This window comes from Eriocheir sinensis, chromosome 26, assembly GCF_024679095.1.
Source record: "Eriocheir sinensis breed Jianghai 21 chromosome 26, ASM2467909v1, whole genome shotgun sequence".
Taxonomy (NCBI): Eukaryota; Metazoa; Arthropoda; class Malacostraca; order Decapoda; family Varunidae; genus Eriocheir; species Eriocheir sinensis.
This window is the reverse complement of record NC_066534.1, coordinates 3,737,147-3,881,325: the sequence shown is the minus strand read 5'-3', so window position 1 is coordinate 3,881,325 and position 144,179 is coordinate 3,737,147. Positions and strand designations below refer to the sequence as shown.

Sequence of the window (144,179 nt, the reverse complement as noted above, 5' to 3'; positions counted from 1 at the left end):
ACACTCACTATTTCTGCTTTTCCTTCTCCTTATACTAATGATTTTACTAATAACTCCTTCTTTGTCATTATCATCACTCCTCCACCACCTTTGCCCACTCTATCTTTCCTCCATACATTGTAGTTATTATCAAACACTATTTGGATGACTTCATTCAGTTTAGTTTCTGTTTGGCATACAATCATGGGCTCCTTCTCTTGTAGGTAGTCTTGTAATTCCAGCTTACTAGATATTATTCCGTCTACATTTGTATACATCACACTTAATCCCTTAATTGTATCGATCTTGTCTAACTTTCGCTCTCTTTCATCTTCTCCCTTATGTACCACTTTCTGACATTATCTCCCAGAACTCTCCAAAAAAATACCTTTTTCCTCTTCAGATCTTACATTATTCCTTTCTTTTGCCTCTGCTAGAAGTTCGTTCCTTTTCTTCTTTTCTTCTTCATTTTTATTTTTATTTATATATATTTCCTTACATTCTTCTACTTCTCTTAGTTTAGTTGTTCTGTATAGTATTTCCTCCGTTACTTTCTGTGACCTCAGTCTTAGCTTAACCGGCCTTGTTTTGCCCTCTATGTAAGGGCCCATCCAATGGATTTCTCCTACCTCATCCTCCAGGTCTTGAATTTCATCGTCATTTAAGTTTTTCAGTAGATCCTTCTCTGACTTCAGCTCTTCCTTCTCCCTTTTAGGTTTATAAGTAATGTTCTTCTCTTTCATTCCGAATATTATCACACTTTTTTGTTTATCTGCTACATCTCTTACTAAATCTTCATTCTTTTTAATGACCTTGACCATCTCTTTTTCTACATTTTCCTTTTACTCATTTAGTTGCTTCTCAATTACTTGCTTAAAGTCTATTTTAGCTTTTTCGTGCTCAACCTTCCAAGTCTACATTTCACCCAGCACTTCCTCCTTAACTCGCTTTTCCTCCTTATCCATTATCACTTTCAGGTCTTCATTTTCTTTTCGTGCTACTCTAAGTCCTTCCTGCACCATACTTTCGTATTTCGCTAGCTTCTCTTTCAACTCCTCAATTTCCTGAACCAGGTGTTTCTCTCTTTCTTCTAGATTCCTAACTCTAGATCAGTGATTCTCAAAGTGTGTGCCGCGGCACACTAGTGTGCCGCCATTATCTCCTTGGTGTGCCGCGTAAATTTAGGTGGGCTATTGATTTGTGTACATAATATAATGAAACTATTGTAAATTGTAATTTATATTTATCAAGGGTGACTACTCGTCACTTCTCAAGCCCCCCACGGCTCCTTCTAGAACATTCCGCATTGTTCCCCTTCCTCCTCCTCCCTTGGTGTCCGCCACCCTTCGTCCTCCTCACTCATCCCACTCAAGCTATTTAAGTTCTTTAGACAGGAGATGGACCACTTAGTGCATCACCCCGGCCCTGTATCACAACCTGGCTGGCGAACAGCTGATCCTGGAGGCGGGACTCGCCACCCAGCGGCCGACGTGTTGTCGCTTCCGTGTCTCAGCTCAGTGTTGGACCTGGAGTGTGTGTGTGTGTGTGTGTGTGTGTGTGTGTGTGTGTGTGTGAGAGAGAGAGAGAGAGAGAGAGAGAGAGAGAGAGAGATTTCAACATCACACACACACACACACACACACACACACACACACACACTCTCTCTCTCTCTCCTGGAAACTATTGAGACACTTGACAGTCAGCACCCCAAGGGGACCTGTGGAGAAGAGCGACGCTGCCATATCTTGTCTCCGTGAATGACAGCTCGAGTTTGGTGTTCTTGAGGCCAATGGCCGTGATAGTACCTCAAAACTGTCATTCCACAAGATCCACCTGAAGCCGAGCGGTTGCTCAGGTACTTTGACTGTTGTTAGGTTAGTGGCTCCTTATGACTGATGCAGCAGACAGTTGTCATGTCCAATGATGCCCTGATGCCTCTGAGAATGCCTCACATTCCACCTATGTTTGCCCTTCACCTATGGAATGTGTATGACGCCACCATGAACAACAATGCCCGTACCAACAACGTATGCGAAGGGTGGAATAATCCTGCACTCTGGTGACTGACGAATATTTTTTCTTTGATTACATGACTTTCTTTCCTAGCCAAAATTGTGACCTTTTTCCTGTGACTTTATTTGCAAGCCAAAATTTTGACATTTTTTCCGTGACTTTTTTTTCCCTGTGACTTTATTACCGGCCACCCTGCATTTCGCTGTGTTCTGGATGTTGTGGGTTTGAATCCACTACTACGAGCCAAGAATAGATGGCGCCACTATAAACACTTGCCTGCGCCATGACAGGCTTGGGCCAACCGCCAGGGGTCCTGATAACTCCTCGAACCACCTCCTTATCAATTTCTGCAACATTCGCGGTCTTGGTTCTAATTTCCATTCTGTGGAACACCATCTCTCCTCCTCTAAACCTCACCTTCTCTTCCTCACCGAAACACAGGTTTCTGAGGCTACTGACAGCAACCTCTACTCTGTTCCCTCCTACTATCTCTATCCTAAATTTCAATCCAAAGCTGGATGTTGCGCGTTGCGCCTACGTGCGCAACGACATCACTTGCTCTCGTGCCCACGACCTTGACTCTTCTGAATTTTCCACCATCTGGGTAAGACTTCATTGTCATTCTATTGCTAAATACATCTGTGCTGTTTATCTCTCACCTAACTCTACTAATTATGTAAAATTCTTTGACTATTCGAACTCTGAAGTGGAGCACATCTTGACTCACTCTCCCTTCGCTGAAATCTTCATCTTGGAAGATTTCAATGTTCACCACCAGCTTTGGCTTTCATCCTCTTTCACTGACCAGCCTGGTGAACAAGCCTACAACTTTGCTCTCCTCAATGATCTAGAGCAGTTGGTTCAGCACCCTACTCGTATTCCCGACCGTCTTGGAGACAGGCCCAACATTCTAGACCTCTTCCTTACCTCTAATCCTTCTGCTTACTCTGTCAAACTGTTCTCTCCGTTGGGCTCCTCCGATCACAACCTTATTTCTGTATCCTATCCTATCACTCCTGTACATCCTCTGGACCCACCGAAGAGGCGATGCTTCTGGCATTTTGCCTCAGCTCAGTGGGACGACCTGAGGATGTACTTTTAAGATTTCACGTGGAATGATTACTGCTTCCAGGAGAGAGGCCTCTCTGTGTGTGCCCAGCGCATCACAGAGGTGATTGTCTCTGGAATGGAGGCATACATTCCACTTTCTTTCTCTATTCCTCATGCTAAAAAGCCTTGGTTTAATCATGCTTGTTCTCGTGCTATTAAAGATAGAAAGGCAGCTCACAAAAGGTGCCAGAGCCTTCGCACTCCTTCTAACCATGAACTTTACATTTCAGCCCAGAATCGTGCCAAATCTATTCTCCGATTTACCAAAACCTCTTTCATCAATAAAAAATGTCAACACCTTGCTTCTTCTAATTCTTCCCGTGACTTCTGGCACCTAGCCAAAAATATCTCCACCAATTTCACTTCTTCCTCTTTCCCTCCTCTCCTTAACCCTGACGGGAATACTGCCGTTTCATCTGTCTCTAAGGCTGAACTCTTCACTCAAACTTTCTGTAAGAACTCCACCCTGGACGATTCTGGGCATATTCCTCCTACTCATCCCCCCTCTGACTCTTTCATGCCTGTTATTAAGATTCTTAAGAATGATGTTTTCTATGCCCTCTCTGGCCTAAACTCTCAGAAGGGTTATGGACCTGATGGAGTGCCTCCTATTGTCCTTAAAATCTGTGCTTCCGTGCTGACACCCTGCCTGGTCAAACTCTTTCGTCTCTGCCTATCAACATCTACCTTTCCTTCCTGCTGGAAGTATGCCTTTGTACAGCCTGTGCCTAAGAAGGGTGACCGTTCCAGTCCCTCAAACTACCACCCTATAGCTTTACTTTCCTGTCCATCTAAAGCTTTTGAATCAATCCTTAACAGGAAAATTCAAAAGCACCTTTCCACTTCTAACCTTCTATCTGATCGCCAGTATGGGTTCTGCAAGGGACGTTCTACTAGCGATCTTCTTGCTCTCTTAACTGACTCTTGGTCATCCTCTCTTAGCCGTTTCGGTGAAACTTTCTCAGTTGCGCTAGACATATCGAAAGCCTTCGATAGAGTCTGGCACAAGTCTTTGCTTTCTAAACTGCCCTCTTTTGGATTCTATCCCTCTCTCTGTTCCTTTATCTTCAGTTTTCTTTCCGGGCGTTCTATCTCTGTGGTGGTAGACGGTCACTGTTCTTCCCCTAAACCTATCAACAGTGGTGTTCCACAGGGCTCTGTCCTATCACCCACTCATACGCCGACGACTCCACTCTGCATTATTCAACTTCTTTCAAAAGAAGGTCATCCCAACAGGAAGTACACGACTCCAGACTGGAAGCTGCAGAACGCTTAACCTCAGACCTTGCTATCATTTCCGATTGGGGCAGAAGGAACCTTGTGTCCTTCAATGCCTCAAAAACTCAATTTCTCCACCTATCAACTCGACACAATCTTCCAAACACCTATCTCCTATTCTTCGACAACACTCAGCTGTCACCTTCTTCAACACTAAATATCCTCGGTCTATCCTTAACTCAAAATCTCAACTGGAAACTTCACATCTCCTCTCTCGCTAAATCAGCTTCCCCGAGGTTGGGCATTCTGTATCGTATCCACCAATTCTTCTCCCCCGCACAGCTGCTATCCATATACAGAGGCCTTGTCCACCCTCGTATGGAGTATGCATCTCACGAATGGGGGGGCTCCACTCACACAGCTCTTCTGGACAGAGTGGAATCTAAGGCTCTTCGTCTCATCAGCTCTCCTCCTCATACTGATAGTCTTCTACCTCTTAAATTCCGTCGGGATGTTGCCTCTCTTTCTATCTTCTATCGCTATTTTCATGCTGACTGCTCTTCTGAACTTGCTAACTGCATGCCTCTCCCCCTCCCGCGGCCCCGTTGCCCACGACTTTCTACTCATGCTCATCCCTATACTGTCCAAACCCCTTATGCAAGAGTTAACCAGCATCTTCACTCTTTCATCCCTCACGCTGGTAAACTCTGGAACAATCTTCCTTGATCTGTATTTCCTCCTGCCTACGACTTGAACTCTTTCAAGAGGAGGGTATCAGGACACCTCTCCTCCCGAAATTGACCTCTCTTTCGGCCACCTGTTTTGATTCTTTTAATAGGAGCAGCGAGTAGCGGGCTTTTTTTATTATTGCTTCCTTTTTTTGTGCCCTTGAGCTGTCTTTGTAAATAAAAAAAAAAAAAATAATAAAATAAAAAAAAAAAAAAAAAAAAAAGCCTTCTGGTGCTACAGGCCTTGATGGAGAAAAAAAAAATGATAATTTTATAGGAGTAAGTCTCAAAACAACGGCAAAACCGTTTATCCAGCACGAGTTTCCCCCAAAGTGCCAGATAAACGAGGTTCTACTGTATATGTGTATATACCATATTTTCCGCTATATAAGATGCACCTTTTTTTCCAAAAATAAGATTAAAAAAATCACCCTGCGTCTTATATGCCAATGGTTAGATTTTGGTAGGTCATGGGGTTATTGTTACTGGTATGAAACCAACACCTAAAACACCTCCATTTGACACAAGAGTTCCCAGATGTCCCCAGAATGAAATATACCATATTTTGCAGCGTGTAGCACATACTTTTTTCACTCAGAAAATGCCAAAAAAGTTACCCCAACGTGGTATACGCCTAAGGAACAAATTCTGATTGATTTAAATAATGAATGGTGTGATGCAACAGAAAAGTGTGAATAAGCAGAAGAGGAGGAGGAGGAAACATGCAACAATAAAACCATACAGGTCACAAGAAGAAGACACACCCACGTGGCGCGGCGTGAACACGAAACACAACACACAAGACACAACGCCGCCACGGCGCACCAGTCACCAATGTGCCAGGTGCCTTGGCAGTGATGGTTAAAGCGACTATTACTCGAGAAAAATTTTGGTGGAGCCGGGTGCTTCCTGACATGACTGTTCAGCGATCATGGGGCAGACTCGGGCTGATTAGTCTGGAGGTATTTCTGCTGTACAGCGGCCTGGTCAGCTGACGTTTTCTATGATACATGTTCGAAAGAACGGATATCCGTGGATGACTAAAGTATTTATTGTAAACGCATTTTTGTTTCTCATTGTAAAAAAAACTATATTACAACATAATATGATTGAAAGAAATTAATCAGCATCTATTTCTACTTGAAAGTAGGTATACGGTCCCTGAGTCAAGATAAAGACCAAGATTGCCCATCGAATGTAGCATTCCCGTGTGATTAGTTCCCTCAGTAGCTCAGCGAAAGTTACCGCCTGCACACTGGGCAGTGAGTGAATCTACCAAACAAACCTTTTGTTTACCATTTCAAAGTCACAGCTGCTCGGGGTAAGAGCAGTGTAACTCTGTAACCAACAGTGGAACACTTTGAACACAGAGAAGGGCACAAAGCAACACAGGGTTTCATAGTCATAATTATTGTAAATAAGGTGTCCAAATGTAATACTGCATACACATTAAGTTCAGGGAAAAAGTGGACCTTTTTATTTTTTTCTAAATATATCTTGCCAAATTATAGGTGCGTCTTATACGCCGAAGCGTCTTATATGGCAGGAAATACAGTATGTATGTGTGCCTTCTTAATATCCTGCGGTGAGGGCAGGGCTGCGTGGCAGGGCAGACAGCAGAGGTGGCTGCATCCTGTGGATTGTTAAGGTCCAACGACTATGTGTGTGTGTTGGCAGATTTTTTTTTTTTTTTTTTAAGATCCCCTCATAGTAACTCGGAAAATCTGATAATTCAGAGGGTCCGTGACCCCCTGCATTACAGATTAAAGGACTTTTACTGTAGTTTTTTGGAAGGCTGACATATCTGTAATTGTCTTAATGGGAGGCGACGCACAAAAAATGGCTGTTTTAGACTCAGACACCGAAATTTGGGTTTTAACCATTTTGTAACCCTTAAAATGTTCCCAGTTTTCTGTGAAAATGGCGTGTTGATATCTCAGTTCCTTCCATCTTTTAGTTGGCTTTGTTTATGTTCATTTAAAGAGCCCTGCCGAACGCCACGCCAAGTGTATTGCTGTTGCTCACGACTCTGAAGGATCTTGAAGCATTATTTTACGTTTTTTTATGTTCTGGTAGTATTTTATAATATGGACCACCATAAGTCAATATCAAGCAGCATCTGAGAGTGAAACGCTCGGTGTCTCCTCAGATGCTTTGAGAGGAGGGAGCGTTGACGCTTTGTTCAACTGCTGAACGCCTTTCTCTCTTGTTTTACTTTCCTCCTGTTCCTGAGAAATCATGGGTTAATTGAAGTTAGAGATGAGGCAGAGAGAAAGAATGAAGATGATAAACAAGAGTAAAAGGGAGAGTTAAGACAAAGAGACCCACCACACATGCACAATCATCGGATGCTGCTTCCTCATCACCCCCACAAGAACGGACCAGGTGCCAAATACGCCTGAATATTATATATAATAAACACTGGTTTGCCTTTGTTTGTTATTCTTACCCCAAAATGTGTAAAATTATGCTGCATTAAGCCTAAAAACATCACAATACACATTCTTCAACATAAAACTGCTCATTTAAAACTAACATTATTGATATTTTGAGTGCAATTTCTCTGTTGTTTTTAAAGTGACTCCAGATATAAAGGTATCACTGGAAAGAAGAAAGGGAAAACTTTTCATCGTGAGACATTTTTAAAAAGATAAAACCAGATTCCAGTAATTTTTTTCTAACAAAAAATGAAATAAAAAATTGTCACCAAACTTTCATATCTTATTTTTCATGTATGAACTGTGATAACTAAAATCTGCCATGACGAAAAGAAAGCTACATGTATCCGATGTCGCCAGACTTAATTTCAAAGCAGTCAGTTGAAAAATAGTTGAGATTTTATAAAGAATGTTGAAGTCATTTTTTGGCATTTTTGGCATATTATATTTTTTTCTCACTAAATACTGATTGTATCTCAATGAAACTTGGGGATCTTATACTTAAGGTACAAGAACATACACATACCCTAGTTCATGAGAATCTGAAAAGAATGAATGTCACCTTTTAAGTAATTTGCGGCACCGAGTTGAGAAATGAATTCAATCCCCGCCCGGTGCCACCAAGCTGGGATTTCTCAGCCGCCGCCGAGTGGCTTAAAACTACCCACATGCTGTCCAGAAGACCACCTATCAACCCGGACTCTAGATTCTAGGATTAAAGATGAGCTTCGGGAGGGCAGCATGAGCCAATGCAAGATGGCGCCACTATAAACACTCGCCCGCGCCAGAACGGGCTGGGCCGACCATCAAGCCCCATCGGGAAGTACCCTTGGGCCGACCATCAGGATCCACCGGGAAGAAGCCTACTGGTGCAATAGGCCACAACGTAAAAAAAAAAAAATAAATAAATAAATAAAAATAAAAACTCCCCTCGAAGAATATCAATTTCAAGGTTTGTTATTATATTTTCCTATTCTTTAAGTTCTATATCTTTAGTTTCCAATTATATCTAGTCAATGTACACAACTGAAAACAAATAAAGTACATATTTTCACATAAACCGAAATACCTATGATTCTAACTTTTACAACCTATCTTAATTGCTTTAAAGAAAATCAAACATCTTACCTTAACTAGAATATGTGCCTTTCCTTATGTGTATATATTGCAGTGTGCAATAGAATACATTGTGCACTGAGAATTAGTTGAATTCTCTTGATATTTTGGATCATTTTCATCGAGCTTTGACCCAACTACTAGATTCCGTAGGTTGCAGTAGTTAACTCCAAAGTCTATTACTGCATATGATGCAGTTGATTCACTGTATGCCTAGAGCAGAAAGGAAAAAAATGTTAGATAAGGTAGTGCTTCAGTAACTCAAAAAAATACTGTGTGCTGTGGTGAAGACACACTTTAAACCTGAGTCATCATAACATTCCAATGTCTGTCAGAAATTATCTAAAAACTCTTGAAACATAAAATGGCAGTCATATTCATTACAATTTGATGGGATTACTTAGAACACTTAAGAGTGCAAAGGTCAAAAGTATAATTTTAACAAAAAAGTAGGTGAACTTCATTTTACAATATTTCATTATATAAATTTCCTCAAATGATACTGAGACTTTAACATCCTCTTATACTATCTGTGAGCAAACTTTTCACTTATTCATTATTCAAACACAGTCATGCATACATCATGTATAAACTATGTATGAAATAGATATTCCTACATGTACATCATTCTTGAGTCTGAGAAGCATATAAATGTAGCCAAATGTGATTTTACATAGATTTACATAGAAATTCAGACCACACAGACCCCATGGTCCAGATCAGGTGATCTATCCTTAAACCTAAGTAATTCTACATTAATCAGATTAATCAGTTAATACAGTCAAACCTTACCATTTGTGCACATTTGGGCGATCTGAAGGTGCGCAAATGGCGAACTTAATAACCTATGGGGAAAAATACATATGGGCGGTCACGGCCCAAAACCCCCCTAACAGCAAGAAGGGAAAAAAATAAATAAATAAATAAAATAAATAAATAAAAAAAATAAAAAAATCTACAGGCAGGAAACATGTTGCGTCTTCCATTTAGCGTAACCCGTTTCTGGGTCGTGATCTATAGAGTCCCTTGATAGATAGTCCTGACAACCCAAGATTTGGACACCATTATTGGCCCTGTTTTTGCCGCACTTTTCAAACGCTAGCACACGCTCTCGCGGCGAAAGCAGGACCAATGGTGTCCAAATCTTAGGTTGTCGGGACTCTATCTATCACTTCCACCTTTTGTGCTATGGTCATCATCAGGTTCTTCCAGGCTTTAGGCTTCAATGACACTGGGTGCGGCATGATGGTGGTGCAAAGGTGAGGCAGAAAACATTGAATAACCGCAGTCACCATGAGACCAGCAGAGTCGATCGGGCAATGGCGGGAAATAACATGTTGTGTACGTTGGCAGTGTTCTTCACTGGCGGCAGAGGGCGCACGGGTGGTAGACAGCTGTAGCTCGCCAGTTGGTTTCAAGGTTTCGTCACCACCTTCACTTTTGTCACCACTACAACTATCACCACCACCTGCATCACCACCATCACCACCTGCATCACCACAACCACCTTAATCACCACCACTATCTTCATCATCACTACCACTATTATGACCCACACCATCACCTTCATCACCGCCACCACCACGTTAATCACCACCACCACCACCTTCACCACCAACACTTCTTTCATCACCTCCACAACCTTGATCACCACCACCATCACCTTCATTTCCACCACCACATTCATAACCCTAACCACGTTTATCACAGCCACCACCGTCATCTCCACTACCACCACCATTATCACCAACATCACCTTTGTCACCACCACCACCTTCATCACCACCACCACCTTCATCACCACCACCACCTTCATCACCACCATGGACATGTTTACCAATACAGTAATCCCTCGTCTATCGCAGGGGTTAGGTTCCAGAACCCCCCGCAATAATGGCTTAAAATCCATGAGTAGCGACTATATTTTTATTATATATATATATATATATATATATATATATATATATATATATATATATATATATATATATATATATATATATATACAGTCACCCCCCGCCGCTCATGGGTCTCACCCATCGCGGTTTCAGATTCATGGTCAACTAATTCAGACCCCCCGCTTATACGCTGCCCCAGTTTCAGGTGATACGCTGGATGCATTGACGCTAAATAGGAAGGCAGAGAGGAGCGGAGGCAGAGAGGAGGGGAAGGAGAGAGGAGGAGGAAGGCAGAGAGGAGGGAGGAGGGAGGCAGAGGAGGGGGAAGGAGAGAGGAGGAGGCGGGCAATGGACGCATATGTGTCACACTAGCACTTTTTCCGTCGATTAATGCCATTTCCGTCGATTTTTCATCGTTCATGAACTTATCGCATGAATTTGTCAGACGATCAGGATCGCTTCCGCCTGCAAATTTCCGCATTTGTTTACATTTCCAAGACCAAGACCGAGACTTTCCGTGGCTTCAACCTGTCTCAACGCCTCCGGCAGTGACAGCCTTCCTCATCCTGGTGTCACTTCTGGCAATGAGAGGTGTCACTAACTCCAGAAGTCTGTGGTACTGGCTCTTGTCCAACCTGATCCAATTCTTCAGAGTCTCATGATCCTCTAAACTCAGCTCTTTTAACAGCCTGTGGTACACACTTTCTCTTTCCAGACGAGCCAACCATGAGAGCATCCATGCACGCTTTTTGGCTTGTTTAGCTCTCTAAGTCTCACAATACACAGTATTAGGTTCAGAGCAGCGTATCTTTGCCGCAGCGTGGACTCCATGTTTGTTTACATTCCCATGGTCTGTGCCGACGGAAAGTTTCAGACGAAACACCGTTTGTGTGTGACAGGGCGCAGCCAAGATATCGACGATTTTCAGAAAAACGACGAAAAAAGTTGACGGAAAAAGTGCTAGTGTGACACCGCCTTTAGGTTGCTCCTGAGTGACGTCACGGTTAGACTGTGACGTCATGCTTTCCTATTGGCCAGCAGCTCACTCAGGGACGACTGCTATTGGTCGAGATTTTCTCATAGCAACATAATCCTAAAAAAAAATTCACGCCCGCCACACTGCAGTGTTGCCAGATTGGGCTACTTATCGCAAATTGGGCTACTTTTGGGAACGAAAAAACATGTTTTATATGACGTGTCAGAGGTGACTTCCCAAATGCATATTTTCCCATAGGGTTATAGTCCCGCTGTTTTCACTTGTCGCGCGCAAGTCCGGGAAACCATGAACGGATGAGGATGACTGTATATATATATATATATATATATATATATATATATATATATATATATATATATATATATATATATATATATATATATAAAGGCTTTATAAACCCTCCCCTTACTCATATAAACCTTTCCCACACTCTTATAAACACTCCCTATACAGGAGGTCCTCAGGTTACAACTGTCTCGACCTCTGACGTTTCGTCGTTACAACACGGTTCCAATAAATTATTCTATAATTCTTTGCTTCATAAATACGAACTTCATGCAGGAACTAGTTTGTTGAGCGGGGGAAGAATACTCAGAGAAAGGACTATATAAGCGTAGCTCACTTCCTTTATAACACAACTAGCTAAATACAGGGAAGGGGAAAGGGAGGAGGAGAGGGACAGAGTGAGAGATACAAAAATGCAGATAGAGGATGTAAGAAGGGAGAACAAAGAAAAGGAGTGGAGGAAACAGGGAGAGATAGAGAGGATGAAAACAAGAAATAAGAGAGGGGTGTGGGGAGGGAGGGGCAGTAGGGAGAATCAGGTCAGATCCTGAAAGAGTGTCAGGTCAGGGCTTTAGTCAGGACATGACCTGACTGACTTCTGCCCATCCCTCCCCACAGGCTTCTCCTTTCTTCTTCTTTTTTTTTTTTTTTTTTTTGTGTGTGTGTGTGTGTGTGTGTTCATATAATCTAATGGGGAAGGAGAAAGTGAGGAAGAGAGTGATAGAATGAGAGATATATTAAGGTTAAAGATAAGAGGGTGTGAGAATGGAGGAAACAAGGGAAATGAGTGGAGGAAATGGGCCGGGAAAAGAAGAAAGGGAGGGAGGGTCAGGTAAAGGCGAGGTAAAAGGGAAACAGAAAAGGTGTGAGTGGGAGGGAAAGAGATTAAAAGAGAAAAACTTGAAGGGAGGTGAAAGGAAAAGAAGAAAGAAATGAGAAGGAAGGAGAATAATACGGGGACGGAGAGGGAGAAGAAAGAAAGGAAGTGGGGGAGGAGAGAACCAGGGAAAAGACTAATGGCGCAATAGGCCACGACGGAAAAAAAAAAAAAAAAAAAAAAAGATGTGGGTGGGGCAAAATGGCAAGGGCCAGAACTAAATTGTATTTTCTCCATAGGTTTAGTTATTCCTATGACGAGGTTTCCTATGGTGCGGCCATTGCTCAGAACCAATTAACTGCACCATACGTGACTCGACTGTAGTTGTAAATTTTGCAGTTGGCAATACTACCTTGCCAGCACCCCATGAAGAGATCTCCACAGTTGCCTAAATATGGCTGACCGTCATGCAGTCACTGACGTAAGTGTTCACAGGCAACACCCCCTGAACATGCCTGTATGTTCACAGGAGAGGCATACATAACAGAATCCTATAGATCTGGGCCTCCTCTTTCCAATGGTGTTTTTGGTTTTTAGCTGTGATGAATAGTTTTTGAGATACAGAGGTTAAAAGAGACCCCCCTCCCCCCGTTCGGCTGCCATAGTGCGCCTGGGGGGGATAGTCGCCTCCCTCGCCACGCGCAATGGAAGGGTTAACCCTTTCACTGCTATGAGCGTCTCTGGACGCACAGCTGGTTCACTGCTATGTGCATCCAAGGACGATTTTCTGTTGAGGCAGGCCTGGATTTCCAGGTGCTAATCAGTCACCCTTGGGTCACCATGGTGCATGGTCACGCCCATTTGCACTCCCCAACCCTGCCTGAAAAAAAAAAAAAAAAAAAAAAAAGGGGGGGGGGGAATGAAAAATAGAAAAAAGAAAGAGAAAGACAGGAAGAGAGAAAGAAAGAAAGAGAAAGAAAGAGAAAGAGAAAACAAAACATAGAGGGAAACAAAGAAAAAACAAAAGATAGAAAGAAAAAGAAAAAACAAAGAAAGAAGTAAATAAAGAGAGAATGAAAGTGAAAGAAAAAAAAAGAATGAAAGAAAGAAAAAGAGAAAGAAAGAAAGAAAAAAAGGAAGAGAGAAAAAGAAAGAGAGAAAGAAAAAGAGAGCATGAAAGAAAAAGAAAGAAAGTTCCATCCATTTTCAGTTTAGCGATTGTTTCCCTATTCTTTAATTTGCCGTTCACATGTCTGTAAAATTATTTAGGTTGGTCTTTGCATTTGTCGATTATATCTTTTTCATATTTCCGTTTTTCTTCTCTTCTAATCTTTGTATATTCATTCCTTGCTTGTTTGAAATTGTTCCACGCGTTGATTCTTCTTCGTTTCCTCCATCCCTTCCAGGCTTCCTCCTTTCTCTTTCTCTAGCCGCCTCGTATTTTTTGTTAAACCACTCCTTTTTACCAACATCCTTTTTGGTTACCTTAGGGACATATCTATTCTCGGCTTCTTTGTACAGCTTTAAAAACTCCTCCCACTTGCCTTGTGTACTTTTGGCTTTGTACAGCCCACTCCAATTTGCATTCTCAAAAAAAGTTCTCATAATAACAAAGTCTGCCTAAGAGTAGTTACTTCTCCCTATTTTGTGATCCTCTTTTCGGTCAATCATTCTCTTTTCTTTTACTTCAAATTCAACAATCGCATGGTCACTCTTTGCTATTGGGCAATCTATTTTAATATTTTCTATTACTTCCGGTTCCTTGCTAAAAACCAGGTCTAATCTTGATGCCTCTCCTTCTTTCCTGAATCTAGTATGTTCCTTAATCCATTGCGTCAGCACATGTTCCATTGACTGTTGCAGGAGTCTTCCTCCCCACGACTCTTCTGTTCCCTGCGTCTGCCAATCCTCCCATTCTACCTCTTTGCAATCAAAATCCCCCATCAAAATTATTCTCTCACACTCTCTTAACATTCCATCCAGGCAACTCACTGTGTCTTGTATCATTTGTACATATTCTCGGGCCTTTCATGCACAGGTTCTTGGTGGCACATACCCTACTACATACTGCCTTCTTCTTCCTTCAGCACCCACAATTTTCACTTTCAGTACCTCTGCCAAGCCTTCACCCTCAATCACCTCCTCCACCTTAATGCCTTTCCTTACCATCAGCATCACACCTCCTCCCTGTTTTCTCTTTCTGTCTCTCCTCCATATATTGTAGGCACCTTCTCCAATCCCCACCACCTCAACTGGGTCACACAACTTGGTTTCCGTCAGCCCCGCAATATCAGGTTCTCTGTCTCTTAAATAGTCATTAAACTCTATCCACGATGACACTATTCCATTGATATTCGTATATGACACTTTCCATCCTTCCTCCTTTCCTGTTAGTTTTTTTATCTCCTTCCTCTTGTCACCATGAACCACTTCCTCACTTTCATATCCATTACTCTCCAAAAAAACTCCTTCTTCTCTTCTTCCGATCTCTTCTCATTTAAATCACAAACCTCACCTCTAAGTTCATTTAACTTGTCTCTCTCTTGTTCATTCAGATCTTTCCTCAGCCACATCATTTTGGTGTCTTCTTCTCCCGTTAGCTTCCATGCTCCTGCCAGGGCCTCTTCTGCTTCACTCTGTGCCTTGAATCGAATCCTAATTGGTCTATCTTTTTCTCCATTGTACTTTCCAATCCTATGACAGTCATCTATTTCTTTCACCAGGTCTCTTCCCTCTTCTTGTACCCTCTTCACGATCTTCCTCACTACATCTTTCAAGTTATTTTCCCTCACAGATTTGCTTGGGGTCCTCTCCTCCTTGACCCCGAACACAATGACACTCTTCTTTTTCTCCACCGTGCCTCTTACCAGTGCCTCATCTTCTTTGATTACCTTCAAGACCTTCTTAGCCATCCTCTCCTCCAACTGCTCCTCCACAATCTCCTTAAAGCTCTGTACATTCCCACTCTGTGCCATCTCTCCACCATTATCAACTTTGTTCCAAATTCTTAACTCTTTGCTCCACTTCCACTTTTTCATCCCTTCGCTTCTCCTCCCACTTATTCCGCTCCTTATTTATCCTTTCCACCGAATCCACGTTTTCCTTTATCCCCTCAGAGCATTTTATCAGCTGAATGTTGTGTTCCTTCACTTCTGCTTCTAAATCACTTATCCTTCTCTTGTCATCCTCTCTCTCCCTTCTCAACTCACCCAACATCTTCATCACCACTTCAAAATCACTCTCCAACCCTTTCACCCTTCTCTGCAATAATCTATTTTGCAACTCACTGTTTTCCTCAAATCCGGAGAAATCAGCCGCCAGTTCTTGTTTACGTGATGGCGGCGTAAACAAATCCATCTCAGGCTCGGTACGATTCTCAATGTTTATATTCCAGTATCCACTAATATATGTGTGTGTGTGTGTGTGTGTGTGTTTACCTAGTTGTATTTACCTAGATGTAATTTTACAGGGCCTGGGCTACGCCCGTGTGGTCCTGTCTCCATATCTGTACTTGTCCAGTTTTTCCTTAACATGTACAGTACCGGCCAATTTATATATTTTTGGCTCCCCCGGTACTGGCCTTTTTTTTTTTTTTTTTTTTTTTTTTTTGCCTTAAAAATGTTCCATGTGATGGTAAAAGTGGAGAATAAGAAAAAAACATATGTCATGGACCTATTTTTTGCAGAACTCCATGCAGTGTTACCATGGTGTGGCTGGAAACGGCCCCTGTGATGATTTATGGAGGATTTGAGAAGTGATAGTTGCACACAGGTGTAGATTACTCCAGAGAGCACCATTTCATGGGGTATAAGTGTGGGATTTTCAGAAATTTAGCCCACTCGTACACATATAATACCTTACACATATGGCATTTTCTACAATCAAAAACTTCCAGAGTCTGAGAGTGCTCCCACATCTTCTTCAGATGAGGAAACCTCAAACTCACTGTCTATCACCATAGCCGTGGCTGTGGCTAGGAATGGGCCGCCGTGACATTGTTTACACTTGGTCTTGATCTTGATGTCACAGGTGGCTTGGGATTCCTCCCCAGCTTGGGTAGTGGTGCCCACAAACGCACTCCTGCAGTGTTGCCATTGTCTGCACCATTAAATAATTACTGCCTCGGGAGTGTACTAAACGCTAACAATATTATCATGTTTACGTATAAATGCTTATAAATCGCATTTTTCAACTTGAAATATAACTTTGCGAGTAGAGGAAGCCCATTTCTTTATAAAATGATGAGATGTACACCCTGTGAGAGGTATATGATAAGTGTGGGCGGTATGGCAACACCGACGCCCGGCCAGGGGATTGCCAGACCTCCCTCCTCCTTCATCTTCCTACCTCCTCATCCATTCATCCATCCATCTCTGGATTTGTTCCTCTGTGGAGGGACCATGGACCTTTGTCGGGTGACAGCTACCCCATGAGTTGGGCTGCAGATATGGCAAGACAGTCTTAATTTTCCCTATTCCTTCCTTCCGTCCTTCGTTCCTGTCTGCCTCGATATCTGTCCCATATTTCTCTTTGCTTTCTTCCTGCCTCAATCTCCTCCGTATCTTCTTTTTCTTCTTCTTAAGTATGTTCGTAGGTAACAAGACATCGAACGGCAAAGTTACCTTGATGTAAATGTGCAGCAAACAACAAAATAATTGAATACGTAGATTACAATTTAGTACAATTTGCCTTAAAAGGAAAAAAAATGGGAAAAGAGAATGGGTTTGTTGAACCAACAGCTGGAGGGGGCTCCCTAGGATTGGCTGACGGTTCTGTAAACGTGCTTGCGATTCGCTGCAAGGCCAATGACGTCATCAGCCAATCAGCGGCCTCATTGACTTAGCGCACCTCTAACTACCATCTAAGGTTTGCTTTGTGAATCTGACACTAACGTCGGTCACTAAATCAATAGTGCGTAGTTATGTTAGTTCGTAGTTAGTGAGTATGTTTGTGAATTCCAGCCCTGGTCATCTTACTCTCTTCCATTCTTTCCATGTGGCCAAACTACTTTAAAATCTGTCACTTCACTTCTTCCACCACTCCATACTTCTTCCCTTCACCCATGTGACACATTCCAAAACGCTCATCATCCATTTTACTCACACCACATGCACTCCTCAAATAACTCATTTCCACTGCCTGCACTCTAGACCTCTGACTTTCATTCAAGGCCCATGTTTTGCTTGCATATGAGAGGGTTGGTACTATTACTGTATTTCTCAAATCCCTCTTTACCTCCATGCTCACACTTCTGCCATTCATGATATGTCTCAAAGACCCTACCACCTTTCTTCCTTGTAATGCCCTTTCTCTTGTCATAACTGATCCAAGGTACTTAAACTCAATAGCCTCCTCCATTTCTTCACCATTCAAAATTGTTTTGCATTCTTTTTCACATTCAATTCCCATTCTATATGGGCATAGAAACTCCACAACCTAACTTCTACTTGCTCACAAACCATCATTTTACTTTTATTGACTTTCAGCTTTCTCCTTTTACATACACTATCAAAAACACTGCCATTCTATACGTGTCTCCAAATATCCAATTTACATGACTCTCTGGCTCTTCATTATCTTGCATTATCACTCCCAGATCTCTCTCTTCCTGAACTTTTAGCCCTCTCACGCACCATAAGTTTCAATAAGTATTCTTTTCTGCACTCATTTCAAACATTGGATCTCTCGCCGGTTGAGGCATTTTTTTAGCGCGCCGAAAATTTTTGTTTCTCAGCTACTTTCTTCCCCCAAACCTGCATTTATCATTATACATAATACAGGTAACTCTCAATTTATGCGAGTATTGTGTCCTTGAAGAGGTCACGTAAATCAAAAACAATGTAAATCAGACAAGAGGTAGGTTTCTCTTGAAAAATAAATATTCACTTCATTTAGTGGAGAGAGAGAGAGAGAGAGAGAGAGAGAGAGAGAGAGAGAGAGAGAGAGAGAGAGAGAGAGAGAGAGAGAGAGAGAGAGAGAGAGAGAGAGAGAGAGAGAGAATATCCATATCACTGAGATATCCACTCAGTCACTCAGTCTCAGCCTCACTCGTGTGAGGATGAAATGAGGGACACCATGAGCGACTGGCTAGTATTGGTACCGGTACCGAGCAGTCTGGTACCGGTACCATACCGTATAGCTGGTACCGTTACTGGTGCCGGTACCTGCCCACCCCTATTGTTGAGTAGCACGGCAGCCTGGGTACTGTATTGTTGTTCAAGTGGCGTGCGGGAAGAACTGAGCTCAGCAGTGTGGCCGCGGCGCCGTGTGAGTCCAGTTGTGTGAGACATATGGTGGCCACTCCATAACATATCGCGTATAAGTGGAAAAAATGTGTAAATTAAACATTTATTTGGATTTTGGACCCCGCGTTATTTTAAAAACGCGTATACCAAACTCGCGTAAATCGAGAGTTACCTGTATATCAATGGCTTCCTTATTTGTTGTATTTTTTCATGAGTCAATAAAGAAATAATAATAGTATTCCATAGGACCGTTTATGGACGTGGAATAAAGTGGGCATAAACAATTTTCCTACTTAGGTCATGTTCCCACCTCCATAACTAAAAACTTTGTGGGTCAACTTTTCAAGGTACAGTACCCTCTCAAGTTTCGCGCTTGCTTCATTCCGAAAGTATAGTGCTAAACTCGAGGATCGCGAAACTCGAGATATTGAAAGCTATGAAAAAGCACTTATTGGTTCTGACACGTGGAAAAAAATTACTTTTTTTCGACTCTACTCCCTTGTTATCACAATTTTTTCGACTTTCCTCCCTTGTTATCTCAAAATACATACCTTGTTAATAGGCAGCAAATGGGAAGTGAGAACAGGTCGTTTTGAAGTTGCAGTTGAAGGCGGCTGCCTTACAATTGGCTGGCAGTTCTGAAAACACATTTGTGATCCACGTGGTATCGTCTGCTAAAGTAAGGGCGGTCACTCGCGGTCACCCGTGGTACAGTTGGACAAACCTATAGCTTCTGGTAGTTTTCTGTGTGTTATGATATTATCTGCTAGCTTTTTCAGTTATAAATCATTAAATCACTAATATCATGATTGACTTTTCAATGCCTATTGAACGTAAACTGCCGCCGCAGCCACAAAATAGCTCACAGAGAGGTTCAACTCGCTTACTGTTTCCATATTTCCCTCAACGCTCACAAAGATCACAAGTGGACAAACTAGAACAAAACCAGGCAAATTAGTACTTTTAACCCCTTCGCGCCGGATGTTCAAAAAGCCCGCCTGGCTGATATACGGCGTGCTCTAAGGCCATCACAAGGAAACCTGAGCCGGCATGTATCTGCTTGTCGCCTCCGTATATTATGCTGCCAATTTTCAGTCACCACGTCACGGTCATGTCGAAAGGCAAGGAGTGGTGGTGTTGGTACCTTGGTGTCTGGGAGAGAGAGAGAGAGAGAGAGAGAGAGAGAGAGAGAGAGAGAGAGAGAGAGAGAGAGAGAGAGAGAGAGAGAGAGAGGTGGGCGAGAGGTGTTTGTGTCTGAGCCTCGGTGTCTGAGAGAGAGAGAGAGAGAGAGAGAGAGAGAGAGAGAGAGAGAGATGGGCGAGACGTGATGGTGTCGGCGCCTTGGTGTCTGAGAGAGAGAGAGAGAGAGAGAGAGAGAGAGAGAGAGAGAGAGAGAGAGAGAGAGAGAGACAGCCAAAGAGAGTTACTAATTTTAGACACAAAGGAAGAAGAAGGTGCATACTGTAGCTCATTTTTTGTGATTGGTGGGAACAAGGATGGTGGGAGGAGCAATAGGATTTCAAGGACAGCATACGGCGTCTTTACTTAGTAACCAACACAAAGTACGGGACAACTCAATAGAAGAAGAAACAGAATAGAAATATGACGCCTACGTAGGCGTCATCGTATATGCTACTGGGGCTTCATGACGCCTACGTAGGCATCATCGTATATGCTACTGGGGCTTCATGACGCCTACGTAGGCATCATCGTATATGCTACTGGGGCTTCATGACGCCTACGTAGGCATCATCGTATATGCTACTGGGGCTTCATGACGCCTACGTAGGCATCATCGTATATGCTACTGGGGCTTCATGACGCCTACGTAGGCATCATCGTATATGCTACTGGGGCTTCATGACGCCTACGTAGGCATCATCGTATATGCTACTGGGGCTTCATGACGCCTACGTAGGCATCATCGTATATGCTACTGGGGCTTCATGACGCCTACGTAGGCATCATCGTATATGCTACTGGGGCTTCATGACGCTTACGTAGGCATCATCGTATATGCTACTGGGGCTTCATGACGCTTACGTAGGCATCATCGTATATGCTACTGGGGCTTCATGACGCATACGTAGGCATCATCGTATATGCTACTGGGGCTTCATGACGCCTAAGTAGGCATCATCGTATATACTGGGCTTCATGACGCCACGTAGGCATCATCGTATATGCTACTGGGGCTTCATGACGCCTCACGTAGGCATCATCGTATATGCTACTGGGGCTTCATGACGCCTACGTAGGCATCATCGTATATGCTACTGGGGCTTCATGACGCCTACGTAGGCGTCATCGTATTGAAGGGGTTAATGCTGTGTATTCCCACAGCGCGCATGTGTGGTGGACAGCAGAATGACTAATTTCAGCAGGGAAATATTTCTCACAACACCGGCCAGTGTAGTGGACCCGACCGTCGCTGCCATGTGATGTGATGGTGTCAGAGGTATTGCCTTTACAACGGCACCAGTGTAGTGGACCTTATTCTTCTTTTGACCTGTAACGCTTTATATCGCTTCTTAGGTCCTCTTTCTCCACACTTTTATACTTCACAACATGCACTTAGTTACTTCGCAGTGCACACTTAAACACTTCACCCTGAACTTAGGTGTTTTTCTGTCCTTTTCTTTTCCTGATTTTGCTTTTCTGTGCCCTTTTGCCATTTTCCACTATTACATTTCACTGTCGCTGCCATGCATTACAGGTCAAAAGAAGAAGAAAAAGAAGAAGAGGAAAACAACACCGAGAGTTCTACAATTTTCATAGACTGGAGAAAAACTTTTTTGGACTGTGGTTCCACAGCACGGGGTGTTCTCTTATCTCGTTAATCAAGTAGTAAGCAAACCAGCTCTGCCAGTCCATTTTACGAGTCTATTGGTGGGCCATCTTCCACTGCTCCTCACTCCTCAGCCACTGCCGACATCTGGTTGTTTACATACAGCTGTGAGTTACCCACTTACCCACACTCGTCCCCACAACCGTTTTCCATTCATACAGACACCCAACAATTAACTCGCTCTCGGCTGGGCATACGGACAACCGTGGTTGCCCATAGCCCCAATGGTTGGACACCGTCTTTTAACCCTTTCGTTGCTAAACGCTTGCAGCGAGCACTAGCGCAACTTGCCGGTGGTGCTAAACTTTCGCTGCGAGCTCCAGTCACACTCAAATTTGCCGCATATGAGAGTGTTCCAACACTATTTCTAACACCACAGCATTGCCAATTCAGTGGGTTTTCCAGTAAATTTGGTGGAAAATCACATCAGCCTAGCGCGGAAAATCTACGGACGAGCAACTAGTGGATGTTCTTGTCCAATATAGCGGCATTTTTGCATAGCTTCACCTATCACATGACTGATATTTTGACCAAATAGTTGTAAATTTTGCAGTTGGCAACACTGCCCTTCCAGAACCCCGTCATCAAGAGATCTACTCAGTAGTTGCCTTACAGCTGACCGTCGCGCATGTATAAATGTACGTCTTCACAGGCAACACCCCCTGAACGTGCCTGTACATTCGCAGGAGACGATTACATTACCAAATCTTATAGATCTTGGCCTCTTTCCAATGGTGTTTTTGTTTTTTAGCTGTGATGAATAGTTTTTGAGATACAGAGGTTAAAAGAGCGAGCACTATCGTCACTTGCTGGTTGTGCTAAAAGCTCGCTGCGAGCGCCAGTTGCACTCACAGCAAAAAACGCCCCCTGAACGTGCCTGTACATTCGCAGGAGAGGCTTACACAACCGAATCTTATAGATCTTGGCTTCCTCTTTCCAATGGTATTTTTGTTTTGTAGCTGTGATGAATAGTTTTTGAGATACAGCGGTTAAAAGTGATCCCCTTCCCCCGCTGGGGTGCCTGAGCACACCTGGGGGGATAGTCTCGTTGTGAGCGCTTAGCAAGGAAAGGGTTAAGGCAGCAAGTATGACACCGACGGTAGGTAGACGTGACCCGTACATGTCAAAGCACCTCGAAAGTTGGGGCGGTAATGCGCGAAAGTCGGGATGGTAAGAATTTAGGACTAAGCGTTAAACTCGAGGATCGCAAAACTCGAGAGGTTACTGTAGATGTATTTATAATAGCAGAATTTTATCAGGATTTTTATGGTTCCTTCAAATCTCCAATCGGACAATTAGCACCATGAATAATTTGCGGAGAAGTAAAAATATTGAGTAGGGGAGGAGGGAGCGGGTCCAGTGGGGACGGAAGTACGACTCCTGTCCAGTCCTCCACGCTGTCCCATTCCACAAGGATTATATACTATAAGGATAGCTCACTAAGTTTTTGTTTTACCCACAATACACCGCGAATGACGTCACACATGTAAACAAATGGTGCTTGGCGGCAAACTGGTTCACTTCACTACGTTCTCACCATAGTGTGCTCAGTGAAAATGGTATTTGTGGTGCATATGGGTGTTACAGTGGCTCAATTGCGGAAAGTCGTCAAGGTGTTAAGTTCATTAGGTTTCCTAGAGACAAACACACCTTGAAGAAGTGGATTTTGGCCTGCAAACGAAAAGATAAAGTGAAGGTGAAGTCTGTGCGGGTGAGGTCCAAACATTTTTCAAAAAAGTGAAAACATTAAAGAAAAGCCAATAAAGCTCTATAGTGAAAGTTTGGTAAAAGTAAATTCATTTAGTTAAAAACTTGCGTAAATATTATACAATATATATGTATGTATAAGAAAAAAATACTTTCATTAGTTATCCCTGCAAATGAAGTTGTAGAAAACTAATGTTAATAAAAGTTAAGAAAATGTAAGTTTTACAGCCCGCTAGCGAAGCCCATACGTAAGTGAAGGTTAAGAAAGAAAGGAAGGAAATGGAAGATAGAGAAAAGGGAGAAGGAGTAAGGGAGGCGACTCACACGGGTAATAAATCTCTCCAAAGTGTTATGACCAGTCAGCAGGGCCTCCCGATAGGACAAGGAACGCCACAAGAAGTGCCCTGGTATGGTTGGGGTCATGATCTACATGACCTACAGCGGAGGCGCTACAGGGAGGATAGTCGAGGGGCAGATAGTTATGAAGGCAGGCGTCCTGGCTGGACGTGTGTGATGGTATCTCCGCCCTCCCTACAGTAACGTAAAGTGACGAGAAGCTTCAAACAGACCCTGAACGTGTGAGTAGGACGACAGTGTGTTCTCTCCATGCCAGATCCATAATGTATACACCTTAGTCCAGTAATTGCATGCCCATATATGATCAAGAATAGCGGAAACGGAAAGATACGTATTCTGATGTGTTCAACTTTGCTCGACAGGTTTGATCGAGAAAATATAGACTCGCATCATCACCAGGGGTCTCTTATTGCCCTTCTTACCGTCCTGTCTGTACTGGCGGTAAAATCAAACACGTTGCAGCACGCCATACGACGAGACGACGAGGCCAACGGCGGGCGGAGCCGTGGACGTGGACGGCGCTGGTCGAGGCGAGGACGAGCGGCCGAGGCTCTCAGCGGCTGCGGTGGCTTGACGTTGAGCGGCGAGACGGCGCGCCGCGAGGCAGCTTCGACGTTCGCGAGGACGACAAGACCATTGACGAAACTCTACGGGATCGGCACTTGCTGTTTTGACCAAGTTAGCTACTCACCCAAGGTATGACTGTTCTTTTGTGCCGTGTTATAACACAGTGACACGGAAGGCGTTGTTTGCCCTGGCGGCGCCTTTAGCAACGACATACTGACCTCAGCGCACTGTGAAACTGTGAAACGATACCGGCGGTGCACGTGAGAGTGCTTAGTGCATAATCGGTTATAGCATGTGTTGTATGTGAGGTTGTGGGGTTAGCTGACACGCAGGAAGTCGTGCCATGCTGCAGACTGTAGTGCTGGTCAGAGAAACTTATCAGAGTGAGGACTTTGAACTGTGAAACTGTGAAACAATACCAGCGGTGCACGGAGAGCGCCTAGTGTATAATCTGCCATAGCTTGTGTTGTAGGTGGGTTAGCTGACACGCAGGAAATCGTGCCAGACTGACGACTTTAGCGCTAGTCACGGGTAATACAGGTGACCGCCCGCCAAAGTGGTCATAACACATAGGACGAGAAACCCATAGGAATTGTGAAGGCCTTTTATGAAACAGAGGTTTATGGCTGGCGTTCGGGAATTTGGGTTGAATTTGGACATTGAACAGAGTGCACAGACGATACAAGGGAAGGAACGGAAAGGGCAAAGGGGCCCAGAGAAGCCTTCCTGAGATAGAAAGCCCAGAGAAAGGAGCAGGGTTGCGAGAGAGATACAAGGGAAGGAACAGAAAGGGAAAGGGCCCGGAGAAGCCTTCCCGGGGTCAGGAAGGCCCAGAAAGGTAAAATAGTAGCGCAACCGATAAACGGGAAGGTACAGAAAGGGCAACAGGGCCCGGAGAGACCTTTCCCGAGCCCGGAGAGCCCAGAAAATATTGTATAGAAAGGGCAAGAAAGGGCAACTGATACAGGGTACAGAAAGGGCAACAGAGCCCGGAGAAGACTTACCCGAGACGACAGAAAGAACCAAAGGACTGAAAGGGAGGTCACAGAAAGGGAAAGGAAAATGGAGAATCCCGAAGAAGACTCCCAGGAAACAATGCAGACACACGGAGAAGAACCCTCGAAGAGCTCGCCAGAGAAGGTAGAAACTAACAATGGTGATGGCGCCTTGGCTCTACAACTTCAAGAGCAGGTGCAGAGCGATGATGAAAGTGAGCTGGACAAATACGATGACGACTTTGATGAGTTGAACAACCAGACTGGAGGGAAGGAACTTCAATTTTCGAGGCTTTCTGAAGCTATCTGTGGTCTAGAGGAGCGCCAAGCTGCATCTCACGGAGCAGATCGAAAGGGGAATAGCACAAGCCATGCTCCAAGTGAAGACACAAGAAGGTTCCGAGAGAAGGGGACAACGAGGAGAGAGAGACATGGACATAACACAAGAGCGCCCCGTGGAGCCGCTGAACCAGGAGCGACAGCTTTGTGTCAAGGCATCGCATTCTGACGATGGTTCAACAGTAAGCACGAGTGACGCTCTCGAAAGGAATAAAGGTCAAGGACAAATCATAAGCCAGCCGGCCTCGGGCAGTAATTCCTCGCACACTCTGAGTGTCAGGAGTGTAAGGAAACAACAGCCTGATTCGGAAGAAAGATTCCCTTCAGCTACAGAGCCCAAGGAACCACTGTCGGCTGACGATTTCGCCAATAAGTGGGAGAAGGGCATGGAGCGAATCATTGCCACTATTGAGAGGCCCAAGCCGGCCATGCCCACGTTCTCGGGCGAGTCCAGGGAAGAATTCGCCCTATTCATGCGGCGTTTCACTGGTTACTTGAAGGCCACCCTGTTCGTCCAAAAGCGAAGTTAGAAATGCTCATAGCGGCATGCACAGGCGAAGAAATGAAGGACGCCTTGGTCATGTACACTCAATTAGATCCCGAGGAAGGCTATAAAGAGGCCATGGAAATGCTCCAGGAGAGATTAGGAAGCACGCAGGATCATATGGATGAAGCCATCCACGAGCTTCAGCACGGGCCACAGATACAAGACACCGATAAAAGGGGACTCGATCAGTTTATCAATAAATTGTGGAATACATTCATTGCCCTGCAACTGGCTGGCAGGCAGGCTGATCTGGACAACTTTGGTATCCTTTCGAACTTGGCGAATCGACTTACTGGTAAGCTACGGGAGCGTTATGAGGACCAATTACTCAAATATAAAACTAAAAGGGATTCGAGACCCGGAATCAAGTGGTTTCGTGGCCTATTGATGATATACAGTCGAAAACTGCAGCAGGTTTTCAGCAAGACACAGGAGATGGCGAGAAGAAAGGGACACAAAACGCTGACAATAAGGCCGAAGGCGGTGGCTAGGAAGTACCGCAGCGAAAGGCCGAGGAGGACAGCAAGGATGCCACGGTGAAAAGGAGGGCCATGGGCTTTGCATCAACAGCAGGATGGCCACCCGGGAGAAACCAAAATGACAAGTGGCAAAACCCAACTCCGTGTGTTCTCTGCAACAGGAACCATCCATTATTTGCATGCTGGGACTTTCGCTTTATGAGCGTGGCAGAGCGCTGGGAAGCACCGAAGAAAGCCCAAGCCTGTTATATTTGGTTGGGCCTTGGCCACACTGCCAGTGAATGTAAGGTGCCCAAGCAAGTATGTGGCCTACAAGGATGTACGCAGAAGCACTCAAGATGGTTGCATAGGCCGGAGAAGCGAAAGGATGGAGAACCCGAGAGGATTGTGACGTTATACACCCCGGAGGTAAAACACAAGGCAGGATATGCAAGACAAGAGGACGCATGACTGCCAGTGGACAAAATCGCCCTGCCCGTAGTGGAGGTGTTGGTAAAAGCGAAGAAGGATTCCACAGGGGGGCACCGCACAAGAGCACTCTTAGACTCCGGCAGTAACAGGTCATTTTGCACTGAACGTCTTCAGATGCTGGTGGGTGCAGAGGGCAGGCCGATTGACATAACACTGGATACTCTTTGCGGGGAGGAGAGTGGCCCTACTAAGGAGGTGGACCTTGAGGTCAAGGGTGTGGGAATGCGAAAATGGAGCCGTGCCCTGGCGTTACACAGGGTACTGGTAAGACCGGACTTCCCAACGGCCTTGAAGGATGCAGTGACCTCAAGGAAGGACATAGAGCCATGGGAACACTTGCAGAGGATAAAGCTACCTCCAGATACAGATACTGGAATTACTACTGAGCTCTTGATTGATTGGACAATCCTCAAGCACTGGAACCGCTAGAGGCTCGGAGAGGAAGTGATGGTGCTCCCTTTGCGGTTCGCACACAACTGGGCTGGACAGTGAATGGGCCTCTGGGATACCCACGCTTAAGCGCGACATCGGGATGCAATGTAGGCCTACGGGTACCGCAGAGGAGGGACAGCCCGTTGGAGGTGCAAGTGCGACGCTTCTGGGAGCTAGAGACAGAAACAGAAGGGACAAAGCACAATGAAGAGAAGGCTCTTTCAGTGGATGACAAAAGAGTATTAAAGTTATGGAGTTCTTCGATCAGGGTGGTTGACAGCCACTATCAACTGCCTATTCCATTCCGAAATGAACGACCCAAGTTCCCTGATAACCGGGTCATGGCAGAAGAACGATTGGCCCTACGGCGACGCCTTCTCAAGCAGCCGCACCTCCATGATAGATACAAGGCCGAGGTTCAGCAGCTACTTGATAAAGGTTACGCGGAGCTAGTTCCAGCAGGAGAAATTACCGTCAACCCGGATTACACCTGGTACTTGCCACACCACCCGGTGTTCAACCCCAACAAGCCAGAGAAGGTACGCATAGTCTTCGACTGTGCTGCAATATATGATTCCACATCCCTCAACAGCGAAGTACTGCAAGGCCCTGATTTAACCAACAAACTGCTCGGCATCTTACTTTCGACAAGGCCAAGTGGCAATAATGGCGGATATTGAGGCGATGTTCCACCAGATCAAGGTTACACCTCAACACCGGGACGCGTTGCGGTTTCTCTGGTGGACTGAAGGAGACTTATCTCGGAGGCCATGCGTATACAGGATGACAGTTCACCCTTTTGGTGGCGTGTGGAGCCCTTCATGCGCAGCTTACGCCTTGCAAAGAGCCTTGATGGATAAGCAGCGAGAATATCCGGAGGTACACAAGCATGCAAAGGAGAATTTCTATGTGGATGATCTGTTACTGTCTGTGAATACTGCCCACGAAGCTTCCACTCTGTCACGGCATCTGCGAGTGGTGCTCGCAGCGAAAGGATTCAGACTCACCAAATGGATGAGCAATGACAAGGAAGTGCTCGCCTCAATACCAGTACAAGAAAGGCATGCAGAAGTGAAGGAGATCGACTTCAGTCACAAGACACTGCCGACAGAGAGGGCCTTAGGAGTTCGATGGGACCTACAAGCTGACCAACTGGCTATTAGCGCCAACCCAGGAAGCAAACTCGCAACGAAGCGTGGGTTACTAAGCGTAGTCAGCTCGGTTTACGATCCGCTGGGAATTGTGAGCCCCTATACTATTCGAGCAAAGATGATATTCCAAGATGAGTGCAGAAGACAAAAGGATTGGGATGAGCCTCTGACAGAAGGGAATAGGAGAGAATGGGACCTATGGAAGAGCGGACTGAAGGAACTCGCTCATCTGAGCATTTCTCGCTGCTACACGCGAGATATGTCGGAAACCACAAATCCTGCACAGCTTCACCATTTTTGTGACGCGTCCCAGAAGGCATATGGAATCGTTTCCTATTTGCGATTTGCCGGCTCTAACGGTGTCCATTGTGCATTTGTGTGTGGCAAGGCTAAGCTAGCCCCTTTGAAGCAACAAACCATACCAAGGTTGGAGTTGTGTGCAGCAGTTCTGGCCGTTAAGATGGACCAGTACCTACAAAGGGAGCTTGATACACGGGTTCAGAAATCGATCTTTTGGACTGACAGCATGTTAGTGCTCCAGTACATAGCAAATACAGAGAGACGCTTTCGCACATTTGTGGCCAATAGGGTGTCAATCATCAGGAATACATCTGATCCGAGTCAATGGCAACATGTGCCGACGGCGCTGAACCCGGCTGATGATGCCACAAGAGGTCTGTCGGCATCAGAGATGACTCAACAGAGCAGATGGTTAACGGGGCCACCGTTTCTGTGGTTGGAAGAAAGCCAATGGCCTGACCGGCCTCTGTTACCTGCCGACCTGGTGTCTGACCCGGAAGTCATAAGCTGCTCAACTGCCACGGGCACTCACAGGTCGGACGTTCCAACAGAAGGTAAAGATCTGGGATTGTTGTGGACACACTATTCTTCTTGGTATCGCCTGCAAAAGGGCGTTGCATGGATTAAGAAGTTCATTGAATGGTTACAAAGAAAACCCTGCAACACGGTGCGCCCATTACACGAAAGAGCACGATATACACTCTAGAACCCTGGCTTGATAAAGAAGGCCTGCTGAGAGTAGGGGGCCGCCTATCCAGTGGTCACCTCAAGACTCAGGACGATCCCATCCTGTTACCTCGAGAGCATCCAGTGACGGAACTCATCATACTAGAGGTACATCAAACGGTGGCTGGCCATTCGGGACGGGAACACACCGTGGCATTAGTGCGGCAAAACTACTGGGTGCCACAGATCAGACGAAAGGTTGATACAATATTGCGGCGCTGCTTCGTGTGTCGACGGAACAACTGGAAGACCCCTCACCAGAGGCAAGCTCCCTTGCCAGAGGAGCGAGTAACACCAGGAGCGGCTCCATTCTCCTCCACGGGTGTAGACTGTTTTGGACCGTTCTTACTTAAACAAGGCCGAGGCCGCGCGCCATTGAAGCGCTGGGGATGTATCTTCACTTGTATGGCAACAAGGGCAGTTCACTTAGAAGTCTTGATGTCAATGGACGCAGATGCTTTCCTTAACGCCTTGACCAGGGACTCGGCGCGACGGGGAGTACCAACGCGTCTTCGATCTGACAATGGGACAAACATGACCGCCGCTGAAAGGGAACTTAGAGCCGTTGCACAGACTTGGAGTGAAGATGATCATGTGCGCGCCACACTCCTTACGAGGCATATTGAGTGGACCTTCCATCCCCCTCAGGCGTCTCATATGGGAGGAATATGGGAGCGGCAAATCAGAACTGTTCGTAAGGTCCTTCCTGCCATCGTGGGTTCGCAAGTCCTAGATGATGAACGACTCCATACCTTCTTCTGTGAAGCTGAGGCCGTGATCAACAGCCGCCCCCTCACACCAGCATCGGAGGATCCTTGTGATCTGGAAGCGCTGACCCCAAACCACATCCTGCGCGCTGGGACGCACTGCAGCCCACCGCTGGGAGGCGATCGACTGAAGAGCAGTTCCGCAAGAGGTGGAAACATGTACAGTACCTCGCGGATCAGTTTTGGAAGCGTTGGTTAAAGGAATACTTACCGCGCCTACGCCTGAGGTCGGGTCCTATTAAGGAGCGCAGGAACTTCAAGAGAGGGGACCTGGTCATTGTGGCCAGTGAAGGGGTCCCTCGAAATCAGTGGAAACTGGGCAGAATAGTGCACGTGAAGCCTGGGACTGACGGCATTGTTCGGCAGGTTAAAGTAAGAACAGCACGGAATGTGCTAGTGAGGCCAGTAACTAAACTCTGTTTCCTAGAAGGTCTGGATAGGAACTAGTTCTCTTGGTGTCTTCCGCTTGTGTTTTGTTCGTAGTTTCTAGGTTTTCTGTTCCGGCCCATGGTGCGAGCACACTGTCCTGTTACTGCACTTTACTGGCGCGCCTTTTTGTCTTTGCTGGTTTCTGATTTGGTTTGGTTGGGCGTGCCGCCCAAAGGGGAGTTTACAGCCCGCTAGCAAGCCCATACGTAAGTGAAGGTTAAGAAAGAAAGGAAGGAAATGGAAGATAGAGAAAAGGAGAAGGAGTAAGGGAGGCGACTCACACGGGTAATAAATCTCTCCGAAGTGTTATGACCAGTCAGCAGGGCCTCCCGATAGGACAAGGAATACAAGAAGTGCCCTGGTATGGTTGGGGTCATGATCTACATGACCTACAGCGGAGGCGCTACAGGGAGGATAGTCGAGGGGCAGATAGTTAAGGAACGGTGTCCTGGCTGGACGTGTGTGATGGTATCTCCGCCCTCCCTACAGTAACGTAAAGTGACGAGAAGCTTCAAACAGACCCTGAACGTGTGAGTAGGACGACAGTGTGTTCTCTCCATGCCAGATCCATAATGTATACACCTTAGTCCAGTAATTGCATGCCCATATATGATCAAGAATAGCGGAAACGGAAAGATACGTATTCTGATGTGTTCAACTTTGCTCGACAGGTTTGATCGAGAAAATATAGACTCGCATCATCACCAGGGGTCTCTTATTGCCCTTCTTACCGTCCTGTCTGTACTGGCGGTAAAAGTAAGCATTGATGGTAAACAGAGCAATATTTCTGCAGCTTGTTTACCATGTTTCTCACATTATTTATATTATTGTATACTATTAGCCAACACAACAGCTGCCTAATTAATTACATATCCTTAGCAATCAAAAAAGTGCAAAATCTGACCATAAATAAGAATAAATAAGGGTTTTCTAGTACATTTTATACCATGAGAGTAGAGTGAGAGTGAACCAGATGATATACTGCAGTCATGACGTCATTGATGACGTTTCAGTGAGCTATCCTTAAAGTATATAATCCTTGCCATTCTGTGCCTTCATTTCCTTCTGAATCTAAGTCTTTTTCGCTCTCATCACTTTCTCTCGCAAAGTGGGGAATGCTTTCTGTTCCACTCTCACCACTACTTTCACTGTCCGAGTACAAGAGTGGGTAATATCCCTCAGGTTTCAGGGGCCTCCGTGCCATTACGTACTGATGTCCTTATGTAATTCACAAAATATAATACGCTACTGCCTGTAAAGAGAGTAGAATACAAATTACACTCAATCAAATCACTGTATTGCACTATATAACACAATTATCACTGTTATGCTGTGGGCCGCATGGGCGCGTGGAAGCCCACAAAAAGTTGAAGGCCCACAGCAGCGAGACGTGCAGATTGACTGATGAGAGTGACCAGAAACTGTCTTTATTTTCTTAACCGCGCTCAAATCTGTGCACGCAGAGTGTTGCCAGTTAGTTCATTTCGGAGAGGGTGAGGAAACTTACCCTCAAACAAAAAATGACGCGATTGGAGTGAATATAACTATTTAAAAGTAACATTTTTGTTCAAATTGACGCCAATGGCGTCCCGGTGCACTTTGGCCCTAAATTTTTTTACACACCATTGGTGCACGAGAGGGTTAACATTTCTCCATCTCCCATTCCATTTTGGTCTCCCTTCACTTTTTCCCATTTCCAATACATGACATTTCTTCACATAAACTCCATCTCCCATTTCTTACTCCAATCCCAAATCTTATTTAGGTCCTTTTGCAGAATTTCAGTTTTTACTATTTCTAATGTGTCTCAGCAATTTCGCATCGTCTGTAAACAAGCTCATGTAACTATTTACTTTCTCCGGCATATCATTTATATACTTGGAAAAGTTTTGGTGCTAGTACCGATCCATTCCGATTTCATGTTCCTTACCACTGTTCTCATTTATCTTCCCTTTAAGTAACTTTCCATCCAGTTTTTCATTTTCCCTTTCAATCCTCCTCTATTTTCCAGCTTCCATAAGTCTTGTATGTGGAACTTTGTCGAAAGCCTTCTTCAAGTCCAAATACATGCAGTCTACCCATCCATCCCTCTCCTGTGTTATGTTCAAAGTATTCAGCCCAACCTCCCCATCAAATTTCATTTCAAGACTGGGCTTTGATGGCCTCAAAAGCCGCTGCACTCATATATGAAATTTTATTTCTTGGCAATTATCTTCCCAAAGACTAAGTGGGCAACCATACTTAGCTATTATATTACACTTATTAAAAAGTAAAATAATACCTTGACTAAGCAGGTTCCATCACTGGCATCAGTAAGAGTGAAGTTCAGCTTGTCCACATATGACATAACAGGCGTGGTGTGATTACCTTGAATAGTGTTTCCCTCCACGTACTGTAAATAAGAGTATGCTATAGTTGGCTTCCTTGGTCAATCAAAGATTATTCACAGGAAACTTAAAATGGACATTTTCTCAGGACATGCATATTAAGCCACTGAGGTAATATAAGAAAACTTGATACCTTATAATTACAATGCTGCTTTGCAGAACATTGATCACTGCTCCAAAGTTTCATTTGCTGGATAAGACGGTCCTTCACAATGTAGCATTCCTTGCCAAATATCCTAAAAAGGAGAACAAGAAAATAAAGAGTAATACAAGGAAAGTCCACTAAGGGTAGAAAACTGTCTATAATAATGTTTTCAGTGATCTTACTGCAATATTCTGTACTCACTCTAGCAATGGTTATGTAGTCTTCAAATTAACGTCAAAGGACAGTTAAGGGTATGTACTTTACAACGATACTTCATTCAGTCACATGAGGTAAGTAGAAGTGAAGATATAAAAGGTTGAAGTGAGGTATGTTTTTGCCTCAATATGCCCGCATGGGAGGACAGGCACGGCAAAACAAGCCCGCGCTTTAAGGGTTAACCATTCAGACAGGCAAATACGGAACAAATGGCGTTCCATATTTTAAGGAACGGGTGGCAAGTTTGCAACCCTAAGGCGTCATCTGGCGATACATGGCCTTCTTGAACGACCCCCCATTCTTGAGACTGTTTTTCACCTCCCTCCGTAATCTGCCAGAGCGCTCTACCTTGTTCATATGATTGGATGAAACAACACTATTTCTCACTTTGTCACTCATCAAGGACAACATGCGTTAATTCAGTCACAGTTACGGGATCTACAGTTCATTAGGAGTATTTCAGTAGCTACTTAGCGTCATTGCATGCGATGAAGTTTCTTAAAACGTCCTTTTTCTCTACAAAATATTGACAAATGCCATCATTTCAATTTCTTGTTTCTAACACTGACAATGATGTTTTCATACTGGAAAGTTCTTACTTATCATAGATTGATGCTTTGAAATGGTCTGTGGTGCAACAGTGACACAACAGTAACCTCATGAACTCTATGTCCACCCTCACCTGGCAGGGTTACCCATAGGAAGCTCATGAAATGGTCATCGCCATAAGCCTATGGAGGTGCGCCCAGTAAAACAGTGGCATACCCAGCCCTGCCGCGGCTTGCGCAGGACCCCTGCCTCTTGCCAAGAATTTGGGGGAATTCTTTAAAATCTGACACACCAGAACAAGAACTGAAAGAATTTTGCAAGACTTGGGGTTAATTCTTGCTCGGTCTAGGGTAATTCTTGACTGCCAGATGACAGCTCTAGTCTCAGTCCACGTTGTAAACTCATAGAAATAGCATCCGTGCACTTGTGTCATGTTTTCAGCACTACAGTGTGAGTTCTTTGTGCTTTAACAATGTCCCCCAGAAAGATGCTCAAAAGGGATGGTGCTGCAAAGAAGAAAACAGGAACGGTGGATACTATGCTCGCAACAGGAACGGGGGGCGAGCCTCGGCAGCTTGCATGCTCTCCTGGATGTGACTGACTCCTGTTCACCCTCCACTTTTGACGATACGTCGGGTTAGCTTCACGTTGGTGGTCGAATGTAGTTCCGGTGCCTCGAGAATAGGGAAACTGTGGCTGCTAAACCCCAGGGTGAAGCCAGTGAGTACCCGACAGTTGAGGGAAATTTAATGACTCTGTACTTGCAAGAAGTCTACGAAGATTACAGTACAGATTATAGTATGTACAGCTGATGAATACTTACGATATTTTATGCTGCTTTTTGCATGTATACATCATCCTTTCATTAGGAATAGCCAAGTTGTCCGCAGGTAGACTGTGAAAGTTTGGAACGGTGCTACGAAAATTCCTTAGAAGCCACTTTGTGCATTGCAGAGGGAAATCTCTGATTGTTTGAATCCTGGAGTAGTGAACCCCTGAATACAGGGGGACAGGTGCACACTCATCATGTAAAAAATCAACAAAATGCTTCTTTACATTGCCACACATCACTATTCAAAGATAATTAACTTATCCTTTAAATCATCATTAATCATCAGGAAGGAGGGAAACTTACTAATTTAAATGATAATAATCCCTAACAGTAAAGAAATAATAATAATCCCTAACAGTAAAGAATTTTTTTCAAAAGTGACAACATATAAACTATTTTTTTCTATTCAGTGTTTTACTTACTACATTTAAAAAAAAATTACATAACTCCTTGGAAACTGAATTTTAATATAAGAGTTTAGCATGCACATCTTGAATGGACCGGATTGTCCTCAAACTTACCAATCAACATGACAAGAAGCATGACTTGGGTAGGGGAAGAAGGCAGTGAAGAGCCCCATGCTGCCTGCTACAACAAGGAAGGTCACCACCAACAACACACAACACCACTTACAGCAACCTGGAAATTAAAATGATAAACACATTAAATAGATGAAATTAATGCAATATAAACAGATGAGTCCTATTAACACCTGAATTTAAATTTTCTCTTAACCCTTTTACGTTCCGATTGCTTTGGCCACCATCGGCTTCTGAGGCTTCAACATACCAGTGATGGCTTTGGTTGTCATCAGAAGTACTTAAAAAAAATATAAATATATCTTAAGGGTCACCAAGTGTTGGGTGACGGGTGATGGTAGAGAGCGATGATCATGGGGGACACTGCCCTGCTGTGGGTGGAGTTTAGCTGGCCATAGATTAGGTCTATCATTGTCTACCAGGCCTACTAGTGCCAAAAACTAGAGTTTATGTTCATTTTTCTGCAGTACTATTAGTTTAAATACAATATGTGATACACCATTAGAAAGGAAATGTAATCAGCAACATTAATAAGTATGATATTTACTTTACCTTGAACTGTTTTTTTAATAGGTTTTAAAAATAAAGTGTACAGTACCTTCTCGAGTTTCGCGCTCGCTTCGTTCCGAAGATAAACGCTATACTCAAGGTATTGAAAACACTGAAAAGCGCTTATTTGTTTCAACCCGTGGTTTTTTTTTTTTTTTTTTTTTTTTTTTTTTTTTTTTACATGTGGGCTATGGCACCAGTAAACTATCCATCTGGGCCTGATGGTTGGCCCTGGGCCCGTCATGGCGCAGGCAACTGTTTATAGTGGCCCCATTATAATTGGCTCATGCTGCTCCCCGGAGCTCACTTTTTTCCCTCCTTTACTCCCTTGTTATCTCAAAATACGTACCTATGAAAAAGGAAGAAAACAGGAAGAGAGAACAGGTTGTTTTAAAGCCACAGATGAAGCCTTATGATCGGCTGAGCTCTGAAAACACGCTTGTGATTCGTTGAGAGTCCGATGATGTCATCGCCGGTGCTCACCCAATCAGCGGCCTCACTGCCTTAAGGCAGTGTCACACTGGACATTTTTTTCTAACCATTGTGGCTACTGGCAACGCCCGTATGCCCATCTGGGAGCGAGTTGTCAGTTGTCCGTAAGCTGGTGTCACACTGGGCCTTTTTCTTCCCACCGCGTTGGCAGCAGCTTGGGCAACCGACAACTTTTCTGGGTGTGCGTCACACACATAAGGGGAAATTAGAAGGGTGTGTGGGGGGGAGGGGCAGAAGGGAGAGTCAGGTCATGACACCCACACACACACACACACAAACACACATAAAAAGGGAAATGAGAAGGGTGGGGGGAGGGAGGGGCAGAAGGGAGAGTCAGGTCATGTCTTGACCTGAGTCAGGTCATATCCTGACCAAAGCCCTGATTTGACTCTCCTTTCTGCCCCTCCCTTCCCACACCATTCTCATTCCCCTTCTGTGTGTGTATGTGTGTGTGTGTGTGTGTGTGTGTGTGTGTATTTACCCAGCTGTGACATACAGGAAAAGAGCTACGCTCGCGCTGTCCCGTCTCCATATCCGCTCTTATCCAACTTTTCCTTAAAATCATGAATGCTTCTTGCACAAACCACCTCCTCCCCCAGTCCATTTGTGTTGCCTTCAACTCCGTTTTTAATATTTTACTAGAAGTGTGCTTCTTAGTTGTTAGGGTGACGCAACACAAATGTTAAAATATGAGGTTTATTCACATTAGGTTGATATATAATGATAGCGAGCTTATTGAAATTAAGTAACAATATTATTTACAATTCATCACTGTTGGTAATGGTAGCGAGCACACTGATATTAATTAACAATACTATTGACAGCTCATTCTGTTGGTAATGGTAGCGAGCTTTTACCGAGTTACTCTACAATACTGATTTCAACTCATCATTCCAATCACCAGAAGGGCCCACCCAATCACAGTTAATTTCATAAAATATATGGAGATATAGAGTCCTGGCCATCGCTAACAAAACTACCCTAGTCAAGTTTCTATGGTGCAGAATTATACAATAAAATGTATCCCTTCAACCACCGATCGATATGTGTTCACAAAGATAATCATTGGGCAAGGTATTCGTGTGGGGTTAGGATACCAAGTGGGTGATCATAAGCCCACACAAAAGAAATGTTCACATACTCTATATAATGACACACAAGTGAGGTACCAGCTCAGTCAGTATGCTAAGGAACCTGTGGAAGTGAGGTCCAGATGGTGTGTTTGACAATTCACTCTTTAAGTAACATTAACATTGTATCATGATAGCACACTAACAAGCTTGGTCCCTAGGAGCTGGGTTAAACGTACCTGTGGGGGTGAGGTCCAGACGGTGTGTGAGGGAGACAACCTCACACAGTCAGCTTATCACCTTCCCTCCCACTGCCCGCGGCTAGCCAGAGGTTAGTGAACGCATTTATCGGTGGTTTAGTTAACATCCAATTGGCCTGTTCCGCCAGTTCAGCAAGAGTTTCAAAGCAACTGGTTCTCTCACTCAATACAGGTGAAAAATTCTGCTCGTCAATCCTCCATGAAAAAACTAACTAGTGATCATTTGGCCCTTTGGCCGAGGCGTAGTCACGCCACCAGCTCCACATCTGGTTCGTCTGTCTGTCTTGCGGTTCGTAACCACCTGATTCACAAGCAACACATCAGTTATTACAGGTTACCGATTTCTCAGTTTCTCCCACATTACACATTCCACAGCTTAATGCTTCTGTTTGGGAAGCTAAACTTTTTCACATCTCGCCTACACGTGGTCGCCCTCAACTTCTTTCCATGTCTTCTTGTTTCTCTCTCACTCCACACACACAGGTCCTCTCTGTCCAGATTCTCCACCCCACTCGCCACCCTGTACACCGCTTTCAAGTCTCCTCTCTCTCTTCTTCTCTCCAGGGTTGTGAGCCCCATGCTATTGAGTCTCTCCTCGTAAGTCCGATACCTAAGTTCCGGTACCATCTTAGTTGCCATGCTCTGTACTCTTTCCAGCTTTCTTATATTCTTCTTCTCGTGAGGAGACCAGACCACTGCTGCATACTCCAACCTTGGCCTTATCATTGTAACTATTATTTTCTTCATCATCTCCTCGTCAATATACACAAATGCCGTCCTTATGTTCCTCAGCAAATTCATAGTTTGTCCTGTTATCCTGTTGATCTGTTTGTCCGGTGACATGTTCTCTGAGATAGTCACTCCCAAATCTTTTTCTTTTATTCCTCTGCATATTATCTCACTTCCCATCTTATAATCAAATTCACATCTTCCACTCCTACCAAACTCTATTTTTTTACATTTCCCAAGGTTGAATTCCATTTGCCATGTACCACTCCATTCCCAGATTTTGTCCAGGTCCCTCTGCAATGCCTCACAGTCTTTCACATCATTGACTCATCTCAATAGCTTTGCATCATTTGCAAACAAACTCACATAGCTGGTCACTCCGTCCACCATATCATTTATATAAACAGCAAACGTGTGTGTGTGTGTGTGTGTGTTTGTAGAAACTGTCTTGACAGAAGTTTTTTTTGTGTGTGTGTGTACGAGTTGTCTCGATGACAGTGTGTGTGTGTGTGTGTGTGTGTGTGTGTGTGTATTTACCTAGTTGTATTTACCTAGTTGTGACATACGGGAAAAGAGCTACGCTCGCGATGTCCCGTATCCATATCCGCTCTTGTCCAACTTTTCTTTAAAATCATGAATGTTTCTTGCACAAACCACCTCCTCCTCCAGCCTATTCCATAGCTCAATGCTTCTGTTTGGGAAGCTAAACTTTTTCACATCTCGCCTACATGTGGTCGCCCTCAACTTCTCTCCATGTCCTCTCGTTTCTCTCTCGTTCCACACACACAGGTCCTCTCTGTCCAAATGCTCCACTCCACTCACCACCCTGTACACCGCTATCAGGTCTCCTCTTTCTCTTCTTCTCTCCAGGGTTGTGAGCCCCATGCTATTAAGTCCCTCCTCGTAAGTCTGATCTCTAAGTTCCGGTACCATCTTAGTTGCCACTCTCTGCACTCTTTCCAGCTTTCTTATTTTCTTCTTTTTGTGAGGAGACCAGACCCCTGATGCATACTCCAACCTTGGCCTTATCATCGTAACTACCATTTTCTTCATCATCTCCTCATCCAAATACACAAATGCCGTCCTTATGTTCTTCAGCAAATTCATAGTTTGTCCCATTATCCCGTTGATGTGTTTGTCCAGTGACATGTTCTCTGAGACAGTCACTCCCAAATCTTTTTCTTCCACTCCACTGCATATTATCTCACTTCCCATCTTATAATCATATTCACATCTTCCACTCCAACCAAACTCCATTTTTTTACATTTCTCAAGGTTGAACTCCATCTGCCATGTACCACTCCACTCCCATATTTTATTCAGGTCCCTCTGCAATGCCTCACAGTCCTTCACATCATTCACTCGTCTCAATAGCTGCGTGTGTATGTATGTGTGTGTGTGTGTGTGTTCTGTCTTCTTAGTCTCGACGGCAATGTGTGTGTGTGTGTGTGTGTGTGTCATTTTCATCAGCTAACTGCAACAATCATGGTATCTTACCTATGTAAATTAATAAATTAGTCGCAGTCATTGACGCAGTCTATATCATATGAGCGTTTCTTGTCAACAGCTGAGCAGCCTCGATCAGGTTGAGACTTGAGGGTGGAGATGCGTATGAGTGCTACAGGAATCAGACACGTTCAGTACAGGATGTTTCATGTCTCATTGGGTATGTTTTCTCCGACATGGTCTAGTAATTTATCTCAGTGATCTACATAATTATTTAATCAGGCGAAATACAAGAAAATATAACATTTTTACAAACAAAAAATTCAAAGTTAAATGAATATTCCCGCCATAATAACTTAACCCATAATGCTTGCCTGAAATGTCCGCCCTCAAGAGCTCCCACAAAAGGCGATTTCTTCCAAAAATTTATGGGAATTCCCAACGAAGCAGCAAAACTAGCCTAGGCGTCGCATACCACGGCAGTAATGGGCTGGGATCACCAAAGAGGCCACTCAAGAAAGCCTACAGGTGCTATAGGCAGCACCTAAATAATAAATAATAAAAAATAATAAAAAAGCTTCACAACTACACTACAGGATAAATGATTACGCAAAGGAGTCGGAGTTGGAGGTATTTTTACCGACTCTGACTCCGGCCAAAAGTAGCCGACTCCACTGACTTCACACCCCTGGTAACAGAGGCAGGAGAGTTTTTCGTATCTTTCGCGTTTGATTCCACGCCCGAGCGTCCACAGCCAGTGACCTCAACTCCTCATAAGCCTCTTCTTGCTCCCAAAAGAGCTCTCAGTGTGAGCGCAATGGGAGAGAGCTGAAACTGACTTTTCAAACTTCGAAAGTGGTGTTAGTGGTGAAGACAGTGACATCAACAGCATTCAACTCCAACCACTCGTCTTATCAGGAAGGCTGAGCCCTGTTAATGTGCAACATGGCTTTGGTGGCCATCCTGTAGATCAATCTCATTACGGTGATGGTGGAAGTGATACTCAGACTCCTGAAGATGCATCCCACCACCCTTCAGGGTTATCAAGTTAAGAACATGAGCGTAATGAAAGGGGCTTGTAACGGGGTCGAGTGCGTGGAGGGGGGCCGCTGCCAACCACAGCCTACACAGCGCTGCGAACACAGGCTTGCTCCAACCTAAAAGTTACTGGGCTCCATCACATCACAACAGAAACACCACATGATGTAGAGACTTCGGGTTTGAGGCAGACTGAAGAGGAAGGATGGATTAAGCGAATGCTCATAAATTTAACCTTCTCGCACACCAAAAGTTTCCAATAAGTTTCTGTTCCACTCATCATGCATTTCTCAGGCCCGACTGGCCTTTTTTTGCCGCTGCAATACTCTACATTCCCGGACGTATTTTACCCTCAGATATATCGTACCCCAATAAATTTGATATCAATGGCTTCATAAAGACTTGTACTAGAACATGTGCAAATAAAAATAGAGGAAAATATATATATAAACAATACAATTTTGTTTCAAGTCTCCGTATAGAGTATTGTAGACAATAAATCCTAAATACCAACTCTTGCCCACTCGCAAGCTCGAAATTTTGTAGGCCAACTTTTTAGCCGAATATATGTTTCGAAGCGGAATTTAGTGAGGATTCTTATGGTATCCTCAAAATCCTCATACGCCTCTTAGTTCCCGAGTTACACCGAGAAAACTGTATTTTTTTCCTCTCCTGTCCAAGTAGGCTAACAACTAAAAATCGCTCAAAGCTCCTCATCTACGCTCCTTAGAAAGGTTGCCATATGTTACCACTTATCCTAACAAATGACGCTCCCAAATTTGATGGACTTTCACTGAAAACTTAATTTTTAATAATTTTTTTTTAACTTTTATGACGCGTTTTGAGTCATCGTGCGCCAGGACCTTTTACCTTTTGATGACGCTAAACACGTCATCATGCGTGAGAGAGTTAAAGCTACTGGAAAGTGACCAATTTTCAGGAGAACATCAGAATAGTGCCGTATGGGGAAAACCGATTTCACGGTACATCCCCGCCCTAGGGGTTAACGGAAATTTCGGGAAATTCTAATCATCAGTCTTGTTGAACTGTATATATTTCTGAGCATTTTAACCCTTAGAGTACAGGTGGCAATATATTTCTCTGGATGCTGTGCACGGGGAAAATTTAGACATTTAAAAGAGGTGGAAATGGTGTCTTTCTTCTTTGCAATGATTGTATATTCATCTAGTATATATGGTGATGTAATAAAACTTCTCTCCTAATAATAATAAAAAAGTTATGACAGCCGAAAATATTGTGCATTTTCTCATGGCCGTGACGCGTAGCGTGGAAGCACCTCACTCGCTCTCACTCTTTTTCTCTCTCTCTCTCTCTCTCTCTCTCTCTCTCTCTCTCTCTCTCTCTCTCTCTCTCTCTGTACCTACTTGCCCCTCCCTCCTCTGTCAATGTCACTACCATAGCAGTCATCAGAGTCACTGTCACTTTGATTCGCCCGCGCTCTACTTCCGCCCGGAGCAGAGGAACTCCTTGACGCGTCACAAAACATGACAGATGTATTCCGAACAAAAGTGGAAAATGATCTTTGGCCTTCGGTAAGACGTGCGCTGAGATGAATGAGTGTGTACGGATGCTAGATGCTTCCACCATTCTTCTGAGTCAAGAACTTGTGGTACATTTGAAACAAAGGGAGCGTAGAGTGTGATGATTATATATATGATCCCCGTACGGGTGGGGCATGTGGTAGCGCACTTATATGTATACAATCCCCGTAATGTAAGGGTTAAGCACTGGACATTTTTTTCAAAATTGTTGTCTTAAAGTTAAAGGTGCACGGTATACGCCGGAGCACGTTATACGCCGCAAAATATGGTAATCAATTCTGAAAACTTGGCTGATCCAGGGGATTCGGAGGTTCATACACAAAACAATGAATGCTTCTGCAGGAACATTGAAACACCCTGGCATTCAAGGCACTTTCCTGTGGCAATACATTGGTCGATAGTTGTTTCTATGCAGTTGTGTGAGGCAGGGAGGTACATAACTTTCAACGGGAGGTGCCAAGGCTGTACCCACCACAGTCAAGAGAGAACCTTACAGCAGCAGAGTGGTGGAGCGGCTGTCCCATCCTTTAGTGACAAACCTATTTTCGGATGAAGATGGGTCTGAAGCCACCGGACCATACTGGCGTCATTAGTAATGTAAGTAAAGACTAATGTTGAGGAAAGGGAACCAGGCACCTCTTGCGAAGTTAAGGGGGCGACTCAGGGTATTTTTTTGATGAATATATTTAAAATCGGACAAATGTGTTTTTTTCGCTCAGCATGGCCGGGATAGCCAAAATTGCCATGTGGTGAGGTTTGTTTTCATAAAATTAAAGACCCTCACCCCTGGAAGCCATATTTAAATGGCCCGCGCTATTGCATCATAGCCTGACTCGCGCGCCAACACACGCTGTATCATTCAGTGCTTGTATGTACGTAAAATTTCCATTAGAATATTTTTTTCTTCGTAAATTTTGTCATCTGTCATTCCTCTCGTGCCGGATCGCAGGGAGGGTGTGAGTTGAGGAGAGGAGTGTGGCGGAGCCATGCAGTCCCTACCCAGACAACAACGGGGAAAGGCACGCAACCTGTTCGTTTGTACTCCAGCCAAATAATGGTCCTTAGAAATGACGTACAAATGCAAGTTGAGTAGCAAGAGAGCCATTAACATGAAGAAGGCTTATTGAACAAGATGTAGCATCCAAGACCAGGGAGGGAGCAGTTTAGGAGCTTATGAAGCGAGTCGTGATCCTGAAACGCTCACCCGCCACTCATCACCACCACCACCAGCTGATTCGCCACTCCCTACACCGAGTACCTCATCACACCCTTCTCCACCACCACCTGCTTCATCACCACCTATTCCACCACCACCACCTGCTTCATCACCACCTATTCCACCACCACCTACATCACCACCAGCTGCAGAATCATTGCCATATGAATCATCACTGCAGCTCCAACAACAAATTCTGCACAGAGGTGTTCCGCTGAACCCTCCTCCTCCTGATACAAGCAAAACTTTCATCACCGTGTCGCTTTCCCAGCTACAGACACTCATCGCGAGACAGAAGTGCCCAGTACGGTCGTGCAGGAATGCCTTGACCGTAACCTCTTCTACAATGAGGAAGGTGGTGCCTTCTGACACCCTCACCCACGAGTGAGTAATACTTTTTTTATAAAGGGGGACCAGATGCCATAGCATTCTCCAGTAAGTCAACAAGGTATACACAGTTATATGTGAAAATTTTATGCCAATCAGATAAATACAAATGGCAAGACATGGATAGAATGGAAAAATATCTTTAGGAGCCAATATCTCGGAAAGTAGTTTTTTACACTTCAAATAATTTCACAAAATCAGGAAAAAGTCTGTGAAACAAAAAAAAAAAAGAAAATTTCACTTTATTTGAGTCTCCCCTGTACTTCACCCAAATTTCTTGAAATTCACAGAATGTCATATATTTACAGAAACAAATAACATACTAAGATTTCAAAGCTATTGGACGTATCATATGGGCAGGAGGACCCCCCTTAGTCGCCCCCCTTAATACTTACATTATTGCTGGTTTCTTGGTCACTGAGTCCAGTGAGGTAAAAAAACAACTTCCATAAAATGGAAGGGAGGGTTGAGGGGTACATAGCCCCTCCCGTGAGAGGGGTTGAGAAGAACACAGTCCCCTCATCAGGAGGGATCGAGGGAGACGAAGCCCCCCCGTCAGGAGGGGGGTCAAGAGGGGCGAAGCCCCTCCCATTAAGTAGGTTACATAAGGGTAAGTTAGATTAGGTTAGTTTAAATATATTAGACATGTGGCGTGGGCCGGCGGAAATGCGCAGCGCGGGACGGGATGTGGCAGTGGCGGGGGTGGGTCCACTACGCTTCTCTCCCAAAGCAAGCTTGGGGATCTGGGAGATTATAAGCTTTCTGTATGAGGAACACTAAATTCACCACAAACATATATTTTATTGGTGGTGGTGGGTGAAAATCCCTAAATATAAATTTCCCTACATCTAGGGAATTTCCCTAACCCCCAACTCAAAAAATATGTGTTTGTGATGCATCTTGTATCCTCCACCCAAAACCCCACATTCCCACAGGTCCCCAAGCTTGTTTTGTGGGAGAAGGGGAGTATGGGCAAACACAAGAATTTTGCAGATATATTTTAGCATCTCAATTTTTTCTACTCTACCAGCTACTGCCCAGGCCACCACCAAACCTCTGCCCTGCCCAAGCTGTGTTCACTTAAATTTAACAGAAACCCACCATTGCCAAACTAACAGAAGGGGCCAAGTATGATGCTCAGGTCACAACCAAGAGGTTGTCAGTTCAATAAAAACTCTTGGAAGCTTTTCAGTGAGATTGACAACACTCTTGCAACCCTAGTAGAGCTTTATGGCCTTGGCTGACTAGCTTGGGAAAATTGTTTACTCATCTTTTTTATCCTCCTAGAGGAGCATAGCACCACTGAAATATTAATCAACTACTGCTGGGATCAGCATCTATTCTGGTTAATATATTAACCTATCAGCACTTAACCCGTTAGCTATGACAAGCCTGTATTGCGGCTTTAATGGCGCCTAAACTGCCATCATATAATGAGCATAATCACATCATAAATAAGCAACTCTACCCAAATAAATATTTTTAGAGGCTTCATACAACTGAGATAAATATGATGATACACATTTTAACTCCTTTTGGTCTGGTACCTAACTTTAAGGGCTGGTAATTTGCATAGAAAGGAATCTTGTCCACTCATATTCTGCAGTAGAGGGCTAATTACTCACCAGGTGAGTAAACCAGGTGATTAAACCATTGAAATCACAGCTACAAATAAGTAACATGCGACGCAAAATTATTAATGCTGAACAGCACTTAAAAATCTATAAAAAAAATAGGTGCCAACTGTCAGAGTTGGGTGTAATTCTGAATACGCACTCATCTTTCAGACAAGCTCTGATGGAAATTAATTTTAATTAATATTCTTAGATTTTGAATATTTGTAGTGAACAGCGAGTGAGTGCATATATATATATATATATATATATATATATATATATATATATATATATATATATATATATATATATATATATATATATATATATATATATATACACACACACACACACACACACGTGTGTCAGTATCAAACGGCAGTGGTTATCAGATTAATTAAAATTGACCGAGGCTCTGGGTGAGGGATTGTTAGCCCTTTCAGCGCTTTAAAGAGCTGTAAAGACCCTGAATCTATATAGGGAGTGTGCAAATGAGGCATGTTTTCATGGGGGAGGGCGTTATGCAAGCTACTAAGCACTTATCCATCAAGACCTTGTTCGGAAAGAGGAAATTGATGTTAATAGGACAAAGGAAAGACTTCCCTCGTGATTTATCACTTCCTCTCACACTACTGCGAACTTGCATACGAGCTACAGTATGAACCAGAACTAGAGAAGGATTGTGACTCGATGTCTTACCCATATTCGTATAATGAGCCTTGGATTTATCAAGGATGTAACAAAATCACAGTTCTTCCGTCTTCAAACTTTCGTTAGCCTGTTAGAACCACATTATCGTGTAACTGGCAGCCAGGAGCCAGCTGATCCAAGGTTGCGCTTCCGGGCAGACCAAATTGTTGTACCGTGGTGTGAAAATTATGGCATTTTTCTATAAACTCTAGCGCCTCAGCCAGCTCAAAGGGTCAACGGAACGAAGATGGGCACCGCCGTCACGCGCTGCTATCCATACGCTCCAAACTTTACCTATAAACTATGGTAGTTTCACTAGTTTGCTTGTACGCATGAATGGGGTATGTTTATCCTTGCCAGTTGTCACCACCGACTAGGTCTTTGAGCCCAAGCTTGAATTATTCATTTAATTATTGTAAATTACCTGTTGTTTCTCTCTGACTTGTAACAATTTTCAGTTGCGGATTTACATTAAGGCTAATAATAGGTTGCCCCCGATTATTAGAAGATATAAGCCGATAAGTAAAAATAAAAAATGTGTGAAACAAAATACATTAATTAAAAAAAAAGTCTAAGAACGTTGATTTACTGAAGGCAGCCATAACTTAATCAGTCAGTCAATGGGGGCATACGCCGGGGGGCATCCCCTTGCTTCGACGCGACATGGCAAAAGGCAGTTTTCCGCTGATGGTTTGGCCTAGGATTCCTGTGTGATGAATGACGCCCGCCCCTGTAACCTCCTGATCTCCTATCAGAGCCCTGTCTTGAGTGTGTTGATTCCCTACGTTTCGCGAAGCAAGAATGTTCAGAATGTCCTGATTGTTTGCAAAAACTACAGGTGAGAGATGCCTTACTTTGTGCCTGCAATGCTGCGGCTGTTGCGAGGGGTTGATGGTGAGGGTGTTCTTGAACCTTGACTTCTAACTCTGAGACGAAGTCAACCAACTTCCCGCTTGGTTTGAAGGTCAAGGGAAGGGCGGAACGGCGGTTCTTCTCTGAAATATGAAATAAGTAAAAAAACAACTCGAAGGCTGTCTTCACCTGGTGCTTTTGCATACAGCCCCCTGGAAGCCACTGCGCGTCTTCTAGGCTTTTGACACAGTCAACCGCCAGCTGATTTGCCTCAATCATGGCGTCCCAAATCAGCTTAGTTGAGGAATTTTTTTGGAAGGACTCAACCGTGTGTGCCATCTGTCTAACGATGCTTGGTTTACTCCCGCCCCCTAAGATGTTTATGAAATTCCTTTTAAAAACCTCATAGTTTACTCCAATGTCCCCCGAAGCGAACGCTGAGGACTGCATCAAATTTTGTGCCCGAGAGCCTGGAAGTAACCGGGACCGAATGAAAGCGATTTTATCATGATCTTCCGTAATGGAAGAATTTCCGATGGCAGACTCACAAAGATCTAGGAACTGTCTCGCCGAAAAATCCGCCTCGCCGCCGAAGAACTGCCGAATACTGGCGTGAGTTGGAATGACCCGAATCGCGGGAGGGGGGAAGTGGGGTGTGGCCCCGGCAGGAGGGGGGGGAGGTGGATCGTCAGGCATTTTGATCGGCTGAGTGGGGGTTAAGTATTCAGACGAACCCGGAGGTGAAGGGGCTCTTTCCCTTGGAATTGATGAGTATGTAGTGCCTGAACGTAAATTTACAACATTAAGATCATTGGTGTTTGAACCGTGCGCCCCTACCTCCTCACCTGAAGGCCGAGCCAACTGGTTAAAGGTGTCGCCAAGTTTGGCGAGAGTGTCTTTGTTCATACTATGGTTTAAATCAGTTACAATATAGGAGCATATTTTGATAGCTGTAAATAATAACGTAACGTGTCTGAATTAAAAGTTTTCGCCGAACCCCTAAAAACAAGAAAGGATGGCTAACAAGGTGCCTGTTAGACGTAATAGAAGTTAAGGTTATAACGGAATGTCATAATGTTATGGGTATATGAAATAATAATTATATTAAAAACAGCGGGGTTTTTTTTTTGGGGGGGGGGGGGGAGGAGAAAATTAAGTGAGTATGCCTTTAAAGTGCTGGTTGTCCCTCGAGCGGCGAAAGAGAAAACGGAACAAGGGCACACTTATGAAGATGAACTTTGATCAGGGAAATCACAGTTTTACCGCTAGCAGACAATAAGAAAGGATCAATATCGTATGCGAATGAACGTTACTCTCACAATTATGACTGATTAACAGTGTTAGGTGCACAGAAATAAAAAGGTCGTGCCTCTGCTCGAAAGAAAACTGAAAAAAGCTGAGCCGGCATATTTTGACCAGAAGGGAATATCCACAAATACCAAGATTAATCAGCTGATGTAGTGTAGAGGGCGAAGGGTGGCGACGCCCTGGGGTACGTGCAGTCTGGGGAGTCGCGTTGGAAGACCTCGGCCGCGGCAGGAGCGGCGGTGAGAGTTGATGGAAGGGCGGACATCGGGAGACTCGTAATGGCTGCTGGAAACTGCTGACGAGGCGATTTGACTGGCAGTGTTTTGGTGCCGGAACACTGCTGCCAGACGTAGGACGGCTGCGGCGTTCTTGTTATATTGAGAGATGGGCCGCGGTGGCAGATATGGCGACTTGGGTGTGTAACCTCTTGAGAAGACGCCTTGCAGGAACAGTAGTGGGAATTGCTTGCAGTCACCGGGAGATGTCCGCGGTTGCCCTGGTTGACTGTTTGCCGGAAGAGGTTTGGGCCGATGCTCCCGGCAGCGGCGGTGTTGCCCCCAGCTGTGGTGCGAGGGGCATGTGGGTTGTTCCAAGGCCAGTGGGGCGTGCCTCCTCCTGCGGGCGGAGGGCTTGGAGTGCTTGTAGCAGGGCTGGCTTGTAGCGGGTTGGGCGGCTTGTAGATTGTGGCCCTCGCTGTCGGCTGCGTAGGCCTGCTGGTGGCTCGAGGCTTGACGCCTGTATAGAACTTGTAGCTGACGCCTGTAGAGAGGTTGTAGCTGGCGCCTGGTGAGTTGCCGCGGACGGCTGGCTTGTGACTTCTTTCTTCCTTCTACGCCTGTCCCCGGAGTTTGTTGGTGAGTTCTTGTGGTTTGGAACTTGGAGGAGAACGAGGTAGCGAAGGCGCAGGCGCGGTGGGGACCGCTGCCAACCAATATGTAACGGTGTACAGGGGGGCATTTAAAGGGCGTTGATTAAGACTTCAGCTTCCTTAAGGCGAATATATTCTTAGCCTATATGTACAAGGAGCGTCGGAGCGAGAGCGACTGCCGTTGTGTGTCAGTCGGACTCTCGTGAAGGAGTGACGAGTTACAGGTTGGAAAATAATTGTTACAATTGGTCACGTATGTCAAGGTGACTTTCAAGCTTGATGAAATGCTTTGTATACAAACTGAGACGGTAAACACTGACGGAAGACATTCCTATAAGGTGGTGTGATCTATCTGTCGTGGTTTTTTTCCATTGACAATTGTATGCCTAATTCGTGGTGATATTAAATAATAATAATAATAATGATAATATATATATATATATATATATATATATATATATATATATATATATATATATATATATATTTTTTTTTTTTTTTTATATGTATTTGTAGTTGTAACAAATGTACGGAAGTGGGGGTTGCCTCAGCGGAGGGGTCTCGGAAGTGGGGGTTGGGGGGTCAGCCGGGTGGTTACGGAAGAGGGGGTATCTGGACCCCCCTACCCCCCCCTCCCATCTCTTTCACGTTTTCACCCCCCCCTCTCCCCCCCACCTATCCACCCCCACCCCCCACCCCTCTCGGGCTAGCGTACGGAAGCGGGAGGGTGACGGGAGTAGGGGTGCCCAGCAGGGAGAGGGGGGGTGACGGGAGAGGGGGTACTTGAAGGGTTAAGATAAGATCGTGGGCTCGAATGACCACAAGATTATAATCACGGAAAAGGTTAAAGACGTTAGGTTAATGACCAGGCTGGAATATGAATTTACTCTCTAATGCAAGTCCGAAAATAAAATAAAAAATCGCCATTGAACGTAAGACTCGATAAATTATTTAAGTTCTTGCTAGGTGTATTGTATCATTATCTTCTTATTTCTCATTTCTTAACTTGTTTCTTCTTATTTCTTTCCTCAATTTATATATTTTTTTTACTCCGGTTATTTGGTGCCATCTAACCCTAAACACTGCAGCACCAAGTATTTTTTTTCTGATTTTGCATTAATTAATGTCTTATATCTCATTTCTTAACTTCTTTCTTCTTATTTCTTTTCTCAACTTACATTTCTTTATATTTTCTGCCTGCTCTTCGGTGTCATGACCTTAGACGTTGCCGCATCGAGTTTACCCTTTTCCCTAGATCAAGATAGCACTCAAAACGAAGGCAACCCAGAAACATCTTCAGTGAGTCAGCGAAGGGAAGGAAGAGAGTGCGATGTGAGAGGGAAAGTGGTACGGAAGAGACGGGGGAAAAGGCATAAAGTGAAAAAGGATCATGTGTGTGTGTGTGTGTGTGTGTGTGTGTGTGTGTGTGTGTGTGTGTGTGAGTGTGTGTGTGTGTGTGTGTGTGTTCCATTTCCCTCTGATTCTTGAGAAATCTGCGGCTAGCTCGAAATTTTGTGGTCCTACTTTTTTAGCCGAATATATGTTCCGAAGCGGAATTTAGTGAGGATTCTTATGGTATCTTCAAATTCCTCGTACGTCTATTAGTTCCCGAGTTACACCGAGAAAACTGTATTTTTTTTCTCATCAGAGTAGCCTAACAAATAAAAATCGCTCAAAGCTCCTCATCTACGTTCCTTAGAAAGATTGCCATATGTTACTATTAAGAAACTTATCCAAACAACTGACGCTCCCAACTTTGACGCACTTTCATCGAAAACTTAATTTTTAATCATTTTTCATTTACTTTTATGGCGCCTTTCGCGTCATCGTCTGCCAGAACCTTTTACCCTTGATAACACGAAATGCGTCATCGTGCGCGAGAGGGTTAAATAAGTCAGATTTATCTCAAATTCACTGTCTGGGCAGACAAATATTCGGAAAAGAGAAGGCAAACCAGTTAGTATATATATATATATATATATATATATATATATATATATATATATATATATATATATATATATATATATATATATATATATATATATATATATATATATCTATATATATATATATATATATATATATATATCTATATATATATATATATATATATATTTATATATTCACGTCCATATGGATATCTTGTTGATTTGGGTATAAATACTCCTGAATCCTTACAGTTTCGCTCAACTCTCCCTTCCATCATACCTTTCTCCCTCCCTCTTCTCTCTCCTCCCCCCTCCCCTTCCCTTTCCTTCCCTCGTGTTATTAAATAAGTCAGATTTATCTCAAATTCACTGTCTGGGCAGACAAATATTCGGAAAAGAGAAGGCAAACCAGTTTGTAGATATATATAAATATGCTGTATATTCACGTCCTTATGGATATCTTCTTGTTGATTTGGGTATAAATACTCCTGAATCCCTACAATTTCGCTCAAACATTGCTGGAGAGCCTCCCAGGTGAACGCGTATTCCAATGGTGAACTCCAGGAAAAAAGAACTTTTACACGTTCTATACTGCCAACATAACGAACCTTATGGTTTAAGCTCTCAGCTACTTCTGATCTTACTCTCTTAAGCCTTTGCAGCTGCTTTCTTAAACCCTCGAAGTCCGCCTTCCTGAAGTCGGGTATTAAGTGTTGTTTCTGCTGACTATATCCTCCCATTTAATATTAAATCTAATTTCCTTATGATCACTGTTACCTAATGAACCCCAAACCTCAATGTTGCTTATTATGTCCTCTCTATTAGTTAATAACAAATCCAAAATATTTTCTTCCCTCGTTGATGTTCTAATTAACTGCTTAAGGTAACTATCCTGCGGCGGGATATGAAAAAGAACCATGCAGCATGGAAAAACTGCATGGAAATTTGTGTGCCTGTGAGAACAAGACAACGCTTGCTGAGCACCCAATGATGATCACAAGGCTAAGATTCCCACCTGCGGGATATACTGTGAAATTTATTAATAATGCTAAAGCATATGAGCCATCTTATTTAGCATTCTATGACTTTGAGAGTATTCTCGTAAAGCCTTCTTCGAATGGGTGTAAAGAGACATCACTTTGCCATAGTGTATGCTTACATTATAGTGAATAGAAACGGAGAAACAGTAGAAAGCGGATCCTATTGTGGAAGTAATGCTGTAAACCATTTTAGCTGAACCCACACTGTTTTGTATATAGAACGAACTTACATTAGCTGAACTCACACTGTTTTGTATATAGAACGAACTTACATTAGCTGAACTCACACTGTTTTGTATATAGAACGATCTTACATTAGCTGAACTCACACTGTTTTATATATAGAACGATCTTACATTAGCTGAACTCACAGTTTTGTATATAGAACGAACTTACATTAGCTGAACTCACACTGTTTTGTATGTAGAACGAACTTACATTACCTGAACTCACACTGTTTTGTATATAGAACGAACTTACATTAGCTGAACTCACACTGTTTTCTATATAGAACGAACTTACATTAGCTGAACTCACACTGTTTTCTATATAGAACGAACTTACATTAGCTGAACTCACACTGTTTTATATATAGAACGAACTTATATTAGCTGAACTCACACTGTTTTGTATATAGAACGATCTTACATTAGCTGAACTCACACTGTTTTGTATATAGAACGATCTTACATTAGCTGAACTCACACTGTTTTTTATATAGAACGAACTTACATTAGCTGAACTCACACTGTTTTGTATATAAAACGAACTTACATTAGCTGAACTCACACTGTTTTGTATATAGAACGATCTTACATTAGCTGAACTCACACTGTTATGCATATAGAACGAACTTACATTAGCTGAACTCACACTGTTTTGTATATAGAACGAACTTACATTAGCTGAACTCACACTGTTTTGAATATAGAACGAACTTACATTAGCTGAACCCGCACTGTTTTGTATATAGAACGAACTTACATTAGCTGAACTCACACTGTTTTGATTATAGAACGAACTTACATTAGCTGAAATCACACTGTTTTGTACAAAGAACGAACTTACATTAGCTGAAGTCACACTGTTTTGAATATAGAACGAACTTACATTAGCTGAACCCACACTCCTGGAAGAAGTTAAAATTTTCTAAAGGCTACAATAAAATCAATATGACCGATGAAGATACGGCACGTCACAATGAACAAACTCACTGTCTTCTTTGTAAATACGGATTTTAAAAGGTAAAGGAGTAAAACATCATGACCATGAAAAATCAGGAAACAATTACATTGAAGCTTATTGTAATAGCTGCAACTTTCAAATGAAAAATCACAAATTGCAACTCACTCTCATTGCACATAATGCGGATTACGACATGTCGTTAATCCCGCGTGAATTAACGCTACCTGACTTGAAAATCAAACTAAGACCAAAACATTCAGTTCACAAATACCATGAAGTCATCATAAATGACTTGAGATTTATTGACGCGTATGTCTTTATGTCTGGTTCACTCGCGGCTTTAGCGAATCAATTCATCAGCAATGGGAAAGAGATGGGGGGGGTAGGGGTCCAGATACCTCTTCCGTAACCCCCCCGCTGACCCCCCAACCCCCACTTCCGAGACCCCCCGCTGAGGCAACCCCCACTTCCGTACATTTGTTACTACTGTTTGTGTATTTTTGTGCAGTAAACCTTTAAACGAACGAAAAACTTCTTCGACAATGGAGTCACCACCAGGTTCTCAGTTGTTTCACTGAACCTACACTGACGGCCTTAACGGAATCACACGGCGTTATACCAGCTATAATGTATACATATATATGCTGTCTAGAAAACACACAAACAGTAATGTATGGTTTTCTCTGTAGCGGCCTAAGCTGCCGCTACAAATTGGTGATCTCCGGAGGGACAACTCGGTTCTTTCACACCCTGCCGACGCCGCCACCCGCGCCGCCGTCGCCGATGGCTATGGTCTGTCTCCCAAGTCACAGCCCAGCTACCACCCCTGGAGGATCTCCTGGTCCGCAGCAGGCCACGCTCCGCCTCCGGCCCTCCCCACGTGGCCCGTAGCTACCTCAACGCCGGCAGGATCCAGCACCTCGCCGCGTCCGGCCTCGTGACCTTCCCACGTGATCCGAGGCTACTCCGCCGCCGGTAGGCTCCCGCATCCCACCGCATCAGCCGCCGAAGAACTGTGTGGACGTTCCCGCCTTCCCCCCACGCACACCTCGCCTCGGGCCGCCCCCACGGACTCTGGCCCTCACCCACGCAGTTGTACCTCACCACTCCTAGCTCAGCCCAGCCCAGCCAGTTTCTTCGCCTTCATTTCTTTAGTCTACCCTTTGACTCACCACGTTCTCTTTTTCTTCTCCCACTCATCACACACTATTCCATTTCCTTACATCAACACATTTCCAAAATATTTCCTGCTATCGCTATGGGTCACTACATCATAAATACCTTTACTACATCATCACCAATGTTATGATAAAGTTTCTCAAACATATAAGAACACCAGATAATCAAAATTGTAAATACTACCGTATATCAAATCCTGTAAATAATTATTATCCTATTACAAAACATGTATATTCTCGAAAATAAACTAGCGTGAGCCGCGGTTAAGGGCAGACGGGCAGCTCCGCGCTCCCTCTTACCTGCCCGGCAACTCTCTCGACCACGTGTTCTCGCGCGTTTGAAGATGAACTCCAAGAGTGACATAGTGCTTAACAGTGCGGGAAAGAGAGGAAGGGCCTCCTCTCCGTCAGCGTCCCCAGAGAAGGACTCGTCACCGAAGAAGGCTCGCGACCACGTCCGTAACTTGCTCGACGACTGGAGCAGCGAGGGGTGGTCGCCTGAAGGCGCCGCTTGCTGTCTTCAGCACGACCCGAGGGAGGGCAACGCCAGTGATTTAGGTTGTGACCCACTCGACCTGTCCATCGCCAGCGTGAACGAGGAGCAGCAGCAGCAGCAGGACGAGGACCAAGAATGGACGACCATCACGAGAGGTCGAGCTCGCCACCAGCAACCCCCGAGGTCCTAATTCAAGCTGGGCAGCCTGGGGGACCACGACAGCGCCTACCAAGCCATCACCGCCCTCGAGAGGGAGCAACCGAGCCTGCGGATGGAGGTAAGGCCCAACCTCCAGGGCGAGTACGTCCTTAAACCCAGGGACGAGGAGTCCGCGGCACTCCTCCGCCGCCTCGCCGAAGAAGGGAACAGGGTGCTCCTTCTCGACCCCAGCGAAAGGAGGCATAAGGTGGTGCTGGAGCGCTACCCTCTCGACCTCCCCCTCGACGCGGTGGAGGCTCACCCTCAAGTGGTCTCCGCCCAGCGCCTGTGCTCCCGGAGGGACAAGGAGCCCACAAGGCAGGTGCTGTTTGTGTTGGTGGGGCCGCCGCCCACCAAGCTAGACCTCGGCTGCTGGGGCAAGTGCCACCTGCGCCCTTACCAAGGTGAGCCTGTGAGGTGCTTCATGTGTCAGCGCTACAACCATCTCGGGGCACGGTGTGGACACGCCGTCAGGTGCGGCGTGTGTAGCCAGCCCCACCCTACGGAGGAGTGTATCGCCCGCCACAAGGCCCACGAGGCGACTACCGCCAAGTGTCCCAACTGTGGGAAAAGCCACCACACGTGGAAACCACGGTGCCCCGAGAGGCTCCGCAGGCTGCCCCGGCCACATCGACGGCAACAGCAGCAGCCCCAGGCGCTACCAAGGCGGCGACGACGGCGCCGCCCCAGGGCACCACGCGGCCAGCCCCGGCAACAGGCCTCCCAGCACCAGCAGCAACGGCAGCAGCAGCCCTGCACGGACGCTCCACGAGGCCAGCCCCGGCAACAGGCCGCCCAGCGCCGGCAGCAGCAGCAGCATCAGCCCCGCACGGACGCTCCACGAGGCCAGCCCCGGCAGCAGGCCGCCCAGCACCGGCAGCAGCAGCCCCATCCGGATGCTCCACGTGGCCTGCAGCAGCAGCAGCAGAGGCACCAGCAGCCCCCACGTGCCCAGCCCCAGCAACAGCGGCGGCAAACTTCCTGACCTGCCCCGCCTCCAACCAGGTCAGCGTGGGGTCAACGGCAGGTCCCCAGAGACGCCTACACCCCATCCCAGTCCTCATCAAGGCCGAAAGGAGGGATAAACCGGAAGGACCGGAAGGACGCAATGGTTCCCCCCTCCCACCATCACCAACCCGAGCAAGGAGGAGCAAGATCGCGTTTTCCACGCAGCAGCGCACAGGTCGGAGGCCCTGCCGGCTCCGCCCCCTCGACGACTGGCCCGCCACCAACAACGGCGGAGAGACGCGCCATGACCCCGAGCGACCCTCTCTCATGAGCCTGTCTCCCTCACCGAGGAGACACGCGCGGTGGTGAACGCCATCATGGCGCGCATGATGCAGCTGTTGGCGAAGCTCCTCGCCAGCCCTGGCCACGCCCCCGCCAGACAGGAGGATCTGGAAGCGCTCCTCCGCCAGGAGACGGTTACAGCCATCTCTGAGTGCGGCCTCCAGTCACCACACACCTCGAGGGACCCTTGCCTGCGCGCCCTCCACCCAGCAGACCCCTGCCACCACCAAGATGGAGAGTCGCGGTGCTAAGAACGCCGCCTATACGGGACCGCCTGCGGGTCCCCCTAAGCTCAGAGTCCTGCACTGGAACGTGCAGGGTCTGCGTCCCAAGAAGCACCAGGTGCTGCAGGCCGTCTTCGAGGAGGACTTGGATGTAGTGCTCCTCCAGGAGACCCTAGCGCCTGCCGACTTCGAGTGGCGGGCTACAGCCTCCACTCGCTCCACGCCACAGACGGCACTTGCGGCTGTGCGGCGCTGGTGAGGAGCGCCATCCCGCACACTAGAGTCGCCGCCCCAGTCCACTGCGGGGATGGCGTGGAGGTTCTGGCGTTGGAGCTGCACGTGGGAGGCCTCCGGCTGCTTGTGTACAATATTTACAGGAGCCCGAGACACCAGCTGGAGGCGGGAGAGCTGCTCACCCTCGCCTCCCACACGAGCCTCCTGGTGGCGGGCGACCTGAACGCCCACCACCCCATGCTGCACTCTCCGTCCCGAGCCAACGAGACGGGCCGCCACCTGGCAGTCCTGCTCGAAGACATCCCTCACGTCCGCCTTCTCAACACAGGAGAGGCCACCCACACCCGAGGGGGCAGGCTTGACCTCACGCTGGCGTCGAGAGACCTGGCGGCCGGCGCCACCTGGCAGGTGCACCCAACCCTCACCAGTGACCTCTTCGCCACCCTCACCACACTCCCACTCGCTCCGCCCGCTCCGCACCGCCCTCCTCCGCGCTGGAACCCCAGGAGAGCGGACTGGCCCAAGTTTCAGTCCTCCCTCGAGGAGTGGTGGGCCGCCTACCGGCCCCCGGCTGACCTCCACCAGCAGGAGAGGGACCTGACGGCGGCCATACAGAGGGCAGCCGACGCAGCCATCCCTAGGAGTGCTCCAAACCGCCGTCATTGACCTGACTGGTGGTTTTACACTGAGGAGGTGCGGGAGCACAACCACCGCGTAAACGTCCACAGAAAGCTCTACAAGAGGCGCCCCAACCCCACCAACTTGAGACTCCTGCAGGACGTTGTGACCCGCGCGCGGCAGGTATCCCCGAAGGCCAAGGAGACCAAGTGGTTAGAGTGGTGCTCCACCTTCAGCCACCACACGTCTCTGGGCCAACTGTGGAAAAGCGTGAGGACGGCTTCCGGCGCTGCCCCGAAACGCCCGGCCGCGCACCCACACCCGCAGCAAGAGGCAGAGAGGCTCGTCACGGTGTTCACCGCGCGGGGCTCCAGCAACCAACTTCCTCCCTGCACACAACGCCTCCAGCAGCAGCTCCAGCCGCATCGCGACGACGCCGTCAGGGTGGCGGTGGAGGAAGCGGACGAGACCGATCGGCCCTTCACCCTGCGGGAGCTAGAGCGGGCGCAGAGGCATGGCCGCGACACAGCAGCGGGGGCGGATGGCGTGCTGTACTCCATTCTGGCTCACGCCGGGCCAGCCGAGGACGCCGCGCTGCTGGCCGTGCTCAACGCGTCGTGGACGGCGGGCTGCCTGCCACCCGCGTGGAAGGAGGCCGATATTCAACCCGTCCCCAAGCCGAGGGAACCCACCAAGCCCAGGCCCATCTCCCTCCTCAGCTGTACAGCCAAAACGGCAGAGAGAATGGTGCTGGCTCGGCTACAGTGGCGCTTGGGGCCCCTTCACCCACACGTATTCGGCTACACCCGCGGCGTGAGCACGGCAGACAGCATCCTCACCCTGCTGGCGCAGGCCAACCACCGCCCTACCGTTGTAGTCTTCCTCGACCTCGAGAAGGCTTTCGAGCTAGCAAGTCCTGGGGCCGTGCACGCCGCTCTCGTGCGAAAGGGGGTGCGGGGAAGACTGCTGGCTTGGCTACGGGACTACCTACCTGCAGCACCGCCGCGCCAGAGTCAAGTTCCAGGGCCTGAGGTCGAGCTCCCGGGAGTTCGAAAACGGGACGCCACAGGGCAGCATCCTCAGCCCCCTCCTCTTCAACCTGCTGATGGAGCAGCTGGTGGCCCTGCCCTTCCACGACGGCACCGTCCTTCTGAGCTACGCCGATGACCTCGCTCTCGTGGTCACCGGAAGGGGCAACAAGCTCAGGAGGACGCAGCAGGCGCTCGACCTCATCAGCGGGAAGTGCGAGGAGCTGGGGCTCAAGATCTCGGCGGAGAAGTCCCGGGCCATGATGGTGAAGGTGGCAGACCCAGCCTGGCAGCTCCGCGTCCAGGGAGTCGAGCTGGCGTGGATCGACTCCTACCAGTACCTCGGAGTGTGGGTGGACAAGCGGCTGTCCTTCACAGCCCACGCCACCTACCTGAGGGAGAGGACGCAGGCCAGGCTGAACGTGATGCGGGCCATGACACGACCCACCGCGGGCGCCACTTTCTCCGGCCTGCGCCTGTACTACGTGTAGGCTGTCCGCTCGCTGGTGGACTACAGCGCTCCCGTCCTCGTAGCGCTCTCCACCAACCAACAGGAGCGGCTCGAGGTGGTGCAAAACACCGCCATGAGGACCATGCTGGGGGCACCGAGGTGATCCAGCGCATGCGTCAAATAGACCAGTTTGGTGCCCCTCTCCATCAGAGTCCAGCAAGTCATGGCCTGCCGCGTGGCCAGGGTGCTTCACCGTGACACGGAGGGAGTGGCGCAGAGGAGGCTGCGGCTCGCGCTGGTGCAGGACGAGACGTTCCTCCGCCGCAACGCGTGGCTGTTTCACGCACAGCTGGCCGTCCACAGCCTCGTCCGCATGGAGGGCTGGCCCTGGCCACAGGCGGACCTCCCTGCCCCCCCCTTCCGCGACCCGCCCCCGTGGGAGCTCCCCTCCGCAGAGTTCACCGCCACTCAACTCCCCGCCAGCAAGGCTGTCTGTCCCACCGCTGAGCTGGGGCAGCACGCCCTCATGGCCATGGCGCGGGTCACCGAGCTAGGCTGTGCTATCTACTACACCGACGGCTCGGTTGACCCAGACAGCGGAAGGACGGGCGCTGCTGCCATCACTGGCGGGACCGAACTGGGCGTGCGCACCTCCGACCACTGCTCCCAAGGGCGGATCCAGCCTTGAGTTTTGGGGGGGGCCAACTGTTCATCGACGACGGACTGTACACATGGAATTAAGTCACATCGGATTGCATTGTGCTTTTCAGGGGCCCCTGTTCCTCTACCCCTATTCTCAGGGAGCGCGCTCAGCCACCGCATGTTATATTTCTGTTTATGAAAGTATTTCTTGTACATATAAAGGCAGAGAAGTTATTCAGTTTTGTAAGGATTTATTTTTATGTAAGCTACAAACACGCGTAATATGTAGCCTAATATGTTTATGTATTCCATATTTGTACAGTGTTTATGAAAGATTTTCTTCGCATATAATAGCAAAAACACATTCAGTTTCGTAAAGAGTTATTTTATGAGCGTCAAACCTGCGTAATATGTAGCCTAATGAGTGTATATATGCCATAATTGTACTGTGCTTATGGAAGCTTTTTTCTGCATGTAATAAAAAAAAACATTTATTTTCGGAAGAAGGTATTTTTTATGAGAGTCAAACATACGAAATATGTAGCCTAATATGAATAATCGAGCTGGTAGGAAAGGATGCCTACGTACTGTGTGATGGCGCGGGGCGAGGCAGGAGACCAAGGCCCAGGTCAACAGCACCCGCACGAACAAGTGCGCTCGGCTTGGCCGAAAATGGTACCTCAGACACTTCCAATATCTTTCATCATGAGGAGCAGAGGAGGAAGGATTGGCGATGAGATAGCAGTAAAAACTATTATGTTTTCGTTTGAAATTACCACACAGGGCATTGGTGAACAACAGCAACACCTATTTTTCCAAAAATTTGCAGTATCGCTCGCGCGCTGGGAGAGTGACAATAGACCCCTAGCCCGAGGTTTATGGGCTAAAGATTCGACAGCGCACGCCCTGAGTAAATTCTATATTTAGAAGTCCTTGCTGAAGCTCAACCTTGGTATTTTCCCTAATCGCTGATTGGCCGAAGAGGCCTTCCTTCTCAGCGCTTAATTAATTCCGATTCGCTTGTGCATTGAGGCCATAGAATTGGATTTTGTTTTATGTAGTAGAGCGATGCAGTATCGACTATCGAGTTCTACATGATATGTATATGATTGAGGGAGGCTGACAGTATCTGTAACGAATTTCTTTGGGGGGGGCCAAAACATACTCTCAGAGCGTTTGGGGGGGGCCATGGCCCCGTGGCCCCCCCCCTGGATCCGCCTATGACTGCTCCACCCTGCAGACCGAACTGGTGGCCATCCAGCTGGCCCTGGAGCACGCCCACCACCGTCAGGAGGCCACCGTGGTGCTGCACACTGACTCCAAGTCGGGACTACAGGCCCTCCAGCAGCCGCAGCCCAAAGACGACGTGGGCCTCGTCACCGCCATCCTGGGCAGCCTCCAGAGCCTCGCCGCGCAGGGGCGGCGGGTGAGGCTCAACTGGATTCCAAGTCACGTGGGGGTGCTGGGCAACGAGACTGCCGACGCGGCCGCCAAGAGAGCTGCGGCGAGTCCCCAGGTGACTAAGCACGTGCCCCCCAGCCTGCGGCAGGTGAAGACTCGAGCCAGGCGCGCCGCAATCCAGGCGACCCGCCACACACACCAGCAGCTGGAGGCCAGAAAGAGGCAGGCGGCATGGTACGCTGCCGCCACCTACTACCAGCCGCTCGACGCCTCCCAGCAGCAGCCCAGGGCGGACGGCGTGCTGCTGCAGCGCGTCAGGCTGGGTTTCTGCGCCAGGGAGGAGCTGTACGACGGCTTCCAGGGGCAGGAGTGCGGCCACTGCGGGAGAAACAGCCGCCACCCTCTGCTGCACTACCTCCTGTCCTGCCCGGCCACCGCCGCCCTCAGAACACAGTCGCCAGCACTCGCCCAGCCTTCAGGCGGCGCCCTCCATAGCAGACGCGAGGCCAGGGCGGCCCATCTCGTCCGCCACATGCCCAGGGAGGTGATGCTGCGGGTGCTCAGGGCGGCACCCTCGCCCCGCTGACCTGACCTGCCCGCAACACGCTCACCACCACAGGAAGAAGTCTGTGAGCAATACAGCGCCCACACCGACACTCTGATTCCCTCACCGGCGGGCTGGTGCCCGCTTTGCATATAATATTGTATATGTTTCTTTTTTTTATCATGTAATGTATGCGATTTATGTGCAATAAACCTTTAACTAACTAACTAACTTCTTCGACAATGGAGTCACCACCAGGTTCTCAGTTGTTTCACTGAACCTACACAGACGGCCTTAACGGAATCACACGGTGTTATACCAGCCATAACGTATGCTCACTATGCTGTCTAGAAAACAAACAAACAGTAATGTTTGGTTTTCTCTGTAGCGGCCTAAGCTGCCGCTACAAGGCATCGCACCCTCTGTGCACCGATCCTTTTTTTTACGTCTGTATATATATATATATATATATATATATATATATATATATATATATATATATATATATATATATATATATATATAAAATATGTGTGTGTGTGTGTGAGTAATTCACCTCAGGTATCTCTCGAGACAGCCATCCGTTCCCCTACGGAGGAGCACAGAGCTCATAGTACCGATCTTTGGGTAGGACTGAGCTAGACCACTCACACACAATACACAGCGACAACGAGGTCACAACTCCTTGCCTTACGTCGCGTACCTACTCACTGCTAGGTGAACAGAGGCTACACGTGAAAGAAGATAAACCCAACTTATCTTCACCCGGCCGGGGAATCGAACCCCGGTCCTTCTGGTTGAGAGCCACACGCTCTATCCACTGAGCTGCCGGGCCGCATATTCACGAGAAGTAGCACAGATTTTCAGCCCCGCGCTCCGCTCCGAATCGCCGGCTGCCTCTCAAACTCCGCCCGCCTCCTCTGGCTCAGCCTCGCTGGCAGTGTCTCTCTCTCTCTCTCTCTCTCTCTCTCTCTCTCTCTCTCTCTCTCTCTCTCTCTCTCTCTCTCTCTCTCTCTCTCTCTCTCTCTCTCTCTCTGTGTGTGTGTGTGTGTGTGTGTGTGTGTCTCTCTCTCTCTCTCTCTCTCTCTCTCTCTCTCTCTCTCTCTCTCTCTCTCTCTCTCTCTCTCTCTCTCTCTCTCTCTCTCTCTCTCTCTCTCTCTCTCTCTCTCTCTCTCTCTCTCTCGTCTTAAACATTGTGTTCATGTCCAAAACAATTAAGCTTTAATAACTATGGTTTTCACCTGCAGATACAAAGCATTCAACACCTGCCATCTCCTCATGTATATGAATGAGATATTCGACAACTATGTGAGGGGTCGGCTGTTGGGCATGGCCCTGGGAAGGAAACGCTACCAAGCCTTGCTACCGTCACCTAAGGATGCGTTTTCCATTCATAGAGATGGGGAACGATACCTAGTGTCTAGTGCATCCTATGATGGGATTACATATGCCGTCGATCTTGACATAGGACTTTGCGAATGCCCGCAAGGCATGCCCGGCGGCATATGCAAACACCAAGTGGCTTGCGCCGAGAGGGACCTCGTCAAACTCCCTCAAGTCTTCCTCGACTCAGCGGAGCGACGCCGATGGCTGGCATGCATAGCCGTAGGGGAAAAGGCACCACCCATGGAGTTCTTCGCGGAGTTTGGCAAACGAACCCCATTGCCATCAGAGCACGGTGCCAATCCCTGACACCGGCGTTACCAAGGAGGCAGATGGAAAATCAAAAATATCTACCTTGGAGGCAATATTTGATAACGCAGGCAGCGCGGACTGTGATGGGGAATCCTTGGAGGGCACGGACGTCGAGAGCTTAATAAGCGAGCTTCGTAACTGCATAGAAAAGTACGCAGACACGGAAACTCCGTCCGTGCCCGGCTCCTTCAAAAAAGAAGTACGAGCAGTACGGCCGCTCATGAAATGCCCTTAATAGTTTATTTCGGGACATGGGCCCGGGATGCCTTTCAAAGCAGCAGGCAGGAGCAAAATCCCATGCCAGCCAACTTCGATGTCTTGCCGCAAAATGGGAATGCCAAGAGGTGCATCTCTCCTAGCAAGGGGGCGAAAACGGGTTGGATGTACTCCAGATGGCGCCCCAAAACGAAAAAGAAGCCTGGCAGTGAATGTTCTGATCAATCAGGCAAACTCAAAAAAACACTAACGCATGACCCCACAATAATGTAATGTATTTTCAAGTAAAACTAAAATGTTTTTGAAAATGTCTTTTATTTTCTTGATTAACGATATATATATATATATATATATATATATATATTTATATATATATATATATATATATATATATATATATATATATATATATATATAGATAGATAGATAGATAGATAGATAGATAGATAGATAGATAGATAGATAGAGAGAGAGAGAGAGAGAGAGAGAGAGAGAGAGAGAGAGAGAGAGATTTACATAGATTTACATAGAAAATCAGACCACACAGACCAAATGGTCCAGACTACTGTAGGTGGTCTGTCCTTAAACCTAAGTGATTTTACATTAATCAGATGGCTCCAAAACGTTGCTTTTCTACTCTAGTTAATATTAAGTTCAAGGAAGTGACGGTCGAGCTTGTTTTTAAAGGAGTCAATCGTGTTACACTGGACCACTGATGGTGGGAGCTTATTCCATTCTCGCACTACAACGTTGGTGAAGAAAAATTTGGTGCAGTCTGAATTTACTTGTCTACATTTGAGTTTTGTGCCATTGTTCCTCGTTCGCAAAGTGTCATCGATCATAAACAATTTTGTTCTGTCTACATTCGTGAAACCATTAAGTATTTTAAAACATTCGATCAGTTTTCCTCGGAGGCGACGTTTCTCAAGAGAGAACATGTTAAGGGTGGAAAGCCTTTCTTCGTAAGATTTGTTGCGCAAGGAAGGGATCATTTTTGTTGCTCGACGCTGAACACCTTCTAGTTTAGCAATGTCCTTTGCATGGTGGGGAGACCAAAACTGTACCGCATATTCCAAGTGGGGTCTGACTAAACTATTGTAGAGCGGAAGTATTACATCTTTATTTTTGAATAAAAAAGTTTCTTTTAATGAAACCCGACATTCTGTTCGCTTTATTTGCTGCATCGATGCATTGATGTGAGAATTTGAGGTTTGACGCAATTTTAATCCCCAGGTCCTTAACGCATTGAACGCTTGTGAGTTTAACGCCGCGTATTTCGTAATCGAACTTCTTATTTTTTGTTCCAACTTGAAGGACCTGGCACTTGTCTACGTTAAAGGGCATCTCCCATTTATCCGACCAAGCTGAAATTTTGTGCAAATCCTCTTGGAGGCTTTGCCTGTCTTCGTAAGTGAGAACCGAGTTACCAATCTTTGTGTCGTCTGCAAATTTACTAATGCGATTATTGAGTCCAACATCCACGTCGTAGATGTAAATAATGAAGAGCACTGGGCCAAGAACCGAGCAATGAGGGACGCCACTAGTGACCGGCGCCCACTCTGAGTTAAATCCGTCAATCACAACTCTTTGTTGTCTGTTGCTCAACCAATTCGCGATCCATTGGTTTACTTGACCGTCAATGCCTATTTGCTTTAATTTATAAAGTAATTTATGATGTGGGACTTTATCAAACTCTTTCTGGAAATCAAGATAGACTACGTCCACTGATTTGGTTACGTCATAAATTGAGAAGAGATCGTTATAAAAGGTCAGTAGGTTTGACAGGCAGGATCTTTTGTTACGGAAGCCATGTTGTGAATCCCCAATTAATGAGTGGCTTTCGAGGTAACTCACAATTTTGTCTCTAATTATGCTCTCGAGTAGCTTACCTACAATTGAAGTTAGACTAATGGGTCGGTAGTTACCTGGTATTTTTTTGTCTCCTTTCTTAAAAATCGGTGTCACGTTAGCCTTTTTCCAATCCGAAGGGACGATGCCTTGTCGCAAGGACATATTGAATACGATAGTGAGGGAGGAGAGTATTTCGCACTTTGTTTCTTTAAGCAGTATAGGATATACTTTGTCTGGTCCGGGACTTTTATTTGTTTTAAGTGAATGGAGAGCTTTAAGGACTTCATCGGTTGTCATTTCAAAATTAGGCAATGCATGCTCGAGATTTACTATAGTACTGGTGTTGGTGGTAGCGAGAGGAAGACTGTTAGTATTAAACACCGAGTAAAAGTAATTGTTTAAGAGGTTTGCAATGTGTTGGCTGTCAGTCACTAGTGCACCGTCGCTGTTTGTTAAAGGTCCAGTACCACTTTTGATCGTCTTTCTGTTGTTTATGTAACTGAAGAAAGATTTCGGATTATTTTTACAGTTGGCTGCAATATTTTCTTCATATCTACGCTTTGCCTGACCTACTAGTCTTTTTATTCGTCGCCTGGCATCATTATAAAGTCTAATGTTTTCGGGCGTGCTTTGCTCTTTCTTTAACCTGTAAAACAACTTTCTCTCATTGACTGATTGTTTAATTTCGCTATTAAACCACGGTGGGCTTTTATTAGTGTTAATTCGCTTCTCGCACAAGGGGACGAATGTGTTCTGCTGAGTGAATAAGTGATTTTTAAGGCTTAGCCAGGCTTCATCTACGTTGCCGTCATCTGATAGTTGTATTTCTGTTAGTTTTTGTCGGATTTCTACGAAGTTAGCTCTTTTGAAATTGGGCACCTTTACTTTATTTTCAGTCACTGATGATTGGGCTCTAATGTCGACGCGCACTAATTTATGATCGCAAGAACCGAGGTGTTCTCCTACCGTGACACTACTGACTAGGTTATCTTGGGTCGTTATAACAAGGTCGAGTATATTATTTTGTCGAGTTGGCTCAGAAACCATTTGGCTTAGATAATTTTCTTCTAGAAATTCGATCATTCTATGTGACTCGCCTTCCGTACCTGACAGTGTCGCCCAGTCGATATGGGGGAGGTTAAAGTCTCCTATATAATATCAGTGAGTCGTTATTATTAAGTGACTGCCTTAAGACGCTGTACATTTCAAGGTCGTCATCGAGTGATTGCCTGGGAGGTCTGTAGGTGATAGATATATTTAAATTGACTTTTGCAGTGTTTATTCGCACGCACAAATGTTCAACGTTACTGTTTCCCGGTGTTTTGTCAGTGGGTTGCAAATAGCTTTTGACATAAAGAGCGACGCCACCGCCTCTACGGTTTACACGATCTGTCTGTAGCTATCTATGTTGTATTCGGAACTTAAATCAATATTTGTGGTATCGATAAATGTTTCGGTTATAGAAATTATGTCAAAATTTTCTGTTAGAGCAAGACATCTCAGTTCATCAAATTTGTTTCTTAGGCTACGCGCATTGAAACTAAGGATTTTTAAGTTATCTAGAGGCTTGGTAATAGAGGTGGTGGTACTTGCGGGATCACGGTTACGGGTTTGTTGCGATGCACGGCGTCTATTTACACGGGCGGGGTGGAGGGACGTGGATGTGACTCGTTTTTTGCTCGGATGACACGTACTGCGTCGTTGAGGAGCCTTCCGAATCTGGCTGCCCCGATGGGAGAAAGGTGCAATCCGTCCCTGTGGAAGAGCTCACTTTGTCCATAGAAATTGTCCCATGCGTTGAAGAACTCCACGTCAAGCTCCCTACAAAGAGTCTGTAAGCGGTTGTTTAGGCTGAAGGCCTTACTGAAAAAGTCGCTCTCCGCCCAAGTCCGTGGTAGAACTCCTGAAATCAAAATGTTTGGTGATTTAGAGTTATACTGCTGGATGAGCCTTCGGTACTTCTCCAGGAGTTCCTCAGACCGGGTCGTGGTGACGTCGTTCGTACCTGTGTGAATAACAAACAGTGAATCATTAGTAGCCTGGGGGGAGATCTCCTCAAGAGCAGCAGTTATATCGTCGATCCCAGCACCAGGATAGCAATAGTTCCGTCTTCGACGAGGAACTCTCATCGTAAGTGGGAGAGAGGAGGAGTAGGAAGGGATGTGAGGTGAGTGAGGTGTGTGAGAACAAGAAGGGTTAAGAAAGAGGCGAGGTAAGGTGGGTGAAGGGATGGGTAAATAGGATGTGAGGTAAGGTGAGTGAGGGGAGGAGGGCTTAGAAATATGTGGAGGTGAGGGAGGAGTAGGAAGGGCTAATCCTCTAGAGGATGAAGAGGAGCAAAAGGGATGTGAGGTGAGCGAGGGGGGGGGGGGGGGGGGGGGTTGGTGAGGTGAGGGAAAGGGGTGTAGGAAGTGTTAATCCTCAAGGGGATTGAAAGAGGGTGTAGTGAGGAGGAGCAGATTGAATCCTCAGGGAATTCAAAGGGTAAGTTGTCGACACACCCAAATCACGCGTGAAACACTCGGGAACACGACAACACACTCGGAACACACGAAACACTCAGAAACCCAAGCATAAGCACGACTAAACACCCTCAAGTCACTCGCAAAAACACCGGAAACACAACAGCACACTCAAAACACTCTGAAACCCACGCAGAACACTCTGAAACAACCAAATCACACGCAAAAGCACTGGAAACACAACACACTTGAAACACTCTGAAACCCACGCAGAACACTCGAAAACAACCAAATCACACGCAAAAACACCGGAAACAAAACAGCACACTCAAAACACTCTGAAACCCACGCAGTACACTCAGAAGCAGCCAAATCACACGCAAAAACACCGGAAACACAACACACTTGAATCACTCTGAAACCCACGCAGAATACCCGGAAACAGCCAGATCACACGCAAAAACACCGGAAACACAAATCACAGAGGCAACCACAGGCAGACACACTCGCAGAAACCACAAGCGAACACACACCAAACACGTGTCGGGAAATCACAGGCAACACACAAAGTCCACAAGCGAGAACACACAAACGCACGTGAAAGCAAACGCAATCCCAAGAGCACGACGAAAACACAGGGCTGACAAGGTGTGAAGCGCGGGCAAGCGAGGTTGTGGAGCGCAGCGGGGCGAGGTCACGTCCTTCTCTCAGCAGAGGTCGGGTGTGAGAGAGAGAGAGAGAGAGAGAGAGAGAGAGAGAGAGAGAGAGAGAGCACACACACACCTTGCCTGCGCGAGGGAGGGGGGGATGATTTTACCTGTCGGTAGACTATATTTACCTTGGTCTACCCCATGTCTTCCCGCAGACCTTCGAGGAAAAATATGTTTATTTTCCAAATTTGGCGAGGCAAATAGTTACGGTTCAGTTAAAACAACCTGAGAAAATATTTTCCCTAATTGGAAAGTCGTATATTATAGTTGCAGCGAATATATTTGTCTTGTTTACAATAACAGCACGCGCCTTCAAAGTACAGAGAAACCGGCCAGCAGGCGGGAACCTTCGTGGCTCACATTCTCCAACGATCTATGGTTTTTCAAATTCTTTCTCATTTCAGTTAAGACATCTGTCTCTGAAAGTGCAAACAAAGGGTTTCTTAATAATTTACTGCATATAAATAACGATTAATAATGGAAAAAAATATGAAATAATAAATAATAACTGTTGAATGCGATGCTAGGCTATTTCGAATATTTGGCTACCCATGTTATTTATACATGCAACATCAAAATTCCTTATGTATAGACACTTGCAGAGTCGTATGTCACTTTATATTCCTTAATGAGATGAAATATGAGTATCTGATAGGCTATAGATCGTTCGAGTATGATCAAACTATACGGTTTGATATACAAATTGTTTCTTCGTGTCCTTGTATGGTATATTAGAGAAGTAAATCTTCTGTTTGCTGTTCATATACGATGGTTTGAGGATTTTTTGTATACACAAACATTCAAATGATCTTCACGCAATCACAAGCTCACAATGCGCAGGTGCCACATCAACGTTCATGAGTGGACAGACGGAATAAAACGGACAATATTATGGCTGTAATGGCACCATGGAGGTATTATACCTCCATGAATAGCACTGTGTGTTTGTATGTGTGTGCGTGCATTAGATCTGGTAGGTGAAAAGAAGGTTGCAGTGTGTGTATGTGCATTTACCTTCCCGAGCGACTTGTGGTAAGGATTGAAGGCACGGTCTGAGGCCGTGCCTACATTGTCGAAGGGAAAGTACGCGGCTCGACCTTCACAACTCTTGATACGGGCCTGTGTGACACTGACAACGAGGCAGAGGCGGAGGCGCAGAGGTGGTGGGCGGAGCTTGAGAGCCAGCCGGCGAATCAGAGAGGAGCGCGGCGCGGGGGTGAAAATCTATGCTACTTTTCGTGAATATGCTACGGGGCCGTGTGTGTGTGTGTGTGTGTGTGTGTGTGTGTGTGTTTACCTAGTTGTATTTACCTAGTTGTGAAATACAGGAAAAGAGCCGTACTATAGTCGGTCCAAATTAGCTTGGCCAATTTGCACCGAGAAGGCTCTCCCCCATTCTGGCTAAGCTCCGCCCCCCTTTCACCTGATTGGCTGTTGATGACATCATAGATTGTATCAAAGACACGTACCAAATATATATGATTGAGATAATCTAGCTTCTTTCATGATTAAAAAATATTCGAAACTTAATTGAATAACGAAACTCTACTTAAACAATCAATGACATCACTTAAGAAACAAAGTACAGTCATAATACTGCAAGTTTTCAAGGGAGAACGGGCCCTGCCAAACGAGCACTGAAGGCGATGATAGCAGGCTATCTATAAAGTAATGCACACTTTCCGTCATTATTTCCTACATAGCTCATTCACATAGGCATACCAAATATTATCACATAAAAAATATACTCTATAATAACTGAATACAGGTAGGAATCATTGTATTGAGGAATAAGCTATGTATCTGTGGCTTGGAGCGACGGGTAGGCTACATATGTACGCTCAGCGCAACAACCACAGATACGAAACTTAATTATTCCTCAATACAATGATTCCTACTTGTATGAAGCTACTGTAGAATATATTTTTTATGTCAACAGCCAATCAGGTGGAAGGGGGGCGGAGCTCAGCCAGAATAAGGGAGGAGCCTCTCGGTGCAAATTGGCCAAGCTAATTTGGACCGACTATAGGCTCGTGCTGTCCAGTCTCCATAACGCTTATTATCCAGTTTGGCTTTAAATTCATGAATCGTTTTTTGCACACACAGTCTCCTCGTCAAGTCCGTTCCATGTTATGCTTCTGTATGGAAAACTGTATTTCTTGACGTGTCGCTCTTCTTCAATTTCTTACCATTGCCTCTTGTCACGTACCACTAGATCTTCCCTGTCCAATTTCTCCAATCCCTCTTGTATCCTGTACAATATGCTATTAGGTCCCCTCTCTCTCTCCTTCTCTCCAGTGTTGTTAGTCCCATTTCCTCCAGTCTCTGTATGTGTGTGTGTGTGTGTGTGTGTGTGTGTGTGTGTGTGTGTGTTCTCTTATTCATCAAGTTCTTATTTATCAGTCTCTAAAATCACTGAAAAAGGGTTTATTGTATTTTACATTAGGTTCGTCGTCACCCCAAGTAAATAAACATTGCCTTCCACGAACACAGCTTTCCAAGCCCTCAGTGCTGACAGAACGACAACCAAAAACAACACCGGATAGCGACTACTACTGACGGGGCTCTAAAGGCTGTGGTCCCATAGCCTAACTAGCCCCATAAAAAACCCAAGAAGAAGAAGAAGCCCTCAAGTGCACGCAAACCTTCCTGCAGAAGTCGGGGCAACTCGACAGGATCTAACTCCCACCCTGTAACAGAACGGCCAACACAAAAGACAACACCTGATACCAACTACCACAGACGGGGCTCTAGAGGCTGTGACCCCACAGCCTAACTAGCCCCATAAAACACCCAAGAAGAAGAAAAAGTGTACGCAGATTTTCCTGCAGAAGTCGAAGCAACTCGACAGGATCCAATCCCTACCCTGATGACATCGACAGACTAACACCATCTGCTAGTATTTATCATTGACGAGGCTCTTGAGGCCGTGTTCCCACAGCATAACTAGCCCTCTAAAACACTCCAGAAGAAGAAAAGAAGAGGTTGGACGGCAACTCCCTCAGCCCCCTAAACTTCTGAAGAAACACAATCAGATTCATCATTTTTTGTAGCTTGGCTCACAAAATGTTGTTAGCATCACTTAACTAATTGAGGTGGCATAGGAGGAAACAAAAGCCAGATAGGGGGTATGCATGAGTAGCGATGCCGCCTTCAGCCAAGAAATATGAACTGCAAGACAATTGTCAGGCTGGATCCCAAGGACCTTCCAAACTAGAGGTTCAGAGTGTATGCTCACTTTGGAAGTCTGGTCCTACCATGCTTGGAATACTGCAGCCAACTCTGGTCTCCTCAAAAAGTGTCAGAAATACCTGAAATTGAGCTCCCCCAGATTACTTTTAACAGCAAAATTAAGTTCAACAGGATTCAGCACATGAACCACTGAGAGAGGCTTAAGGAACTGCAGCTGTATTTTCTTCAAGGACTGCAGGGAATACTACATCTTAAGGTAAAACTACAGAACAACTTCTCCCCCTCCACCACTCTAGCCTCCCCCTATCCCCAAAAACAAGCCTGGGGACCTGTGGGGAACTGTTTTTTTTGGGGGGGGGAAGGCAAAATCACTGAAAATGGGCTTCAAAAATTTCCCTAAAAAATCCCTAAAATAGGAAAAATTCCCTGGTCTCAAAAGTAAGGAAAGTTCCTAACGTATGCTCTTGTAATCTATTATAACATAACGTAGCAGCTGCTGCAACCGGTCTGTTGATGAGTGTCGGGCGTGTCATTGGATGGTCAGCGTAGTGGAATCCCCCCCCCCCCCCCCACACCACCCAAATCCGTCCCGTGCTGCGTAATTTTCAACGGCCCACACCTCATGCCGAATATATTTAAACTACCCCAACTGAACTTTACATAACCTAACCTCTAATAGGGGGGCTTTGCACCCTCTTGACCCTCCTCTTAACCACTGGACCCCCCCCACATTATGACCTCCTAGGGAAAAAGACCCTAGAAGTAGAGAAACTCTAGGGAAAGGTCAAGTTTCATTTATAATGGACAAAAATAATCATGCAATACTCAACGAGAGGGGAGGTGGGATTCAACAATCAACAATTACATATGGTACAATACTGACGGTTAATCCATCCACTTCTGCCAAGTTGATGCCAGATCATTGTTACCGAGTACTTTAGGGTACAAAATAAAACCGATTTATGACAGCTGTCATCCAGCCCTGACGCTCCTGCTGTCAACTGACCCGGGAGTGATCTACCGATTGCTACCTATAACCATGGCCTCCATTTTACTCAAATTTTGAGTTGTGTGCAGGGTTGGCAAAAACCAATGTTTAAAAAAAAAAAAAAATTTGTTTGGTTTAAACCATTTTTTTTTTTTTTTTGGTTTAACCAGTTTTTTTTTTTTTTTTTTTTTTTCTTTTCAGTATGTTTATTCCAGTAATTCTATCCGTATATACATATATGAGTTTGAAAAGGAATTATAGATAGATTTAGAGATGGATTTAGCAAAATATTCATTTGATCTTCATGCAATCTGTAAAAGAGGCAAAATGCAGCTTCTCTAACATGCTTTTTAATTGCAATGTTAAAGAGTAGTAAAACATGAATGACCTCTTCTAATTTTCCAGTTGCATGCTACAAAAACAGTTGTAAGAGAGAGGGGCACTTTCCTGTTTTTTATATATATATATATATATATATATATATATATATATATATATATATATATATATATATATATATATATATATATATATATATATATATATATATATATATATATATATATATATATATATATATATATATATATATATATATATATATATATATATATATATATATATATATATATATATATATATATATATATATATATATATATATATATATATATATATATATATATATATATATATATATATATATATATATATATATATATATAGATTGTTTAAAAAAAATCCTTTCCAACAATGCATACAGAAAAATACTGGTAGCTAAATTATGTGTAAATTCAAATGTAGTACAATACTTATTCATACTTATTGTTTTCTGAAACTTACTGAGCAAATGCATATAACATACTGTACTGCACTAAGCCACAAATGGTTTAAACCAAATGGTTTAAACCAATAAAAAAAACAGTGGTTTAAACCAACTAATAAAACCATTTTTTTTTTCTTTTGTGTGTATCTTTGTTAGTTTCATCAGTATTGTGGTTTTAACTATGTAAGATTGTAATTATGTACAGCAGGGTTGGCGGTTTAAACCAGAGGTGTCAAACTCAAAACCCTTGGAGGGCCAATTCATGCTCTGAAGTGCCGTCATGGTGGCCAACAAGGGTAGTAAATACATTGACAAGATTGAAGCTACCGTGATACCGCGGGCCATTTATGACTATCCCGTGGGCCATGAGTTTGACACCCCTGGTTTAAACCAAAAAAACAATCAATAAAACCAAAATTATGTTTTTGTGAATCTTTTTAGTTTCATCAGGTATTGAATAGAGATTTGAGTTTACCAACTGATGTTTTCTTCCTGGTGTTAGTAAAATGACTGTGCATAATAAAAAATAATAAAACCACATATAATCAAAACCACAATACCTGATGAAACTAAAAAAGATTCACAAAAAACACTGGTTTTATTGATTGTTTTTTTGGTTTAAACCAGGGGTGTCAAACTCATGGCCCACGGGATAGTCATAAATGGCCCGCGGTATCACGGTAGCTTCAATCTTGTCAATGTATTTACTACCCTTGTTGGCCACCATGACGGCACTTCAGAGCATGAATTGGCCCTCCAAGGGTTTTGAGTTTGACACCTCTGGTTTAAACTGCCAACCCTGCTGTACATAATTAAAATCTTACATATAGTTAAAACCACAATACTGATGAAACTAACAAAGATACACACAAAAGAAAAAAAATGGTTTTATTTGTTGGTTTAAACCACTGTTTTTTTATTGGTTTAAACCATTTGGTTTAAACCGTCAACCCTGGTTGTGCGTATTGAATAATGTCCGTTTTTTCTAACACATGCTTGTCACAACTTGATGCGACCATGAGGCACTGAACGCACCCCATGTCACACGCCTGTGTCACTGTTCGAATATGGTGGTATTGAAGGGTCATAAGGACTCGGTTTTGAGTCATTTGACGCCGCAATGTGACTTGCATTGATGAAAGTGATTTTCTGAACAACAAAAGCAAAGGATAACTAATGGAAGAGGCACATCTCTTTAAAAATACTGAAGGCATACCATCAGGGCTACAACAAGCAGGAGATTTCAGCTTAGATAGGGTATTCTCAATATTAAATATATCAAAACTAAATATATTAAATATAAGTGAATTGTCACAATGCTGTATTGGATAAGGATTCAATAAGTCAGCAGGAGAAAATACACTAGAGAATGCATCAACAAAAAGATCTGCCATGTCAGTTGTGTCAGCGCACCAGCCATTATCGCCATACAGCGGTCCAATAGTAGGACGCTGAACCTTCTTTCTACGAAGATAGGAGTGAAAACGTTTAACATCAGGATTTCCAGGAGAAACTAAAGATCTTTCATATTTAATAACAGATTGATGGACAGCATCTTTATATTGAACAGATATTGTCTTAAAAGAGTGCCACAACCTCAAGGCTATTGGGGAAGATCTGCGAAACTTCATACGAGCATCCTTATAATCAAGCCATAGGTACTTGGCGTTTATACTGTCTTATAGAATGAGGTATAGATTTTGCCCAAGGAGGTTTCCTGATTCCTGATGACTTATTAATAGGAAAAAATTGCTGAATGGTATTAAGCATTAAACTTTTAAATCTTAAATATGATTGTTCAGTATCTAAGCCAAGGAATTCATTATCCCAATCAAAATTCAAAATGTGATGGTTTATCAAGTTGTAGTTGCCTTTATAAAAGTCAAAGTTATTATTTACATTATTAATGCTTGGATTAAAAGAACTAAATAAATACTTGAACAAAACTGGAAAGTGGTCACAACCTGGAAAGGGGTCTATTAGATCGACATGAGAAATTCTGTCATCCTCAGATGTAAAGACCAAGTCAAGTATATTATTAGACCGAACATAAGTACACTTAGTAACCCACTGTATAAGACCCAAAGACGAAAACAGATTTAATAATCTAATATCAAGAGAGGAAGTGCAATAAGGAACCTCAGAGGACCAAACAACAGTAGGGAGATTAAAGTTGCCAACCAATATTAATTCTTTTCCAACACAGAAGGATTCCAGGTATGAAATAAGAGCAATATTATCTTCCAAAGAATTACTTGGAGGCCTGTAAACTACTAATACGGTAACGCCAAAATCAGGCAAAAATACCACGACAGTGTTCGGATGATCTGAATAAGTTTTCCCCACTTTAATATCATCTCGTATGTAAATCCCAACACTGTGAATTCTTAGATTTAAAGGAGAGTCATTTCTGAAAAATTTATAACCCAATATTCTGATAACTGGATCAGAAATATTACAAGTTAGCCATGTTTCACAAACACAACATACCCCAATATTGTGATTAGAGACTAACTCAACCAAAAATTTACTTTATTAATTAAACAATTAAGATTCAAAAGAACGAAATTAATGAAGAGATTATATACAAAAGAATTACCCAGATTATGCTGAGACGTAAGTTCTAAGCGAAGTTTTTTTTAGGGTTCCCATCTTTTGGACGTACATCAGGGTTAGAGGCAGAGGACACAACTGGCTGAGATGTGGGAGGAGTATGAGGGGACACATGACTGGGCAAAACAACAGAGGCTACGCTTCTGTTAGAAAGGTGCAGAGAACTAACTGGCTGGGTGTTCCGAATGGCCTAGGCAGAAGCCCACTTTCTCCTCAGCTCCTCCTGCTGGTTGTAGGTGAGGTCCCTAGAGATGAAAATATTTGAAAACTGACTCCCAGAAAGTTTACTGCACCTAGATAGTAACTCTTGCCTCACCCTGACGTTAGATATTTTGGCTTTCACCAAGGGAGCAGAGATCGGCACAATATCCACAAGTGTGATCGGTACAACTCTGTCCGGCCATAAATAAATTACAAGTGGATTAAATCTGTCCTGAATATCTTTCCCAAATGCAAGCCCTTTAATAATAATACTGTCCTTTCTTTTTTCCCTCTCACTCAACTCACGAACTTCTTTAATAACGGCCCGAATATCAGGGACCGCATCCCTGCCACTATCACTTGGGAAGACACCATCATTGACCATCTCATTGAATCTTAAATCAATAGATCTCACTGTGTTGCTGAGTCCTAAGATGGTATTAACCCTTTCACTACGGCTGTGCCAAAACAGCGCCCCGCGTCGTATCCGAGATCGCCGCTCATGCCAAATTTCAAATGTCACTATTGAATAGAACAAGTTTTCAGCCATAAACTCAACATAATCATCATGTATTATATATGAAAACATGCAGAATTAAATGGTGCACATAAAGAAACAAGTTAATTGATAATTTTGAGATGTAAGCATAAATATACAGAGATGAAATAACTCGTATACTGGCTAAAGCAAGCCAGGACGCAGTATCCGCGTCCTCGGATATGGTACAGCGCACGTAAGAACACAGTATACGCATCCTCGTGTTGAAGGGGATAAACATCTGGGTCATGCACTCCCTAAGTGACCCGAGTTCACCTTGATTCGCCTTACTGGTACCATTACCTGAAGCAGCAGGAGGAAGCAGTCTGCATTTAGTGCAAACAAACTTCACTCCCTTACCCTGGTGCTGCAGTACTACCTGGTTAACAAAATCAGAGGGAAGTCCAGTGCACAGCTGCAACCTATGACACCACTGACCACACTCGTCACAGGCAATGCCACCCTCCTCATCTTCCTTGACAGGGAAATGACAGGTGACACAGGGGAAAGGATGATGTACAGCCATCCACTAGTTTGTTTAGGTACAGGCATTAAGTCACTTAATTTTCTTACTGAGTGGAGTCATTTTACATGAAGTAGTGGTAAGTACTACTGTTATACACATTGTTATCCCGCGCAATTGGGCTATTTTTCAAGGGAGTGTTCGGGAAAAAATGGCAGTCGCGGGATGGCGTTTTTTGAGGCTGGAGTCCGCGGTATCACCTTCACCGACCTTGCTACACTGGTGGCTTTGTCCGCAGCCAAAATTTGTTTGATAAATGTGTTCGAATTGGGAATTGTTCGAACTGAAAGGCATTTGAATCACGAGGTACCACTGTATATATAAATAAGTAGCGGATGGTCGATAACCCGATTTTGTTATCGGCGATAAAGTTTCACGATAACGCCCAGCTATGGATCTATGACACTTTATCACTTTGTGAATGAGAAATAATGGCACAAAACTTAAATGTAAACAAGTACATTCAGACTGCACCAAATTTTTTTCACCAACATTGTAGTGCGAGATTGGAATAAGCTTCCACCTTCAGTGGTATAGTGCAACACAATTGACTCCTTTAAAAACAAGCTCAATTGACACTTCCTTCAACTTAATACTTACTAAAGTAGAAATACAAAATTTTGGAGGTATCTGATTAATGTAGAATCACTTAGGTTTAAGGACAGACCACCTTGTCTGGACCATATGAGGGGTATAGTGTAAAAGGGGCGACCAAACCAAATTAGGCGGTATTGAGTTTTTAACAGCTTCTGATAGCTGAATTCTTGCCGCATCATGTGAGGCAAGCTTAGGGAAAGACGACCTAAGAGGCAATGATTCATAAGGCTAAAGTTGCGTGATTTTTCTGTCAAACTCGCCTGGCATGGGGTGTGTAGTGTGTGGCAGTCTCTTTAAAAGAGACGAGCATCTTTGCCAATTTTTTCTATTAGATTTATAGAATGAGGTTACTTTTTTTACACTTTGGGTTATTTTTCTTTAACATAACCAAATATCCATTGATGAAAATTATCTTTAGTGACTTAAAACATCAAAACCAATCCATAAATAATCAAATACAAAAGGAAAGTGTCCCAAAACCTAGAATTTGTGAGCATGTACCTCCAACAATCTATGTTTTCACCCTGAAAGGAAGGCTAATTCTTGCTATCATAGTAATTTTCTTTATGTACAGTACCCTCTCGAGTTTCGTGCTATCCGAGTTTCACAATCCTCGAGTTTAGCGCTTAGTCCTAAATTCTTACCATCACGACTTTCGCGCATTACCGCCCCAAGTTTCGCATTGCTGTGACACTTATGGGTCATGTCTACCTACCGTTGGCGTCATGCGTGCTGCCTTAAAAGGCAGCGTCCAACCATTGGGGCTATGGGCAACCGCGGTTGCCCGTATGGCCAACCGGGAGCGAGTTGTTGGTTGTCCTTATGAATGGAAAATGGTTGTGAGTACGAGCGTGGGTACGTGGGTACCGAACGGCTGCATGTAAACAAACAGATGACGGCAGTGGCTGAGGAGTGAGGAGCAGTGGAAGATGGCCCATCAAGAGACTCGTAAAATGGACTGGCAGAACTGCTTTGCTTACTACTTGATTAACAAGAAAAGAGAACACCGCGTGCTGGGGAACCACAGTCCAAAAATCTTTTTATTAAGTCTATAAAAATTGTAGATCTCCCGGTGTTGTTTTCCTTTTCTTCTTCTTTTGACCTGTAATGCATGGCAGTGACGGTGAAAAGTAATAGTGAAAAATAGCAAAAGGGCATAGAAAAGCAAAATCAGGGAAAGAAAAGGACAGAAAACACCTAAGCTCAGGGTGAAGTGTTTAAGTGCACACTGTTAAGTAACTAAGTGCATGTTGTGAAGTATAAAAGTGTGGAGAAGGAGGACCTAAGAAGCGATACAAAGCATTACAGGTCAAAAGAAGAAGAAGGTCCACTACACTGGCCGGTGTTGCGAGAAATATCTCCCCGATGAAATTAGTCATTCTGCTGTCCACCACGCATGCGCGCTGTGGGAATACACAGCATTAAAAGTATTAATTTGCCTGGTTTTCTTCTAGTCTGTTCGTTTGTGGTCTTTGTGAGCTCTGAGGGAAATATGGAAACAGTAAACAAGTTGAACCTCTCTGTGAGCTATTTTGCAGCGGCGGCAGCGGTTTACGTTCAATAGGCATTGAAAAGTCAATCATGATATTAGTGATTTCATGATTTTTAACAGAAAGATTTAGCAGATTATTTCATAACACAGAAAACTACCAGAAAAATATAGCTTTGTCCAACTGTCCCACGGGTGACCGCGAGCGACCGCCCTTACTTTAGCAGACGACACCACGTGGATCACAATTCACAACCGTGTAATGAGAACTGCCAGCCAATTGTAAGGCAGCCGCCTTCAACTGTGGCATAAAAACGAACTGCTCTTACTTCCTATTTTTTGCCTATTAACAAGGTACATATTTTGAGATAACAAGGGAGTAAAGTCAAAAAAATTGTGATAACAAGGGAGTAAAGTCGGAAAAAGTAATTATTTTCCACGAGTCAGAACCAATAAGCGCTTTTACATGGATTTCAATACCTCGAGTTTCGCGATCCTCGAGTTTAGCGCCATACCTTCGGAATGAAGCAAGCGCGAAACTCGAGAGGGTACTTTAGTTGAATGGCTGATTTTCATTAACACATAAAACGCTGAAATCCACGAATAAATAGCAGAGTTACAGACAATTTTAAAGACTTTTCTTTAAACGTGATTTTCTCAAAACTATAAAAATGGCAGGTCGCCCCTTTTACACTATACGCCTCATATGGTCTGTGTGGTTTGAATTTCCATGTAAATCTCTCTCTCTCTCTCTCTCTCTCTCTCTCTCTCTCTCTCTCTCTCTCTCTCTCTCTCTCTCTCTCTCTCTCTCTCATTCACACCCGACCTCTGCTTCATTCACACCCGACCTCTGCTGAGAGAAGGTCGTGACCTCACCCCGCTGCGCCCCACAACATCGCTTGCCCTGTGTTTTCGTCGTGCTCTTGGGCGTTTATGTGTTCTCGCTTGTGGACCTTGTGTGTTGCCTGTGATTTCCCGACACGTGTTTGGGTGTGTTCGCTTGTGGTTTCTGCCTGTGGTTGCCTCTGTGATATGTGTTTCCGGTGTTTTTGCGTGTGATCTGGCCGTCTCCGGGTGTTCTGCGTGGGTTTCAGAGTGATTCAAGTGTGTTGTGTTTTCGGTGTTTTTGCGTGTGATCTGGCTGTTTCCGGGTGTTCTGCGTGGGTTTCAGAGTGATTCAAGTGTGTTGTGTTTCCGGTGTTTTTGCGTGTGATCTGGCTGTTTCCGGGTGTTCTGCGTGGGTTTCAGAGTGATTCAAGTGTGTTGTGTTTCCGGTGTTTTTGCGTGTGATCTGGCTGTTTCCGGGTGTTCTGCGTGGGTTTCAGAGTGATTCAAGTGTGTTGTGTTTCGGTGTTGTGCGTGTGATCTGGCTGTCTCCGGGTGTTCTGCGTGGGTTTCAGAGTGATTCAAGTGTGTTGTGTTTCCGGTGTTTTTGCGTGTGATCTGGCTGTTTCCGGGTGTTCTGCGTGGGTTTCAGAGTGATTCAAGTGTGTTGTGTTTCCGGTGTTTTTGCGTGTGATCTGGCTGTTTCCGGGTGTTCTCGTGGGTTTCAGAGTGATTCAAGTGTGTTGTGTTTCGGTGTTTTTGCGTGTGATTTGGCTGCTTCTAAGTGTACTGCGTGGGTTTCAGAGCGTTTTGAGTGTGCTGTTTTGTTTCCGGTGTTTCTGCGTGTGATTTGGCTGTTTCGGTGTTCTGCGTTTGAGTGTGTTGTGTTTCCAGTGCTTTTACGTGTGATTTGGATGTTTATAGTGCTCTGCGTGGGTTTCAGAGTGTTTTGAGTGTGCTGTTGTACTTCCGGTGTTTTTATGAGTGACTTGAGGGTGTTTAGTCGTGCTTGTGCTTGGGTTTCTGAGTGTTTCGTGTGTCCCAGTGTGACTTTGTGTTCCCGAGTGTCTCAGCGTGATTTGGGTGTGTCGACAACCCACCCTTTGAATTCCCTGAGATTCAATCTGCTCCTCCTCATTACACCCTCTTTAAATCCCTAGAGGATTAACACTTCCTACACCCTTTCCCTCACCTCACCTAAGCCCCCCACCCTCGCTCACCTCACATCCCTTTGCTCCTCATCATCCCCTAGAGTATTAGCCCTTCCTACTCCTCCCTCACCTCCACATATTTCTAAGCCCTCCCCCCCTCACTCACCTTACCTCACATCCTATTTACCCATCCCTTCACCCACCTTACCTCGCCTCTTTCTTAACCTTTCTTGTTCTCACACACCTCACTCACCTCACATCCCTTCCTACTCCTCCTCTCTCCCACTTACCTCCTTTCCCAAACTCCCTCTCACTCATCTCACCTATTTCCTAACCCTCCTTGATCTCACACACCTCACTCACCGCCTCCCTTTCCCCCTCTTTACTCACCTCACATCCCTTCCTACTCCTCCTCTCCCACCTCACCTATTTCCTAACCCTCCTTGATCTCACACCTCACTCACCGCCTATCATTCCCCATCTTTACTCAACTCACATCCCTTCCTACTCATCCTCTCTCACAACTCACCTATTTCCTAACCCTCCTTGATCTCACACACCTCACTCACCGCCTCCCTTTCCCCCTCTTTACTCACCTCACATCCCTTCCTACTCCTCCTCTCTCCCACCTCACCTATTTCCTAACCCTCCTTGATCTCACACCTCTCTTTCCCCCTCTTTACTCACCTCACATCCCTTCCTACTCCTCTCTCTCACTTTTCCTCCATTACTAAACTACCTCTCACACCTCACCCCTTTCCTAATCCCCTTCACTCTGTGTTTTACCTCTTTCATTTCAGCTAAGATGGCGCCTAAGAAGTGCAGTACTTGTAGCAGTAGCTTCTCAGCTCACTTTTACAGGGCGTTCTGCTGTCTGTCGACTGTGTCTGTCCAGGCAGCATCTCGAGACAAGACTGCAGGAGCAGGAAGAGAAGATGGAAGAAGGCCAGAATAAAATAATAGAGCTTTCTCTCACCAGGCAGCATCTCGAGACCAGACTGCAGGAGCAAGAAGAGAAGATGGAAGCAGGTCAGAATAAAATAATAGAGCTTTCTCGCACTGTTGCCTCCTTGCAGGAATTCATCCAGGCTAACGTTGCTGTGGTGCCAAACCCTTCTCCAACCGCCCCCTTGCCCTCAGCGGTACCGTCGACACCAGCGGACAACACCACGCAACAAGAGGATGCTAGTGGCACCGACCATGATGGCTTCACCGTCGTGAATGGAGGAGCCAAACCAGCCAGACAAGCGATTTATCCTGTTCATTGCTTCAACAGGTTTGCCATTCTGGAGGAGGAGGACGAGCAGGAGAGCACCTTCCTGGTGGGTGACTCCATGATTCGCCAGCAGGTCGTTGAGTTCTGCGGCAGAGTTCCTCGTCGAAGACGGAACTATTGCTATCCTGGTGCTGGGATCGACGACATAACTGCTGCTCTTGAGGAGATCTCCCCCCAGGCTACTAATGATTCACTGTTTGTTATTCACACAGGTATGAACGACGTCACCACGACCCGGTCTGAGGAACTCCTGGAGAAGTACCGTAGGCTCATCCAGCAGTATAAGACTAAATCCCTAACATTTTGATTTCAGGAGTTCTACCACGGACTTGGGCGGAGAGCGACTTTTCAGTAAGGCCTTCAGCCTAAACAACCGCTTACAGACTCTTTGTAGGGAGCTTGACGTGGAGTTCCTAAACGCATGGGACAATTTCTATGGGCAAAATGAGCTCTTCCACAGGGACGGATTGCACCTTTCTCCCATCGGGCAGCCAGACTCGGAAGGCTCCTCAGCGAAGCAGTGCGTGTCATCCGAACAAAAACGAGTCACGGCCACGTCCCTCCACCCACCCGTGTAAATAGACGCCGTGCATCGCGACAAACCCGTAACCGTGATCCCGCAAGTACCACCACCTCTATTACTAAGCCTCTAGATAACTTAAAATCCTTAGTTTCAATGCGCGTAGCCTAAGAAACAAATTTGATGAACTGAGATGTCTTGCTTTAACAGAAAATTTTGACATAATTGCTATAACCGAAACATTTATCGACACCACAAATATTGATTTAAGTTCGAATACAACATAGATGGCTACAGACTCTTCAACAAAGATCGTGTAAACCGTAGAGGTGGTGGCGTCGCCCTTTATGTCAAAAAGCTATTTGCAACCCACTGACAAAACACCGGAAACAGTAACGTTGAACATTTGTGCGTGCGAGTAAACATTGCAAAAGTCAACTTAAATATATCTGTCACCTACAGACCTCCCGGGCAATCACTCGATGACGACCTTGAAATGTACAGCGTCTTAAGGCAGTCGCTAATAACAGCGACTCACTGATATTAGGAGACTTTAACCTCCCCATATCGACTGGGCGACACTGTCAGGTACAGAAGGCGAGTCACATAGAATGATCAATTTCTAGAAGAAAATTATCTAAGCCAAATGGTTTCTGAGCCAACTCGACAAAATAATATACTCGACCTTGTTATAACGACCCAAGATAACCTAATCAGTAGTGTCACGGTAGGAGAACACCTCGGTTCTTGCGATCATAAATTAGTGCGCGTCGACATTAAAGCTCAATCATCAGTGACTGAAAATAAAGTAAAGGTGCCCAATTTCAAAAGAGCTAACTTCGTAGAAATCCGACAAAACTAACAGAAATACAACTATCAGATGACGGCAACGTAGAGGAAGCCTGGCTAAGCCTTAAAATCACTTACTCACTCAGCAGAACACATTCGTCCCCTTGTGCGGAAGCGAATTAACACTAATAAAAGCCCACCGTGGTTTAATAGCGAAATTAAACAATCAGTCAATGAGAGAAAATTGTTTTACAGGTTAAAGAAAGAACAAAGCACGCCCGAAAACATTAGACTTTATAATGATGCCAGGCGACGAGTAAAAGACTAGTAGGTCAGGCAAAGCGTAGATACGAAGAAAATATTGCAGCCAACTGTAAAAATAATCCGAAATCTTTCTTCAGTTACATAAACAACAGAAAGGCGATCAAAAGTGGTATTGGACCTTTAACAAACAGCGACGGTGCACTAGTGATTGACAGCCAACACATTGCAAACCTCTTAAACAATTACTTTTCCTCGGTGTTTAATACTAACAGTCTTCCTCTCGCTACCACCAACACCAGTACTATTGTAAATCTCGAGCATGCATTGCCTAATTTTGAAATAACAACCGATGAAGTCCTTAAAGCTCTCCATTCACTTAAAACAAATAAAAGTCCTGGACCTGACAAAGTATATCCAACTCTGCTGAAAGAAACAAAGAGCGAAATACTCTCCTCCCTCACAACCGTATTCAATATGTCCTTGCGACAAGGCATCGTCCCTTCAGATTGGAAAAAGGCTAACGTGACACCGATTTTCAAGAAAGGAGACAAAAAAGTACCAGGTAATTACAGGCCCATTAGTCTAACTTCGGTTGTAGGTAAGCTACTTGAGGGCATAATTAGAGACAAAATTGTGAATTACCTTGAAAGCCACTCATTGATTGGGGACTCACAACATGGCTTCCGAAACAAAAGATCCTGCCTATCAAACCTATTAACCTTTTATAACGACCTCTTCACTGTTTATGACGTAACCAAATCACTGGACGTAGTCTATCTTGATTTCCAGAAAGCGTTTGATAAAGTCCCGCATCATAAATTACTTTACAAATTAAAGCAAATAGGTATTGACGGTCAAGTAAACCAATGGATCGCGAATTGGTTGAGCAACAGACAACAAAGAGTAGTGATTGACGGATTTAACTCAGAGTGGGCGCCTGTCACTAGTGGCGTCCCTCAGGGCTCGGTCCTTGGCCCAGTGCTCTTCATTATTTACATCAACGACGTGGATGTTGGACTCAATAACCACATTAGTAAATTTGCAGACGACACAAAGATTGGCAACTCGGTTCTCACTGACGAAGACAGGCAAAGCCTCCAAGAGGATTTGCACAAAATTTCAGCTTGGTCGGATAGATGGGAGATGCCCTTTAACGTAGACAAGTGCCAGGTCCTTCAAGTTGGAACGAGGAATAAGAAGTTCTAATACGAAATGCGCGGCGTTAAACTCAAAAGCGTTCAATGCGTCAAAGACTTGGGGGTCAAAATCGCGTCAAACCTCAAATTCTCACAGCAATGCATCGATGCAGCAAATAAAGCGAACAGAATGTTGGGCTTCATTAAAAGAAACTTTGTATTCAAGAATAAAGATGTAATACTCCCGCTCTACAACAGTTTAGTCAGACCACACTTGGAATATGCGGTACAGTTTTGGTCTCCCCACCATGCAAAGGATATAGCTAAATTAGAAGGTGTTCAGCGTCGAGCAACGAAAATGATCCCTTCCTTGCGCAACAAATCCTACGAAGAAAGGCTTTCTACCCTTAACATGTTCTCTCTTGAGAAACGTCGCCTCCGAGGAAAACTGATCGAATGTTTTAAAATACTTAATGGTTTCACGAATGTAGACAGATCAACATTGTTTATGATCGATGACACTTTGCGCACGAGGAATAATGGCGTAAAACTCAGATGTAGACAAGTAAATTCAGACTGCACCAAATTTTTCTTCACCAACGTTGTAGTGCGAGAATGGAATAAGCTTCCACCGTCAGTGGTCCAGTGTAACACGATTGACTCCTTCAAAAATAAGCTCGACCGTCACTTCCTTCAACTTAATATCAACTAGAGTAGAAATGCAACGTTTTGGAGTCTTCTGATTAATGTAAAATCACTTAGGTTTAAGGACAGACCACCAAGTCTGGACCATGGGGTCTGTGTGGTCTGATTTTCTATGTAATTCTATGTAATTCTCTCTCTCTCTCTCTCTCTCTCTCTCTCTCTCTCTCTCTCTCTCTCTCTCTCTCTCTCTCTCTCTCTCTCTCTCTCTCTCTCTCTCTCTCTCTCTCTCTCTCTCTCTCTCTCTCTCTCTCTCTCTCTCTCTCTCTCTCTCTCTCTCTCTCTCTCAGTAAAAACTGAAGAACACTACAGGGCCCCTTGGAGCAAAAGTAAACTGCACATGTGAAAATGGTTAAAGAATTACAAATAACAGGCTTATGGCTGATGTGTGTTGAGAGTTATATTGAGAGATATATTAAGTGGTTGGCGACTCGACACAGCTTTCTGCCGTCTCTCTTATCCTCCGTCAGTGTGTGTGTGTGTTTTCTCACTGGCTTCCGGTCCACACGCCTCTTTTAGGCGACAAACATTTGATTAAACTAGAGTTGCCGACGGTGGAGTGATAGTGAGTAAGGGGCTTTATGAAATGTAGGGAAAGCAGTCTGGTGAGATGTGGGACTTAGGCTGGTAGACCTGCAGTGGCGAGGTGTGTTATACTTGGTTTATTCTTAATTCAAAATCTCTACTGAAAACTTTATATTTCATCTTGCTAAATCAGCTTCCTCGAGTTTGGGGTTCTGTATCATCTCTACCAGTTTTTTCCCTCTCCCAGATGCTATCCATGTACAAGGGCTTGTCTGCCATCATATGGATTATGTCTATGTGTGTGTGAGGTGGGGGTAGGGGGGTCCCCATCCACACACAGCTCTTTTGGACTGAATAGAGTCAAATACTTTTCATCTAATCTGCTTCCCTCCTCCTACTGACAGTCTTCTTTTCAGTTCAGCTGCAGTGTTGCCTCTCTATCTTGTATTGATATGGATCAAGGCAAGGCTTAGAGATAGGAAGCAGAGAGTGCTAATTAATGATGAAAAGTCTGACTGGGGCTGGTTTACGAGTGGAGTCCTACGGGTTGGTACTGGGTCCACTGCTTTTTATAATTTATGTCAACGGTTTGGACACAGGATTTAGTAGTGATGTTATTAAGCTCACAGATGATACCAAGATCTGTAGAGTAATTAAATCAGACCATAACGCTAGCGTTTTCCAGGATGAGTTAGACAGTCTATATGATTGGGCAGGGAAGTGGCAGATGGAATTCAATGTCAGGAAGCATAGTATTTTGAGTGTAGGTGTAAATAGCTCCTCACACAATTGTTCCTTAAATTACACTCTTCTAAGCAGGTCCTGGTGTGAGAGGGACTTAGAAGTCTTAGTGAGCTCCAACCTCCATCCTAAGGCTCATTGCATTCAGGCCAGGAATCGTGCAAACAGGGTAGCCTATTGCATTTAATTTCAAGGAGCGTAAGCAATTTCTTACCTAGATTTCTAACCTGGATGGGGTCAAGCCCCATCCAAAAACTAAGCAATGTCTCCAACCAGAACTACAGCTGATGATTTTCATGAAGATGGTCTGATGGTTGGCTACTATGACATTGCAAGATGGCACAGACTACTACTATTTTCAAGACATCCACACAGGAAACTACCATTGGTGACTTGTTGGCAATTATAGGCAGCCAACAAAGCAGCAAAACAGTCAACTACAACAATCTAAACAAGACACCCAAAAGTACAACCAAACAACATGAACTAAATAATCAAACTCGTATAAGATTTGACCAAGATGAATGTCCAGCTGTTGTTTGAAGGCATTCACCAAAATGACAGACAGCAGATTTCAGCAAGCTGTTCCAGATGTTAATTGCCCTCAGTGAGAAGAAGCGAGCTCTCACCTCAGTGTTACGGGGGACAAAAAGCTTATTGGAGTGACCTCTAGTGGCCCTATTATGATAGAAGCAACAGAAGGGCTGAAGTCATCCTCAAGCTTTAGTTTGTCTAACTGAGTTTGACCTCATCTTGATTATGCAGTTCAATTTTGGTCACCAGATAATAAAATGGATATCAAGATGTTAGAATCTGTACAGAGGAGGATGACAAAAAATTATTCATGGGATGAGACATTTACCATATGAGGATAGACTTAATTATTTCAATCTGCATTCTCTAGAGAGGCGAAGGTTATGAAGAGATTTGAGTCTTTAAATGGATGAAGGGCTTTAATAAGGGGGATGTTAATAGGGTTTTGGTTGTAAAAGAGCCGTGTAGGACACACAGCAATGGGTTTAAGTTAGATAAATTCAGATTCAACAAAGACATAGGATTGGTTTATCAATAGAATCGTTGATGAGTGGAACAGGCTTGGCAGTCATGTTGTGAGTACCAATGCCATAGATACTTTCAAGAAGAGGTTGAATAAATTTGTGGATAGTGAGATAAGGTGGGGTTAGGCTTACAGGAGCTTTATATAGGCCAACCTGCCTCTTGCAGACTCCTCATGTTCTTATGTTCCAACTGCTCTTTTGAGCTTGCTAATTGCATGCATCCACCCCACTAGCGGCTCTGCTGCACTCGGCATTCTGCTCTAGCTCATCCGTATACTTTCCAAAGCGTTTATGCAAGAGTTAATCTACATATTTATCTTTTCATCCCATTTGCTCCCTTTCCCTTTCCCTTCCCTTTTGTAAACTCTGGACCCCTCATCCTTTGTCTGTATTTTCTCATGCCTCCAAACTGAATACTTTCAAGAGGGAGTATGAAGACACCTCTTCCAATGATTCTAACACTCTCACTGTCCACTATGTGTACAGTCAGTGCTTGCAGGCCATTTGTTTCTTTCTTTTTTCCTTGATCTGCCTCCTTTACTGAAAAAAAATGCTGAGCTTAAGTCATCAGGACTTTGTTGAGACAATCACACGAGGCAACAAGGCCTGAGAAAGGGGTCCGAGGGGTGGGGAAGCATTTGTGCCAACTTGTTTCTTCTGCCATCACACCAGCTGTGTCACTTCACTTAGCATCACCTTCTTAATTAGTGTTTAGTTATTTTTTGTTTGGATTGTGTGGATTCAGATATGGGAGGGTATCCTCTAGGCCAGGGCTACTCAACCATTATGAGCAAAGGTCCAGTTAGACAAGTACAAATGTATGCAGAGATCCGATTAAATATTGTAGCTGGACCCCAGCTCCAGGAGTAGCAAAATATAATTTTACATTATGAAAGTCCTAGCGATGGATTCTTGCAAGTGTATTTCCTTGACTGATTGTAGGGCCTACAGTCAGGCAAGGAAATATACTTGCAAGAATCTATCACTACCAGGACCATGTAAATCAGTTATATTTTTCTACTGCTGGAACTTGGGGTCCAGTTACAACACTCATAAGGTCCGGATTCGGACCGCGGGCCGCCAGTTGAGTAGCCCTGCTCTAGGCTCACATTTTGAATGCAAATTTTTTGGGTCATCTTACTGTATATCTGTATGCAAATGTAGAATTTCATTGTTAATGTTTGGTTTTTCTCTTTTTCCATGTTTCAGATAAATCCTGACAAGATGGTTCTCTATGAAGATGATACTTATGCTATTTTACCGTCTCACATCAGGCCACGCAAAATCCAGCCTGGGAAACGAACCATTTTGGTAACAGTTTTATTATCTATTATGCTGTTGATGTCACAGCTTTTCCGAGCTCTTCAGCTAAATCATCCACCACAACTTATAACTACTCATATAATGGAGGTAAGAATCAGCAGAAGTTTAATTTATTTTTCAAATATAGTATTCATCTTTATACTCGGCAACCTCAGTGTTGCTGCATGTTCCAACCTTGGGCGTATCACTGTCGCAATTAATTTCTTCATCATTTCCTCATCCCAATATTGAAAAAAAACTTTTATGTTACTCACCAGGTTGTATGTTTCACCTACAATTCTGTGTATGTGTTTCTCTGGTGACAAACTATCTGATACAGTTAATCCCTGATCCTTTTCCATTGATGTTTTTTATTGCTTTCATTTCCTATTGTAAAGTTACCTGAAATTCTCTTTTTACTTTTTCCAAATCCCATCACACTGCATTATCTGGTGTTAAATTCCATTTCCCAGCTATGACTCCACTTTCATATCCTGTCCAGGTCCTGTTGAAGTGCTTGACAATCCTCTTCACTTCCAGTCCTCTGTAATAAATTGGCATCATCAGCAAGCAAACTCACGTAACTGTTTACTCCCTCTGTCATGTCGTTGAAATATATAGCAAACATGACTGGGGTCAGCACAGACCCTTGTGGAACTTCACTGATCACTCCTCCACTAGGACCTCACATCTCTGATCACTGACCTCATTTCCCTGTCCTTCAAAGAATCCTTCATCCATCTCAAAAATCCTCTTCTCAGTCTTCTGATGTTCTCTCTCCCACTCCATCTCTGTCTCCTATGTGGCACCTTATTAAATGCTTTCTCTAAATCCAAGTAAATTCTGTCAGCTGAACCATTCCTTTCCTCTACTATGTTTGTCACTCGTGAGTAAAAACTCATCAAATTTGTTGTACAAGGTCTTCCTTTTCAAAAGCCAAACTGGTTGTCCATCAATCTGCTGTTTTCCTCCAGGTAATTCATCTACTTAGCGTTGATTTGTTTTTCACAGATCTTAGCTACCGTACTTCTCAAAGAAACTGGTCTATAATTGCAAGGGTCTTCCTGGCATCCTCCTTTATATAATAGTACAAGTATGTCTGTTCTTTTCCAGTCTACAGGGACCTTGCCCTCTGCTAGTGAACTGACATTGGATCTTATCACTCCCTCAGAACTCTGACACACCATCCTGTCACAGTGCTTTTCTCACCTCCAGATCTTCCATTATTTCTCTCACTTCTTGTACTGTAACTTGTATTCCTTCCATGTAGTCTATATTTTCTTCTCTTCCTTCATGTCCACAAAAGTCATTCTCCATCATTAACACTGCCTGAAAACAACCATTCATAGCTTCTACCATTGCTGCCGCATCCTCATTTAGTTTGCTTATTCCTTCTCTATTTTTCAGCTTGCTGTTAACATATATACAAAATGGATTAGACTGGCCTTTACAATTTTCTATTATATTCCTCTCATAGTTCCTCTGTTCCTCTCTTCATATTCTAATGTATTAATTTCTAACTTGTTTGTCCTGTCTTTTCTTTCTTATCCACCTATTCCATGCTACATCTCTTTCTCCCATCGTTATTTCACGCCTTAATCCCTCATTGTAAATTTTTGAGTAAAGACAGCCACTAACTTCACTCCTCTAGCTCTGTAGAACTTACTCCAGCCCGCTTCTTCAAAATTCTTTCTTAGTTGTGCAAAATTCGCCTTGCTGTAATTGTATCTCCCAATTCTATGGTCTATTCCTCACTTCTCTTCTATCATTCATTGTAAAATGACATTTTCAGACATAAAATGTATTTTTTCACTTACCTGCTTCTTATATTAGCATTTACAATGCTCCCCTACTACCAGTGGTGGGCACCGCTAACCGAAAAGTTAGCTTCGCTAACTGGTAATCCAATAACTAAAAAGTTAGGTTCGCTCATGTTAAACAGCTAAACTGATAAAGAAATCAGAGGAAGCTAACGCTAACCACTAAGTTTTTTTATATGGATATAGCTTCAGTTTAGTATTTTGGCTCTAAAACCCTTAAAAACAGACCTAGTGACCGTTAACCCTTTCCTTGCGCGCGGTGTGGATGCGACTATCCCCTCAGGCGCAGTCGGGCAGCTCAATGGGGGGTTTCTTTTAACCTCTGTATCTCAAAAACTATTCATCACAGCTAAAAAACAAAAACACCATTCGAAAGAGGCGGTCCAGATCTATAGAAGTTGGTTATGTATGCCTCTCTTGTGAACGTACATGCACGTTCAGGGAGTGTTGAATGTTAACACTTACGTCGGTGCGTGCGGGATGATCAGCCACATTGAGGGAACTGCGGACATCTCTCCTTCAGATTCTGGCAAGGGAGCATTGCCAACTGTAATATTTACAACTATTTGGTCAAAGAATCAGTCAGGTGATAGGTGAAGCTATGCAAAAATGCCGCTATACTGGGCAAGAACATCCACCAGTTACTCGTCCGTACATTTGCCATGCTGGGCTGATGTGATTTTCCACCAAATTTAGTGAAGAACCCACTCAATTGGCAATCCTGTGTTGTGAAAATTAGTGTTGGAACACTCTCATACGCGGGAGATTTGAGTGTGGGTGGAGCTCGCAGCAAGCGTTTAGCACCACAAGCAAATACGCCTAATGCTCGCTGCGAGCGTTTAGCAATGAAAGGGTTAATGATGGTCTCCTTGGTGTGGCACATGACACACCGGAAGGGCAAGACAAGAAGAGAAGAGAAAGAAGCCTCCAGCTTATCCTAAAGCCGTATATTTTACCCAAGGTATCCCGCAAATTTATGCATTTTTTACTTTTTTCCATAACTGACACTCTATTGAATTCTTGTTATTAAATCCTGAGTTCAGAGTTGGAAATGGAAGATGCATTACCTTAAAATACCAAAAACTTTCCCCTAATAATTGTCTAATTACCCTACTTTAAGGCATAATTTACCCAAAAGTGGAAGCCCTGGAATTATTGCGCCATGTGACTCAACTGGTGCTGTGTTTGCCCACAACGGACAAGAACAAACCTGCATGGGTTTTTTAGTTGACAAAGTTAGCGGAGGAGGAACTACATTTAGCGGAAGCTAATTGGTCTGCTAACTGTTTCCAGAGTTAGCAAAAACGCTAATCAGCTAACGAAAAAGTTAGCTTCACTATTTAGTGCTTAGTGGATAAGCAGATCCGTGCCTAACACTGCCTTCTACCCAGCTGTCTAATCCCACATTCAAAAGAATTTCTGTCGTATTCCACCCTTGGCAACCTCTGGCAACTATGGCAACCCTGCCTTCCTCCACAGTGACCGTCATTCTTTCTTGAAACAATGGTAAGTAGCGGGGAGGATGGGTGGGTAATGTATATAAGAAGCAGGTAAGTGAAGAAATACATTTTATGTCTGAAAATGTCATTTGTTTCACATAAAACCTGCTTCTTATATTAGCAGATTCCCACATTATAGGAGGTGGGTCATGCCATAGGTGTGGAATACAACAAAGGTTGAATGGTTCACATTATAAACTCTACTTAGTCCCACCACTGTTTAGGATCCAGAGATATGAGTGTTTCAAAGAGACTGTGTCCTGGCTTCAGGTAGGGACTTCTGATCTCCTCCGGGATGTCATCGATGAATCTTGAGTACTGGTACCCATTGAAGTTCCGTTGAGAGTTTCCTTGTTAACCCCTTTTTTTTTTTTTTTTACATCAAAGGAGTCAGTTCAAGGGCATAAAAAAAAAGGAAACAAATATGAAAAAAAGCCTGCTACTCACTGCTCCTAAAAAGAATTAGAGGAGAGGCCGAAAGATAGGTCAGTTTCGGGAGGAGAGGTGTCCTGATACTCTCCTCTTGAAACAAGTCGTAGGCAGGAGAAAACACAGATGAAGGAAGTTTGTTCCAGAGTTTACCAGCGTGAGGGATGAAAGAGTGAAGATGCTGGTTAACTCTTGCGTGAGGGATTTGAACAGTAAAGGGATGAGCTTGAGTAGAAAGTCGTGTGCAGCGGGGCCGCGGGAGAGGAGGAGGCATGCAGTTAGTAAGTTCAGAAGAGTAGTCAGCATGAAAATATCGATAGAAGATAGAAATAGAGGCAACATGGCGGTGAAATTTAAGAGGTAGAAAACTATAAGTAAGAGGAGAAGAGCTGATGAGACGAAGAGCCTTAGACTCCACTCTGTCCAGAAGAGCTGTGTGAGTGGGGTCCCCCCACACATGAGATGCATACTCCATACGAGGGCGGACAAGGCCACTGTAAATGGATAGCAGCTGTGCGGTGGAGAAGACCTGGTGGAAACGGTACAGAATGCCCAGTCTCAAGGAAGCTGATTTAGTAAGAGAAGAGATATTAAGTTTCCAGTTGAGATTTTGAGTTAAGGATAGACCGAGGATGTTTGGTGTTAAAGAAGGTGATAGCTGAATGTTCTCAAAGAATAGGGGATAGGTGTTTGGAAGATTGTGTCGAGTGGACAGGTGGAGAAAGTGTTTTTACGGCGTTGAAGGACACCAGGTTCTTTTTGCCCCAATCGGAAATAATAGTTAAGTCTGAGGCTGAGCGTTCTGCTGCCTCCAGCCTGGAATCATTTAGTTCCTGTTGGGTGGGTCTTCTACTAAAATAAGTTGAGTAATGCAGAGTAGAGTCATCGGCGTAAGAATGGATAGGACAGTTCGTTTTGGAAAGAAGATCATCAATGAACAACAGAAAGAGAGTGGGAGATAGGACAGAACCCTGTGGAACACCACTATTAATAGGTTTAGGGGAAGAACAGTGACCGTCTACCACAGCAGAAATACAGCGGTCAGAGAGGAAACTTGAGATAAAGGTACAGAGAGAAGGATAGAAACCATAGGATGGTAGTTTGGAAAGCAAAGATTTGTGCCAGACCCTATCAAAGGCTTTTGATATGTCCAGTGCAATAGCAAAGGTTTCACCGAAACGGCTAAGAGAGGATGATCAAGAGTCAGTTAGGAAGACAAGGAGATCACCAGTAGAACGCCCCTTGCGGAACCCATACTGGCGATCAGATAGAAGGTCAGAAGTGGAGAGGTGCTTTTGAATCTTCAGGTTAAGGATTGATTCAAAAGCTTTAGATAGACAAGAAAGCAAAGCTATAGGATGGTAGTTTGAGGGATTGGAACAATCACCCTCCTTAGGCACAGGCTGTATGAAGGCATACTTCCAGCTGGAAGGAAGGGTAGATTTTGACAGGTAGAGGCAAAAGAGTTTAACCAGGCAGGGTGTCAGCACGGAAGCACAGTTTTTAAGGACAATAGGAGGCACTCCATTAGGCTCATAAGCCTTCTGAGGATTGAGGCCAGAGGGAACATAGAAAACATCATTCTTAAGAATCTTAATAACAGGCATAAAGGAGTCAGAGGGGAGATGAGAAGGAGGAATATGCCCAGAATCGTCCAGAGTGGAGTTTTTAGAGAAAGTTTGAGAGGGGAGTTCAGCCTTAGAGATAGATGAGACGGCGGTGCTGCCGTCAGGACTAAGGAGAGGAGGGAAAGATGAAGAAGTGAAGTTGGAGATGTTTTTGGCTAGATGCTAGAAGTCCTGGGAAGAATTAGAAAAAGCAAGGTTTTGGCATTTTCTATCAATGAAGGAGTTTTTGGTAACTCGGAGAATAGATTTGGCACGATTCCGGGCAGAAATGAAAAGATCATGGTTAGTAGGAGTTCGAAGGCTCTGGTACCTTTTGTTAGCTGCCTCTCTATCTTTGACAGCACGAGAACAAGTGTGATTAAACCAAGGCTTTTTAGCATGAGGAGTAGAGAAAGTACGTGGAATGTATGCCTCCATTCCAGAGACAATCACCTCTGTGATGCGCTGGGCACACAGAGATGGGTCTTGCTCCTGGCAGCAGTAATCATTCCACGGGAAATCGGAAAAGTACATAATCAGGTCATCCCACCGAGCTGAAGCAAAATGCCAGAAGCATCGCCTCTTCGGTGGGTCCAATATAATAATTAGTGGACCACAACGAAAACAAATAATTTAATGCGGTACTTGCAACACATTTTGAAAAGATTGTCTTACACAAAGACAAATGAAATGAGCACATTCAGTACTACCAAAGATTGTCCAAAAAACATGAGTTATATCCCATCGCATTCCAAGAATGTGCACACCTGTATACTTTCATCCAGTCACACTTAGTGAAATAAATACAGTAGAGCCCCACTTAGCTCGAGATCAATTAGCGCGAACCGCAATTAGCGCGAGCCACCATTTACCAAGAAAAAAATGAATTAGCGCGAAAGCCTCAGTTAACGCGAGCAGCCACCACGACTGAATTTTGAAAATTGCGCCAAGCCGCCATGATGTGCGGCACGAGCCGCCATGATGCGCGGCACAAGCCGCCATGATGCGCGGCACAAGCCGCCATGATGCGCGGCACAAGCCGCCATGATGCGCGGCACAAGTCGCCATGATGCGCAGCACAAGCTGCCATGATGCACAGCACGAGCTGCCATGATGCACGGCACAAGCCGCCATGATGCGCGGCACAAGCTGCCATGGTGCGCAGCATAAGCCGCCATGATGCGCAGCACAAGCCACGATGATGCGCAGTACAAGCCGCCATGATCCGCTTAATAAGCCGCCAGGATGTGAAGCAAAAGCCGCCATGAGACGCGGCACAAGTCGCCATGATGCACAGCACAAGCCGCCATGATGCGCAGCACAAGCCGCCATGATGCGCAGCACAAGCCGCCATGATGCGCGGCACAAGCCGCCATGATGCACAGCAGAAGTCCCCATGATGCGCAGCACAAGCCGCCATGATGCGCGGCACAAGCCGCCATGATGCGCGGCACAAGCCGCCATGATGCGCAGCACAAGCCGCCATGATGCGCGACACAAGCCGCCATGATGCGCAGCACAAGCCGCGAGAGCCCTTACTTTAGCAGACGACGCCATGTTGATACAGGGCAAGTGCTTTGTTTACGTTGTGGATGTGGATACTGGCAACTGACCTTGGCCGTCTGTGACGTACACCCGGAAAATTTGGATTTGCCGGTTGTCCAAGTGGGATACTGCCTTAAGGCAGCGAGGCCGCTGACCGGGTGAGCGCCGGCGATGATGTCATCGGACTCCCAGCAAATCACAAGCGTGTTTTCAGAGCTCAGCCAATCGTAGGGTTTTTTTTTTTAATGCGAGTGATTATTTTGAGTAATTATCAAACCCAAAAGTCAGACCCACGTGTGCACCAAATTTTTTTCTTCATATTGGTTACTTTATTCAATTAGCGCGAATTCAGTTAGCGCGACCGCGTTTATCCACCTAATTCTCGCGCTAAATGGGGCTCTACTGTACTAAAGTATCTTGTCACAACTTAAAAGAAAAAAATATAAATAAACAATAAAGTCTCTTGTCACAACACTTATTATGACTAGTTCCTGTTGAGGGTGATCATCTGCTCCTGCCAGGGACCCCTTCTCTCCTCTAGTCTTTGAAGTACTGTTGGAGGTACAGGCGCTGGTCCTTGGCCAGGTCCAGGTCGATCTCTTGCCTCCAAGTTCCAGGGATGACATTGTAGTTCTCATCCTTGTGGTCCACCTCTGCACTGTGGATTCTGGGGTTCCTGATCCTCAGTAGGTTATGTAGAACAATGCAGCATTCAACAATGCTTCTCACCACATCAGGAGACTGGTACATGGTGGTCAACAAGCACCTCCACCTATTGGCCATAATACCAAATGTATTCTCAACCACCCGCCTGCCTCTGGGGATGCGATAGTTATAGACGAGTTCCTCCTTGGTCATGTTTCTCTTGGACCACGGCTTCATCATGTAGTTCCTCAAGGCGAAAGCGTTGTCGCCGAGAATGAAGTAGGGGATAAGTCTGATCTCATCTGCACCATCTTCATCTGCCTCTGGTTTCTGGGGGAGTCGTTCAGCTGGTGGAAGACAAACGGTACTGTTCTCAATGCACTCTTTCAACTCTGACTCATTAAATATCTGAGCATCTGACATGTGTCCAACACAGCCAGTGTCCACCCAGATGAATTTGTAGTCTGCGTCGACGAGTGCCATGAGGATGATAGAGTAGCAATGCTTATATACGTACCAGTACTCGCTGCCTGAGTTTGGAGGCTGCTTGATTTTGATGCGCTTGCCATCCAGGACTCCTATGGCATGGGGTACGTGCCACCTCCTCTCGAATTTCATGGCCAGCTCTTTTCACTCACCAGACACCAGGTGAGGTTGGGAACTTGAACACTTCTTCCTTGCAGGCTTTCACGATGGCCTCACACACCTTGGGGATGGCACGGCAGATGGCTGTCTTGCTGACCCTCTAGTTGAACCTGAGGCTCGGGTACTGGTCACCAGTGGCTCGGTGCCTTAAAGTCAGTGCCAACTTCAAGCCAGGATCAAGAGATGCACGGGCATTGGTTCCTGGTCCGCTGATAGCCGGCCTCACCCTCTTGAGGATCTCATTAAAGAGCTCCAGGGGCATCCTCATATAATTCTTGAAGTAATTCAGATCTTCTGTCCTCAGCTTCTGGACCAGCCTATAGTACTGACTGTGGTCAAGTCTCTGCTGTTTGGTGAGCCAACTGCAAACCCAGACCTGTGGCCGACGCCTACGCCTTCTTCGCATCACTCTCCGTATCTCCAATATGTTTCGGAGAGCCGTTCTTGCAGAATGTTGGCCTGGACCTAGAGGAGAAGAGCAAGGTACACATCGTCCATGCTGACTGCTTGAAGGTCCAATCCCAACTGCAACTCGGAAGTGCTGCGACATCGTTTTTATACCCTCCGAGCTCTTTTGGTCGCATCTCACTCGTTACATGGTTTCCATGAAAACACAAACTAGCGAGCCACTGGGAGACTCATGAGAGTTGTGCGAGATGAGCGATTTTTGCTCACTCTCATGACTCTCATGAGTCGCTAGCTGATCTCTTGTCGGTGGAAACCTTGTTTAGCTACGCTTCTCCATTACCACATAACATGAACATGGAACCCAAGAGACAAGCCAAAACATCTACTGAATGCACCCCAAAGCATTCAGGAAAGGTTTTCACCTTGCAGAAGAATTCAGATTTAGAAGAAGTTACGTTTTGGTACGAGTTACATTGCAGTAAGGAGAGCTTACCACATTAATCGGGGTCCCGCCTGGCTCGGCTTCTACTCGCCGGCCAAAGTTGCTAATTATGCATTTTCTGGTGTAGTGTTACCACGCTGAGCAACGGAGCCATCCTGGCAGCGCTGCCCTCCACATTGTCAGCGAGCGAGCCATGTCATACACTCACACTCTCTCTTACTCTCTACCACAGTTTCTATTGCTTTCTAATTCATACTTGAAATGAGATACGAAATGGTAATTGTGGAGATTCACTCCCCGCCTCCAAAATACAACATTACATCTCCATATTTTATAGTTAAGACACATATGTAAACTACTCCAACCGAATTTGAAATATCCTGACCTCTAACGTGGGGGCTTCGCCCCCTTCGACACCCCTATTGTGGTAATACTACACTGTGACTGCAGCAGAAAATGCATAACTGGCAACTTGCGCCCGTGGGTAACAGCTGAGCCAGGTAGGACTCGGATTCGGTAGGAGTGCCCAGGAGTGTTTCTAGAGGGGGCACTAATTTTATACGGATTTTCGAATAGTATGGAGGTCCTGGGTCCCTAACCCCTGTACTATTTGAGGGATGACTGTATATGAGGCTCCGCGTGGAGAAGTGTCCCAAGCGACACAATAGCCGGTTTGGAGTTAAGCACATATAGCACTATTTTCACCCTTCTACTTCAATCTCAGCATGTTGGAAAGGACAAAACGCCACTCGCAATACGGTCAAAACGCTCTGAAACCAGAGAGGTAAAACTGCACACTCACTCGACTTGCATGCCCTGGCGAAACGTGCCTCGGAGGAGTGTCCCAAGCTCCCGGCTGCGGTGGTGGTGGTGGTGACGTGTGCTCCCCTACCCCGCGCACTGTAGCCATGCAAGCGAGGGGTAAACATTAGAATAACTATTTTTTTAATGAAACAGTAGAGTTTAATATTAATTTTACTAATCGTTTGTTTGTTCGCTTTTTTTGTTTGGTTGTTTGGGTGTACAGTTAACAATAAGCAGAATCATTATCCATTCGGTTAGTGCAATGTTTGATCAAAACACCGCTGAGGCGATTTTATGTTGGTTGTTTGCATTGTATGTTGTTTGTTTGTTTTTATGTATTTGTTTTTGTTTAGTATCATTATTATTGCACATTAAACAATCATTTCCTGAATGGACTTCAGGCTTGGGAAGAAAAAAAAAATACCAAGAAAACGAGTAACCGATTATCTGTTTTTTGTATGTTTGTTGTTTGCTTGTTTGTGTGTGTTTAGTTGTGTCTGGGACTGGAAGACAACTTTGGCAGAATTTTTACACAATCAGTACTAGATTCGAGTTCTTAGTGCCTAGAAACACAAAACTAGTACCAAACGTTACTGTGTTGGTTGTTTGTTGATTAAGTTTGTTTGCTTGATTGACACTCCGTTATAGTTTTTTTGGCGTTAGTAATCAAACCAGTAATACTTTGCGTGATGACTCAGGCTTTGGGAGAAAAAAATAGCATGAAAACGAATAACCGCTTACCTGTTTTGTTTGTTGTTTGCTTGTTTTTATTATTGTTTGGTTGTCTGGAAGACAACATGGGAAGAATAATACACAATCACTACTGGATTTGAGTTCTTATTGCCTAGAAACACACAAAACTAGTTCCAAACAACTGTGTTTTTATTTGTTGTTTGTTTGTGTGTTTGTTTGCTTGTTTGACACTCCATTATAGTTTTTTTTGTGTTAGTAATCAAACCAGTAATACTTTGTGTGACTGAATCTGCTCATGATGTCATAAACAAATCATCTGGTTGTTTGTTTGTCTACTTGTTGTTTGTTTGTTTGTGTACTTGTTGTTTGTTTGTTTGTCTTCTTGTTGTTTGTTTGTTTGTGTACTTGTTGTTTGTTTGTTTGTCTACTTGTTGTTTGCTTGTTTGTTTGTCTACTTGTTGTTTGTTTGTTTGTCTACTTGTTATTTGTTTTTGTTTAATCTTTCTAAAACTAACATCAGTGGTTTTGTCTTGAAAAATACTTAAAAATGATGTTTTCAAAATGCTCCTAGCTTCAATGACAACAAAGTTATTAATGTTTTACATTTCCAAAATTTGGAAGCGATTTCTGACGTTTTAAAAATTGGCGCTTGGGGCACTTCTCCACGCGGGGCATCATATTATATATATATATATATATATATATATATATATATATATATATATATATATATATATATATATATATATATATACAGAACCCACTCGAGATTCGCGCTCTCCGAGTTTAGCGATCCTCGCGTTTAGCGCTGAGTACTAAATTCTTACAATCAGGACTATCGCGCAGAACCGCCACGAGTTTCGTTGCTTTGACATGTACCGGTCGCGTCTACCTACCGTCGGCGTCATGCGTGCTGCCTCAAAAGGCGGTGTCCAACCATTGGGGCTATGGGCAACCACGGTTGCCCGTATACCCAACCGGGAGCGAGTTGTTGGTTGTCCGTATGAATGGAAAACGGTTGTGAATACGAGCGTGGGTACGTGGGTACCGAACGGCTGCATGTAAACAAACAGAAGACAGCAATGGCTGAGGAGTGAGGAGCAGTGGAAGGTGGCCCACCAAAAGACTCGTAAAATGGACTGGCAGAACTGCTTTGCTTACTACTTGATTAACAAGATAAGAGAACACCCCGTGCTGGGGAACCACAGTCCAAAAAACTTTTTTCTCGAGTCTATGAAAATTGTAGATCTCCCAGTGTTGTTTTCCTCTTTTTCTTCTTCTTTTGACCTGTAATGCATGTCAGCGACAGTGAAAAGTAACAGTGGAAAATAGCAAAAGGGCATAGAAAACCAAATTCAGGGAAAGAAAAGAACAGGAAAACACCTAAGATCTGGGTGAAGTGTAACTAAGTGCGCACTGTGAAGTAAATCAGGGCCGCTTTCACAGTCACTGTTTGTTTTGATCGTACTAATGGCGGCGATCGACGCCATAGTTTTCCACGTGAAATTGGCCTATGGGGATGGTGGCTGCAAACGAAGCGACAGGTGTTGAGAGTGTGTGGTAAGGTGCGGGGCGAGGCTAACCCAGCAGCCGCCACGAGGTGCCGTTGTAAAGGCAATACCTCCGACACCATCACATCACATCACTACCCATCGGCCAGTTTCATGTGGAAATACTAAAGTGGCGATCCCCGCGACTGATAACGATCAATACAAACAAAATGACTGAAAGCGGCTCTAAGTGCATGTTGTGAAGTATAAAAATGTGGAGAAGGAGGACCTAAGAAGGGATACAAAACATTACAGGTCAAAAGAAGAAGAAGAAGGTCCACTATACACTGGCAGGTGTTGCGAGAAATATCTCCCCGCTGAAATTAGTCATTCTGCTGTCCACCACGCATGCGCGCTGTGGGAATACACAGCATTAAAAGTGTTAATTTGCCTGGATTTGTACTTTTTTGTCCGCTTGTGGTCTTTGTGAGCGGTGAGAGTAATATGGAAGCAGTAAACAAGTTGAACCTCTCTGCAAGCTATTTTGCGATTGCGGCGGCGGTTTACGTTCAACAGGCATTGACAAGTTAATCATGATGTTAGTGATTTAATGATATATAACAGAAAGAGTTAGCATATTATATCATAACACACAGAAAACTATCAGAAGCTATAGCTTTGTCCAACTGTCCCTCGGGTGACCGCGAGCAACCGCCCTTACTTTAGCAGACGACACCACGTGGATCACAAGCGTGTATTCAGCCAATTGTAAGGCAGCCGCCTTCAACTGCGGCTTCAAAACGACCTGTTCTCATTTACCATTTTTTGCCTATTACGAAGGTACGTATTTTGAGATAACAAGAAAGTAAAGTCGAAAAAATTGTGATAACAAGGGAGTCAAGTCGAAAAAAAAGGCAATTTTTTTCCACGGGCCGGAACCAATAATCACTTTTTCATGTATTTCAATACCTCGAGTTAGCGATCCTCGAAGTTTAGCGCCATACCTTGAATGAAGCCTTGAAACTTCGAGAGGTAATATATAGATATATATATATATATATATATATATATATATATATATATATATATATATATATATATATATATATATATATATATATACAGTCGTCCCTCAAATAGTACGGGGGTTAGGGACCCAGGATCCCTGTACTATTCGAAAATTCGTATAAAATTAGTGCCCCCCTTAGAAACACTCCTGGGCTGCGTTTGAGAGAGGGAATCGGGACTCTTGGAACGTCACGAGTGCTCTCAGACGCATGACGCGGCAGCACGAGTTGCCAACTCGGCACGTCTGCTGGCTCCCGGCTTTGAGAGGTGAAGCGCCTTCGTGCTGTGATGACGTCATCAGCAAATATGGCGGCCCAAACAAACACATATAATAGTTTCCATTGCATTTCACCTCTTTGTGCCACCATAACCACTGCAGCTTCCTTTTCATCTTCTGTTGTAAGGAGTTCATCAGTCAGGACAGCTAGTAATACATGTTAAACGTCGCCAGGAAGATCAGCGTACGTCATTTTGCTATGAGTGAGACGCCATTACAATAACAACGATGAGGCTTAGTAAAAGGACAGCCTTTATCTCCACTCTTGCAGCACTCTTGGAGCACTGGCAGTTACTGCGGCAAGAATTTATTTTTCACAATGATTTTCAGGGTGTTGGCCCTGAGGGATTAAGCCATTTCAAAGGCTGTAGTTGGGACCGAAAGGGACAACTACGTCCTGAACTAAGATCAAGACTCAAGATGATAGATACAGCGAACGCTGCTCTCATTCACGTGGTATGCTCTCCCTGTGGCAACATAATTTATCCCAAAACGTAACTTCTCCTAAATCTGAATTTTTCTTCAAGGTGAACACCTTTCTCGAATGTATTGGGGTGCGTTCAGCAGGTGTTTTGGTTGAACAGTGTTGCCACTCATGCCAGGGCTACTTGGTGTGACGAGCGGGAAATTTAAAAATCCTAAAAAAAATCTTCCATGACCATCCGTATAAAACTGAATCCGTACTATTGGAAACCGTACTATTTGAGGGACGACTGATATATATATATATATATATATATATATATATATATATATATATATATATATATATATATATATATATATATATATATATTTATTTATCTATTTATTTATTTAGATATAATGTACCAAAATTATATTTTCAGTTACTTTGAAGTTACTGCATTTGAATAGAGATTTGAGTTTACCAACTGATGTTTTCATGCTGGTAAGTAAAATGACTGTGCATAATTAAAAATTTAAAACCACTTATAATTAAAACCACAATACCTGATGAAAACTACAAAGATACACAATAAAAACATTGGTTTTATTGATATCTTTTGGTTTAAACCTGGGGTGTCAAACTCATGGCACGCGGAATAGTCAGAAATGGCCCGCGGTATCACGGTAACTTCAAAAATCTTGTAAATGTATTTTTTACCTTGTTGGGCCCCATTATGGCACTTCAGAGTATGAATTGGCACTCGAAGGGTTTTGAGTTTGACACCCCTGGTTTAAACTGCCAACCCTGCTGTACATAATTAAACTCTTACATATAGTTAAAACCACAATTTTGATGAAACTAACAAAGATACACACGAAAGAAAAAAAAAAGGTTTATTAGTTGGTTTAAACCACTTTTTTTATTGGTTTAAACCATTTGTTGAAACCGCCAACCCTGCCTGTTATGCACACACCGCCGGCTGCCGCCGCAGCTGCAAAATAGCTTGCAGAGAGAGGTTCAACTAGCTTACTGTTTCTATATTTCACTCACCACTCACAAAGATCACAAGTGGAAAAACTAGAAAAAAACAGGCAATTTGATGTTTTTCCTGCTGTGTATTTCCTTCAGTGTTCTTGCGTGGTGGACAGCAGAGCGACTTATTTCGGCGGTGAGGTATTACTCGCAACATCGGCTTGTGTAATGGGCCAACCCTGCTGCCACCCTGCCCCATCTTGTGCCGCCCCACACCGCATGCCGAATAAATTCAAACTAACGAAACCTAATCTACGTAACAGGCGATCCCCTAAGCTGTGTCAGTACTGACACACACAAACACTTGGCTATTTTCCATAACATATACATACCCTGGATTGATGCATAAGACTTTCTTGTGGTGTAAATACTTCTTCATTTGAATGGAAACCACAAGGATCAAGGAAAATATTTCATCAGGTGGCCTAAAAAGACTACAGTAACCAAAGGATGGGACAGCAGATAAATAGAGGAGGGCGAGGTAGCTAGCAGATGCTGTTGTGGTTACCGTTAATATCAGTGGTGGGCACGGTTCCGCTAATCGCTAATTAGCGAAGCTAATTTTTTCATTAGCTGATTAGTGTTTTTGCTAACATTAGAAACAGTTAGCTGACCAATTAGCTTCTGCTAAATGTAGTTCCTCCTCCACTAACTTTAAGTCCACTAACTAAAAAATTCATACAAGTTTGTTCTTGTCCGTTGTGTGCAGTGGGGCCGCGGGAGGGGGGGAGGCATGCAGTTAGCAAGTTCAGAAGAGCAGTCAGCGTGGAAATATTGATAGAAGATCGAAAGAGAGGCAACATCGCGGCGGAATTTAAGAGGTAGAAGACTATCAGTAGGAGGAGGAGAGCTGATGAGATGAAGAGCCTTAGTCTCCACTCTGTCCAGAAGAGCTATGTGGGTAGAGCCCCCCCACACGTGAGATGCATACTCCATACGAGGGCGGACAAGGCCCCTGTATATGGATAGCAACTGCGCGGGGGAGAAGAACTGGCGGAGACGATACAGAACACCCAACCTCGAGGAAGCTGATTTAGCGAGAGAGGAGATATGAAGTTTCCAGTTGAGATTTTGAGTTAAGGATAGACCGAGGATGTTTAGTGTTGAAGAAGGTGACAGCTGAGTGTTGTCGAAGAATAGGGGATAGGTGTTTGGAAGATTGTGTCGAGTTGATAGGTGGAGAAATTGAGTTTTTGAGGCATTGAAGGACACAAGGTTCCTTCTGCCCCAATCGGAAATGATAGCAAGGTCTGAGGTTAAGCGTTGTGCAGCCTCCAGTCTGAAGTTGTGTACTTCCTGTTGTGATGGTCTTCTATTGAAAGAAGTTGAATAATGCAGAGTGGAGTCGTCATGCAGTGGACAGGACAGTTTGTTATGGAAAGAAGATCATTGATGAATAACAGGAAGAGAGTGGGTGATAGGACAGAGCCCTGTGGAATCCCACTGTTGATAGGTTTAGGGGAAGAGCAGTGACCGTCTACCTACGCAGAGATAGAACGGCCGGAAAGGAAACTGGAGATAAAGGAACAGAGAGAGGAATAGAATTCGAAAGAGGGCAGTTTAGAAAGCAAAGAGTGGTGCCAGACTCTATCGAAGGCTTTCGATATGCAAGCGCAACAGAGAAAGTTTCACCGAAACGGCTAAGAGAGGATGACCAAGAGTCAGTTAAGAGAGCAAGAAGATCGCCAGTAGAACGCCCCTTGCGGAATCCATATTGGCGATCAGATAGAAGATTAGAAGTGGAAGGGTAATTTGAATCTTCCGGTTAAGGATTGATTCAAAAACTTTAGATAGACATGAAAGTAAAGCTATTGGGCGGTAGTTTGAGGGATTGGAGCGGTCACCCTTCTTAGGCACAGGCTGTACAAAGGCATACTTCCAGCAGGAAGGAAAGTTATATGTTGATAGGCAGAGACGAAAGAGTTTGACCAGGCAGGGTGTTAGCACAGAAGCACAGTTTTTAAGGACAATAGGAGGCACTCCATCAGGTCCATAAGCCTTCTGAGAGTTGAGGCCAGAGATGGCATAGAAAACATCATTAGGAAGAATCTTAATAACAGACATAAAGGAGTCAGAGGGGAGATGAGTAGGAGGAATATGCCCAGAATCGTCCAAGGTGGAGTTCTTACAGAAAGTTTGAGTGAAGAGTTCAGCCTTAGAGACAGATGAGACGGCAGTGCTGCCGTCAGGGTTAAGGAGAGGAGGGAAAGAGGAAGAAGTGAAATTGGAGGAGATATTTTTGGCTAGATGCCAGAAGTCACGGGAAGAATTAGAAGAAGCAAGGTGTTGACAGTTTCTATTTATAAAAGAAGTTTTGGTAAGTCGGAGAATAGATTTGGCACGATTCCGGGCTGAAATGTATAGATCAAAGTTAGTGGGAGTTCGAAGGCTCAGGAACCTTTTGTGAGCTGCCTCTCTATCTTTAATAGCACGAGAACAAGCATGATTAAACCAAGGCTTTTTAGCATGAGGAGTAGAGAAAGAAAGTGGAATGTATGCCTCCATTCCAGAGACAATCACCTCTGTGATGCGCAGAGCACACACAGAGGAGTCTCTCTCCTGGAAGCAGTAATCATTCCACGGGAAATCGGAAAAGTACATCCTCAGGTCGTCCCACCGAGCTGAAGCAAAATGCCAGAAGCATCGCCTCCTTGATGGGTCCAGAGGATGTACAGGATCGATAGGACAGGATACAGAAATAAGGTTATGATCAGAGGAGCCCAACGGAGAGAACAGTTTGACAGAGTAAGCAGAAGGATTAGAGGTAAGGAAGAGGTCTAGAATGTTGGGCCTGTCTCCAAGACGGTCGGGAATACGAGTAGGGTGCTGAACCAACTGCTCTAGGTCGTTGAGGAGAGCAAAGTTGAAGGCTTGTTCACCAGGCTGGTCAGTGAAAGAGGATGAAAGCCAAAGCTGATGGTGAACATTGAAATCTCCCAAGATGGAGATTTCAGCAAAGGGAGAGTGGGTCAAGATGCGCTCCACTTTAGAGTTCAAATAGTCAAAGAGTTTTACATAGTTAGTAGAGTTAGGTGAGAGATAAACAGCACAGATGTATTTAGTAATAGAATGACAATGAAGTCTTAACCAGATGGTGGAAAATTCAGAAGAGTCAAGGTCGTGGGCACGAGAGCAAGTGATGTCGTTGCGCACGTAGGCGCAACATCCAGCTTTGGATTGAAATTTAGGATAGAGATAGTAGGAGGGAACAGAGTAGAGGTTGCTGTCAGTAGCCTCAGAAACCTGTGTTTTGGTGAGGAAGAGAAGGTGAGGTTTAGAGGAGGAGAGATGTTCCACAGAACGAAAATTAGAACGAAGACCGCGAATGTTGCAGAAATTGATAAGGAGGAGGTTCGAGGAGTTATCAGGACACCTCTCAAGTCGGCAGCTAGAAGGGGAGTCCTCACTGGGGGAATTTATGGTCCCCCCCCCCCCCAGGCGGGGACTCCGAGGCAGCTATTTTTTTCGCCATGTTGAATTTTGAATTTTGGGAAAAGGTGTGTGTGTTTTGTGAATGTAGTGTGGTGTAGAAAGAAGAGGAACTGTCTTTAGAGAGCATGTTGAACTGCTCTCTGGTGTTGATGAGACAAAAGGGAAACGGTTAGTGAGGACATGGGAAGGGTCTTTGAAGGGCTTCAGCACCCTCCTCGCTTCCCATATATCCTCACCGGGAGTAGCTCACGCCCATTCGGTAGGTGTCTTCCTACCTACTCCTACATTACCTGCGGTAATGCGGTACTTTTCCCGGAGTAGTGCGGTTGCGGTTGTGCGGTCCCATATTTTTTCTTTCATATTGTGTTATCTGGTGTGCAGTACAGCGGTATTTGTAGACACTAGTCAATATAAAAAATACTTCAATGCCTCTCCTGGCTATCCATTGACTAACTAATAACTTGTGATATAAAAATAAAAAAATAAAGGAGGACTGGGGGAGGAAGAGAGGGAGGTAAGGGAGGAAGGGGGACAGGGGAGGAGGGAGGAATGCAACTTTCCGAGGGAGGAGGAGGGACAGGGGGAGGAGGACATCAGCGTCATGTGAGAGAGGAGGTGGGGGTGGTAAGGAAGGAAGGAAGGAAGGGTGGTGTGACAGCTGCAGTAGCACTAGCCAGGGAGGAATGGTAGGGAGGATATGGGGGAGTGAAGGGGAAGGGGAGGAATTCTCTGGAGTTTGAGCGAAAACAAAAGATTAGTAATATAGGAAAATCATGATGGGAATAGTGAAACATTATTCAAACTCTCCAACATATTAAGACAAAACACATCAACTGCAACTGGTAATAGCGAGACCTCGACCGTGGGAAAGCTCTAAGCACTGGCGTCTCCTGCCTCAGCGAAGAAACCATGTGGAAATTTTAACGGGGAGATAATAATAATAATAATAATGATAAATTATTATTATTATTATTATTATTATTATTATTATGATAATCAAATAATATTGATCTTGGCTACATTGAAAAGAGAGAGAGAGAGAGAGAGAGAGAGAGAGAGAGAATAGAGAAGTTACAATGAAGTTAAAAAACAGATACGTATAGTATGCACGGTGGTCTATGTTATGCGTCAAAGAAAAATTTGTGCGGGACATGAGATTGAGTGGCGATCATGTTACTGCTTGCTTGTTCAGTGCCATGTACAGTCATCGTCAGAGGCAGTCATGGAGCGCCGCCTTGGGTTGAGTGACGAACAGATTTCCTCCGAGTTATTCATTTAGTATTTAATTTTGAACAATAACTGAAAAGTCAGAATGATTGAATCACTGATTCTGATGACTGATACCGATTGACTGATTGAGTCCGATTCACTGTAAAAAAAATAAAAAATAAAAATCTGTGAGCATGCCACGCTGCAAATGTCTTCGATAGGTTTCTAAGTACCGCAAAAAGTACCGCAGGATTTTCTAGTGTGGTCCGCGGTAGTGCGGTATTTTCAGAAAGTCTGTGGTAGTGCGATACTTTTCTTGTGATGTACTACTGCACTAAGTACCGCACTTGCCCACCTCTGAATACTGCTATAACTGATGCTTTCATTTCTTTTCTCTTCCCTATGCATAGTGGAATAATTGTAGCTTTCTTCCAATTCTCAGACACTCCAAAGGTTTCCAAGGAAAGCAGTAGTTCCCCTTCCAGCATATCACATCCATACTTCAGCATTTTGTCAATCCCCAACCCCTCCACCACTATCCTTATTTATCCTTTTTATGTCACTCTCTGTCAATATCTACATGCTCTCCTTTCTTAACACATCCCAGTTGCTTCCCTTCCTTTCACTCACTAGCTACTTAATATACTCTTTCCATATGTCAATCACTTATTCACTTATTTCAACATGCATGCCTTCACCCCCTTGTACTTTCTTTTTCATTCATCAATTCTCTGGCCGTACTATTTTTCAAACCTATTATTTTGTTTTTAATGTATCTCAGTTTCTTACAAAAAATAATTTGGTTTGCCTCTACATTCTAAGAAAACTGCCACCATAACTTATAAGAGGGGCCATGACAATGTTCATGATATAATTGTATAATTATTTATTAATTTTCTTTTAGTCGCTGACAAGTTTAAACGAAGAGGCTGAGGTGCAACCATGCATCAAGACACATCTTGGCGTCTCCAGTCACCATACAGACTCTCATCGTTCATGCCATCACTTACAACCACCACAGGGGCTGTGCTCTCTCATACAGACCTTGTTCTTCAGCAACAAGCCCCACACCTGCGATCACCAAAGAAGAGTAACTTTTTGTGTAACTGTAAGTAGTATATTGCATTTTGCAGATTTTTATTCAGTATTAGTCCACAAAATTATATGCAGGTTGAAAATCCTTAATCCAGAATTCAAAAATCTGAAAACCTCCAAAATCCGAAAAAAAATTTAATGCTGATGTGATGCTTTTTTTTTTTTTTTTTTTTTTTTTTTTCTCAACATGGACATGGGCTATATGGAGGCTGTCAGGGTTAAGCGCGTACGTCCCTCCGAGGAGGGACCACAGACCTTTGCCGGGTGACGGCTCATGAAGAGGAGGGGAAGATGCTGATTAACCGACTCTATCATCTGACGTCAGTCAGATGATAGAGAGCAAGGATGCAGTATATGCGTCCTCATGTTGAAGGGGTTAAGGAAAGGGCAAGTTGGCAACCCTAGTCTCAGTCCGCGTCTTAAACTAGGAGAAATAGCACCTGTGCGCTCGTGTCCAATTGCATTTGTTTTCAGCACTATATTATCATGTTGTTTTTCGTACAATAAGTACAAAAACTTATTTTAATGTGAAATCTGAATTACATGTATGAGTGTAACATGACTAGTGTCTTTACTTGTACATTACTTTAAACATAAAATGTTGACTTATTTCAGTTTCATTTTGGGTAATATTCAAGAGAGGGTAGCCTCCTTTGGTCACGTACAACGTGGATTCTTTTTAGTCCCTGAATGCAGTGCAGTAACAGGTGACTTCTGGAAAATAGAAGGGGGTCGAGAGGGGTGAAGCTCCATATATGAAGTATATTTCATGTCCATACAACTCATTGCCATATTGCTTTTCCGTCACAAATGGAAGGGGGTCGAGGGAGCGAAGCCCCCTCCGTTAGGTAGGTTACGTAAAGTTATGTTTGGCTAGTTAAAATTTATTCGGCACGCAGTGTGGGGCAGCGGAAATATGCAGCGCAGGACGGAATATGGCGGCGACGGCGGTCAAGCCAGTGTTGCGAGAAGTTTCTCCTTGCAGAAATAAGTTGCTCTGCTGTTCAGTATGCATGCACACTGGGGGAACACACAGCAGGAAAAACATTAATTTGCCTGGTTTTGTTTTAGTTTGTCCACTTGTGATCTTTACAAGCATTAAGTGAAATATAGAAACAGTAAGTAAGTTGAACCTCTCAGCGAGCTATTTTGCGGCTGTGGCAACGGGCGTCAGCGGGTGCACAATAGACACTGAAAAGTCAATCATTTAGTGGTTTCCGGAGAAAAATACTGTCTCCATAATAAACTGCATCATATTTTGTCCAGATATAAGCAGTCAGCATCTTGAAATTAATAGGCTACCCTCTCATGAATAATCCCCTTCATTTTATTTAGATTCCAATAAAAATATTCCAAAATCCACAACACCTTCGGTCCCAGGAATTTCAGATAAGAGATTCTCAACCAGTATGATATTTCAGATTACAGGCCCTAAAGGGTACCTTAAAAGATATCCATGGCTGACCCCAAACTGTGCTAACACAGGTGAATTTCATATCATGATTCCTCTTTTAGCTTACTAAACTGTTTTCTTCAGCGCTTCACCTGATTATCAATTGAGTCTAAATTAGGATACTGTGCCATCTTTGTCTTCTTGATTATGATTGGAAATAGAAATCCTTTTGAAGAACTATAACTCAGGACTGCATTTGTCACTTCAATTTACTAAGCAGTAATCACTTGGCCACTACATTGCTGGTGGTGGCAGGTGGAATATGGCACTGATGCTGGAAGAGCGTGTTGTACAGTTCATCCACTTCTAATGTGGATGAACTGTACAACATGCTTTATGAGTCCCCACCACTACCACATTAGAAAAATTTTGCAGTACAGGGACTATTGAAAGCCTTTGTTTTCTTCCACCCCTTACCCAAATTCCTCTACCCCCCTTCCCCCATTACCCCTAAATACCCTTAAGTGTGCATGTGTGTGTGAGAGAGAGAGAGAGAGAGAGAGAGAGAGAGAGAGAGAGAGAGAGAGAGAGTGTATATTTGTGTCAAAAAATCAAATCGATGGCAACCACCAGATACTCTGTGAGTGTTGCCTTTCAAAGTGCAAATATTTTTTGAATAATATGTATTTGTTTTCCATATGATAAATGAAAGGCATATCATAATTCATATTGTACATGGTTTTACTACCACAACACAACTCGCACCGAAAAACACTAGAAATGGGGAGAGTAAGTAATGGAATTTAGAATGTGTTCATATTAACGGGGTGAAAGCGCCATAAGGCAGCTACCACAAAAATAATGGAGCAGAAACTGCTACAAAATTGAAAACTAATAATAGGAAAAAGAAAAAAAAAAGATATTCATGTTAGCAGGGTCAAGGAGGCAGCATATAGTGTGCGTGCAATGTATGAGAGACATTTTGAGGACGTTATTTATCAGGAAAAGGATGGGAGGAGGGCGACGTATCGCATACGCCTCCAACGCTCTAATGTCTGAGAGCGGCTGATGTATCTCTTACGATGACGCTTTACGGGTTAAGAGAAGAGAAGTTCATGCACACGAAGCCCGAGAGTTGTGGAGGGGAGAGACTGACTAAAAGTCTTTGAAGTTCAGGGAACTCACAACACCTCTCACATCCTCATCAATGTTTTCCATTGCCTCCTCTGCTTGCTGCTGAAGGCTGTCTTCCTCTTGAAGTGAAGCTGCTGCTTGCCTGGCGAAGTAGCGGGTGACATGTCAGCAGGAGGGCCTGTCTGCATTGGTTAACTTGGTCCATATGCATGTGACTGTAAACTGATACTGCTCCTACCAGCTGCCTCATCACATCGGTTCCTCATTCAGAAGGGTCTGTATCTGACTTACTCCTTCATGCACTCCACATGACTCAGTATGTGACTGAGGAAGCGTGTTGTGTGTTCATCATGTATTGCCCTCCTCTCCTCCTCCTGCTGTTCTCATTCTTCTTCCTCCGTGTCTTGTTGATTGACTTGTTCCACAATAGTGTTAACTGAAATATCATCTGTAGATTCAGCAGTGGTCTGGGATTGGTCTGGATTTCCAGCAACCCTGGCAACGTGACTCTTCAATATTCTCCAGCTTCTCCGCCGAGGCAAATCCACTCCTAGATCTCAGGCACTCTCCAGTGCACTCCTTGGCATCTCAGAGAGTTTCATGTTTGAAGGTATCCCACAGTTCTATATGGTCCCCAAGGGTGCTGAGCACATTGAACCAATTAGAGACTGTCATTGCACACTTCTGAGCATATGCCACGTCTTTCAGCCTCTTGAGATGCAACATAGTATTGTTGCATCTCGAGTTTTTTCTTGACCTAACATGAAGCTTGAGTGTTACAAAAACAAGCCTATGATTAGTTCCAAAGAACTCAGCACTCCGAAAAACCTTGAAGTTCTGAAGGATCCTCCAACAAGTACTTATTAGGATGGTGTCAGTCTCCTTAGCTACCCTCCTCAGTAGAACCTCATCTATCCGGCACGAATGGGGGGAAGCTCATGCCAGATAACCAGTTTTGTCATTGTTTTGAAGCTTACTCCTATAAAATTGCCAAAACTATGGGGATTATTAATGAGAGGATATACGCCTACTAATTTTGAGACGCTGACTGCATATTTCTGGACAAAATAGTATGCTCTTTATTATGAAGATAGTTTATTTTCCAGAAATCACTAAATAATTGATGTTTCAGTGCCTGTGCCGCTGTTCGCTGTCACCCATTACCACTGGTGTTGTAAGAATCAGCTCGCAGCTGTAAAATAGCTCGCAGAGAGAGGTTCAACTTGCTTACTGTACATTTCACTCACCGCTCACAAAGATCACAAGTGGACAAACTAGAACAAACCCAGGCAAATTAAAGTTTTTCCTGCTGTGTATTCCCCCAGTGCGCATGCCTGGTGGACAGCAGAGCGACTTATTTCTGCGAGGAGGTATAGGTTGTGTTCACAACTCATCAAGTTCAAGCTCGGGGCTAAGTTGGAGGTAAAACAAACCAGTCTTCTTCTTCTTTTGATCTGTTCCACATTGGTGCTGCAAGACAGACTTTCTGCTGAAATGCCATCCACTTGTGCAGTGCTGGGGTGCGGCAGTAAAGTAAACAAGTTCCCCGACGAGTTGTTTTACAGACTACCAGCTACCTCCAACCCGATAGTAATCCCATTGCAACGGTGAACAGTTACTCTTGTTCATGCCACATATTGCACCAAGCCCATGTAGTGGACCACCGCTGCCGCCGCCATGTCCTGTCCTGCTCTTCATATTTCCGCTGCCCCACATCGCCTGCCACATAAATTTAAAGTAAGGAAACCTAACTTAACCTAACGTAACCTACCTAACGGGGTGGACCTCACCCCCTCAACTCCCTTAATGAGGGGGCTTTGCCCCCTTCGACCCTCTTAACTGGGGGAATTCGCCTCCCTCGACCTCCCTTCTATTGAAAGAGTTTTTGGGGAGTATGTGGCGTACAAGATGTAAGCAATGATATCTTGCCCCGAGTAGAACACTTTTTCTGTATAAAGTAAACCCTCAGTTATCCGGGTGCACCGTATCCGACCTCGCCCGTATCCGGGAGTTTTAAAAAATAATTGATTTTTCCAAAAAAATTTTTTAAATTGTTGCGCGCCGCCAAAAGTCGTTCAAATTGCCCGCGCAATGCCTCTAAACTCTGCCAGAGTGGTGTACCGCACCCGTAAGGTGTGCCCCAGCTTGCACGTAGCAGTGATATTGACGTCCTGGTGCGAAGGTTCGCAGGAAAGCTGTGTGCTTCGCAGTACAACTGGCACGTAAACGTTCTTGCCAAGTGCTGCAGACCATATCGAAGTGACAAGAGTCAAGACATTGCAGGTTTAAATGGCGGGAGTGTTAAAGGACTGTTTAAATGAAACACACAGTGCGAACCCTAGCTTAGCATTGAAGACTGCCTAAATCCAGACTGGACTAGGTGAGTAGGGCTCCGTCCCCGTGGAGAAGGCGTGCTAGCACTCCTGCAAGAGTGAGGGCGGAATAAGAAATGCAGATAAGTACCGCCCTCGGTCCGACATGTGAGAGAAGGATTATACCATGCTTATGGTAAGGCGAGTAAAGGGGCCCACAGGGGTTCGGGAGTCCCGTGGGCCAGCCCGATCTGGAGGTGCGGGCTGGCTGTAAATCGCGGTTACTTCTTGTGGCTGGCCTCCCCGTGGTCCCGCTGGATGCACTGTGCCGGGGGTACCCGCCCCCCCTGGCTCACAAGGGCAACACAGTGTAACTAAACAGCCATGGATCACTGCCAGGTTGTCATTGACTCCTTGGTTATCCTCCCCACTCATACTCAAAGTGGGGTGGCCTGGCTTACTTGCCCGGCATCTGTGGGAATTCAGGCTCATTGCTGGGCTTAAAAGGGTAGCGTCCTGGGGTGCCTGCCCAGGCGTCCGTATAGAAGCCTGCTTTGAGCACTTGATGCCTGTTGCTGGCCCGGACCGCTTCGGGTATCACCCTGGTATGGCTTCTGGTTGACCTGGATGGTAAAGCCCGCGGTGCCCGTAGCCACGAGGTTGCTAACGCAGCTACGCACCGATAAAGCACACACCTAAGAACAGCACAGAGTGTTGGCCTTCCAGTTTTGTAAAACTGGACCCGTAAAAAGTTTCTTGTGGCAGTGCTGGTTCTGCTAGAAAGCCTACGTGGTAAACACGATGGCGCAGACTTGGGCGGTTAAGCTGCCACAAATACCTGGGCTTTTCTTGGTTGGGTCCAGGCCCTGCTGCTGTGATTGGCCAGGCAGGGGAACATTAGCTGGTGCCTGTGAACACGGGGGTATAGGTACCCCAGCAATGGGTTAGTGGCTGAGGCTGTCACGCCTAATTGCCGAATCCCAAGTAACAGATCCCCCCAAGGTGCAGCAGGACTGCGATTAGCCAGGGAGAGATTGCCGCGAGTGCTAACCGTGACGACGCTGCTCGTACCCTTTTCTCAGCGCCCGGAGCACATCAATCATTTCACTCCCTGGTGCAGACTGACTGCTACAAAGCTATGGGGCGTACCATATTATGAGTATAGACAGAAGCACCTATGCATTACTCTGTCGTTGCCTTATGGCAGGCCATGATCGAAAGTTGAGTTTTCAGGTATATAGACTTAACTTACACCATATCCGGGTTTTTCCCATATCCGGTTGCCCCCGTGGCTCTATTAACCCAGATACCAGAGGGTTTACTGTATAAACAAGAGGAGTTATAAATCATGGAAACCTCATTACAATTCCCTATATACCCATCCTCCTGCTATCGTACCTTCCACTATTGCAATTCGCTGCTAACATGCACTCCCTAAAACAGGGGTTTCCAACCTTTTTGTTCCTCTGTACCCCTTTGGCATTTTTTTAGGTTCCTGTGTACCCCTAAAAATTTAGGATAAAGAAACGATGAAATTGTAATATTTTGATATTATTTTATAATGAAATCTGTATGTGTAGACTGATGATATAATTTAAATAACAGTTTTGCTTACTAAAATGAGGAAATTGAAAAAAAATTACATGGTGTTGTAATCTGCATTCAAATTGCACATTTTTTTTTCTTCATTTTAGTAATATAATATATATATATATATATATATATATATATATATATATATATATATATATATATATATATATATATATATATATATATATATATATATATATATATATATATATATATATATATATATATATATATATATATATATATATATATATATATATATATATATATATATATATATATATATATATATATATATATATATATATATATATATATATATATATATATATATATATATATATATATATAAAATATATATATATAGGGTAAGGTAACTAGTAGGTACGCAAAAATCGGCGATTTTTACACTCTGACCTGTACCCGCTATACTATTTAAGCAAACTACATCAATTATTGTTTGCAAATAAAGGAATGGCTATAGTTTCATGTGGTACAAGCATTTTTCGAATAAGATTTAACTGTACAGAAAAAATGGTGTATAAAGTTAGTGCGTACGTTTAGGCCTACCCCTACCCATTAGGTACTCACCCTTGTCCAGTAGGTACTCATTAATTTATAACTAAAAAACTACAACAGCTAGAAGAGTCTCCTTTGGATATTTTATTCATTCAACCTCCCTTTATATGTTAGTTTATTTGTTTTTGGTCATAGCGTTTTTCTGAAAACCTATTTTTTTTGCACATTATGCTAAAAAAAGGCCAGACTATTCGTCCTAGAACAACGATATGCATATCACTGGAAAGAGCTTGATTTGCGCTACAATGCTTAGGGATTAGATTTTCTATTTTCCATTTCATTCATCTACAATTAGTCTGTGAAAAAATTAATTTACCCGAAATTAGTCGTTGCAAATTTTGCACTAACTTTGTACGGCCCTAATTCGACTAATTAGAACTCATTCAAAAATTTGCCTCCTAAATCTTTTAGAGAAAATCAAGCCCTTTCCACTGATATATATATTTTTGTCATAGGATAAAATGTGTAGTCTGTTTTTAGGTTTAAGGAAAGTTTGTTTAGTTTCGCACTAATTTGGCTCTAATTCGATAACTAATTGCCCAATTCTAATGAAATTTTATGGGTACATACAGTGTAGGGTACCCTATAACTGTGCCACATTTCAGTTGAATCGGATAATAAATACGGAATTACTAATCGGCAACCAGCCGGTTCCCTTAATCAAGTGAAATGTATATTGCAGAGCTGGGATTCTGTAGAAAAAATCTACCACCGGTATCGGTAGTCGGTAGCGAGCCGCGTCCAATCGGTATCGGTAGATCGGTAGATTTTTCAGAAATCTACCGATCGGTATAGATTCGGTATCGGTAGATTAAAAAACTTTTTTAATGTAAAATAAAGTTTAAAAAAGGAAAATCACTTGAAAAGTTAAAAGCACAAAACGATTAAGTGCTGCTGCCGCGGCGGGTGGACTTAAAAACACTGCCACTTAAAACACTAGGCGATGAGGCTGAGCACGTTGTCGAGAGCGTAGGAGCTAGAGCGTAGGTGTAGGCTACTCGCGTCGGCAGGCCAAACAAGAGTGGGGCTCCCGCCAAAACTTTTGGCGGGAGCGAGAATCTGCTAGGTCGTGGCTGCCTCTGATTGGCTGAGAACGCCCAGAACGGCCGGTGATTGGCTAAGCGTGATGACGTCAAAGTAATACCTGGAATTTCCTGCTAACTGCTTCCCATAGATGCGCTCGAACGTGTTGAAACTTGTCCGTTTCATTTTGACGTGGTCTTCTTCTCTTAATTATTAACAAAAAATTCCCTATATAGCTTTTTCAATCTAAAGATACCGATTGACTGCCAATCATGCGATCGGTAGCGGTATTCGGTAGTTTCTTCAAAATACCGAATGATCGGTATCGGTAGCAGTAATCTACCGCCGGTAGTACCGATCCCAAATGTCAATCGGTAGTCCCAGCTCTGGTATATTGTAAAGGAAAAACTTTAGTTTTAGTGAATAAGAATATAGGACTTCCTTCAAACAAAATAGCAGTTATCACTTTACAATTTGAAGTGGGAGATAAGTATTTCCTTTATAGAAGTAGTAAATGCAAATCCATGAACACGGCCCCTGCACTCTGGATTTGGGGGTTCTAGTACAGCTAGCTCACATGCTCTGTGAGGATATGATAGTTCCGCGTAGTCTGGGACGACGAGAGTACCTACTGGACAACATGCACTGCGTACCTACTGGACAGCCAGTGGGGTAAGTTTGATGAGGTGGCACACAGACAGTTTTCACAGGACAGTGCTTCTTGTTCTCATATGCCATAGAGCTTGAGTTGTATTGCTGTGGATTGTGGCATACGTCTCTCTAGCAGTCATTTGAAAAAATGCGTACCTACTGGTCAAGTCTTGATTTCCTTGTCCAGTAGGTACGCACCTTTTTTCCAGTTTATAGATATGTACTGGAATAAAACCAACACCTATTTCTTGAAGTTTACCCTCCCAAATCAACCTGCAAAAAGGAAAAAGAAAAAAAAAATACACCGGAAACAAGGCAGACAACAAAAACGAAATTTGCAATCCTTAGCATTTCCCTAAGAAAACTACCACATTTCCTAATTGCATTCTTTTAGGGTACATAGTTTTTATGATATACATGTTATTTGTGGGATACTTCTGTATATGATGGAGGGATGGTTGAAGTATAATATGATATGAAGTTTGTTGATTTTGCTTTGGTCTTTTTTTGTGGGGACATTTTAAATGCCAAATGCGTGCACTGGACCACTGCATCCACTCTACTATATATATATATATATATATATATATATATATATATATATATATATATATATATATATATATATATATATATATATATATATATATATATATATATATATATATATATATATATATATATATATATATATATATATATATATATATATATATATATATATATATATATATATATATATATATATATATATATATATATATATATATATATATATATATATATATATATATATATATATATATATATATATATATATATATATATATATATATATATATATATATATATATATATATATATATATATATATATATATATATATATATATATATATATATATATAGGCCAGTAGAAAGAGACCGGAACCCAAACATATAAGGTAACAGCCAAATTTTTGCACAATTACCTACATGAGGGCATCAATTGAATTTAAAAAATTCAACAGGAATCAACCTTGGGGAAATATGTTTTCTTCTCACAAATTCAAAATGGCGGACAAATGGCTTCCGTAAATTATGAACAAGCATAGTTCTTATTATAGATATCACATAGATACCAAATTTATATCTCTATATATGTTATTATAGTATTTGAATACAACCTGATGAGATTTGAGTATATTCAGCTACCTTTTAGTAAGATTGAGTACGTTATACTGTTCCTTAATGTCAAAATTCTGTTATAAAATATATCTTTGAAGAAAAATGTGTTAAATGATGAATTTGCATTTCCCAGCTTAGTACAGTGATATACATGTCATTGACTACAGATCTAAATGCTATGGAAATCATATATTACATAACACAAATTCAAAATGGCAACAAAACACAACTGTCATTGTATACAATTAGATGACAGTAATCACGCTTATTGTGGCACAGAAGCACTCTAACACAGCATGTTAAGGCAGCACATATTTGATGTGTGACAATTGACAAAAACTCATATATCTCATCACATGTTCATTAGGGATCATACGTGCCAGAGATTTAAGCAGGTAAGCTGAATGCCTTGCCAAATCAACATAAACACAGATAGTCAGAAAGTGTCATTTGCTAAGTAACTAAGTGAGACATAACACTGTTTTTCAGTAGATGAATTCACACTTATGATTCCCCATCATCATCAGTCTCATCGGTGATTTGATATACTGGTGGAAGTTTTCACATTGGCCCTCGCACTTGCAATGAATGCTACACGGCAGACGTTTCTTAGCACAACTGCAGGATGCACACAGCTTCTTGCTACTCTTGCAAGAACAGCGAATTTCACGGAGCAGATCTGAGGGTGCAGGAGCCATATCCGTTATTATTGGGACCACAGAACCAGCCTCCAGCTTGAAACCATACTCCTCCTTGTTGAGGACTGTGCGTAGATTACGCCAGGTACTAACTTGGTGGTGGACTCAGGCAATGAAAGTAACATGCTCTACTGGTAGGAGGCATCCGTTCAATGGCTACATACTTTGGGGAGATCATGTAAGTAGCGAAGTTCATCCAAGGCTTTTGGTGCCTTAGATCCACCTTTGTAGAATGCTGCCACAAACTGTTCCCCAACACGATGCAGCTCCTTTGGTGAAGCACCTGTTTCACCAAATATGAGAATGTCTGATCTCAAACTTTGTGCCGACTGAAGAACTTTGAGGACTTTCACCTTTCCTATCCCAAACAGGGCTGATGTAGTGTCACAACCTGACATTGCATGTGCAAATGGTAAACACCTGCACATGTCTCTCCCTAGAGCTTCTTGGGCAACCTTTATAGAGATCACATGTGCTTTGGTCTGCAAACAAATATTGCTTGAATTGCTGGAGTGATACATCAGCAGAATCAATATATCTGTGTCATCAGCCAATACACATACGTTTGTGTGATCCTCAGCAAAGTCTAGTGCCTTGCGCACAATGACCACATCTGCATCACCCTCATCACCAGCATGTGTCACCTGGATACCAGCCTGTCTCAGATACATGCCTAGCAAGTTGACGAGGTTCTGCTTGTTACGCACGTTTGAAAGGAAGCCAGTCTTATTGGTGGGAACACTTGTCCTTGGTTCCACAACCATGTCAGGAAATGATGCCTGCTGAACACGACGGCGCTTCTGCTCACTGTCTTTGTTGTGCGACTTTGTAACTATCAAACACAACACACAATGGAACACTAGCTCTCTGATGTTGAATGACAGCACCAACATATGATTCACAGACAGAGTGCACTGTCCCAACCTTTGGCCATGCTAGACGATACAGGAGGGCACATCCATCTATCACAGTTGCTGCAGGCTGTTCAACAGGATGTTCAGTGATGTTAGGACTCATCTTCATTATGTGTTGTGCCAGTTGGGACTTCTGCGACTTTCTCATGCTTCCGTCATCTTGGAAAAGGGATGGTGCAACAGTTGCAAGCTCATATGTGAAAATGCTCTTATCAGGGGTCCATTGACATATGCAATGGACAGCAAACGTTGCTGCAGCTCAGCAGAAGACATACAGATATCCTCATTCTCGACACGGACAGGCTTCCTCATGACATTGAATGTGCGTGCCTGATCAGACCTCTTGAGTACTATGTCACCAAACCGTTTACCTGTCAGCTTATTGTGTATGTCAGTTCCAATCTGTTTGGCCTCATCTACATTGACACGGTCATCAGCAATCAGTCCAGATGAGATGTTTCTCAGTTCTGAGCTACCTGCACTGCTGAAGGGATTGTGACTGCGAAGAAATGACACAAACTTCTGCAGATCACCAAAGTCACGCTTACGACAACCGGGAGTCATTTCTCGGTGTTGTTCTGACCAGGTTCCAGTGGATGTTCCCGTAAGAGCTCTCAATGCATCACAATATTGTGCAGTGACATGGGCCGATAGCAACCACTTTGTTCTTGCTGCCTCTTTGTGAGTGATGTTAATAAGACCACCATGTGTCTTTCCTGCCCTCATGAGACACTGTTCTATAGTCATATCAGTCCATGTCCCACTCCAGAAGACTTGTTCATTCCGGTCTCATGAACATCAACCAAAGCTTTCCTGTCCTGGAGCTCAACTGGTTTGCTTTCAGATCCTGAACCTTTTGGCACAATTCCTGCAAAGCAATGCAGGATCCCGCATGTTCAGCTGGAACTTTCCTTGACATCAGGGCATCATAGAACTCCTTCAGAGACATAATGTCCTCAGAGTGCATCATGTCGACATCTGACTCGCCTGTCTCTGCCATGTCTGAACCAGCACTTACAGGTACAGATTCCTCTCCCTGTCTGCCATTGCTATCGTCCTGTGCTGTTTGTTCCTGAAGGTCACAAGGCAGCAGTTTTTGTTGCTCAATACACTCCTCATCATTGGCATCAATATCATCATCAGGCTCTTCCCTGGAGTCTACCAGGATCAGATGTAAGGCGGCATCTGCTAACAGGCAGGCTCGCAAGGCCTTTGTGTAGGCTTTGCCCTCTATCATCTTTGGGAGCGAATTCCGAGCATATACTGTTGTCCAGAGATCTTCCAACCCACTGCCTTCCATGAGCTTGCCAATGGCTCCAAGAAATGACATCAGCTGATGGAATCCACCCAGACGAATGTTGATCTTCTGAAACTCTGAGAGATTGTCTTGCTTAATTTTGTAAGCTTTCAGGTACAATGGTTGGTCCAAAGTTAGAGTTGCACAACACATTCCCATCTTCTTTGCCTGGCCAAGTACAAATGCCATTGTGCTGTAGACTGCCTCGTTTGTTTGTGGATTGAGTGGAATCATAGGGTTATATATTACTGCAGTGCTTTGGCAGGTGCCAACCTCAACCTTGGACATGAAGCCTTGCCAGTTTGGAGGATTGTGATGAAGCAGGCTTGAGCACAACCAGAGCGTATCCATATGTTCAAACCTAGTGATTGGGACCTGCACTGGATTGACTGCCTTTATGTTCACATCAGCCATTTTATTGGTGGCTGGCGGTTTGTAGGGACGAATGATGTCACCAAAATAACCAGCACTAACAATCTCTGCAGCTGTCACATTTCGGCGCTGGATGACCTCTCCTTTCTGATCAGTTGTACGGGGGGTCTGGCAGGTAATGACACCCATGACATGTGTTGTATCATGACCTGTTAGAGTGTCCTCGTTGTAATCAAAATTATCAGCCACCCATTGGCAAAACCCTTCACCTTCTGTTTGCTGAACCAGACCAGGGGGCAGATCATGGATAGATCGACCAACAACAGCTGCCTTCTCAAATGCTATGACCTGATCATACGACACACTTAATCCTAGTGATGACAGCACATCTAACAACACACGGGATCGAGTTTGCTGATGGATGAAAAGTCCAACTGACAGTAACAGAGGGGAAATATATGACTGCTTTCCAGATGCCTGCATTATAACGTGACAAAGGGACAGCTGTAGCAGTTTCTTTTTCATCTTTGCAGATTCAGTACGTGATTCAGTGAGCAAGCTTTTGGTTAGCTGCAGAAGACTTTGAGGCACATCATTTTCCAGACTATTGATATCAGTATCTGTAGGTGCAGGGTACACATCTGTCAGGAAGTCCATGCTTTGCATGCATTCACGTATCTGAGACCCCACATACTTTGCTTGCTTGATACATTCAGTGTCTTCATCAACATCCATTGCTGACTCGATGTATGATTCATGAAGGATAGATGCAGCCCTCTCTTTCAAGGTGACAACGTTAGCTCTGCCATCCACTTCTGCTATCGTTATTTGTTTGCCAAAATGTTCCAAGAGACGACGTTTGATGTGAACAGTGCTGTAGGGGTTAACACCTTTGGGTAGGTATGTTGAGAGTTTGTCCCTGAGATCACTAAGTGTGTGTTGCAAATGTCTCTGCTCTGCACTAAGCAGCCATGCACACATTTGACTAAATGCCTCATTGTTTGCCAAGTCTAGATTACGGATGCTATGTTCTGGTTGGGGCTTACTCTGGTTTCGAGTTTTCCCTGCTAAAACATCTGCATGCAATTACGATGGTATTTTGCTTCTAAAGCCCTGATGTCTCCAGCGAACAGCACCCTTGCTTTCACATTAATGGCAAGGTCGTCGTTCCTTTGGTCACATTTTTCATCAGGTTTTCTTGCAGGATACTAGTCTTACCCTTGCTCACCATCTCCACATTACTGATAGTAGAGCTGCGTTCAGGATGACGACGTGCACCTTCAAAATCAAGCTTTTGAGCACATATTAGGCAATGTGTTTGATAGTCAAACTGTGTCTCTTCAGATCTAAGAGATGTTGCTGGTGAATCTCTGCCAGCATCACCTGTCTTCTGTTCTCGGGAAATGTTCCTGGCAGCTGTGTAACTTTTGTAGCATTTGTCATGCACAAAATGATCACCTGGTACAGACAGTTCTTCGTACAAGGCTCCATCATTGCGCTTCTGAGATACTTGGATTAGTGAAGCACGCCCTTTAGGACCTAGGAATCTGCCACCACCACCAGCACTAGTACTACCACCACCAACTTTACTACACACTACACACATGTCACTTGATGATTCAGCCATGCTCAATTAGGGATGCGTACCTGAAACAAACAAAACATGCATGTCACTCCAGGACACCAAACTCACATACAGAAATTAATCAAGCATATTATTAATGTCATAGGCATCATATGTGATGAAAAAGATACTACACACACACACATCAGAACCAATATATAAATGGCCAAAAGTGTGTATCATGCATCTTGTTATGGGCTATGTACCGTACACTTTAAAACCCACCTGTACGATCCATGACACAGCCTACCCTCAAAAATTTATCGACACTGTGTAAACAAAACCTTCTCACAAATCAGACACTTGCACACATCATGTCTTAGTAACACCAAATTCCTACAAACCCTTATCATGTTAATCTCAAATACCTTATAAACATTATCACAAACAAATCTCACTTAACTTACAGCCACGCTGTTCCGGCTTCATCCGTGTTGACTCAGTCAGCTGACGGCCCATCAGGCAGTTTGCCAACACTGCCTCAACAAAGCGCTAGCTTGCTAACATAGCGTTTTATTGCATTTGTAATGCTACATGGACCAGTACAGGATATAAATAAATGTAGTTCAGCTGCAAATAGGGCTACATATCATTGCGCAGCTATGAAATAATGTAATTTTTAATGATGACCAGTGAACATAGGGTTTATTTTAGGCCATTTTTATACGATTTCAGGCTATTTTTGCATGAAACATTCCTTTGTTGTTGTATTAGTAATTTAACCCATGAGAATTGCATGAACTTAACACACTCACTCAGTTTTTGCAGGTTATTTCAGCTTGTTTAGTATTTTATATCACATTCTTTGTTTACGCTATTTTCTCATTTTTTTTGCGGAACGTATTATGCATGTCTACCAAAATCCAAGTTCCCCAAGGTTGATTAGTGTTGAATTTGTTCTGCTGGTTAAGGGACTAATATGAAGGTTTTACACAAAAGCTGGCTGTTATCTCAAATGTCTGGGTTAGGCCAAAAATCTGTTAATTTCTACTGACTAATATATATATATATATATATATATATATATATATATATATATATATATATATATATATATATATATATATATATATATATATATATATATATATATATATATATATATATATATATATATATATATATATATATATATATATATATATATATATATATATGTATATATCTATATATATCTATATATATATATATTACATATATATATATATATATATATATATATATATATATAAAATAGTATTATGTTGACAATCGGTATCTTGTTTCATTGATAACTGTCGTCTCGAGGCTTTTGTGCGTTTTAGCCGGGGAAAAATAAATTAATTTCGTTATTTTCCATTTCGTTCAGCAGGTGAATTAATTGCTTGTAAGGTACATGTTTATCTTTACACCTTCTTATAAGTATTTGTTGCATCATGAACACATTTTGTTTTACATGTACATACTATTTTATTGGCTTTTGCCAAAGATTCTAATGCACTCACGGCAAGGAACTGCTGCGTCCGAAGACAAAATTTTTACAGGAAATAAATTCTACATTGCCGCCCCTCAAAATTACAGTGCTCCATTATTACGTTTGATTATGTAACATAACAATGAAGTACTGTATTGCTGATGAAATATGCATAGGTACTTTTTGGGGGAGGGAGTACATAGTGAAAGAATATGTAAATTATGAAACATACATTACATAAATTAGGCTAAACATCACTTTTTTTTTCAGAAAACATGTTCATCATCATAAGTTATAAAGCAGAATGTATTCATATGCACAACTATAGGTATTGTACTACAAAATAAAGTACAGTTTCATGTACAAAATAAATCACAGAATATAAATATGTGGATGAAAAGAGAGTGCGGTGACGACGCGAAGGTCGGGAAGGTTAGTGGCGTGTGAGATGTGCGCACGAACGGCAGCTTGGCAGTGTAAGGGTTGATAGCCATTTTTGGTTGCGTTCATCTGATCAACCGTGCAGTTTGGATTTCTATCCCACCTGCGGAGAGATGTGTGGCTAACAAGTGAACCAAACTTGCCCCTGTTTATTTGTGTGAAAACAATGGCTGAGCAACCACTCAAAAATGAGAATAAGAAGGTGGCATTGTGAGTGTTATAATGAGTATAATATCATTTTGGTGGAAAAATTATGTGCAAAGAATGGTATAATAGGCATAAAATGTTGGTAGATCAGCCACCCAATAACCAGTTAGATTTATTTCCAGTAATTTTTCAGTTCAGCTACCAGGAGCAGGCATGATAGCAGAGGGATAGGTGTAAACGCATTCATCTTCATATACTTTGTTTAGTATTGAACTGAAATCGCTAAAATACAGTGAAGAATCCCAAATGAAGAATATTTTGATCATTTTGACTGCACAAACATCTAAAAGTATGGTAGGCCTGGAAGGAATTCATGAATGTGAAAATTTCTTCTATTTTAGCAGTAAGTTCATAATGAAGCTTTACTATCTTGACTTATTTTGTTACAATAAGGAAACAAAATATGGCAGTTATGTATGCTCATCATCTTTTAATAACAGTTAAATTATCATAAATATTTGTCAAAATCTATATTCTATTAGGTAAATAAAACTTTTCATGTGTTTCAGGTATCTGGAAGCATCTCATGTGAACCACCAGTCCAGTGTGCTTCATTAAACTTCTATGTTGGTGTTTTTGATGATACAGAAGCTAAAACAGTTTGGAAGCAAATTAATCCTAACCATCTGAAGAAAATTGTCGACAAAGAAGTTACCAAAGATTTTTATTTTGGTTTTCTTTTTCTAAAATGTACAAATGCATCCGAGGACAGCTTTGAAGAGCCTGCTTATTCAGAAGATTATGCAATAGAAAATTCTCAGTCGTACACTCAGCTTTTCCTATATCCAAGGAAATACATGAAAAGAAAAACTGATCCAGAATTGGGTAGGTTTCCTAATATAAATTTAGTAATGCTTGACTCGCTCTCTCGACCTCATTTTTACAGATCACTTCCAAAGACCATCAATTTTTTGGAGGATTTATATAGTGAAACTCATCGTAAAGTTTTTGACTTCCACTATTTCCAGGCAGTGAAACAAAGAACCTATGAAAATCTTGAAGCACTTTTTTCTGGTTATGTCAATACATCAGAGATTCCATTTGGAACCTATGATATTCCAAGGAGACCACTTCCTGTATCTCATCTTTTGAAGCACTACAAGGAAAAAGGCTACAGAACACTTTGGCTAGAGGATCTGTGTTGGAATTGGGAATGGGGATTAGTTAAAGATTTAAGAGTCATAAATAATTCTGACAGTTACCCCTCATGGAAAACATTTAAGAAAGCATTTAAGAATGCAAACATTGATTCCATTGATGTTACCTTGGCAAGTTGTGACATACTTGAAGCAAATGGAAAAAAAGACCCATTTCACAATTTACCTGCTGTGTGCTTTAATGGGAGGTATCATCATGAATATTTGCTGGAATACCTGAAGTTGTACCAAGAGGATGCACAGAAAATAAATCAGCCATTATTTACATACACAGTTACTGATGTTGCACATGATGAAACAGGATTACGAGTCCAAACTTTAGATGATTCACTTGCCAAATACTTGAGGTTTACCACAGAGTTGAAAAGTACAATTACCATTCTTTTTTCTGATCATGGCAGCACCTATGGTAAATTCATTCAGGAAAGTCCAGAAGCACATGTTGAAACTTTTAATCCATTCTTGTTCCTAATAATTCCAAAAAATGTTCAAAATACTTTAGGTGTTTCTCAGATAAAGAAACTGAAAAACAATGAGAAAAACTTAGTCAGCTTGATTGATGTACACAACATGCTACTTCAGCTGATTGGAAAGGAAAGCAGAATTCAAGATGCAGACTTTACTGAAAAATACACCATCCCAGGAGGCCTTTTAAGTAGTATTTCTACACAGAGAACTTGCTGGGATATTCCTCTTCTTCAGCCAAACATCTGTATATGTAAAGACTTTGAAACACCAGTACAACCAAATGAATTTCACATGGCACTTGCAGATTTTGGTATAGGTGTTTTAAATAATATGATCTTGCAGCAGCATAAAAAAGATGGAGGTTTTGGGTTTGGTAACTGCAGACCCTTAAAGGCCTATGAGATACGAAAGGTACTTGAAGTGCGATTTTCTGTATACCTCATTAGATATAAGATTGATGTCATTGTATATGGGTTTGAAGAAAGGAATACTGAAGAAAAGGAAATCTTCTTTCTCACAGTAGAGTCTAATACCAACAAAAATGCCTTACGTCTTGTATCTTATGAGCGTATGAGCCTATATGGGATCTACTCAAGTTGTAGGGATCCACATGTTGAATTAAAATTGTGTGTATGTAACACTAAGATTCAAAAGAAAAGTGGATTAGTTAATTATGTGATATTTGGTAGTTTCATTGAAAAGTTTTTCTTAAGAAATGAAAAGAGTTATTCTCCTACTGTAAGCGATTTGCTCTCTCAGCCAGTGTTTGGCAAAAAGCCCAAAATAGATTTTTCTTACCCAAATGACAATCCTTGTCTTTTCACATTTATTTACAGTTATAAATCAGGGATAGTTCTGTATGTTGCTAATTTTTGTACAATAAATTATAAACTAGAACTCATCATAGAAGCAGAAAATCTTAACTTATCTGAGACAAAAAATCCTTGCTACACACTGCAGCCTTCTGATATTACAATGATGGTTGCTGCAACTGTGGCTAATCCTAAGACAACTTGGCACTGGAGTCATAAAGTCAGAATGCAAGGTGTTTCTTATTAGAATACAGTAAAGTCTCACACTTGGTGTGGTCAGATTTGGCGAATTCACATTTGGTGAGATAAATCAATCGCTACCCTAATTCTCATTTGGCAACCATATTCTCCCATTTGGGGATTATCCCCCCCCCCTCCCCAAGCAAACATTAAATTGTGTTTAGCAACCTTAGTCTTGCAGTTGATAATTGTTTCCCCCTAGGATATGTATGCTTGCTAACTGTCAATGCTGTATTGCTTTACCAAGAGATTATCAGTGTTAAGGGGGGCGACTAAGGGGGGTCCTCCTGCTCATATGGTACGTCCAATAGCTTTGAAATCTTAGTATATTATTTGTTTCTGTAAATATATGACATTCTGTGAATTTCATGAAATTTGGGTGAAGTACAGGGGAGACTCAAATAGAGTGTAATTTTTTTTTTTTTTTTTTTTTTTGTTGTTGTTGTTGTTTCACAGACTTTATTTTTCAGTTAATCACTGTGAAAAAAAAAAACATAGGAACTTTGTTTACATATCTACATTTTTTATTTATAAAACTGTGATATGTTGTTTTGTCTTCAAACAAAAAAAAAAATCAGTTTTTTTCACTTACAATTTTCTCTACTCTGTGTCCCGTTTTCTTTTTACATTTTTGAAATTTCATAAATACAAAAAATTGCCCTTTAGTTGTAGTTTTAGTTGGTACCAAACAAAAGTCGGACAGACTTTTACCTGATTTTGTGAAATTTTTTGGTGTAAAAAACTACTTTCCGAGATATTGGCTCCTAAAGATATTTTTCCATTTTATCCATGTCTTGCCATTTGTATTTATCTGATTGGCATAAAATTTTCACATATAACTGTGTATACCTTGTTGACTTGCTGGAGAATGCTATGGTATCTGGTCCCCCTTTATAAAAAAGTATTACTCACTCGCGGGTGAGGGTGTCAGAAGGCACCACCTTCCTCATTGTTGAAGAGGTTACGGTCAAGGCATTCCTGCACGACCGTACTGGGCACTTCTGTCTCGCGATGAGTGTCTGTAGCTGGGAAAGTGACACGGTGATGAAAGTTTTGCTTGTATCAGGAGGAGGAGGGTTCAACTGAACACCTCTGTGCAGAATTTGTTGTTGGAGCTGCAGTGATGTTTCATGTGGCAATGATTCTGCAGCTGGTGGTGATGTAGGTGGTGGTGGAATAGGTGGTGATGAAGCAGGTGGTGGTGGAGAAGGGCGTGATGAGGTACTCGGTGTAGGGAGTGGCGAATCAGCTGGTGGTGGAGCAGGTGGTGGTGGTGATGAGCAGTGGGTGAGTGTTTCAGGATCACGACTCGCTTCACAAGCTCCAAAACTGCTCCCTTCCTGGTCTTGGCCACTCCATCTTGTTCAATAAGCCTTCTTCATGTTGATGGCTCTCTTACTACTCAACTTGCGTTTGTACGTCATTTCTAAAGACCTTTATTTGGCTGGAGTACAAACGAACAGGTTGCATGCCCTTCCCCGTTGTTGTCAGGGTAGGGACTGCATGGCTCCGCCACACTCCTCTCCTCAACTCACACCCTCCCTGCGATCCGGCACGAGAGGAATGACAGATGACAAAATTTACGAAAAAAAATAATATTCTAATGCAAAATTTACGTACATACAAGCACTGAATGATACAGCGTGTGTTGGCTCGCGAGTCAGGCTATGATGCAATAGCACGGGCCATTTAAATATGGCTTCCAGGGGTGAGGGGCTTTAATTTTACGAAAACAAACCTCACCACATGACAATTTTGGCTATCCCGGCCATGCTGAGCGAAAAAAACGTATTTGTCCGATTTTAAATATATTCGTAAAAAAAATACCCTTAGTCGCCCCCCTTAAACATTTATGATTCCAGTTTTCAGCAGCTTGGCCACAAGTTGATGATGTCAAGCCAGCTGATGAAACAGTTGTGAGTGAAACCATCACATGTGATAACTTTGTGTGTGCTCCACCTCTCACTCCTGCCAGTGTAGCCCACTGCCATCTACTAAGTGTGGTATTTCGTCCAAGGCCTCTCCAACTACTAGAAGGAGCAATGGGGACGATGAGGACAAAGATGAGCTTCAGAATAGAAGAAAAAATGAGCCAAAATCCAAGGATCGTGTTGGAAAGAAATTTGGTAAACTTTCAGCAAAGGTCATCCACCAATTCTGAATTCCGAATTTCTTTGATCTCCATCCCCCATTCAGTGTGGTGCCCAGAAGGGGCAGGTACTAGTAGCCTGGTGGCACTCCCACCTCCACCCTGGCCCTGGCACCCACCCAATCCCCTCCACCACCATCCTGCCCTCTCCTCCCATGAACAGCAAAAGGTGAGACTCATTCACATTGCTGGTTGCATTATTAACCCGTTCCATCTGTGATGCAGACGTCAGCGTCACAGTATTGGAAAGGGTCAAGAGGAAATGGAAGAGGATTAATCCCCTTCTAAACCTCTCAATCCTCCTCTAAATTCGTCTTAATCCTCTTCCATTTTCTCTTAAGAGGTTTAGAAGAGGATTAAGAGAAAATGGAAGAGGATTAAGAGGCTTAGAAGAGGACTAACCCTTACCATACGGTGACGCCGTCGGACGCCAGTGTCTGTGTCGCCGGAGTGAAGGGGTTAACACCCTCAACCGCCTCATCATTACTATCACTCACCATTGGACACACAAGATGAATGGTGGTGACCCATGCCTAAAACTCACCCCCAAAACCAGTAATCTCTGCGAGGCAGATGGGGCAATGAGAGCAGTAGCTGCTGCAGGCGGGGTGGCAGTCTTCCAATGCTGCTTACCTGCGAGGGCTCAAGTGCTCATTCCCTCCTCACCTCCATGCACCCTGAGGACAAAACTCTCACCCTTGGTGAGCCCTGATTTGCTTGCTAATGACTTGTGACATTTGTCTTGCAGAAGTCACTAGCTTTGGTGACATACCAAAGAGTTAGGCTGCTCTTACACTATCCAGTCGCTCACCGTATCCATCAACAGTTCAGTGATAGTCTGGAATCATGAGCCTTTCACACTATCCAGCTTCTCGCCGTAGACAGCCTCCCTGCCTAGATAGAATTTCACCAGCTTGTTCCTTGCAATGGAAGATGGATCACAGGCAGCATCTGAAAGTTCTTTACTTCTTGCATATGGGGAAGAGGAAAAGGCAGTGCAGAATCCACTGGATACAACCTCTCAATGAACAAAGAGATACTCAGGAAGCATGAGAAAGGATGATGTTAAATTCTTCAACTACTTTCATATGTCCATGAAGTGTTTTGATGTCCATGAAGTGTTTTGATAGAGCCTATATGATAACATCAAATTGTACAGTACACTTCCCTTCATGGTGAGGCAGCCAGATTCAACTCTTGTAATCCTCTAGCATCTTGTTCCAAGTATTGATCGCTTTTCAACAAGAGATATGAGTTGGTCAAAGTCTATACTGTCCTCAATCTCCATGCTGATGGCAAATAAATCAGTGGAATAGTGTGGGATAGCTAGTGCCATGGGAGTATGCAGTGCAGTGAGGCATCTGGTATGCATCTGGCACTGGGATGCTAGCCTCACATGCATGTGCCATGTGAAAGGCTCCATATGAATATTCAATCAACTAAAGCTCATAGCGCCGGAGTGCATGGGGCCATAGGTGAGGAACCATATAACGTGAAGCTGCTGTTAAAGTTAAACCTTTTGGGGCAAATCCTCTACACAGACCATTGCCATTCATCCAAGTATCCGACAGTGACTGATGGTTACGATGAGGTAACATAGGATGTTGATGAAGCACTCAACAAGGTGAATGAGCCTGACTTGCTGTTAATGGGAGAAAAGAGAGGAGGGACAGCAGGGGAAAATAGGCTGGTGCACAAAGAGATGGGAGCAACAGTGGGAGCGCCACTTTGTGGCCAGCACTCGCCTCTCCCACACAATACGCCAAAGGACAAAGATCAAAGACATTATTGTTGCTCATGCAGACGAGTGGAAGGAAGGTGAAACACAAACTGCATCCAAGCTGTATATTGATCCCCACACACAATTAAGGAGGTGTCACACTGGCTGTTTTCCTCCAACCATTGGGACTATGGGCAACTGTGGTTGTCCGTACACCCAACCGGGAGCGAGTTGTCGGTTGTCAGTACGAGCAACTGCGTGGCTGTATGTAAACAAACAAATGACGGCAGTGGCTGAGGAGTGAGAAGCAGTGGAAGATGGCCTACCAAGAGACTTCTAAAAGTGGACTGAGAGCTGTTTTGTTTACTACCTATTTAATTGAGAAGATAAGAGAACACCCCATGCTGTGGGAGCACAGTTCAAATAACTTTTTTTCTCCATTCTATGAAAATTGTAGGACTCCCAGTCTTCACAACACAGTTCTCTGACGATTTTTTATTTTATTTTTATTTTTTTATTTTTTTTACAACAAAGGAGGCAGCTCAAAGGCACAAAAAAAAGGAAACAATAATAAAAAAAAAGCCCGCTACTCACTGCTCCTAAAAAAGAATCAGAAGAGGTGGCCGAAAGAGAGGTCAATTTCGGGAGGAGAGGTGTCCTGATACCCTTCTCTTGAAAGAGTTCAAGTCGTAGGCAGGAGGAAATACAGATGAAGGAAGATTGTTCCAGAGTTTACCAGCGTGAGGGATAAAAGAGTGAAGATGCTGGTTAACTCTTGCATAAGGGGTTTGGACAGTATAGGGATGAGCATGAGTAGAAAGTCGTGTGCATCGGGGCCGCGGGAGGGGGGGAGGTATGCAGTTAGTAAGTTCAGAAGAGCAGTCAGTGTGGAAACATCGATAGAAGATAGAAAGAGAGGCAACATTGCGATGGAATTTAAGAGGTAGAAGACTATCAGTAGGAGGAGGAGAGCTGATGAGACGAAGAGCCTTAGACTCCACTCTGTCCAGAAGAGCTGTGTGAGTGGAGCCCCCCCAACACGTGAGATGCATACTCCATACGAGGGTGGACAAGGCCCTTGTATAGGATACCAACTGCGTGGGGGAGAAGAACTGGCGGAGACGATACAGAACGCCCAAGCTCGAGGAAGCTGATTTAGCAAGAGAGGAGATGTGAAGTTTCCAGTTGAGATTTTGAGTAAAGGATAGACCGAGGATGTTTAGTGTTGAAGATGGTGATAGCTGAGTGTTGTCAAAGAATAGGGGATAGGTGTTTGGAAGATTGTGTCGAGTTGATAGGTGGAGAAATTGAGTTTTTGAGGCATTGAAGGACACAAGGTTCCTTCTGCCCCAATCGGAAATGATAGCAAGGTCTGAGGTTAAGCGTTCTGCAGCCTCCAGTCTGGAGTCGTGTACTTCCTGTTGAGAGGGTCTTCTATTGAAAGAAGTTGAATAATGCAGAGTGGAGTCGTCGGCGTATGAGTGGACAGGACAGTTTGTTATGGAAAGAAGATCATTGATGAATAACAGGAAGAGAGTGGGTGATAGGACAGAGCCCTGTGGAACACCACTGTTGATAGGTTTAGGGGAAGAACAGTGACCGTCTACCACCGCAGAGATAGAACGGCCGGAAAGGAAACTGGAGGTAAAGGAACAGAGAGAGGGATAGAATCCGGAAGAGGGCAGTTTAGAAAGCAAAGACTTTTGCCAGACTCTATCGAAGAGAGCAAGAAGATCGCCAGTAGAACGCCCCTTGCGGAACCCATGCTGGCGATCAGATAGAAGGTTAGAAGTGGAAAGGTGCTTTTGAATCTTCCGGTTAAGGATTGATTCAAAAGCTTTAGATAGACAGGAAAGTAAAGCTATAGGGCGGTAGTTTGAGGGATTGGAACGGTCACCCTTCTTAGGCACAGGCTGTACAAAGGCATACTTCCAGCAGGAAGGAAAGGTAGATGTTGATAGGCAGAGACGAAAGAGTTTGACCAGGCAGGGTGTCAGCACGGAAGCACAGTTTTTAAGGACAATAGGAGGCACTCCATCAGGTCCATAAGCCTTCTGAGAGTTGAGGCCAGAGAGGGCATAGAAAACATCATTTGGAAGAACCTTAATAACAGGCATAAAGAAGTCAGAGGGGGGATGAGTAGGAGGAATATGCCCAGAATCGTCCAAGGTGGAGTTCTTTCAGAAAGTTTGAGTGAAGAGTTCAGCCTTAGAGACAGATGAGACGGCAGTGCTGCCGTCAGGGTTAAGGAGAGGAGGGAAAGAGGAAGAAGTGAAATTGGAGATATTTTTGGCTAGATGCCAGAAGTCATGGGAAGAATTAGAAGAAGCAAGGTGTTGACATTTTCTATTGATAAAAGAAGTTTTGGTAAGTCAGAGAATAGATTTGGCACGATTCCGGGCTGAAATGTAAAGGTCATGGTTAGCGGGAGTTCGAAGGCTCTGGAACCTTTTGTGAGCTGCCTCTCTATCTTTAATAGCACGAGAACAAGCATGATTAAACCAAGGCTTTTTAGCATGAGGAGTAGAGAAAGAAAGTGGAATGTAGGCCTCCATTCCAGAGACAGTCACTTCTGAGATGTGCTGGGCACACACAGAAGGGTCTCTCTCCTGGAAGCAGTAATCATTCCATGGGAAATCGGAAAAGTACATCCTCAGATCGTCCCACCGAGCTGAAGCAAAATGCCAGAAGCATCGCCACTTCGGTGGGTCCAGAGAATGTACAGGAGCGATAGGACAGGAAACAGAAATAAGGTTATAATTGGAGGAGCCCAATGGAGAGAACAGTTTGACAGAGTAAGCAGAAGGATTAGAGGTAAGGAAGAGATCTAGAATGTTGGGCCTGTCTCCAAGACGGTCGGGAATACGTGTAGGGTGCTGAACCAACTACTCTAGGTCGTTGAGGAGAGCAAAGTTGTAGGCTTGTTCACCAGGCTGGTCAGTGAAAGAGGATGAAAGCCAAAGCTGGTGGTGAACACTGAAATCTCCCAAGATGGAGATTTCAGCGAAGGGAGAGTGAGTCAAGATGTGCTCCACTTTAGAATTCAAATAGTCAAAGAATTTTACATAGTTAGTAGAGTTAGGTGAGAGATAAACAGCACAGATGTATTTAGTAATAGAATAACAATGAAGTCTTAGCTAGATGGTGGAAAATTCAGAAGAGTCTATGTCGTAGGCATGAGAGCAAGTGATGTCGTTGCGCACGTAGGCGCAACATCCAGCTTTGGATTGAAATTTAGGATAGAGATAGTAGGGGGGAACAGAGTAGATGTTGCTGTCAGTAGCCTCAGAAACCTGTGTTTCGGTGAGGAAGAGAAAATGAGGTTTAGAGAAGGAGAGATGGTGTTCCACAGAATGAAAATTAGAACGAAGACCGCGAATGTTGCAAAAATTGATAAAGAGGAGGTTCGAGGAGTTATCAGGACACCTTTCAAGTCGGCAGCCAGAAGGGGAGTTCTCCCTGTGGGAATTTATGGTCCCCCCCCCCAGGCGGGGACTCCGAGGCAGTGCTGTTTTTCGCCATATTGAATTTTGAATTTTGGGAAAAGGTGTGTGTTGTGTGAATGTAGTGTGGTGTAGAAAGAGAGAGGAACTGTCTTTTGAGAGCATGCTGAACTGCTCTCTGGTGTTGATGAGACAAAAGGGAAACGGTTAGTGAGGACATGGGAAGGGTCTTTGAAGGGCTTCAGCACCCTCCTCACTTCCCATATATCCTCACCAGGAGTAGCTCATGCCCGTTCGGTAGGTGTCTTCCTACCTCCTCCTACTAGTAAGCACCCTTGTTCTCCTGTCTTTGAAGCCTTGATCGTGCCCACAATCGCTTCTTCCTTCCATTTAATTGCAGCAGTAAGTTTATAACTTGGGCAACGGCAGCACAAGCCGCAACACCCCTTACATTAGCAGATGGTGCCATGTTGATACAGGGTGACTGCTTTGTTTACGTTGTGGATAATACGGGTAGCTGACCTTGGTCATGTGTGATGCAGACCCGGAAAAATTAGAGTTGCTGGTTTCCCGTACCGCCAACGCTGTTGGAGGAAAAAGGCCCAGTGTGACACCAGCTTTGGGTAGCAGGAACAAATGGGGGTGGCAGGACCAAGCGGTGTTGGCAGGAACAAGGTGGTGGTAGCAGATGCAGAAGTAGAGTGGTGCTTGGCTAGTTCCATGAAGTGATGCAAACTTCACAACAGCTAGCAGTTCCTTCCTTGTGATGCAATAGTTCCTCTCATGTGAACTAAATTTTTGGCTGTAGAAGGCTACCACATACTCCTAACAGTCTTTTTCCTGAGAGAGCACCGTCCCAATGCCCTCGTTGCTCGTGTCACAGTCCCCCCCCCAAAAAAAAAGTACAATTTCCCCATAGAAATATATAGACTACACTTGGAATGAAATAGAAGAACTGGTGGAGGCAGAATGTAGACACATGGACAAATATAGATATGGAAGCAGGAGAGCACGAGCTTAACTCAGACCCTATATACTACAACTAGGTAAACACACATACATGTGTGTGTTTGTCACTCAGCCGATCCACGTGTTTATGTGGGCGTAGTTAGCTTTTTTTTTTTTTTTTTTTTCTACGGCCTATAGCACTGATAGGCTTTCTTTAGGGGCCTGGTGGTTGGCCCAACCCAGTCATGTGTTTAAAGTGGTGCCATCTATTCTTGGCTCATGCTTAGGGTGACCACCCGTCCCTTAACCCTTTCGCGCCGGATGTTCAAAAAGCCCGCCTGGCTGATATACGGCATGCACGGCCGCATGCGGGAAACCTGAGCCGGCATGTATCTGCTTGTCGCCTCCGTATATTATGCTGCTAAAAGCCCTCATTACATGTATCCCGTATTTGCAAAGCAGCACATACGACGAGTCAACATATACCTGCTATGCATAATATAAATTGTGTCAACGCGAAATAAAAAAAAAAGCGAAATAAAGAAAGGGGAGAAAGGGGCAAGGGGGAAAGAAATAGAGAAAGCAGATGATTGTGTAGAGGAGGAAGAATGTCGAGAAATTATCAGCAAATACAACTCTGTTATTATCAGTCAGAGAGCTGCCAGATACTCCTTTGTCATCACAGACAATGTATGTGTGTACGTGTGTGTGTGAGAGAGAGAGAGAGAGAGAGAGAGAGAGAGAGAGAGAGAGAGAGATAGGCAAGGAGTGGTGGTGTTGGCATCTTGGTGTCTGAGAGAGAGAGAGAGAGAGAGAGAGAGAGAGAGAGAGAGAGAGAGAGAGAGAGAGAGAGAGAGGTGGGCGAGACGCACAGTTGCCGGATTATCGTACTCAGAGCCTCGTATTTACCTATTTCTGAGCCATAGCAATTGTCAAAAGACACCAATAATTAATTATTTTATCGATACCTATTTATATAGGCAGTTATTGGGGTCGAGGAGGCAGTTTTTGGGTCTGAAATCAGCAAAAATAGGAGGCTGAATACGGCAATCTGGCAACGTTGGCGAGACGTGATGGTGTCGGCACCTCGGTGTCTGAGAGAGAGAGAGAGAGAGAGAGAGAGAGAGAGAGAGAGAGAGAGAGAGAGAGAGAGAGAGAGAGACTTCCTAATTTTAGACACAAGGCGGGAAGAAGGCGGTGCATACTGTAGCTATTTTTTTGTGATTGGTGGGAACAAGGATGGTGGGAGGAGCAATAGGATTTCAAGGACAGCATACGGCGTCTTTACTTAGTAACCAACACAAAGTACGGGACAACTCAATAGAAGAAGAAACAGAATAGAAATATGACGCCTACGTAGGCGTCATCGTATTGAAAGGGTTAAAATACGGAACCATTTCATATTGGAGAATGAAATGGTGCGTTCCATTTTGAACCAATACGAAACGGCATTTGTTCCGTATTTGTCTGTCTGAATGGGCAAAGGAGATAAAATTCAGCATTTTAAAGCTTTAGGCTGCGTTTACACCAAGTGAGTCGCATCGCGTTGCATCATGACGTATCATGAATCGCCACCCCAGTTATAACACTGACTTATATGGGTTTTTGAAATAAACCATTTACACCGGATGTGTCGTGTCACGTCACGTTGCGCCGCATCGCGTCGCGTCACGTCGAGTCACATATAGGGCTGGACCTATTTTTGATGTCAGTCACAGCAAGTCTGCCGTGGTGTGTTCAAGCATGCTGGTGGAACTCCTAATCAACTTAGTTCAAGAGCCCCCAGCTATATATGATTCCAGTGACCCTAACCACCGGGATCGTGATGTCTTTGCTGCTTTATGGAAATAAGTTTTCAGTTTTACGTATCATCCTGAAGCATGCACACCACTCACTCAACCATTCATACATATGTACATACAATGCACACAGTGTTAAGACTGGGGCCTATCACAAAGCTATGTTAGTAGGACAAGGGACAAGGGGGAGTGGGTATATTCATATACTTAATATGTATATTTTCAATATTTGTAAATAACAATGTACACCTTTCATATAGCATCCGTTACGTTTAATCATACTCAAGCATACACCAAGAAATTATACACGTCACCAAAAACATGAAGTAAATCATAACACGCTGATCCCTTCTGGGAGGAAAGCGGCTCACGAACACCAACTTAAGTATGATAAAAAAAAAAGATAAAAAAAAGAAAACAGAAGAAAAACAACAGCAAGAAAAGAACTAAAAAGAAAAGAAAAAGAAAAGGATTTGAAAAATGCCAATAGAAAATAAAAGAAAAAGAGTAAAAGACCAATGGAAAACAAAATAAATAAGATAAATTAATAAAAAAAGAAAAAAAAAAGAAAACATGCATCCATTCTCCATGAAATCAAATGGGTGATTGAGTACTGACTTGACTCATGTTGATGCAGTCGGTGTAAACGGAATTGCGTCAATATGAATCGCCTAAAATGACTTGACGTGACTCGACTCGACACGACTCGCTTGGTGTAAACGCGGCCTTAGTGATGGCCTTTTTCGGTTAATCTAAAAAATCAGGCTGTAAAAGTATGTGTTTGTCAAGGGTCGTCCTGAAATACATGTACAGTACATGAACCCCCTTCCTCCTGCCTCCACAAGCAGCAGGCAACAGCTGTCAAGGCAGGGCAGGCTACAGAAATTTTAGGCTTGCCACCTCTCCTTTAAAATACAGATTCATTCCGTATTGGAGAGCGAGATGTTCCTTATTTTTCTGATCTCAAGGTGGCAACCCTACGAGTCATGTTGCACCCCTGGGGCTCATTCTTGATTCATTTGGACAGTTCTTCTAGGGTCCGGGTTGATAGGTGGTCTTCATTACAGCATGTAGGTAGTCTTAGGTGACTGAAAAATTCTAGGTGGTAGCGGCGAATTCGAACCCACATCGTACAGGACGCGGTGAATGCAGGGCCCACATGCTAACCACTCAGCCACTGCCTCCCCCTTGGACAGCGCATGTGCAGTTGATGCGAGAATTCCAGCACAGAGTGGAAACCTGGGCACACTACACCGGGGAGAGTGACTAATGAGGTCCGCTGGGCTCCAAGGGCTATGTTGTAATCATAAGACTGGACCTGGCAGTTTTGGTTTGCTCTTGGACTTTTTCTTTCAAAATAATATTACACCACACTCAGCCCTCTAACACCAGGCTGAAACGCACACCTCCAGGCAGGCAGGCGGCGTAGATAACACGGGGTATAGTCCATTTCATTCGGGAGGCCCTGCTCGCAGCTGAGCCCAACTTTGCATCCGAGGTCTCTGATTGACCCGTGAGCCAGCGCGTCTGTAATTGGTCCGTCGCTTCGTCCTCCCTCTTGAACTTGAAGTCCAGAGTCACCCAGTGGTCCACTGACAGTGTAGTGGCTGTAGCCTTTAGATCAGCGTTCTCCCGTGCAATTCTGCCGAGAATAGAAAAAATAAAAAAAAGGGGGAGACTTTGTTGCTTCACTTTCTCACCTCATTCAGTGTCGCACTCATATTGCCCCCCCAAAAAACCTGCCTCTCATTCGCATCCTCCAGGCAGTCCCTAAGAATTCTTTCACATTCTCAGCCACACCTTCCCCTCACTCAGTCCCATTTGCCTGTCAGTACTACTTTCTCTCATCTCACTCCATTCCTCCACTCCTATTTCTTCCACCACAATTCTTAATACCTCGATCTAGTCTTGCCTGGTCCTACCCCACACATTCCAGCAGCAAGTGTTCCACAGTTTCATCCACGCCTCTCACACATCATGCACAGCTTGCTTCCACCATTTTTCCATCTGTACACCCTACTGTTCACCTCTAAGGACTTGGTGGTCCAAGCTCTACACAGCAGTCCTTCCATAGCTACCATCATAGAAACTAACATACCTTGGCTGGTCCTTCTCGATCCCTGCATCATTCCAATTAAGGTTAGCTTTTCCCTGTCATTCTTCTTTTACATTCTTCCTTTCCTCTCTTGCAATTTCACATGCCTGTTTATTTGTTGCACACCTTCATCCCTCTGAACACCTCTCTCAAACATTCCCAGTGCTCTTGCCCACATTTCCACTTTGATGGAGTCTTTCATCCATTCTCTGTAGCCTGACTCTGTACCTTAACCCTGCCTTGGCTATCCTCTCCCTGAAGAAGCTCCATCCCATATCCCTCATAATTGCTTCCACTTCCACATACTTATTGGCTCCTAAGGCTAGTCTACCTGCCTTGTTTTATACATTTCACTCTCATAATCAGGATCATAAGCTAATAACTAAAGAAGTGGCGGACACTCCCCATAAAGGCTAATTCTTCTTGCACTAAAACATTAAGATTTCAAACAGTTAACAAAATAAACTTTTTTGTCATTATCAGTCACAACTCACTCAACCCAATTTTACTCCCTCATATGCAGTAACTATATATGCTCAAAGTCAACCCCACCCTGTGACAGTACTGGAATATTTATACCAGTCTGAGAATTTGCCAGACTTTCCCCAATCTCCAGGCTTGCTCTTAAGTTAGGCTTTTACAAACTTGTACCTTGGTCTTCATGCTTTCTCTTTTTTGTAGAATATAACCGGTCTTGTTTAACACACTTTTTAATGCCTGGTTCCAAAAGAGAAGAAATATACACATACAACTTATTGTTATTTGTACCTACATCTTTTGCCAGCATCCAATATACCATACATATTTTAAATAACTGGCTGTCCACCTTGTTCAAAACTTGGAGATCTTTTACTTTTTGAAGCTTAGGGACAAGTTGAGACATTCTGTTCATCAATTTCTGCTTATATTCTGTTATTTGTGATTCAATGATATTCTCAGTACTCACAATCTCATGGATTCTTTCAGTTTTTTCCCTTGGAGATTTAGGTTCAGTTGTTTGGGATTTGCTTCTCAAAAATTCTACAACTGCATGAATATGCTTACATACATTCTTTCTACCTCCAGCATTGTCATCACACATGGCAATATGGACATCTATCTCAACACATAACACAAGTGAGATTATGCACCTCTACCTGATACTGTTTGCTATTAGAAGTGTCAGAGCACATAGAAAAAAGACCATGATCATCTGGAGTGACTTCTAGATGCATACCTTTTCTGTCACTGAAATGTTCTCCGGTTTGGTTCTTCAAGTCAACCATTCTCTTGAAAAGTTTTTCCTTCACCAGTCTGTTTGAGCTAACAATATGTAATCTAAGCTTTTTAACTTTTTGTGATTTAAATACATATTTCAAAAGTTTATGCATACTCTCTCGGTGGTTATTTGTGTTGAGAGTTCCACCACTGCAAAAGCATTGTGGTCATAACTGAATCCTCTTGTCACTTAGATAATTTTCTATAAAATAATCATGAAATGTGTCAAAACCAGCATCTGACATATACCTGAGAAAGCCTGTACATTTTTTGCGAAATTCACCCTCCTTTGTTTCATCTATGAAGACTTTTAACACTTGATGTA

The 144,179-nt window shown here is 44.0% G+C and overlaps 2 protein-coding genes and 1 non-coding gene across 3 annotated transcripts in view; 1 reads left to right on the top strand and 2 right to left on the bottom strand.

Annotated features, from left to right (window-relative positions):
* The window catches only part of LOC127003711 (uncharacterized), a 53,018-nt gene extending 6,130 nt beyond the window's left edge, over positions 1-46,888 (bottom strand). The window contains exons 1-5 of the mRNA XM_050870647.1: positions 46,692-46,888; positions 35,610-35,727; positions 33,480-33,582; positions 33,241-33,351; positions 8,615-8,815 (exon numbers count right to left, since the gene is read on the bottom strand). Coding sequence (XP_050726604.1) covers positions 8,639-8,815; positions 33,241-33,351; positions 33,480-33,582; positions 35,610-35,727; positions 46,692-46,695 — 513 coding nt within the window. The 5' untranslated portion in view covers positions 46,696-46,888 and the 3' untranslated portion in view covers positions 8,615-8,638. The remainder of the gene's footprint in view (positions 1-8,614; positions 8,816-33,240; positions 33,352-33,479; positions 33,583-35,609; positions 35,728-46,691) is intronic.
* Positions 46,889-62,932: 16,044 nt separating this feature from the next.
* On the bottom strand, positions 62,933-63,004 carry Trnae-cuc (transfer RNA glutamic acid (anticodon CUC)). The gene has a single exon. It is a non-coding gene; the product is annotated as a tRNA-Glu (tRNA).
* Positions 63,005-71,479: 8,475 nt separating this feature from the next.
* Positions 71,480-142,143, top strand: LOC127003710 (uncharacterized). Its single transcript, XM_050870645.1, has 4 exons — positions 71,480-72,552; positions 90,268-90,468; positions 110,719-110,922; positions 128,276-142,143. Exons 2-4 carry the CDS (start codon positions 90,283-90,285, stop codon positions 130,448-130,450), a joined length of 2,565 nt encoding a protein of 854 aa, XP_050726602.1. The 5' UTR covers positions 71,480-72,552; positions 90,268-90,282; the 3' UTR covers positions 130,451-142,143.
* The last annotated feature ends 2,036 nt before the right edge of the window (positions 142,144-144,179 follow it).

Coding starts and splice junctions, on each gene's coding strand:
- LOC127003710 (XM_050870645.1), top strand. CDS start 90,283: ATGGTTCTCTATGAAGATGATACTTATGCTATTTTACCGTCTCACATC. Junction 90,469..110,718: donor TAACTACTCATATAATGGAG/GTAAGAATCAGC, acceptor ATTTTCTTTTAG/TCGCTGACAAGTTTAAACGA. Junction 110,923..128,275: donor GAGTAACTTTTTGTGTAACT/GTAAGTAGTATA, acceptor CATGTGTTTCAG/GTATCTGGAAGCATCTCATG.